At 41.9% G+C, this 144,179-nt stretch overlaps 4 protein-coding genes across 5 annotated transcripts in view; 2 read left to right on the top strand and 2 right to left on the bottom strand.

The window, feature by feature from the left end:
- The first annotated feature begins 37,482 nt into the window (after window positions 1-37,482).
- On the top strand, window positions 37,483-75,633 carry lgr4 (leucine-rich repeat containing G protein-coupled receptor 4). The gene is made up of 18 exons (XM_030093006.1): window positions 37,483-38,514; window positions 47,601-47,672; window positions 53,674-53,745; window positions 54,631-54,702; window positions 60,798-61,013; window positions 62,529-62,600; window positions 64,986-65,054; window positions 65,735-65,806; window positions 66,043-66,114; window positions 66,208-66,276; window positions 66,358-66,429; window positions 67,145-67,210; window positions 67,293-67,364; window positions 67,452-67,523; window positions 67,610-67,735; window positions 69,634-69,731; window positions 70,889-70,942; window positions 71,027-75,633. Exons 1-18 carry the CDS (start codon window positions 38,333-38,335, stop codon window positions 72,442-72,444), a joined length of 2,946 nt encoding a protein of 981 aa, XP_029948866.1. The 5' UTR covers window positions 37,483-38,332; the 3' UTR covers window positions 72,445-75,633.
- A 3,463-nt stretch (window positions 75,634-79,096) lies between these two features.
- mybpc3 (myosin binding protein C3) lies at window positions 79,097-115,523 on the bottom strand. Its single transcript, XM_030089494.1, has 33 exons — window positions 115,383-115,523; window positions 111,759-112,028; window positions 110,441-110,481; window positions 110,299-110,377; window positions 109,728-109,805; window positions 109,427-109,575; window positions 108,931-109,048; window positions 108,742-108,790; window positions 103,741-103,800; window positions 103,607-103,609; window positions 101,651-101,814; window positions 101,423-101,555; window positions 101,299-101,301; window positions 101,075-101,199; window positions 100,775-100,880; window positions 99,683-99,849; window positions 97,403-97,568; window positions 97,214-97,320; window positions 97,089-97,118; window positions 96,865-97,004; window positions 95,605-95,676; window positions 94,482-94,641; window positions 94,174-94,278; window positions 93,885-94,073; window positions 88,050-88,184; window positions 87,679-87,846; window positions 87,506-87,594; window positions 87,064-87,259; window positions 86,831-86,970; window positions 83,322-83,481; window positions 83,077-83,213; window positions 81,818-82,004; window positions 79,097-79,482 (listed from the first exon to the last, which is right to left on the bottom strand). The coding sequence occupies exons 1-33, from the start codon at window positions 115,405-115,407 to the stop codon at window positions 79,442-79,444; spliced, it is 3,792 nt and encodes a 1,263-aa protein (XP_029945354.1). The 5' UTR covers window positions 115,408-115,523; the 3' UTR covers window positions 79,097-79,441.
- Window positions 115,524-117,520: 1,997 nt separating this feature from the next.
- spi1b (Spi-1 proto-oncogene b) lies at window positions 117,521-125,957 on the bottom strand. The gene is made up of 5 exons (XM_030089481.1): window positions 125,425-125,957; window positions 124,817-124,907; window positions 123,504-123,700; window positions 121,159-121,309; window positions 117,521-119,341 (listed from the first exon to the last, which is right to left on the bottom strand). The coding sequence occupies exons 1-5, from the start codon at window positions 125,464-125,466 to the stop codon at window positions 119,031-119,033; spliced, it is 792 nt and encodes a 263-aa protein (XP_029945341.1). The 5' UTR covers window positions 125,467-125,957; the 3' UTR covers window positions 117,521-119,030.
- Window positions 125,958-139,364: 13,407 nt separating this feature from the next.
- slc39a13 (solute carrier family 39 member 13) overlaps window positions 139,365-144,179 on the top strand; it is a 17,073-nt gene continuing 12,258 nt past the window's right edge. The window contains exons 1-2 of one of the 2 annotated variants that reach the window (XM_030088245.1): window positions 139,365-139,666; window positions 143,047-143,409. In XM_030088245.1, the coding sequence (XP_029944105.1) occupies window positions 143,085-143,409 (325 nt within the window). In that variant the 5' untranslated portion in view covers window positions 139,365-139,666; window positions 143,047-143,084. The remainder of the gene's footprint in view (window positions 139,667-143,046; window positions 143,410-144,179) is intronic. The other variant, XM_030088236.1, reaches the window with a different exon arrangement.

Below are 144,179 nucleotides of genomic sequence, written 5' to 3'. Positions count from 1 at the left end.
TCCAACTTTTTTGAATCCATCACTGCCACGATATTGAAAATGAACGAGTATCTTTTGCACGATAGGAAAATGTCCTGTCCAAGACATCTCCTGTGTGTGGGTTATTCATTATTTAGCTTTACAAATCACTGTGCTCATAATATGTTTATAATCACACATTGATTTTATGTCCTAACTTTATTGTGAATAAGTTTCTGCAACAAATTGCTATTTCCTGCAACACATCAGTTCATCCAGCTTAGCAATTCATAATTACAGATAGCCTCGGAGCCCATAATACTGCATGAATGCAAGCTATGGAAATGTCAATACATTAGATTTCAGGTACTGGGTGTCTATATTTCTGAGTCTGAACTTGCAGTCATTTCAGTTTATTTTGAATGAATCCTATTTATATTGCACCAGTTATCACAGACATGTCAATAACATTATAATAAGTAGAAAAAAGCCAAGAAATCCCACATGAGCAAGCATAATTACATGAATTAATTGCAGGAAAATTCAGAAGCCGGTATGAAAACATTACAGTAGAAAAGATTGCACCTTCTTTTTTTGGTTAAATGAGTCACCCTGCTGGAGCCATGAGGAATCATAACAATATTGACGTACGGTAAATGAGTGCAGGCTCAGTGATACAACAAGGGATCCAACAATCTTTGTGGGTCACCTTAGTTGCACAAGCGAGTGTCTGTTTCTCTGAAGCTGAGGTTTTCATCTCAGCCAGAGGCCACAGGCTCCACATTCCTTATTTCCAAGCCTCACTTCCGCTGATGACTCATCCACCCTGCCTTATTACAGGGAGCAGCTCTCACTCTCCATCATCGAACTACAGGATTACTTTACTGCGCACACCTTATAATGAAACCGAGAGGCTGGTGTAAACGGTAAAAGAGGGGCAATAAATTGATTGTGAACTACTTTTGAATATCTTTTGCATGGCTGATTGATTCTTTTAATAAAATTTACTGCAGACGCTGCTCACTGCAGCAGAGAGAAAATATGCAAAGCAGATCATGCAGACAACATGAGAAATGATGCTTCTAAATCCCACTAAAGCAGGTGGTTGAATCAATGCTCCAGAAGGACCTGAAAACATATGAGGGCTGCTATTCTGGGACTGTGGATTATGTTAATCAGATCATAACAGAGATACAAAGACATGGAGAGCCAGAGGTGTTCCCACAATCAAAGCATCACCGCTGTCTGAGTCCCACACATTTCAGACACGCCCTCCATTTACGTCACAGCAAAGTCACAAGTGTCACAAGCTCTTTCTCACCGTCAGTCATTTGATGTGCTCGAAACATGATCTCGTGCTGTGTGAAGAAATGTTTTCAGATATGAACCTTCAACAATGTCTACATGCATCTGACATGGCAAAAGGAAACAGAAAGGTTGCTGATACAATTCTTATATATTATAAAACCAGTATTACTAATTATACTGTTACCACTTCTAATACTGATTATGGTATATTTGTAGTGCTGTTTAGTTGCTTCGTTTTTTATTTATCTATCTTTGAAATGAATTAGTCAATCTTGAAATTTCAGAGGGTGTTTGAAATCCAGGTACCTCGTGGACAGGTCATATTCAAAGTCACCAATTTACCCCAAATGTTTGTTTTCATACTGAGAGGGAGAACATAATGTACCTGGAAATGTCCTAAAATCTGGTAAACAAGAACTGACCACTCCAATAAAAAATTAATGCTGCCATGAACATCTCTTCTGAATATTTTGGTTTCACTGTAAACATAGAAAAATTAATTGATCAGTATAAACTTCATGTTTATAAAATGCTGCATTTATTGAAATGGGTCCTGAAATAGTTTCCTAACCAGGAACCCTGTTTCCCACAGAGCTGTCTGAAAAGCACAGGGGAATGGCTCTATAATTGCTCTATATCCCGACTTGTGGCAGGAAGCAGCATTACAGCAGTGTTGAGTACCAATGAGGAGAATGTTTCATTGTTTGGCCAACTTGCATTGCTACATCAAGCCTTTCAACGTTTGGATAGCAACTTTTCTGTTCAGAAAAAAAAAAAAATTACAAATTATTTTCAAATCAGGCAAATTAAAATGGAAGCTCTAAAAACAGCTAATACTGAACCAATAGTTGTTACAATGCCTGTAAAGCTGGTTTCTGTTGTTGATGTTGTTGTTTGAATTTTCATAATCATACCATTGTGAAATCGTTTACAATTTCTTCAGTTCAGACAAATGGATGCTTGAGGGAGTTGTCAATTGAGAAATCTTTGTATTTGTGCATATTTGAAATCATTATTACACAAACAATGCTTGCTGTATTTGCTTTATGTAGGATTTCTTAAATACAAGTCATCTAAATGTGAACAATTGTTAATTTGTTAGGGGTTAATGGTCTACTGCCTTGTTTTGGAATTCTTCTGCCCTCTAGTGGGTAAAAATCAATTGTTGCAGCTCTAAGCGTACGACTCCTCGTCTCTGTGGTCACTGTTAAAATAACACAGCTCCAAACTCGTAGTCTTGCTGACCACTCTGTGCACATCTATTATTCATGATATATATGAGTCGGACACGGGAGAGTGCAACTTTTTTTTTTTTTTAAAAGAAGCTTTAAACATACTGCTTACTGCTGTCTGTGCATGCTTTATCACCCTGTTTACTGAATTCTCTTTATTTATCACTGGCACATGCATTGGGCCCAGTATGTTCAATAACCCTCATTTTTCCTCTTCCTTTATGATTTAATCAGTGAGTGTTGGCAGGAGCCTAATAGCAAGACCAGTGATGAGTCAGCCAGGCTGCAGTTTTGGGAGCTGGAGGTGAGAATAACACTGAGGGGAGGAGGAAAGCAGGGACAGAAAGAAAACACAAGCAGAAAAGAAGACAAGGAACTAGAGATACCATCACCAGTAATACAGAATTTGGAAATCAACCTTTCTTTCTCTATCGGGCATACAGCTTGAAAATCATTGGGAAGCAAAGGAGCTGCTACCTCCCTGAACACCTCATTAATAGCCCTCCTAGAGAGGTTTAACGTCATGATGATCACTAACCTTTGAGATGAGCAGATGCGCTCCGTGTACATAGATCACTCCGTGGTCCAAGGATGCCTTTCCTTAATCAGTAGTCTGGGACGGACCTGCTCTCATGTTCAGTGTTAACAAAACAGCAGTACTCAGGATAACGTGAATGTAAATGTCACTGACAATGCCACCCGCGCCCCCCCCCTCCCAGAATGCATCACCATGTTAGTCACACTTATATACCTCCTATCAGCCTGATTGATGAGCCAGACTTGCAGCATTCCTTCCATATCCCGCCGAATACCAGTATGACAGGACTGCTTTCCATGCCTGCGTTAGCTCTCAGCTGCAGGTCTTCATTTCCAAAACATTACAATAAATGTGATGTTAATTATGGACACAGTTCATAGTTGAGTATATTTTCAGTGCCAGAGGCATCGAGTGACATTGTTTGGGTATGACACACTACAGTTTAGACAGTGTGATATTTTCATTCATAACACTTCAACTATTCCTGTTCCTGTAATTTCACAAAACATACCCGAGTATGTTGGAGGACATTCATTCGGCTGTTACTGTTTATTAGGGCTTAATTTAATTTCTCACACAGTCATTTGCAAAATGATTGTGAAATTGAAAAAAAATATTGTAAAAAGAATGTTGTCCACATGTCACTAATTTACCGTAAGGTGTTATTTTGTGCTCTAATGACCAAGAGGGTGAACACATTTATACACAGAAAATAAACTGAGAGAGAGGAAGCGTCATCCATTTTACTTAACATTTTCCCATTATGACTAAATGCTTTGGAATGTTGAGTTAATGGATTTCAGTATTGATTGAACATGCTCTGGACATATAAGGGTAAATTAAGGGCTAATAAGACAATTTTATTTTTGTTTTATTTTGAAGCACAATAATAACAATTTTTCTCAAGAACAATCAGTTAACCAAAAGTTATTATAAATATATAAACTGAACAACCATTACACAACCAGCATGATCAAATGCCTTCAATAACAATGCGGTTGCAGTGGCGGTACTGAGAGCAACATAGCCCAGATACCATATCTCTGTTCCTCCTGCTATCCTGATGGGAGTCCAGGCCACTCCCAGGCCAAACCAGAGAAAGAGACTCTCCAACGAGTCCTGCGCTGACCTTGAGACCTCCTCCCTGAGGAGGTTGGAGACCTGGGACCTGAGGAGGTGGAGGGCGCAGGGAGAAAGCTCATTGCAGGACAGAGAGGTGGGAGACGTACAGTAAGTACAGACGGCTGGGTCTGCTTACAGGGCCAGATGCTGGAGAAGCAGCTGGAAACTCTGAATGCCTGGCTCGAGGGCATGGAAACCCCATGACCTGGGTCTCCATCGCTCTTCTCAGCCTCAGTAGACTGGCAGATGCAACTGAACATCTCGTCCCATAGGAGGTATCTGCACCCCCCCCAGGCTTCCACCTCAAAACCAGCAGTCCAAGCTCCACACATGAAGAGGAAGAGGAAGGAGGCACATTTGAAATGTATTTGTTTCATGGGTGATTTTGTGTATCTATAATGTCTCTGAGTAAATTTTGGCCAAGACATGTATAAACGACAGGCTGAGACAAAGCTGTCCTGTGTGCTCGACTGCATTACCTGCTGACATGTAGTATGGCCTCTCTCTGTCTAAGTCCTGTAATGTCTCCTCCGCGATGTCAACATGGCATCCACGTTGTAGGGCTATATTATATAGCACACAACATGCGACAAAAAATACACTAACAGTCTGCAAACCTGTCAGTGAGGGTTTTGGTGATCCGGTAGGGGTGGGACGAGACGCAAATTCCACGAGACGAGATGTCTCACAAGATTGAGTCCACGAGATCGAGACGAGACGAGATTTTAATATTTACCTGATCAGCGATATCCCCATTCAAACCACAGCGCACAGACGACGCCATGGCTGCATTTGCACTTCATGCCACTAGGTGTGCTGTTTGCATGTTCAACCTTATTTTACACAGACACCACAGGAGAAGAAGGGCGCTGCAGGCTCTCTCTGCATGTTAGAAAAAGAGTTGTGAGCCGGCAAGACGTGGTAATATGTTCAATGATGTGATGCACTGTTTTTTCAATAAAAGAAAAGAATTGAATGATTGTTTTCTCACATTTTATTTACGTCGTAGCAATTAAACTGTATCACAAGTAGTTTGTGTACTCAAAAGACCAAGATTCCTTGCGGATAGAACATGCGCAGAACAGTATTTCATGTCCCTTTCGACCGGGTTTTTAAATGTAAATATGAGCATATTCGGGTTTTTGCACGTGTTTACATGGCTGTGCGCCAAGTAATGTATTATTCCGTCCATATTCCAGTTAAGAAGGGGCTATTGCCTGCATGTAAACGTACTCAATATCGTTCAACCCATGGACGATAAATCTCAATGTTCGATCTCGCGAGATCTCGTGACACAAGATCCCGTCCCATCCCTACTGACCGGTCAACAAAAACACCCATTTTTTGCTTTGTGCGTATTGCGCCTGTCGAAATTATCACTGCACAGCCTGCGCAACCCTCTGCCACCCTGTGCCACCCTGCTCCGTGCCACAAAAATAGAGCCCCATGTCAACAACCTCCTCAGGTACATGAGAGAAATTCTTACAGAGGTACAAATTGAAATCTTTTCAGACGCAGTCCTCCACTAGCATTTCCCAGCATACCCTGACTATGAGTTTGGGTCTGCCAGACCTTCCCTGCAGTCTTCCCTACTACCTGATCCAATTCACCAACAGGTGATGATCAGTTGACAGCTCTGCACCTCTCCTCACCTGAATGTCTAGAACATAAAATCTCAGGTCAGGAGCATGAACCTGAGACCCAAGGAGCTTTGGTAACAAGTTCAACATTCTTTTGTTCAAACATGGTGTTTGTTATGGACAATTCATGATGATCACAGAAGAACAATACTAACTAACCAATTGCAAGTCGCAGATCAGATTCAGATTAAGCAGACTACTCATCTAAATCATCACCTTCCAGGTTACCCAGTCATTACCAACATGAGCGTTGAAATCACTCAGTAAGACTATAAAGACTGTTGTGTGCCCTTTCCAGGAACTTATCCATTCAGTCCAAGAAGACCAGATACTCTGAACTGCTGCTCTTTGAAGCATAGGCACAGCATAGGCATGGGCGAACTAGGCGGCCGCCTGGGGGGCTACAAATTACTTCTCCCGAAAAGTAATTGAATTAGTAACTCAGTTACCTCATTGTAAGAGTAATCAGTTACTCAGCAAAGTAACTGTGACATTATTTTTCATATTCTATACGTTACTAAATTCTGTAATGTTATTGATGTGTTAATGATGTTAATATCAACTGATTGAAGAATAAAAACACTTTATACAGTATTATAGAACATTTGGTTTTTTATTTGAACTAAACTGTGCAGCCTGTTAAGAAAACACAAATGTAAACTTCTGGCCATTAAAGCTTGTGTCCGGAGTTTCCGTTCGTTTCCAATGTATGTATCATTTTTTAACAGAGCTTAAAGCGATACTTCAACATTTTGGCAAATTGGCCCATTTAGCGCAATTCCTTAGTCATTTCGAACAGCATACTTACTTTTTTTGTGAGGGCGAGCTGTTGTTTATTCAGAGGTGAGTCGGGGAAGGTTTTCGGGACGGACGCAATGGAAGTGGAAGGTATTTTTGTTCCCCCTCATCAAACTCATCAAATACACAATATAACAACCCCAAAACACTTTGGTGGACACATTATAATCCGCACATTCACTACGCTGTGGAACACCAACAAATAATATTGTAGCATTACTGCACTAAAGAAAATACTGGGAACTACTTTTTCTTTTGAAATCACTACGCCCAGACGCCATGTTTAGTAAGTAGTTCCATCTTAGCAATCTTCACATAAACAACTCAATCTCGTAATTTTGCATTAATATTTCACAGTGTAGTGAATGTGCGGATTATAATTCGCACATTCACATATAATCAAAACGTTAATTTAACGGACATAGATGATATGGACAGCTTACCCATTTGTATTGCTGTTACAGGTGACTTTCAAATATATCTTAATAATCTCAATTTACTTGCTCATGTGCAAAAAAAACTACTTTCGACAGCCATGGTGCACAAGCACAATAGCAGCATTTCAGAAAAACTGTCTTTTGTTTTCACTAGAACACGTTTCTGTTTAAACAGGGTCTTAGGTCTTAGCTTGGCATTGCACAGCATTTAAACTGCAGGGGGGAACAGCCGAGGACAAATTTTAACTTTGCATCTGAATAATCCATACACCAACAGAACTGTGAGTAACATGTTGCAACAAGTTCTTGGCTGGTCGCACTGACTTCCTGCAGTGTGGTTGCTTGGCAATGTCAAAGTGACGGGGAGTCTCTGTATTTGTGCACAGATTGAACAAATCATTTAGTGAGCCTTTAGGTTCATTCTTGACAAGCTAGGCTAGCTGGCACACTGTTTATCGGTGTGACTGTTTAGCTGCTTTTGATTTAAGCTTAGTATGAAGAAATTGTGTCATCATTCATCTGTTCTTCCCAACATATCTCACTTCAGGTCATGGAGGGTTGGAGCCAAACCTGGCCGACTGCAGCTGCCAGTCACAGAGAAACAATTAACCCAATCTAGGAAGGCTGCTGGACTTATTTGAGAAGACATTTGAGTTGACTGAAGTCAGTATTTATCCAAATCTGAACAGTTAGTACCAAAAAAGACTGCACTCTCAACATAAAACAAATTTTAATGATCATAATAATTTTAATGATATAGCGAAATAAAAAAAAAAATACATCAATGTATAACAGCTGCACTTCACAACCTTTTGCATGCATGTTTTTACACACTCAAGCCTGGTCCATGCTTTACATGTCCATGTCCGCTTTGGAGCGTCCACGCACCACCGATGCGCACACGCTTTCTCATGCTAAATTTTGGGCACACGCGGTGCGCGTTTCATGCATGCACACTGTTCCATGCATTTTCCGGGAGCTTTTCCAGCACTCCAGGATGTTTATCTGCTCTTTAATTACAGATTATTTATAGAAAATGAGGTGCATACATTGTCAGCCTATTATCATTTAGTATCAGAGTTTAACTAACCTTTTTTTTTTCTGTTTCTGAATCGTGGGGGTGGAGCAATTAATTAGATACTTTCATATCTGTGGGCAGACCTTTTCATCCCTCACGACAGAGTTTTCTGTCTCCGTTCATGAGTTTTTCACTCTCTGGATGTGTTTGTAGACATGTGGGAAGGTAGCAGCCCCTTCTCATTCAAAACTGAGACTCTCTCACATGTGTGGCGGAAGTGAGGAGTGGCGTGGCTGCGGCTGGAGTGCGGGTAGTGAGGTACCCACTACCCCCTGAGGACACATACAAGCAGAAACGCCACAGAACTACTCACCACGCACACTTCCTCCTCCTTCTCTCTGTCCAGCTGATACTAGCAGAGCTAGCCTGCTGGAGAAGCTGTATTTCACCTGGCTGATGCAGGGAGGAGCAGTCCATGTGTGAAGGGGAGCACAATTGTGTATTTATTGTAAATATTTATGTTCTGGGGAATTGATTTGTGGGGAAGGTCATCTTTGGTGTATAATTGAATTTGTATTTTCATCTATTTTTGATATACACTGGGGATTTTGTAGAAATCTTTTTGTAAACATTAATAAGACGACCGACACCCCTCCTAGAATTTTGGTTTGATTCAGCCAAGGGATTGGTTGATTAGGTGTGGGCTGGAGTTATTTAAGGAGGATCATGGGGAAGTCAGAGCGAGACCCTGTGAGGCTGACAGTCTGGAGAAGCCTCTGTCAGCAGCCTGTTTTGAGGGTGTGCAACTTTGAAACCTGCAAATAAACGAGAGAACTTGCAAAGAACCTGTGAACCTCCACCTCATTTTTCCACCAATCCTCTTCCAATGCGATCCAGGCGAGCTGATCCCGAGTCGGGGTGACCGCTCGGTCCCTCACAAGACAGCTACAAGATGATGGCTTCACAGAGTCATTTGTCAAAGTTAGCGTTTGTCATCTTTGGTTTGCTGTGGTGCTCTGGCGCATGAGTATACCGGTGTGACCTGTTCGTACCCAATTTTTACGTCACAAGGACCAATGAGCAACGTGCACCCACGCGGACATGTGAAGCATGGACCAGGCTTCACCCTGATGGGATGGCTTTGATGCTTACTGCTGGTATTCATGGCATTCATGGTACACCTCAGAGCTGCGGAAAATGAAAACAGCTGGCCGTGCCCTGGAACATCGATATGTCTCCAGTGGCTTACTTGTACCCAAACTGGCTTACCGCGAGCATCAACAATCATATTCCAGAGCACTAAACACAGCCAGGTCCCAATATTTTTCCCATAAAATCTCAAACAGCACCAGTAACTCTAAACATTTATTCTCAACAATCAATTCACTGATCAAACCTCCCTCTCTCACACACACCGACATTAACACCGATCAGTTCAATAGATTCATGGACTTCTTCACCAATGAGGTAGCCTCAATCCGGTCTAACATCCCTATTACAGCCTCACCTCTCTCTGATATCACTCTCCCAATGCCACCACACTCATTCGCCATTTTCTCAAAAATCACTTACTCAGAGTTGGAGAGGATCATAAAAAACATGAAACCCTCCACATGCCCTCTGGATCCCCTGCCTACCTCCCTACTGAAATCCAACATTGCAGCCATTAGTCCACTAATCACAGAAATTATTAACCAGTCTCTCCAGTCCGGTGAGGTCCCTCCAGCTCTCAAAACAGCAGTCATCCACCCCCATCTCAAAAAGCCCTCTCTCGAACCCGAAATCCTTGCTCACTACAGGCCTATTTCAAATTTACCTTTCCTCTCCAAAGTACTAGAAAAGGTTGTTGCAGCCCAATTACATACTCATCTTCATACCCATCATTTATACGAAAAATTTCCGTCTGGTTTCCGATCTGCACACAGCACAGAAACAGCTCTGGTCTGCGTCATGAACGATCTACTCATGGCTGCAGACCAGGGCTCACCATCCCTCCTCCTGTTTACTGGACTTGTCATCTGCCCTTGATACCGTTGACCACGCCATTCTGCTCCATCGCCTCCTTTCAGTGATCGGTATCACTGGAACCACTTTTAAATGGTTCCAATCTTACCTCACGGACAGAACAGAATATGTGCAACTCGGCAAATCCAAGTCCCTCCCCCATTCTGTAAGCTGTGGTGTACCACAAGGTTCAGTTCTTGGTCCGACCCTCTTTTCCATATACATGCTTCCCCTTGGTCACATCATTCAAAAACATAATGTTTAATTTCATTGCTACGCCAACGAAACTCAGTTATACATAAAAATGGACTCCGCACTCCCCTCAACTCTGCCGTTAGCACTGTGTCTGCCTGGAGGAGATAAGGGCATGGATGTCCGAAAATTTTCTTCAACTAAACAATAAAACAGAAGCCATCCTGGTTGGTACCACACATCAAACACAGTCCCTCACCCTCAGCAGTCTTCCCATCTTTGGTCATAACATTTCCCTGTCATCCTCTGTTAAAAATCTTGGAGTCATTTTTGACCCTCAGCTCACGTTTGCAACCCATATTCGCCACCTCTGTAAAATCTCTTTCTTCCACCTCAAAAACATCGCCAAACTCCGCCCCTCCCTCTCTCAACCAGATGCTGAAAGGCTGATCCATGCCTTCATCTCCTCCAGGTTGGATTACTGCAATGCCCTCCTCGTCGGGATCCCTGGCGAGAGTCTGCAAAAGCTGCAGCACATTCAGAACTGTGCTGCCCGGATCCTGACGAGGAGGCGCAAATTTGATCACATCACGACCATACTGAAAACTCTCCACTGGCTGCCAATTAAATACAGAATCCACTACAAAGTCTGCCTCCTCACTCACCAATGCCTACATGGAACTGCCCCTGCCTATCTCCGCGAACTACTGACCCTCAACACAGCCACACGAAGTCTCCGCTCCTCCTCCTCCTCCGCTTACTCCCTTCATCAACCCAGGACTAAACTCTCCACCATGGGAGGCAAGGCCTTCCAGGCAGTGGCCCCTCGGCTGTGGAATGCTCTCCCCGAGACCTTGAGGGCCCCACTAATTGTGGAAACCTTCAAGAAAGGCCTCAAGACATTTTTATTTAAAAAGGCCTACTAGATCCATTATGTCTCTATTATAGTGACTCTGAAGTTTTAAGATGTTATTTTTGTTCTATTTTGTCTTGTATTTTTGTGCCTTTGATATTTGTTTTTAATCTTGCTCTGTAGCGCTTTGAGATCTCTTCGGAAATGTAAAGCGCATGACAAATAAAATGTATTATTATTATTATTTCTTGAGAAAGCTGTGTTGAAAATTCAAGTTGCAATTTTTGCAGTGTGCTTGATGGGTCCATGGGCCTTTTTCCAGCCTTGCATGGGCTTTTTTTGGCCCACGGCCTTTATGTTTGGCCACCCCTGTTATAAGGTTAGTTGTAAAAGGGATCCATGGGCAATAAAAACATCTCTCATACTGCACCGTCCTGTATCATTAATTCTTTATGACACCCAGACTGATACAGTTATAACTTTGACTCTTATAGTTATAGACATTTAAAACATTCATAAATTAATCTGAAAAATGTTTGCATAATTTACAGTTTCAGTTGAAGCCACTGATCTGATTTGAGATCTCAGCATTTAAAATCATGACTTGTTCCCAAATGTTCTATAGCAACAGCGTAAAAGTTGATTGGACATTGTCCTCAGCAAATGAGCCAATCAAATCCATCCATTGACATGGTCCCCTGGGTCAAACATGCTGAATGGCTTGTTATGATTAATCCACTGAGTATGGAAAGCATGCTATTGATCAGTCGTTCATCAGTTTATGACTCCTTGCAATTCTTCAGTACAATCTGTAACTAACCTGAATAAAGGCCTGGCCGGGCTATATACAACTGCATATTCATAGACTGCACAGGGACTGTTTTCACTTACTGCTCCATTTGCATTTGTGCATTTTCCTGGCTCTTACATTGTAAAGAAGAAAAAAAAACAAACAATTCTGCAAAGGATTTCAAGTTTCTTTTATCATTTGCCAGGGACAATTATAACACCACGATTTCCTGTTCCTAACCAAGTCTTCTTGACTGAAAGGAGACTGAAATAGGCTGAACTTAGTGCTGCATCATTATGACGCCAAAAGCTCTTGGTGTCGTGTTCACAGCGCTGGTGAGAGCCTCCTTCTTACTCACATTTCAGGGTACAAACTCATACAACGTCCTTGGAACTTGTTTCTTTTTACTTTTTTCAGTAGCCAACTTGTACCACCCTGTGGGCCGAACTAGATTTCTTGCACTTATGGGCAGGAACTCTGAGGTTGCATTTGCTCATTTTAAAACAGCAGGAAAGAGTCTTGCTCCACATTGTTCTGTCCATGTAGTCACTATTCACAGGCTCATTCCTCAATCAGATGAAATCTGGCTGCTATGAAACCTTAAGTCAAATCTCACACATATAAACAAAATCCAATGATAAAATGCTACTGAATATATATATATATATATATATATATATATATATATATATATATATAAAACAATATGACTCAAACATGAATTCCTGTTAATGATGTTTTCAGTATCTGAGAATAAAATGTCATCATGACATGGACTGCCTGTGAGCTGACTTTCAAAGAAAAAGAGGATGACGCATGACTCGAGGTGTTGAATGATGGACAGAAGTACCAAGAAATGAGGGTGAGAGAAAAGGTTCAGCGTGTGTGAGAAAATAACTAAGCAAGAGGCGATGGAGTGACGCTGATTATGCTGTAACTTTGACATCTAACTTAAGCTGTTATTTAAATGCATATACGTTTACCCACAGACGTCCAACTTTACCAGTCAATCAGGCTCTCATTTTGCTTTCATTATTTTTTCAGCACGAAAATTTTCTTTTTAAACAGCACTCCATAATTCACTGAACTTTTAATTGCTTTCTAATGTGAAATGAATAAAAGCTGGAAAAACAGAACCCTTTAAAGTCACAGAAAAATCTTTGCCCCTCTGCAGATTTCTGTTTAGAGATAAAATGATGAGACTCCTTGTTAAAATCGATTTGTTGCAGTGTACTATCACAGGTGCGTCTCTTTTCAAAGGCTCGTTATTTGAAAGAAGGCAGCACACACAAAGATGCACGGAGATGTGCCCCAAGGTGAGGCTGAGCAGATGTGGTTTGGCAGCTCATGAAATCATACATGTCTACATTCATGGTCAGGATGTTGCCTTCAAACAGTCAACAGGGTTCATAATTCTGTTCACAAAAAAATATTGTTCTTTTGTAAGAACATTTACATTTATTTGCTGGAAAATACATGCTGTATGAAGATAAAATGGACTAAAAGCTGCTGCATGGCATTGTGGTTGGCAATCTTGCCTCATAGTGAAGATCGTGGTTTCAGATCCGGGGTATGTCCTTTTTGTAGGAATTTTGCAGGTTCACCCCGACTGTGTGTGGTTTTTCTCTCACAGCACCCAAACATGCATTTGACCTGTCCATGCTGTATAATGCCTTAGTTTGTGACCAATGCCTCCAGCACTCTGTGATGCTAAGGATAAAATAATATCCAAGATAGATAGATGAATTGAATGTTTACTATTAAACACCCATTGGAGAAGATAGATGATGCTCTAAGGAGATCTTGAGAAGAGTACTTTGTACTTTTTCTTGTGAATGACCAATATTTCAACGACTGTAACAGTGGCTGTACTTGAGTAAAAACTTTCAGTATATGCTTTCTATCTCTCAGGATTGTCATCTTGAGATGTGATAGAACACTTATCCTATTACCATAGACGGATTATCATCATCAAGGGCCCTGGACACAAACTTGTCATGGGCCCATGGCCACCATGCAAACAGAGTGTGTGTCACACACATAATACTGGGCAATACACAACCACAATAAAAAAAGCTCTGGTGCTGTCCATGACACTAGGCCCAATGATACATCTACATAATATCAGCACTGATGTACGTACCAGGCCACCTAACAATAAAACACACCTCAAATAAAATAATAAAATAAACCAAAACTAACCTAAACTGCTGGCTTTTTCCTGGCCTTCCTCGAGGAAAAGTCCTGGATAATGTAATTGAAATCCAAATCTTGGACCAGTTCAACTTCTATGGCAGGGGTCGGCAACTTCAGCTGGCAGTGGGCCAACTTTTGTTTGGGCACTTGCAATGCAGTGGGGGGGGGGGGGGGTCGTGTTTGCGCGCACACTTCATCAAAGATTTTTTTTTTTTCCAATCTAAACAACTATCCAATCTTGAACGTTAAAACAATGATGTCAGAAATTTCTTGATTTAAACAAGTAGCTTGTATTTGTTACAGGTGGCTGCTTCACTCAGTAAAGTCAAAAAAACAAAAACAACAACAAGCTGAATTATGAAACACCTGACAACAGCAGCCTGGATTACTGTGGCTGCTGTCTTCAGTCACCAACTTGTTAAACAAACTGTCTTTTAAGACAAGAATTTGTGTGACATGTGGAAAGTACATTTTAATAATTATAATTCTGTATTGCCAACAATTTAGAAGCATTTTTAATGTTGTGAATGATCGCCTTTCCCTAGAAACGAACATATAGAAGCGCCGACTGTGGGTATTTACAAATGTTTGATAAGACCTCTGATCTGAAAAGAGCCTGAGGAACCTGAACGCCTCACAGCTGCAGCTTCACTCCTGATGATCACTGAACATAAAGATGATGAGAAAACAACAATAGAAGAGTAAACGGCCACGCTAAACCAGAAATGAAACCTACCAGAACAATGTTTCCCTCGTTCTCTCCAAGCCGCCGCTACGCCGCTCAGATCCCTCCTCTCAGAACTGAACTGTCCGTCAGTAACAACTTTTCCTGTTCTATCCGAGACGCTCAGCTTTTAAATCTTCTTTCCACCGTCTCAGAAGTTGAGATTGCGTCCCGTCGACTGATGTTTTAGCACGAAGGAATCGTTCAAATCCAGCTAGTTCATCGGTGGCTAACAGCTAAGCTAACAGCTCACTGAGACGTTTAGCAGCAGGATGCTTTTACGAAGTGTCCCTGAACGCAGCACGGTGCTGCACGGAGCTGCGCGGCTCAGGTTGTTCACTGAATCAGAGGGTTTCAAGGTGTTTCACAGGTAATGAAGAGGGTTTAGGAGGAGGTGGGTACTGACAGGTTAATGGACGGTGTTACTGCCTCCGTGAAGCAGCTGCCTCAGATTCTTAAAATCATCTGGCGGGCCAGACATTATCGTTCACAGGTCAAAATTGGCCCGCAGGCCGCCAGTTGCCGACCACTGTTCTATGTCCATGAGTGATAGCTTTCGTTTTTCTGAACCGCTGAGCGCCCGCTTCTCCATTTTGAAAACAAACTGTTGTGACATTGTACATACTTTTTTTTTGTTTTGGACAAAAAAAAAATTAAAAGCCTGGGCGAGGGCCCCTATTGGCTCTTGGGCCCTGGGCACCACTTTGCCCATGCAGTAATCCGTCTTTGCTTATTACCCTCTTTACAAAACCTGGGGGAAAAAATAGATATAGGAGATGTCGGTCAGACAATGCTGAGACTATATTCAAGGAAATAATCCCATCAATATTTACTTCAATTCCATCTGTGGATCCAAAGGAAATCATTTTTTAGCATTATCCCTGCTCGGGATGACTTTTTTGTAGATGGTGCAGCAGTGTCACTACGCTCTAATTGAATTTTCTCTAATGATTGAAAGTCACTAATGATCTTCTCATGGACTCAGAAAAAAATACTCATCTCCATTCTTGTCCTGTTAGATCTCAGTGCTGCATTTTATATGAGAGATCGTAACATCCAATGAAAGAGACTGGAAGACGTCACCAGGAACATAACTGTCAGATTCGGACAAAAGTCAACATCAGGAAAGAATGGGTGAAGACAATGTCGCTGGTCAGGTGGCCGTCACTGTTCAGCTTGATGGCCTCTCGTAGGAGGTGCTGCAGCATCAGGTGCAAAACCGTCAGATTCCAAAACAGATTCATTTCCTACGCCTAGAAACTGCTGAATTTCTGGCCCCTGACTCCAACCCTGTGATCACCCCCATTATCCTCCTACCCATCCACCTTCATTCTGCCTTCCTTCACCGATGGTCTGCCTCCCCTGCAGGACTCCTGTTTTTTCTGGGTTTGGTTTTAAAGGGCAGTTTCACAGTTTTAGATGTAAATGCCAAACCACTTTAGCATTTTATATTCTACATACAGAATATTTCATATTATTTATATTATTATACTGTATCTCAGATTATTATCCATTAATCAATTTACAATTGGCCCATGTTACTATAGTTAAATTAAAGCAGGTACAAAGACTTGCAGGTTCACAACATGACTCAAGCTGAGGGAATTGTAAAGCTGTTATTTACCTCCACCCCAACAGCACCTCGATATTCCCTATGTAGCATGTGCAGTGAAGACGAGTCTGGATTAATTTAAAGAATTATTTAGTATAAATGCATTAAAAACTCTTGACATAAAAACACTGGAGGTTGTTTGGATTAAATTACTCACATATTGGTACCTTCATCTAAACCAGGGGCTCCTAAACTTTTTCAGCTCTGGATCCAAAACACAACAAACAACTTCACTAGTCCCACAGCAAAATATAAAACTGTATGACCTGCCATTCATTTTACATGTGCTCTTGGTGCAAGGCTCTATTATTTCTCATGAACAGCAAACCCAACATTACAATAATTCATTCATGTTGGATGCCCAATGAGACTGCAAGGTGTTGTTTTTACATGACAATGATCAACTGAAAAGGCCATTGTTTTCTTGTCTTTGTTTCTGTGATTTGTCGTGAGATGACTTTGTCTGTCTGCGACAAGATAGGATTATTTAATTGTGTCAACAGTACGAATGTAAAGATCTAAGTTTGAGTTTCATTTGGTCTTCTGTTGGTCATAATCACAATCTTCACTTTGTGAGTAAATCAGTGATCAAAGGTTTCAGAGAGAAGCCCTAAAAAGTTCGATGAATGCGTCATAAAGGAAAAAATACTTGGGAAAAAAAATGTTTCGTTTGCAAACCAAAGGGCACCAAACTTAGTTTATTTTTTCATTTTTGTTGTAAAAGTTGTTTTTTTAAACTGTCACTCAGTTTGTTGCCATGATTTATGAAACAAGGGTTTTTTTTTTGTTTTTATTTTGGAAATGACAAATTAATTAACCAAGACAGGGCAGAAATTCAAGACTGAGTATATTAAGACCATTTAAATGTTCATAATTAGAAATGTTGGAGAGAAATATTAATCTGAGGACATACTGCTCCTTTACCAACTCCAGCAATATGTCACCCCGGTCTGGGCAGAGCTCAGAGGTCTGTTTGTGCTCAGTTAAGCCCTGGCAACCTTCCTTTGGCATTGAAAAACGGACACTTTCTTTCAGTCCCAGAGGAGAAAAGACAGTCATCAGAGTGACTTGGCTAAGTTTCAAATTCAAAATGAATTTTCATTTTATAATGGACTTTGGGTGAAACTTTTCCTGAAAATGCTGACTGAGCTCTGGATCAGTGATTGATGTAGCAGATTAGGAACAAGACAAACTCTATCAGTGAGTGTTTACATGACCAGAAAAATCTGATAACTGGCATAAATGATATATTTGTAATAATGGGATCCCACATTTATCCACAATTCAGAAAGGCAATACTTGAGAAAACCCGAACTGAATTGTTTCAGTCCATGAAATCCTACTCCTCTTGCTCCAGATGTGGCGCTTTGCCGACTCTCCACTGTTGCATGTCACATCAGTTGTCTTTTGTCTTCAGTGTACATCGTGACTACATAAATTATGTTTTCCTTGATGCTTTTTCCTACATAAGGGTAAGACAACCTGAGGTAAAACAGCCAAGTAAATCATGTATCTGAGAGGATATCGACATACAGGGGTAAAATCCAGTTTGTTTGATCAGATTATTGCTGTTATCTGATTAAACACATTCTATGATCATTCACATGATCAGATAGCACCATAAATTGGATAATAGTCGCATAAATTGGCTTAGTTATCAACCTGCTCTGATCAGCCATTAAATAATGATCTCCGACCAGGTGAAGTGAATTGCTATCGCTTTATCATGGCACTTGTAATTGAGTGGAGTTATTGGGCAGTAAGTGAACATTTTGTCCTCCACGTTGATGTGTTAGAATCAGGAAAAACAGAAAGACAAGCATGGGCACAGCGAGAAGGTCCAGGGTCAAATACTGGTTGTGCCAGGGCTCACCCTGAGCCTGCTGTTCCTCCCTGATCCTCAGTGTGTCTCCCTTCCTCCTGTCTCTGTTCTCCCTCTGTGTGTCTCCCTCACCTGCTTCTTCCAATCATTCAATTATCCTATCATCACTCCTCCCCCTGTGTGTATTTAAGCTCCCCTGTTTGTCTCACTTCTGGCTAGATGGTTGTGCTTCATGCCGTGTGTCTCTGTGTGTTCTCCCTGTGTTATGCGCGTTTGCTGCTTTGACTTCTCCTTTGTCTCACCCTCATCACATTTGTTCACCTGTGTGGAGCTTAATAAACGCTCTGAAACACATCCTTGTGGTTTGACTCTGCTTTTGAGTCCTTGCCTCCGTGACAGGCTGGGGCCTTTCTATGTGGAGTTTGCATGTTCTCCCTGTGTGTGTGTGTGTGTGTGTGTGTGTGTGTGTGTGTGTGTGTGTGTGTGTGTGGCGGGGGGGCTTTCCTCCGGGTTCTCCGATTTCCTCCCACAGGCCTAAAAACATGCACCGTGGGCCCCTGACAAGTGTCAGCATCACCATCAGTCATCAGATTGTGCTCTATCTCTGCACCTCTTCCGGGTTTCCCAGTCATTGCCAACATGAGCGTTGAAGTGATTCAGTAAGACCATGAGGTCTATACCCACCGACCAGAAGTGGTCCAAAACACTGTAAGGCATTACCTCTGCACATCCAGAAGACGCTCTCAGGGGAGCCCGAACAAAACTTTTTTTCCTATATGACTTTCTTGGGCATTGTACAGATAGGTGTGTTTTGGGCCACTTTTTGCTCAGTAGGTAGCCGCTGCCCTTTCTCAGACCTCCCCCACTCGCTCCAAGGAGGCCAAATTGTCAGAAGTGATGTTTGGTGCATAAGCACAAACAACTGTCAGGAGTTTTTGTCTCTGCCTCTTAGGGAGGTGACTCCTCTGAAATCCTCTGAGCCAAACTACAACTAAAGCTGTGTGGTTGCTTGTGAGTATCCCCACACCTTTCCGGCAGCTCTTCCTGTGCAACATCTGAGTAGAGAAGAGACCATCCTTTATCAAGGAGAATGGTTCCAGAGCTAATACTGTGTGTGGATGTTAGTACTACATGTAGTCTGTACCTGTCAACCTCCTGCACACGATTTAGCGCCTTTCACCCCAGAGAGGTGACATCTGAGGGTCAAAGAGACAGTTTCTGTTGCTCACAACAAATACTCACCCGGGTTCTAGTGGAGGGGTCTGCATGCTTGCCTGTTTTCCTTGGCATTGGTGAGATTTGGATGCGTTTGTTTGGACCTTCTCTCTAGACTTGTCCTGCTTCGGTGGCCCGACCAGCTTCTGAAGATCACTAGACCACACATGCCCTTCTGCCACGACAAGGCCACTGTTCAGGAATTGTGTTTTAGATACTGTGGATTTCAAGTTAAGCTTTCTATTCCTTGCTTGAACTGTCTACCCTGTGGAGACATCAACTTTTTAAATGTCAATATTCTCATTAAAAATAATATGGATAAAGTCTTTGCAATTAAATCGCAAATATTACCAAGTATTAAAAAAAAAACCCTGAGTAATTGGAGGAGTGCATGATAAATGGTGAAATGATTCAAGAGGCAATAATGCGGTATGATTACATCTTTAGGTTTCTCTCAGCCATGGAGGCGGACATAATCACCATCAAAACTTTCTAAATGGCCCATGTGGGGATCTTTTTTTTTGTAGCAATCTGTTGCAAGCTTCACTGTTTGAGATTTAATGTAATGAAAATATCTTCATCAATCCACTCAAAATGAGCTCACGAGCTGTGCACGGGCTAGACTCATTTCTGCTCAGTGCACTAACGTGTTGCCAAACAATTTAAGAATGCAATAATCGATGTTTCTATGGGGACTGCATGATTGTTTGGATGCTATGGGGTGGAGTGTGAAGGTAATCATTTGGGTATCTGATGGTTATGTATTGGGTTTGCACTACAGCCTAATGATAAGAAAACTCTGGTTTGATTCCAGGCTCAGAAATCCAGACCTTTCTGAGATGTTCACATGTTCCAACTGGACATTTTCTCTGGGATCTCATCTCCTCTCTGTGATTGCCCTGTGCTGACCTGGAGGCCTCTCCAGGATGCCTGTTGAAATTGAAAATGGAACAGTGGAACGCTATTTCTTGAAACTGGCAGACTTGAATTACAGATATCTTAAGTACATTTCTTATGACACTATTAAATGTTAAAATTGCTTGCCGAGGTTGTAGGCAGAATGAGACAACTTCCAGAGGTCCTGTGGAGAAATAGGGCAAGAGAATTTCTTCATGCAATCAATAAATACTAAACCAGGCTGATTAAAGCGTGTGAAGCTCATTCACTTCATATGAAGTTGATCAAACTGCTATGCATCTCAGCATGTTATGCTCCTCTCATAATTATTCCCTTTCTGTCCTGCTGCAATTCCTTGCCTCACTATTCTTTTGTTAGCAGCATCTTATCAAACAAAGAAAGCCTCGAGGTCTTTAGGAGAGCCTTCGCGCTGGCAGAGATTCAGCATATGCACAAGAGGGATTCAGTGACGTGATTCGGCCCTCTGATGTCTCTCATGGAGGACATCAGCTGAGAAATTATTAATTAGTTTGCACATGAGCAGTAGGCTGTAAATGTTTTCTGCTATACATACAGCTGTAAACTTCAAAGTAGAATGTTTACTTCAGTGGAGAATTGTCTTTAAACTGAACCCTCCTGCCCTGTGTGGTGCTGCCATGATTCACATGAAATGATATTTACTGCATGGTGGTGTAGTGGTTAGCATTCTCACCTCGCATTGAGGCATTCCCAGTTTGAGTTTGGGCATTTTTATGAGCCAGGCATGAAATAATTTGATATGAACTGGCTAATACCAATTTTTATTTCAAAGGTGGTAATGTGAACTGAGATAATGATAAAAGACAACAAATGAATGAGAAGGTCTCATGTTTTACTGCATCTAAAAAAAATGTGTATTTATAATAGTATTGTATGCTGTATTCAATCTTTTATTTTTGATTCAGAAAGTTTTACCCAAAACCATTACAATTCTAGCACAGACCACAGAGAACTGCATGGTGGTTTCATAGTTTAGTCCACTGCTCTGGTTTCCTTTAAATGTCCAAAACACCAATAGAATAGGCCAATAGAATACTGTAATTTGGCTGTAGGTGTGAATGTGAGTGTATGTGTGTGTTAGAACTGTGATAAACTCTTGTCCTGTCCTGGCCAGCCTTTCTTGATAAAGTGACAGAAGGATGAATGCATGAATGTGAAGCAACCTGGTTACTAAAAACAACCACGAGTCTGAATTAAAAAAAAAAAAAAAACTTTTAACATTTTCATTTTAAAACACAAAGCAACTTCCACCCTAGTTGCGAAACAAAAAAAGAAGGCCAAATGGTTTTAATGTGTTAGTGAGAGCAACTTCAAACGTCAGCACGAACTAAAACTGGACACAGTGTTCTGTTAGAGGTGAAGAGCTGTGAATTTCATTGATAAACAGAAAACAACAAAAAACAAAACTGTTACTCTTGGATGTCAGTGGGCAACCAAAATAGCTAGAGTAATTCTACAGTGATATAATTTTACACTTCTTTAATAGTTTGTTTTACCAGAAAAGATTAATAATTTCTTTCATCATTGTGCTCTTTTTTGGTTGCTGCACAGTATTGTAGTGTTTAGCACTCGACTTCACAGCCAGATGACTTCAAAGTTTGGATTGGAGGTTTTCTGTAAGGACTTTACACACTGAATATCTGTTCTCAACTTTTGAAAGTTGATTTTTTTTTTTGATATGATGTGTGTTTGAAAGCAAAAATAAGCTACATCGATAAATACACTCCTTGGGTGTTTGTCCTTTAGAGTCAGTGGATGAAAAGAAAAAGTTCAGTGAAAAAAAAGAAAAAAAAGACCCCATCTGCAGGTACATTTGAGCCCCTGAACCTTCCCTCTGTGAGGAGACATGGCTCACTGCTGAGTCTCCGTGCAACCATTAACATAATGCATTAATCAAAACATTTAATTGCATTATGCAACCAAACAGAGCTGACACGTTGTGCATGCTTCCAACAATTTGCAAACGATGTGAGATTCCCAGCTAATAGCAGAGTCTACAGTCATGTCACTGTACAGTAACAGGCTTCTAATTAGCAGATGAATCATATCAAATTAGCCGCTTAAAACAAAGTTTAGTGCTTCGACTGCTGCCCCCGCGACCCGGTCCCTGATAAGCCGTAGAACATGGATGGATGAATGTAAACAAAGTTTAAAGGACCTAATTGCACTAAATTACATTAATCTGGTTCGTCTGCTTATTGCCACAAGAAAAACAGATATACAAACAGATTATAGATAGATAGATAGATAGAAAGACAGGGAGCAATGTGTTAGTGTAAGAAAACAGCTAGGGAGAGAGAGAGAGTTTGACATCCTATATTTTGTTTGCTGACAGTGCTTTAGCAGCAGCATTTAAAAATAGGCTCCTTTGGAAGAAAATGCCTACAGTGCGATGCTTTGTTTTGAACGTTCACGTAGTTTCATTCATCTTCACATCACTGGGCCAGCTGCTCAAACTCAGCATGACTGACGCACAGTAATGTGTGAGCAGTAAATGAATTGGTTGATCGCTGTATTAATAGTAACATGTTTTAGTGATTGTGTCCACACTTTTTTGGAGGGTGTGGTGACTCATATCTTGTTGACATGGAGACCAAAATAGCAGCCAAATGGAAGAGGACATTCGGTCTACCCTTGAGACTTTGTATGTTGGTGAAGAAAACGGAGAGAGAAGGATAGAATGAGAGGAGTGACAGAAGGAGAGAGGATAGGAGAGCTTAGAGAACTATGAAGGTTTGTGTTGTATAAGCCAACGGTGAGTCACACTCACTGTTTGAGTCTTGAGAACTAATAGAAAATCGTTTGTTTTCTCTCAGTAGGGAGTGGGTTAACTCTGCAAGGACAAAAAAGGAAATAGGGTGATTTGAGAAACAAAAAGGAGTTATCTAATGCCATTTATTCCTGCATTATAGCACGGAGACCTTAGGATTTAGAGCACCGTGTGCATTAAATGTACATCTGCAGAATGCAACATATCAGTACTGCTGCCCACTTTACAACCAGGCCAGGCTGAATCTTTTATTGTGTTTGTGGACTCAAGTCAGGGATTATTTTTGAAGCCAGCACCCAGTGACCCTCTGCAGAACTGCACTTTGTGGTACATCGCCACAGGCTTCAGTTTCAAGCCTCAGTTGTTGCTGCATATGTCGCTTTCATCTGGTGAAATTAGACTTTAGGATAATTAGCAATTACCAATCTAACACAGGTTCACACCCTATTTGGCTCACGCGCCGCTTCCCACTGTCCTTCGTGCCCATCAGTGGCACGAGGGAGGAGGAAAAAAACAGAACTGCGATCTGTCATCGGCCCTATTCTGTTGTCATTGTATATCTTACCCCTGGGATCAATCATATAAAAGTATAGTCTGTCTTTTCACTTTTATACTGATGATTTGAAGATATATTTGCAAATGAGGCCACATGAAAATCCTACACTTACTGGTGCAGAGGTTTTTTGCACTTGAACAAAAGCAACCTGGGACTAACATTCAACAGCAGGCTTACATTTGATAAACAGATCAGTTAGAACAAACTTTTTTCAGCTCCGTCTCAGGGCCAAACTGAAGCCATTTCTCAGTTGGCAGTGATCATGAAAAGGCAATCCATGCTTTTAATAGTTCAAGACTGGACTGTAATGCCCTTCATATTGGCCTCAGTCTTCAATTTCGCTTCTCCAGCTTGTACAAAACGCTGCTCGGTTTTTAAGAGGCACATCTAGATGCAAACACATTATCCCCATGCTGTAGTTTATCCCTTCTAATTCATTTTAGAATCCATTTTAAACTCCTATTGTTTGTTTTTAATGTGATTAACAGCCTGACTCCCTCCTACTTTGGGGTCTTAACTATCCGTGACCATGGTAGGGCCCTCATGCTTCAGGGTTCTGTTGGAAGTCCCAAGGTGGAGATACAAACACTGGGCTGTCGCTGCTCCCAGAGTGTCGGACAAGCTGCCTTCCAACATTCACAGCACCACTGATCTTAACCTTTTTAAATCAAAGCTGAAAGCCTACTTTTTAGATTGTCTTTGGATTCTCACTAGAGCAGTCCAGTTTTTCTAGATTGCACTTATTTTCGTCTGTGCTATTTCATGCTCTTCTGGAAGACTTTAATAGCTTGCAGCACTTTGTCACCTTCCTCAACCAAAAACTCTTGTTTTATGTTTTATGTATCATTTTCCTGCTCTGTTTTATGGCTTTCTTGTAAAGTACTTTGGTTACCTTTTGGTTTTTTTGAAGGGTTACATACATAAAATTTGATTTGATTTGATTTGATTTGATAGTTATTGTCATTTAATGGAAAGTATGTTTTGTCCTCAAGTAAGGAGTTTGAAACTTTTGAAGGTGATTCAAAATTTGATGAAGACAAACCATTTCAGAACAGAGCTGATCAGGAGGTCCAGCATTAAAACATTAAAACATTAAATTACAACTTCACAGGTGTAGATAACCCAGCCAGAGCAGTGGTGATTGGTAAAGAATACCAATGAATCAAAGGAATTTATTTACTCAAACCATCAGCCACATAAAAACTGCTCTCTCCAAAAATTACTGTCGGAATCAGAAGATGTATCAAAGCAAACATTAAACATAAATTAGCTCTAATCTCAACCATGCATATGAAAGAAAAGATATCTGTAAATAACACAACTCTTTAAAAAAAGACATGGAAATGAAGGGCTTGCATGACAACTTGGCCAATAAAGGAAGAATACACAGTCGTTTCACAGTCATAAACCAGACGAAATAACTAATCTCCTTGATGCAATCTCCAGTTGTTGTTTATTTATGCAAATTTTTGTCTCAAGCCTAAAAAAACATTCCAAAGACTTTTCTTTCAAATCATTAGAAGTGAAAAGAATTGTTGAAAGTGAGTAACACATTTTACAGATTTCACAACAGTCAATTACAGAAGATTTGCTGGACTTGATATTGTTCTTGCTCTGTGGGGACGACTCATTCTCTCACACTGATCACCAGCAGAGTCTTCACGCTTCTGTGAATTTAAAGCTTCCCAAGCATAGAGTAACTTTATAAAAGGGGTCATTTCAATTACAAATTCCATCAAATTTGAGTACATTTGCTATTTTTCTTGAAGTATTTGAGTAAAAACTTGTAGATCTATCAGAAGATGTGAAATGTGACCAAGTTATATGAGAAAGCTTTTGCCTCCAATAATTCCACCCATCAATAGTAAACAAGTGACTAAGCTGGCATTTGCTTCGTCAATAAATTTAGTCGAAACACGTAACAACCTTTTAACTGATTCTCATTCCCCACCTCCCTAAATACTGCACTGCTGAAATTACACCACTGTTTCTCCTTATTGTCTCCACCCAGTTGACTTTGAGGGTACACAAAAGGGAAGCAGCATGGTTTTCTGGTCCTCCATCAATCGCAAATGCAGCTCCACAATGAACAGGCAGGATAAGCCAAACCTCACCATCAGCAGGACTTTCAGATTGAGAGGTTGAAAAATAAGCTGACAGCATGCTTTCAAAAGACGGCCTGGAGCTGCAGGACACACGTAGGCTAATATGTGTTTCTATGTTTCGCTTGCCTCTGTGGTTTTCAATTACTGTGTTTTGGGACTGTTTGGACAGAGTTTCACACTGGGTCGGTCTTTGTGGATAAAAGGGCCCACATGTATGTTATTGTGCACCGGGTGTTCATGTTGTATAGCCTACTCTGAATATGTTAGACTGAAGACCGCTTGTTTTGTATGTTGTTGCCAGTAAGTATGCCATAGACGATTGATTTTTTCCAGACCAGATGCTTTACCATGAAAAAAAAAAACTTCTTAAAGAACTGTCAGTTATTGAACAATTTTTCAATTATTTACTTCATTAGTTAATTGTAAGGGTTTTGCCACCAGGCCCTCCCATGCGAGCCCCAACACCAGGCCTGACTCCAGGGTGGGGCCCCGGTTTCAACATACCGGGTGACGTATCGGTCCTTGCTTTAAAGGGCAACTCCGGTTTTTTGACACCTGGACTTTATTTATAGGTGTGCTCATACACTCACTTCAGGTATTCAGTTGGGTCAGCTGACCCACCTGAAGACGGTAGACGAGTTGACTTTATGATAACACTGGTGATGGATGAAAAAATATCGCTGAAATGAGCAATTTTGCAGAGCTTGTGTCCCGCGCTAAAACTCCATTGCTGTGGCCCCCGCTAAGTGCGGCTAATTCGGTTGGATCTAAATAACTTCTGAAGGACTCCGAGCTGCACGATGTTTGTCTGAGTGAGTATATGAGCATGCACACACCTGTAAATAAGGTCCAGGTGTCAAAAAACCGGAGTTGCCCTTTAACATTTCTCATGGCGGCTTTGGAACTGCTCTTGGTCTGGCCTGTCACACAGGACTTGTTTGCCATGGGACACCCTACCAGAGGCATAAAGCCCCCGAAAACATCACTCTTGTGATTATGTGGGTACTTAAAGCGATACTTCAACATTTTGGCAAATTGGCCCGTTTAGCACAATTCATTAGTCATTTCGAACAGTATACTTACTTTTTTTGTGAGGGCGAGCTGTTGTTTATTCAGAGTTGAGTCGGGGAAGGTTTTCAGGACGGACACAATGGAAGTGGATGGTATTTTGGTTCCCCCTCCTCAAACTCATCAAATACACACTATAACAACCCCAAAACACTTTGGTGGGCAAATTATAATCCGCACATTCACTACGCTGTGAAGTATTAATGCAAAATTACGAGATTGAGTTGTTTATGCGAAGATTGCTAAGACGGAACTACTTGTCTGGGCGTATTGATTTCAAAAGAAAAAGTAGTTCCCAGTATTTGCTTCAGTGTCGTAACACTACAATATTATTTGTTGTTGTTCCACAGCGTAGTGAATGTGCGGATTATAATTTGCCCACCAAAGTGTTTTGGGGTTGTTGGATTGTGTATTTGATGAGTTTGACGAGGGGGAACCAAAATACCATCCACTTCCATTGTGTCCGTCCCGAAAACCTTCCCCGACTCACCTCTGAATAAACAACAGCTCAACCCTCACAAAAAAAGTAAGTATACTGTTCGAAATTACTAAATAATTGCGCTAAATGGGCCAATTTGCCAAAATGTTGAAGTATCGCTTTAAGGTGGCAGTTCAGGGGGCAGTACGGAGTCTGGGGCCCCTTTGATAAGGGCCGTTCGGTCTCTGTATGACCGGAGTAGGAGTCTGGTCCGCTTTGTCGGCAGTAACTCAAACCTGTTCCTGGTGCATGTTGGACTCCGGCAGGGCTGCCCTTTGTCACCGCTTCTCTGCATAACTTTTATGGACAGAATATCTATTTGCAGCCAGGGGCCGGAGGGGGTCCGGTTTGGAGACCACAGGTTTGATCTCTGCTTCTTGCTGATGATGTTGTCCTGTTGGTTTCATTGAACCTGGACCTGCGGCATGCACTGGTAGCCCAGTGTGAAGCGACGGGGATGAGGATCAGCACCTGCAAATCCAAGACCAGAAGAAGGTGGTCAGCAGAGAAACCCTGCCCCAAGTGGAGGAATTCAAGTAGGGTCTTTTTTATGATAGGGGGAAAGATTGGAGTGTGAAATTGACAGGCTAATCAGTGCGGCGCTGCAGACTGCCACCCCTGCAACCCTGACCAGTGGTTGAAAATGGATGGATGGATGGATGGATGGATAGATGGATGGATGGTTACTCAGTCCAATTTTAATTCGTCTAAAGACACAAATGTGTTATTTTGTGTTTATCATTAATGATCAACGATCTTTAGGGCTTTGTTATCAATTCTCTGTCTCTGTCTCACTGTCGCTCTCTCTCTCTCTCTATCGATCTATCTGTGTGTGTGTGTGTGTGTGTGTGTGTGTGTGTAAGTGTGTAAAATTTTAAGTCTTTACACTTCCTCTTCTCACATTAGGAAAACTGAAATATGTTTGAGGTCAGCAGAGGGCCAGTAAACTCCCTTGTGGATTAAACTGTCACTTTTGAACATTGACAGATGTCAGTCTGATGAAGGCCTGTCTTGTTCATCGCAGAGGAAACTCTATATGAGACATATGTCACCAACTGGTGAGAAACAACAGCGGGCACTGTGCTGATGAGAGCTTACTCAGATACTAAACCATAGCTTGAGGGCACAGTATCACAGGAAGCATTTATACAGACACCAAAGCTGAATAACAGGACCACATAGGCTGATCATGTCGGAATGCAATTTGCAGGACATGCATTCTGGAAAATTTTGAAGGGGAAATTCTGGATTAAAACATTTTGACTTACAGAAAATCTGTGTCACAATGTTCCTTCACTGACACCCTGATGAAGGGAACATATGCACTGATACTCGTACATGGGAGTGCCTTCATTAACTTATACCAACCTTTCTGTGATTAAAGACTGGGAACAATTTGTCCTCTTTTTCTGGTAAGGAATTATATCCATGAGTAACTTTTAATGAGAGTGGTAGCTTTAGGCCTTAAGACTAAGACACTTGTTTAAAGCAATTTGTCCTCCATTGCTGCTGAGGAATTATATCCGTGAGTAACCTTTAATATGAGAATGTTGGCTGTCGGCCTTAACGGTTAACATTTCTGGGTCACCATATCCGCAAATGTAATCTGTCTGAGTCAGTACAACCCGATCCAGTTTCTGTTTAGTTCCATGACCACAGCTTCGGAGTAAACGCCGTAGCTCTTCTTTGGGGAGTATAAAATTGGTGTAAATGACGCTCATGAGCAAAAACAGCATCCTGAAAGCTGAATGGCTCCAACTGTATGTGTCCTCACAGCCCCCCTTTCATGGACTCCTGAACATGAAATGTCTGAACAATTCTGAACAATGTGATAAGGGCTTTTTTACCTTGAGACACCAATGAAGACCTAATTTTTATCATGTTGCTTCACAACCAGCTCTGTTTATACGATCCTTTGGTCGAGATGCTCATTATTGATCTCTGCTGTGATCGTACAGCAAAGGATTCTTTCGTAAAGTCTGTAAATGACGATTATGAAACATCCAAGGCCCTTTTAGAAGAAGGTGATCATTGTGCTCACTAACACCCCTTTGAGGACAGACACGTGGATCATCTGGCAATGATCACACTATCTCTAACTTGCTAATAATAATAATACATGTTCAAATAAGATACGCTTTCCTTATTGAGCATCAGATCTCGAAGCAACAGTCTAGCAAAAACAAAAAATCGTGCAAATGACTGACATCTTTCACAGCACACAGTGGAAATAAGTCCCACTCTGGCTGAACAGAAGATGACGAGTCTGTGTTAAAACCAAGGTTGTTGGTGTGCATGAACAGAAAATTACAATTATGTGAAATAATTACCTAATCCAAGATTCTTAGTCATATGAAAGCACAATGATCAGGAAGCAGACACTCGGTACAATGTCTATTCAAGACAGTCAAATGGTAGCCATAAGTGTTCATGTTGGCAGGGGAAAGAGAGAAAGCATGTCCTTCATTCTAAATGACCATGTTTGTTGTTTGCCGTTGATATTTGATATCACAAATAGGACTGTGGTGGCTGGAGATGAGCCACAGACTTCACAAAGGTAGCATAAAACTTGATAACTAATACATTCATTCTGTAACAGGGTTCCAAAAATTATTTTTTTCGGGTCTGGGATAAACATTATTTCAAATTTAGGTTGTCATGAAAATGTTCTGCCCACCCAGACCACCACTTTTAATAGCATCAATGACAGCAACACACTGCGACCTTGGATGTCTGATAATGTCTGATGATTGCCCATTGTAACAATCTTGCTTGACTTAAAATCCATGGTCTTGTGTGTTCATGGAGTTCATGGAGGGCCAATATGACACATGTTCAACCTTCGAACAAATGTAATAACATTCAGCCACTGTCAGAAATTCCACAGTGGCTGAGTCATTAAACCACACAGCCATCACCTACAGCTACTCATCAGCCAATCAAGAGACAGTGAAATGTGTTGCAAAGGTCACTGCTCTCACTCCAAATTGACCTTTTTTCTTCAACTCCTTCTCTTCTTAGCTTCCATACTGTGTCACACAAGAGGGACTGACTTTTGTTCGGCATCATTCGTTTGGCGTGACGGCTGTAAACAGTGATGATGTACACAATGCTGTCAACACAAGATGCAGCCCTCATCGCCTCATTTTTATGGAAGTCAGTCACAATTCAGTGGAAATTGACATCATACGGTAAAAGATGCTGTCATATCCAGATTTCTAAAGTCCATGTCACACAATGTATCAACAAATGAACTCATAAGACTTTAAAATTATACAGGCTATACACGCTTTAAATCAAGCACTACCATTTTGGAGCTATAAAAGATGTACTTCACATGACCACTAGGGGCTGCTTGAGAAAAGGGGTTCAGTCCAAAAAGAAGTGACAATACACTCCTGAACTTAGGGTGGGGGCTGTGCTGTTATAACATTTTCATTACATTTGACATATATGTGTGATGGCATATCGAAGAGCCTAAAGCCCAGCTAGGCTTACTTCCTCTATGGTTTCCATTTGTTCCAGCTCCCTTCAACACACTTGATTGTTATGAGTTACTCAATCTGTGGCTTTCTGCAGAAATTTATGATGACACATTTATTGAACTTGGGTGTACTGGAGCAGGATGACTGTACAGTGAAACCATGCCATGCCTGTGACCCTTCAAGACACTGGGCACCGAACTTGGACCAAAAGGGTTCTAGGGCTCAGTGTCTAGCTGTTATCGCTCATGAGGAAGAAGCAAATAAACAAACAAATATACATATAATGTATATATGCATACTTACATTGGCTTACATTCAAAGACACAGTAAAAGAAGAAAGAAAAAAGAAAGTGAAATAAGCTATCTCTTTGTTCACACAGACACTGAACAATAGAGGATCTTGTCCCTTCTGTAATTTTGCTGGTATGAAGCCAAGACAACTCAAAAGATCTTTTTACTGTCTATTTCTGATGAGAACCACAAGCCTGGTATGGAAAAAGACTCCATACCAACCTCCGAATGAGGGATGGTGAGATCAGACGTACACATCATGATGAGCATGTTTCTAAAATCTGCTTAAATGGGCATCCGTCCACCGATCCATCCATCCATCCTTCCATCCATCCATCTGTCCATTCATCTTTGACACTGCTTTATTTTGAGGTCATGGGTGAGAGCAAGCTGCACATTGGACGGGTTGCCCGTCCATCACAGGGCAAACACAGAGCTAGACACCACACACACTCACATTCTCACCTGGAGGTGATTTAAGGTCATAATATAGACATTGCAGCAACAACAAGAGGAGGGTGATGATACTCTATGCTTACAAGCATCACTAAAGTGCTTTACACTTCTTTTGTTTTTTAAACAGATTCGATTCAGCAGATGGAAAAAAAGACAAAACAAACTTAAACAACCATAAACACGCAGAAATTGCAATTTTCTGAACCCAGTGTATTAAAGTGAGGCACCAGTGAGATTTAACATCTGCTTGATTATTTTAAGAAGGCCTGTGTTTTCCCTTTACACATCTAGAGCAATATCAGCCTTTATTAGGAGTTGTATTTCAGGCCGCCTAATAAATGTGAGTTCAATACTCACTCACTGTCATCATCGTTTACAGCAGTGTTGTTGTGTCTTCCAGCTCCTGAGGGAAAAGTCTGGCTTTTTAGGCACTAAATGCTACATTTTGCTCTCCAGATTTAAAAAGCTGCCCGCTGTGGCCGAAAACGATACTGATGAGAGTAAAAACATCCAAACAAAACAAAGAGGCCATAAAGCTCCGTGTAGCTGAAGGGAATTGCAGGGATAGGAGATGAGTTTCTGTGGGATTATCACTATGAGCAAATGCGTTCACTCTATAGATGACTTATTAACTTCAGATTGTTTATTCTACTTTTTTTTTTTCGAAATGTTGCAGCTTTGTTGAAGGAAAAAATACAGTACAACATATGATACCTGTTACGTTGATCTATTTTAAAAGATGCCTTCATGTTTTAATGCTCAATTCAAAATAAAAATACAAGATTACTACAAATGTCAGCAACAAACAAAGTGAAAAAAGTGCAGTTTAGTGAGGGTGCAAAGCAAGTTGTATATTCAGGCAAATGCATTTGGAAATTTTCATCACAAAACTTGGTTTATTCACCAAAGTAGTTTGAATAACTGTTTCACTCTTTTCAATATGTGAAGACGTTATTTTCCATGTGCACTGCACAAAACATCCTTTTTTCAAGCTTTTCAGTTCCTTCTTTGAGCTTTTGATTACTTCAAAAGACAGATGAAAGTGGAACACACCACAGAGGGGACATTCATCCTTCATGACATCGCCACAGTTTCAAGCGGAAAATATTAATAATCATTTTCTTCTCACTGAATCCGGCCTCTCAATGCTCCCGAGGGGCAAAAGTCATCACAATTGAGAGTAGAAGGAAGACAGTGTGGAGCACTGAGAAAATCTAACCACTGTGGGGTGGTGTTTCTCTTCTCAAGAATCCAGCAGCTACACCCATAACTGTACTAATGAGAAAACTAGTTTTAAAAATTATACACACTTGTGGCTCAATACTGTGGTGCTTTTGCTGAAAGATTCATTGTATATAGAAAATTCTACATTGTGAACCTATATACTAATAGCAGATCTCACAACGTCTTGACTTTTTAGATGCAAAGACAAACGGTGACTTCTTAACACACTTGTCAAACTGAAATATGTAATTTTGTAATTGTTCTAATATCAGAATTCTTTGTAAAATGCACAGTTCTTCATATGAAAATGTTACATTTGATATCTACTTAAAACTGTTGCCACTTTTTGTCAGTCAGTCAACTAACCATGTAGAAACTCGTGTAATAACCAGACTGCGTGTATGCCATGTATTAGCTGCTTACTATTCACAAAACTGCAGACCTCTAAAAAATGCTTCTTTTTTTGGGCAATGTAAGAAAATCATCCAAAAAAGCAAAACGCAAGTGATCTACCTTATTAACTTTTGAGAGACTGCAGCAAACTGAAGTGAACTGCATGCATCACAGCTCGAATGAAGACTGTCACCACTTCTGTTACAGAAGATAATTCTTTGATCTTTAATCTTTTTGTCTACTTTCATAGTCATTTGGCACCTATAACTTCTGAAATAGTCAAATGGTAATATTTCATTTTGTATGTCTTATAAGATACAAAATGCAAATATAAAGTAGTTGTGAGTGATATTTCCAACTACTTCAACCTTTTGAGTTTTAGAGGACTAACATGAATGCAAATAGAGTTTTTTTTAAATCTTGAAATATTGTCAAGCAGTCAACCTGTAAAGTCTTCAGACCTGGTTTATAAACAAATCTTTCATTTATACAACTTTATCTTCTCTAGTGGGGAAGACAAAGCCGATGTAATGTGACTTTTTAGAAAACAGCTGAGTTGTACTTTTGATGAAAAAATTAAAAGTCCCAAAAAAGTTTTAAAAACAGAGAGTATGTTGTTATCTGTTTGATTCCTGCTTCTTTTTACAAGTCTTCAAAAATTGTCTCTCAATTGCTCTTTTTGGAGGACTGTATTGTTTCTAAATTGAGTTATTTCACATCATGTATATATTACATCGTCACATCATGTTGACTGTCACACTTGAGATGTGAAAAATTAATTGTTTCTGTTGATTATCTAATCTAAAAACATGCTTTGTATTAGTAAGTTTTTACACTAATACATGATAACAGTTACATATAATTTACTGAAAATTATCCACGCAACGACATGTTGCTTACATTTTATACAGCGATAACAAAGTGAATCTTAAAAATGACTGGGAATAGGTGATCAATAGTTGAATGCCATCTGCATCGATCAATTAGAAAAGGATTTAAACATACAAATTGTGTTCCTCTTGAGGAATCATATTTTAAGGGTGAAATGTGCCCATAAAGCAGTTTTTTAACAGTACGAATTACATGTCTGTGTTTTCAGTGTGTAAATTCTTTTATATGGCTCAGTGAATTGAAAACAGCTTTTCTCTTTGACATCTGTTACCAGCTCGTTGGTCAAGGGGCTCCTGTTTCACAATCCAGGCCTTTTTAAGTGAAAATGCAAGACTGATCAGACCACTCGTGATTGATGCTGTCCTGTAAACCATGCCAGTGAAAATGCATTGTGGGAAATCCAATATGTCTCTGTACATTCTGCAGGTGCGTCAGAGGCCTCTGGCTAATACCAAACATAGTCACCACACCCTGTGCACCTTGTGCCTTATTTGGTTGACTGCCCTTTCCCCATGCACCATTGATTATCCCTTAATGTGAAAAGAAGTGATGCCCTGAGTGTCAGTTTCTGCACAAATGATTAATGACAAATGTGTGAATCACTTCAGCATTCTTCTGATAGAAATATTTTTGGTTTAATGTGGAGTGGGTGTGTCACATTGGGGTTTCTGATAGAAATCAGTTAACTATGGGCTATATGGAAAGATGCACCCTGGACAGGTCAATGTCAGTCACTCTCATTCAGACCAACAGGCAAGAGTCTGTTCATCAACCCACCACATGGCCATGAGGCCCAGTCTGTGGTCTACAATGAGGAAGCAAATCGTGATAGAATAAACCATAAAAGTACCTTTGTACCACACAGTAGCATATCTCCACAAGGAAGAAAGAGGCAGAACAGAGGTTAGGGTTATGGTTATGGTAACCCTGACCTTTTTGATGTGTTGCATAACATCAGGCTGCTTCAAAGAAACCTTTTCTTTATAGTGTGTGAGCTCTTTACTTTACAATAAAGCCTACCGTAAAATTCTCATCCCAAAATGGAAAAAAAAAGTTAAAAAGAACTTTAAAACAGAGTAAACAACACTAGATATCCCCATTACATTCAGAATTTGATAGTAAAATCTGAAACAATGTACATGGAACACATAATGTGGAGGAAAATTAGAGCTTTGCTGTCAAATAACAATAAACCCAAATATTTTATTGATTTAACTTCTTAAAATTCTTGGATTGTAGTTCCCATTCCCATTATTTTCTAGTAATACCTTGTCACATCAAGGCCTCAAAGTGTTGGATATTTTTTGTTAGCTCTATCGGCCTGGTCAAACTTTATCAGGTCATTGAAAAGTTGCATACGTACAAAACTTTCAGCAGTCAGACATAAATAATGTGACAGGAGATTATGAACTGAAAACCTGTATAATAATGATTTTGCATTTTAAAAAATGACAATGTTGTGGTCTAAATGAACATTTGTGGTGACCACAATTCTGCTTATTTGTTAAGAAGTGCACTAGTGTGTGAACTTTTACTGCCACAGACTTGGTGTGCAACTGTGGTCCTAATTGCACTATATTGCCATACCTGAGGCCCCTTCATTCACATTTCAAAGGTGCTTACGCATGTTTTAACTATTCTCCATCATACAGTATGCCGGGAAGGTCTCAGCTCGGCCCTAATTTCACTGGATGCACTGCGCTAGATGACATCTGCCACTACCCAATGCGTCCCACAAACCCAGACGTTGGTTTTCCTTGGATAGCAAACCAGTGGCCTCATGCTCCACTCTGCATCTGATTACTCCGTCTTGATATTCTTACAGTAAACAATTCACACTTGAAATAACAAATGAGGTGTTTGGCATAGAATGGACGGAAATACACCGTCACAAAAGAGGATTGATGATCAAGTTTGGGAGTACATAAAAAGACAGAGGGGAGATTTAGAAAGTTCATGACGCTTCAGTCTTTATGTTCAAGTGCTGAACATGCAGGATGAGAAAAACAAATGTTATTTACTATGAATACATTTGATTGTCTTTTCATATGCTCAGTACCCAAGATATGGAACAAAATATCACCCACAAAACAAGTACAAAAAACTGCTAATCACTCTGAAGTATTTACAGTCTATGATTAAAAGCACCACAACCTGCACTCGTTCAATGGGAAGAAACTCGGCTTTCCTTCTGACAAAGCTTGCTGGTTTTTAAAAACATTACAAATGACCCATATTTCAACCACATGCGCACACACACACACACAAACACACACACACACAATTGAACACTTGCAGTTTTCGTCAATCAAACTGTCGGCAGACACTAAAAACGTGCTTTACAGTTGACATAGTTCAGTTGAAAGCACATATTTATGGACAAATGTTTTATCTTATATATATTTTACAATACACAAAATGTTATTTTTAGTGATGTCGTACAAAATAGAGTTGGAACATCATGTCTAATTGAATTCTTTTGCAGCTGAAAACTCAACAAATGACTTGACTTTCTCATTTTGTAAGTTTCACACTTTACAAACTTATCCCAGGGCCATACGTTTGATATGCAAGATATATACTGAATATAGGGATGTAAAACATAGGGGCCGAGGACCAAAACCAGCCCACAAGAGACTCCAATTCAGCCCACCAAATTAAAAATTCTAAAAATGTCAAAAGAAACAGATTCTTTTCAAAAATATTTCATAAGCGTAATGGACACAACACAACACTGAGACCCTGAAATCACAGAAAACAAACTAGCATCACTCTCAAAGCAATGCAACTTTGCAAAAACACGCATAACTGCATAACAACAGCTATGGGAGAAGTTTTTGGACATTTCATTGTATTTCGCACCAGAAGATATCGGTGAAACTGGCAGTATGTTGAAACTGTAATATTTTTTCTGTTATAATAATTTGGCTTTGTAAAAATGTAAAGATTTGAATCATGCGTACTCTGCTCCTCGAATAAAAAATAAACTAATTTAAAGGTTATTTTGGCACTACGTTTTAACAGGATAGCCAAGTAAAGATGAACATGACCTGTATGTGGCCCCTGTGCTTGACACCTTTGGGATATAGCATTTTTGAGGGTAAAAAAAAACCTGACAAACAACAAAACAAACACCATAAACAGAAATCAAAAGTGTGTAAAGACGTCTCTTTTGCTGCTTTTAAATGAAATTTGCACTTTAATGTTAAGTAACTTTGTCTCAGTGAAGTTCAAATTAGCTTTAAAGTTCGAGAAATATGCTTTAAATTTCCAGAGAGCGCCATGTAAAGGGTTAACCAAACACTTTCATGACCATGTGTATTCGGGTGGCATGTGCAATCCAGAGAGCAGGAAAAGCAGCACATGCATGCAGAAACATGGAGCCCAGCAGAAACAGGCCCTCCGTGCTTGTGTAAACACTTGTACCTGCCTGCGTGTGACTCGTGTCCGGGGAGTGTGCAGCCGGGAGAGGCTGCAGGTTTCACAGCTGCAGGTTTCAGAGCCGCACAGGCCGGGCCCAGTGCTGCAGGTTGTCCTGTAGGGTGCCTGCTCGGCTACAACAAGCATGCTGTTGATGTGAGGTGCAGAAGAGGAGGGGAACGTGAGGAATGGCTGAAAACTGACGGCGCTCTCCTGCGAGGAAACCGACCAGGACGCCGATCACCGTCCCGGTAACGTCTAGCCGGACGCTTTTCCCCGCACGGCGGGACCAGCAGCCGTTGGACGGACACCGCTTCTCCCACCCCGCGCTATCTCTCCGGGTTTGTTGCTTATTTAATGGGACAGAGAAAACGTAGGAAAAAAGATCGTAAGGTAGGCTCCCGCTCGTGTCGCCAGTACTTTATTTTCATGGACTCATACGACACTCGGCTCCGAAATGTTTCCCTTCGTGGTCCAGCGCTCCTGCTCCGGGGGGCTTCTCCTCAGCTAGCTAAACGTTAGCGGGGCACATTTTCTCCTCGGATTTGTGAATGTATGAAGTGTCGGGGGGGTCGTATTTTTGTTTTTGAGAAGCCTCGCTTCGGAGGAGGGGGGCTTCATCGCCTCAACCGGTCGACCACATGAGAAGCCGACGTCCGGAGTAGATTAAACCACAAACAAAGGCCCCCCACCCCCTCAGTTTCACCTCCTCCTCGCTCCTTGGAGCTTTTTTTTTATTTTTTATTTTTTTTATTTTTTTAATTACCGCTTCCACCTGAAACCGACGGGGAGAACACAAGATGCGTGTGGATTTATTTTGGGTTTGTTTGTGGTGCCTCCTTCGCCCCGGTGCCGCCGGTCAAGGACAGTCGACGGCCGTTTGCTCGCCCTCCTGCAGCTGCGATGGAGATGGGGGTGCGGACTGCTCCGGGAGGGGGCTGACCACCGTCCCGTCCGGGCTCAGCACTTTCACTTACTACCTGTGAGTATCTATACCCGCACACACACACACACACACACACATCCCCAGCAGTGCACCCCTGAGGCCCCGGCGTGGCGGGTTTGTTGTCATTAAGAACGCAAGTGCACGGCGGTGGGCACCGAGCATCACCGGGTAAACTTTCTACAAATAGCCCGCCAGCGTGAAATGTCCTCGTGGAGATGTTAGAAAGTATCAGCGCTGCCAGAGCACGGCTCGCCTCGGCACAGCGACTTGTTACCAGCCTGTGCTGTTGGAAAGTTGCACCATAAACACAAAGAATACTGAGTCTACACAGTTTCAATCCATGCTGCTGTTGGTATATATGTGAAGAAGAACTTAAAATCCCTCTCATCACTATAGATATGTGTTAATTGGTTATTATGCGAGATGCAGAAACCGGAGGCGCAAATAATGGATTACAAATTCACATGGCTGTAACAAAACTTTGTCTCATGGTATTTGTCCTTGTCCACACTTTATCTTATCTGTACTTTTAAAATAGGAAATTGTTACTATTCAAACCTTTTGACATGCTTAGTTGTAGAAAACAGCTTGCTTCTTTTACCAGATTCCTGTTTCATGTCTACATTTGTTTACTAAAGTGTTATTTGCATATTCACACTTTGCCTCACCAGTGTGTTTTCAAGGTCCACGTTTCAAACATCAATAAAACCCTTTTTTAGTTTCTAATGAAATTCCTTGTGCTATTACTCTTTTCAGAAGAGTACAGTGTACCATTAGTCTTTCATGAGTGTGAATTTTTCAGTAACCTTTCTGCTTCTGTTTAAAACTACTTGAGGCATAAATAGAAGTAAATGGACCTTAAGTGTGAACTAGCTATGAAATGTGGTTTATTTGATACCCTTGATTACAGTGGAGTTATTGTACATGCTGTGATCTTGCAGTGTGATTCATTGCTGTAAGGTTTAGGGTTGCAGCCAACAACTACTTTCTTCATCAGTTAATCTCAATCAAGTTGTTGTTTGGACTTACAGGAACCAGAGAATGATGAAGAAACGTTCACCAGTTTTCCCGGTAGATTGAGAGCATCACAACTGTAATTGTTCTGTTTTTACCAAGTGATAACCAAAAGATGTTTTGTTTACTGTCATTTAGGATTAAAGAAAGCATAAAGTGTTTTCTTCCTTACAGCTGAAATCGGTGAACATAAATTAAGATGAAAACCTTTTTTTAAATGATGGAATCAGCTAGTAGTTGGAGTTCACCATTCTAGAGTTTCAACATTGTATATTGGATTTATTAATGACAAAAAAATCTATGGCAAGCAATGCTGAGCAAATTTTCTCATTATCTTAGGTTTATTTTTTAGAGTAAAAACACTCAACATCTTCCTTTATTTGTGTTATAAGTTTGTGAATTGAATAATATTCAGTTTAGGCTGTATTTCTTTTATATCAATTGGTTGTGAATAGGATGAACACTGAAAATGTAATTGACATTTTACACTTTTCAATTACAGTATTTAGAGCCGGTTCGTCAGTAGTTGTACAAATTGTCAGCAGCAGTAAGTTATACAAATATCTGAGAGAAAAAATACTCATAGTGCATCTGGAGAGCCAATTTGAAGCAGACCAATGGCTTATTCTATCCTTGTACGCTATATGCAGTGTCAAAATATTATTTCTACCTGGTGTTAAACAGCATGCCGAGTCTTCAAAGATACTTTGTGAACTTAAAAGTGTCAACTTTTTGGTGTGAATGGTTATGTTTTTTCAGTGGTCAAGCCAGCATTCAAAGCCAGTGTTTTCACCTTTAAATCCTTCTTTTCTGTGTTTACTCTGTATTGGAGGGTATGTGAAGACCCATGTGTATGTGGAAGTACTACATTTACACATCAGTTTAGCTCATGATAAACATTTTACCTTAATGAACAAACAAAAATGTTCCTCTCTTCACAAAATATACCATTTAAAGATTCAAAATGTCGCTGAATCTAACGTGAAAAGAAAACTTTTGAGTTTTCTTTCTCCTGAAAGTTGTAGTATTCAGCGCTTAGTGACTGAATCCCTGAGAAATGTGCGAACTGCTGAGGTCACAAAAAGGGCTAGTTTTGGGTGAGTAATCCATGGATGGTAGCCAGTTGTGCCGTGTTCCCAGTGTGCTGTATGTTTGGTACATAAAAATTAGGAGTCGGCTTGCGCTACTCCCATATTTTCAGTAGAAGTCTAAGAATTTAACTACTGCCTTAAGTCAGAGCACTCAAGTTTATACAAAACGAGGCAAGTAGGCAGCAGGGAGGTTATTTCTCTGTAGAGTGGTGCAGGTACAGTTGATGATTGTCCCATGAAGAGGCAGTTTGTTTCACAACCTCTGGGTTAATGACAAACCGAAGTAGCCACCTCTGACTGTACCCCCTCAAAAGCAAACAAACCTTTCTCAAGATGTGTTGCTTGGTTCGAAAAATAACTTGCTTGAATGTGTGAAAGTGTAAAAAGTTTGTTCTAGAACACTTTTACGCTGTTTAGCCACCTTTCAGGAACTGTGGCCCCTGGTCTCGCTACACTGCGGCTCATAATGTGCCACTTAAAATCAGAATTGTAAAGAGAGTGCGGGGTAAACCTGAGCAGAGAGAAAGTAGATACATGTCACACCAGGGCCTCACACCACACTGCATACGGCTCAAACTCTCAGCATACTTCTTCTGGGAAAGAGTACTTCAGTATATCGCTAGCAGTCAGACATCTCAATCACAACACTGAACAATGTTTTCATAAAGTGATATCACAGCCCTTACTGCAACTCTGTGAGCCAGTTTCATGCCCAAATGGAAAAGCGTGTTGTTTTCAAGCTTGTGCAGTAATCTAAATGCTGTGTGACAGGTTTTAAACACTAAACTGCTTAATGGATTCACTACAGACTCTTTAAAAGTATGTGAAAGGTTGTTTGTCCCTCTCTCTGTCCTTCTCTCATTTGTTCTCCTGGTCTCTTGAACTTTAGTTGTCCTCTCCCACTCCCTCTGTCTTTTGTATGTGGAGCAGTGGGGTTAGGGATCATGATGGATTAGTGAGACATATTGCAGCTGCAAGGGCTCCTTCTCCCTGGGCTAATGCACCCACAGTGTTTTTTTCTGTTCATATGAAAAGAATAAATTGCATATGCAAATGCAACAGTTGAAACTTTTTTTTTCAAAAAGTTGTCCCTATTGCAGAAGCAGAGTGAAAAACTAGAAAGTTGCTAGAAAAAAAACCACATGCTGATCACAGTGCAAAAATAGAAAGGTGCATTCATTTAATGAGGAAATGACAGATTCAGTGCACAAAGCTTGTGAAAGAACTCATAACATAGATAAACTTTGTCAACTACATATTTTGATGTTGTCTGTCTACTGTTGGCATTTTGGAAAAAAAAAATTAATGGAAGATCAAGCATTTTTACAATAAATCATCTGACAGTGTTGGCGCAGACTTTTACCTACAGCCCACAGGGACTTGAGTTTTGGCTTCTCCAATGGAAACAGCCCTGTCACAGAAAAGCAGAAGAGAGAAAAGACGAGGCCCCTCAGCCAGTAACAAAGCAAACACTCCTTCAGGAGGTATGCAGTTTACCTGTCGCAGACTCCGCAGGCCTTCATTTTTAGTATAGTCTCGACATTTTAAGGAAGCTGTTATTGGCATACAAATCTTACTGAGGTTTAGACCTTTCATAACGTGAAGGAAGCTGAGATGTGTGTGTGTGTGTGTGTGTGTGTGTGTGTGTGTGTGTGTATCGGGGAGGGGGGTTACGACGTCAGGGGTCTTGCACTCTGCTGGTGGAGCTTGCCGGCTTCACCATTGGTGCCCTCAATCCATTTTTAACTGAATGATACTTTTGTTCTTGGTCAGCAGAGGCGAAAAGAGCCAGTCAGTCGTTCCCGCTTCCAAACAGGATGAGCTGTGGATGGAAGAATATTAACGCCCCCACCCCCCCCCACCCACACACAGGCCTTAACCCTGTCCTTCATTTATATGCCTTTTAGCCCCCCACCGCTGGTAAGGATTTCAAGTTTCCTGGGTTTTGTGCCTTGGTTTTGAACCTTTAAAAATGAGCCCAGGGAGTGGATAGTTAAGAGTCTGCGTGTTTTCTTTAACAGAATCGTTTTCAGAAAGTTAGTGAACATAATCTTTAACACAACCTTTTTTGTTTTAGTAGCAGAGCAGCACGTTGAGCAAAACAGCACCGATTATGTTCCCATGAATCCCATAAATAATCTTAAGTGATTTCATGAATCACATCATGTAAACATTTCTATCTTACCTAGATTGGCCCAATTTAAATTCAGATGGGAGGAGGACGTTTATGATCCGGTCAGAGTCCAGGTCAACAGCACATTGCATTCCTTATCTGCTATGTCATGTCATACTTCAGTCACAGTGTTTTGTAGAAAAATCACAACTGGTCAATGGAGGAGACAAAACTGCTATTAAACATATTAAGAAATGTCATTTTTTTAACACTTTGACAAATGGAAAGTTGGCAGTGTTCTTTTTTTTTTTTTTTTTTTTTTTTTAACAAGTCAATGAAAACCTAACTGTGGAGCAAACAAATTCCTTATCATATTACTGTTGGATTTCCAGGTAGAACTGGCTGTGGGATCATGTGTGCATCCCACAAACGACCAACTCCACCCTGCAAAACTTTAGTCCACTGACTGAATTAGGTGATATTTTTGACTATAAACTTGCACATTAATCCGATAACGTTATTAATTCTTCTTGAAAACAAGGCAACCTTATTTCTCTATAGTAAATATTTCATTTAGATTAAAATTAAATAGGTAACTGTGTAAACATAGCTAATGTTGCATGACAGCCATATTTTGGATTAGCTGGTAGCGCGGATCACCATCACTTGAGTTATATACACGTATAGCAGAGAAAACAGACTTGAAGCCTAAAATACACTGAGTTGTGCTCCAGTTTGGGAAAATGCTGATAAAATAAACAACCACGTTCTTTTCTAAGATTTTGTAATACAGGTCAGTTATACAAGTATTATGTTGGCAGTTCATTTTTATTTTTAGATTTCAAAAATGTGGTCTTTCATTATACTAAAAGACACTGAGTCGAATGACAAAAAGTGCATCAAAGTTCAAATTCACAGAAATTAAAATGGATGAATGATTTAACACATTTGAGGGTGTTATAAGAAAGTCGTCCTTATCCTTAGAAACAATTGAAGCATTGTTTTGTTTTCCATGCTTTTTTATGGTTGTAATTTTAGAGTGCCGATCAAGTGCATTTCTCATTTTGCTACAGTTTGGGAGACATTTATTGGTAGACTTCTCAAAACGTAAGGTGTTGTGGCCAGATCGGAACAGGGTGAGGATTTTACTTTTTCACTCATTCATCCATTAAATACCAGAGTTATGCTTCACTTAGAATGTTAATGATTCAGTGATGTTTGGTTAATTTTTAAGTGTCCTCTATACTGAACGGTGTCAACTGATTGGTAGTAATCCTCCTTGCAGTAGACACAGTCTGACATTGTGCCTGTGATATAAGACATTTGGAAAAACTCAAAAAGGAAGTCAGACAATTAATGTTTCAGTGAGACTTCATGCACTGTACACAATGAAGAGATGCTGTATTTTTAATGGGTGGCCTTCACTACCAAAAGGCTGCCTTTGAATTTGTCTTGTAAGAGATGGGTAAGTGTTCACAAATACAAGAACGAACAAAATCTTGTCAAATGGAAATGTGTCTACAGTTTTAAGTAACCTCAGTAAGCCCTTTCTTGTTACACTTTACTGAAAACTGCAAATTTTTGTCTTCACAATGACATTTGAGGCTGTTACGTGAAATTAATAATTCCTTATTCTAAAGACTGAGTAATAACACATTCGACCTCTCAAGTGTTTTTACCATTTTGTGACTATTGCCTATGCAGTGAAAGCAGCACAGCCACAGCTCTCAGTATACACTAGATCTATTCATCTGCTGCACTGCTCTGCACCTTAAGCATCTGTGAGAGCACCCAGTCCAAAATACAGTGTTGCATTTATACCTCTGAAGCTTTGCAGGTAGACTGGATATGTGAATTTAAAGCTGCTCCATGGAGAGAATGGACACATCTGTTTTTGTCAGGCACACAGTTCACAGATACATCTGAATTGTGCTTAATATTGACAGATTAATAAATGTTTCAACAAGAAAGTAGGCTGCATATCAACACACACATTTCCTGTAAAAGATGTCCGTCACTTTTTTTTGTCACAACTGTATATTGGATTGTATAGAAGGTCACTTAACACATAATTAGGTGGGACAATTTAACCACCATTAGCGTGTAAGGTGAAGCGCATGTAGCCATAGCAACAGATGACGTGCTAATGCTCAGTGTAACAACACTGAAATTCAATGAACCAGGTGCTTACTTGGTTAGTGTAATTACCATAATACACTTAATGGTGAAGGCATTGTGCTGTCTAAAGGAATAATTGTCAAATTGATAGTTAATTGCTCTCATTGACTCCAACACTTAGCAACAGCCATTCTGTGGAACACATCTGTCTGTTTGGTCACTGTAGCAAATGTCACGTCTCTGTAGCCACTTCAGAAAAGCCTCTCCGTGTAAATGTAAGCTTATTTTAAGTACTATGCTTCCTCAAAGTACTAAAACATTTCGCATACCCTCAGACAAGTAAAGGAGAGGTAGAGAAGTGTTTTGGTGTTTTTTTTTTTTTATATTTTTAGATGATTTTAAAGATATATTTCATTGTCATCATTTCTTCCTGTTTAAAAATACTGACTCATGTATTAATGTGTGTCGACAGAAAGGTTTTTAAATGTTTATATTTATGTCTTGTTTCCACGAGGTATTTCACCTTGCATTATGACTGAAATACTCTTGTACTTTCACCAGAGCCCAGGACCAAGTTTTGTATTTTCTTTCCAGGAGTGACTTGATATTTGGCGTTTGTCCCATGCAGGCCTGATTTGTGATGAGCTGCGCTGATTGTTGTCCTTCCGGTGAAACCTCCCACAGGAACCAATGACCTTTCCAGTTGTGTTAAAGCAGTTCTTGGCATCTTGGTTTATGACCCCAATCAGATTCCTTTCCTGGTTCTTGGTTTGCTCTTGGAAATTATCTGGATGACTGATGTTTAAATTATGAATCTTTTTGTGCTCTTGCAAATAATTTACAGTTTCCTGTGAAGAGAGATAAGCCAGGTGTGTAAAGTGGCTGTGTAGCTCATGCATGCATTTCTTATCAAGCATGGTCATTTAATAGCAATAAAGCACATTATAAGTTTTGTGACTCTGTGTATAGTGTGAACTGTTGAGGCAGGTTACTGTAGGTTAGGATTAATTTATATGTCCTTTGTTTGTCAGATAACTGTCAATTATGAAACTTCGTGTGGCGGTACTGGACAAGGGTCACTCTACCGAACTGCCATGAGAATATCTCTCCAAGTTACACATTTTCCTCTCCTTAAAGCATGCCTCATTCCTTTCTCAGTTTATCTGTCTCCTCTGTGCTTGAAAGAAGCCAAATGGCACATGGGATGGGAATTTACTGATACCTGTTTGTAGAAGCGTTTAGGCTTGTCACTATTTATCACGGCTACATTTTTAGTGTCCTCTTCTGTCTGTCTTAGCAGGGACAGGCCAGGACCTTGATGAGTAAAGCAGTTGGACGCGGAGGGAGGGAGGGAGGGAGGAAGTGTGATAGAGTCATACAGACCTTCTGTACACCTCAGCCCTGCATGCGGTTTCAGACCAGTCAACAGTCTGGGGAAGATTTAGTCAAACGGTATAAAATGTGGTCAGAGGATGTATCCATCTGACCACCAGTGGTGGCGGATGCGCAGCCGTGGTTGCAGAACACCGGCGATGTTGTCATGGTGGAGAGAAAAAAGAAAACAGAAGGATGTTGATGGAAGTGTTGTTGTAGCTGCACAGTCTATATAGTAATTGGATAACCAGGTAAGTGGAGATGGGACATAGGTCACTGAGATGATGAGGGTTCTGTCAGGGCCCACCTTTTAAGGTGTGTGTGTATGTGTGTGTGTGTGTGTGTGTGTATGTGTGTATTTGGGTCTGCGGAGGAAGGGCAATATGATCCTTTGCAGGATTCAGGGGCCCACACACAAGGTCTGGGAGAGATCTGGCAGTGAAATTCAAGATGGCCAGTTGGAGAGTAAAAGGGGAGGGAGGGGTGCTTTATTTGTGGATGTTTTATCAGTCTTGATTGTGCCATCTCTTTGCATTTGGCATCTACGGGCGTTTTTTTTCTTTGAAGCAGGTTAGTAAGTTCCTCATCAAGATTAGGCTGCCGGAGCGCTGTTTTCTTTCACTGCAGAAGTCTCCTCAGTGCACTTTAGGCAGCCTGTTTGTTCCCTCTTTTTAAAGTGGCAGACCTCTATTTGTCAAAGTCTGAAAACAGACAGGCTCTCCTTACAGCAGCACACACACACACACACACCTTTTTAGTTTTTTTTTTTCTTTTAATATTCTTTATGAGGCTGTGAACACACAGACTTCCATTAGATTTTGGTGCGGAAGCAAATCAAGTCCTGTGTGCATATTTTTCATGCCGCTACATGCCTATCTTTACTTGTTGATTTGAAAAATGAATATCCCTGCGGCTAAAGAGAAGGGCTTTTTTAAGGCTTTTTTTGTTGAGGTTACAGTCATGCAGGCACAGTCAAACGCGTACAGCTGCTGTATAAGCCGGGTAATCTAACTGTCCTATTGTATTCATAAATATCTTGACTGCAAACATTTCAGCAGGGTCGTATGCACGTTTGCTGTGGTTTAATAAATCAAATCCTACACAGATACTATTTCTGCAATTCTTCAAAGTTCACTCTCTCGCACAATATTGTACCAGTTTAGTTAAACTTTGAAACACTTTGCAAAACCAGACACTGAAGTGGCTTCATTGTCAAGGTAGGAATGTAGATATGAAAAATTGTACAGCATAATTCAAAATCAAAAAAGCAAAATGCCAGCGGCAAAGCCATAAGTAATCACTTTTTTAAATATGATGCTATGCGATTTTAAAATCATGTTTTTATTGCAACCACATTGAATGGATAGGGAAACTGACACTTTAACCGTGTTTCTATGTTTTTGTTTCGACAGTGACCTGAGCATGAACAACATCACCGAGCTTCCAGCATATGTATTCAAAAACTTCCCCTATCTGGAGGAACTGTGAGTACTTGCCCCTTTTTTCTCCTTATAATGATGTATTTACTCTGCGAGGCGTTGACATGAGGGCTGGTCTTTATGATATGCACCTGGGTATTTGAGCTTGTGCCGTAAAAGCTCGGAGTATAGGTACACAACATGCCCTTCTTCTTCTGCACTGAAGGAGATAAGCGTGGTATTACATGAGGTAACGAATCACTCAGCATTCATGAATTGAACTGGGGCGGTTATAAAAGGTGCAGTCGAGCTCAATTAAAGAAGGTGAGATGAATCGGCATGCATTTAGGCAGCAGTCATGGGACATCCTGCATTGATATTTGCTTTTAAGGGATTATCAGGGTGGCAACAGCAGAACTCCGCTGTGGGGCTTTGTTGAGTGGCATGCATCTAATCTTGGTGGGTGTCATTTCTTTACTCTTTAAATACTCGGCTGTCTCACTCGGAGCTGCTGGGAGTCGGAGATAAAAATCTGTCTACCTGATATCAGGTAACATGCTGCCGAGAGAGAATGCAAAATGACCCTTGAGTGAGCGCACTCCAGCGGCTCCAGCCTCACTTGGCTTTGTGCCCCCCCCCCCCCCCCCCCCCCCCCATTTTTTTTTTTTTTTTTTTTTTTTTTTAAGGTTTTTCTTTATCTTTCAGCTGGTCGAATCGTCACCCTTTTCTCTTCCGTGCACCACTCCAATCTGCTTTGTTGAAAGGCAATTTACTTTTCATCGTATTGTGCAGAGGAATGCAAGTCAGGAAGGAAGAGGGCAAAACAATGGTTTCTGTGGCAACATGGCTAAAAAACCCACCCACTGTCATTTCGACTTCTTTCTGGCCTTAAATCGTCAAAACTGACAGACTCTTGTTGAAGAAGTCTGTTTTTTGAAGGTAGGTATTTTGATTGACAGAAACCCTTAGTTCATTTGTGTGTTGGTTTAACCTTTAGTTTTTTTTTTTTTTTTTTTTTCTGGAAAGAAATCAGCAGGCCTGTCTCTGTGAACTTTAGTGGATGACTTTTTTGCTGTAGGGCTGCAGTAGTGTCAGTGAACCGGAGCATGAGCCCGGAGGGCAAAAACAGGGAGAGAGAAAAAGCCGACAGAGAAAGAGATCAGGGGAAGAAAGGAGAGCGGGCCATCTTCATACAGGACAGGAGCCGAGACAAGGGAGGAGTACTCCCTCCTTTTTAGTCACGCAATCCCCCGCACACTCTTTCTTCCTTGCCAAAGGCACAACAAAGCTCAGCAGACGTGATGACAGAGGTATTCTCGGTCTCCTTAGCAGGTCCTTTATATTCCTCAATGAAACCAGTGACTGGCTCTTTATGTATCAGCTGGTAAATGTGGACGTCCACGCTGATATAATCCATTTTGTTGACTGAATAATTCAAACCGTCAGTTGAAACTTGCTCAACGTTACCTCACTCATACGTTTCTTTCTTATATGTTCCTGTATGACACATTCCTACTCTTTTCAGTGCATCTGTTAGAATTGGGTTTCATTTAATATTTGTAAAAAGCGAACTTCATAAAGTTTGTTTTGAAATGTGATGGCATTGATGGAGCCACATAGTGTTCAGACTACTCCTGCTGGTCTTAAAAGCTCTGTTCGAGTTTGAAATGTGTTTTTTATGTCCTCATCATGAACAGTTCATACCTTACAGGTAATCAGAGTAAAACCTGCTTTCTGTATCAAGACTCAGAACAACACATTCAGATTCCACTTTCAGTTTATCCGCACCAAATATTTGGAACGGGGTCCCAGAAAAGCTCATGACGACTTGGAGTCTTTCAAAACAAGGCTAAAGAACTCTTAAAAAATAAATCACTTCATGTTAGACTGTATCTTTAACTTTTTGAGCTCTTACTATATTTTTATTGTTTGTTTATTGTGTTTGGATCTTTCTTTGCTTTGTTCGGATTTCTCTCGCCAATCAGCCTTCCCATTCAGTCAAACTTGCGGCGCAGTTGATGGAATGGGAAGACTAATGTGAAATGGATTGCTCCTGAAATATAAAGCATGACCTGACACAGGGGTGTCCAGTACTGGTCCCACAAGGACCCCGTCATACATATTTTGGGTCACTTCCTGTAGCAACACGCCAAGTTGCAATAAAAGTTTTCTTATTGAACTTTTGTTGGAGGTTTTAGATTAGATCCAAGTGTTTCGAAGCAGGGAGGCATTAAAGCGTGCAGGACCGGTCTGCTAGGGCCAAGGTTTGACACCACCGGCTCAGTGTCAAACCAAGGTTTGATGCTTCATTTATATTTCCTTCCTTACCGTCTGTAAACATGGTGGTCCTCATGTCGTCATGTTCAGAAGGCAAACAAACAAGGTGCTGCACTAATTAGGACTGTGTTTGGACCAGAGGTCAGTGTCAGAGGGAATGTGGCATCGACTGTAGTGGTTCCAGTTCACACTAACTTAAAAACTCGTCAAACGTGGAAGTGCCTGACATCTTTGTTGGCACTGAAGCCCATCTGATCGTTTTGCTGTATGCTCACTCAAGTATGTGGGACTTATGGAAGGGATCATGGACTGACTCATACCTTTTTCTTCTCAGCGGTATAATGATTGTAATGAGGAATAATTATTATTATGGAGTTATGAGGTAGGAGGAGTGGGTCTGAAATGCTCTCTCCAGTCGTTTTTTTTTTTATTTATGTAATTGTAAAGTTTTCTGTCAACAGTAATGTTTTGTGTTGCATAACTGTTTAATTTCTGTGTAATTTATTTTCTGGGAGATTTTCTGTGTTGCTATGGAGCAGAGTCCTTTCGGGGGCGTGAATCGGAGCAAAGCGACTTAAAAACTCGACAGGAGTGGCTGATTTTGCACATTGTGAACCCACATTGAAGTGATTTTCATCTTCTGTTAGAAGCATATATTTGACGAGCAATTTACCTTCACTGTCTTTTCTATGTGGAACATTTTCAAAACAAGGACATTTGTTAAACATTTAAGCCTAATTTACAAGCAGGAGAGACACTTTTGTATCAAAAGCATCAGTTATGTTCAGTTTTAAACCAGCATTTTGATTATAACTTCTACTTCAGGAAACAGGCGCCTGAAAATGCTCCTTCGTCATCATGACTCTGTTAAAAGCATACACAATTATCGTAAATTATCGTTAACATTATAATTGACAACTTGCATGTAGAAGATAAAGTCACAGGCTTATGGAGGCTACCTGTACCAACAATGAATACCAATAGGTGTGTATTGCTCATGTGGGAGCTTGTTGTGATGGAGACAGCTCCTTGTCGTGATGTCTCCATAAATGTTTCCCAAAATGAAAAATTGACTTGTTTGAATTTAAGAAGCTTTTTTTTCCTCTTTTTTTTTTTTGACTGATCATGCTAATTTTACTGCTGTCATGTCCCCATTTTTCTTTTTTCACTTTATTAAGATCATGGTTGAAAGAAGCAGACCTGTGGGAGTTGTGTTGCACAAGGAGAGGATTTAGTCTTTCCTCATTGAGAATCATGAAAGCCCTCGAGCAACATGTACTGAATTTGCTGAGAAAGGGAAGCGGAGGTGAAGCTCTTCATGTTGTGAAACCTGAAAGATATTGGATGATTGTCAAACCATGTTTGCATGTGGCTATTAGAAACCTGTCACAGTCACCACAGGTCCCGGATTGTGTAAGTTCCCACGTAGATTGTCAAACTGAATTAATCACATCTATAGTTATCTTGGACAAAAAAAAAAAAAAAAACACAACAGAAAACAGCCAACTGCTTCTGCCAAGAGTCACGTCAGCTTGAACTTGTAGGCATCCATATGCATGTGATAACCTGTACTGCAAGTACACATCATGGTCTCTATTAATCAGGAGTTAGAATGTGAGAATGCATTTGTCTGACAAGTAGTGGCTGAGTTAACACATTCAGTATGTCTACATTCAGGTGTTGACTTGGTTCACTTTTAAATCGTTACCTTTGATTTTGGAATTATTTGTTTTGTTTAGTCTCAAACGGTGGGTCAACTAAAGTTGAGAAACGTTCTGAGGACCATTTATAGCAGGACTGTGATGTGACAGGTAATACAGGCAGAGTCAAAATAAAGAGACAAATCTACACATTTGTGAAAAGCTCAGGTTAGAAATTTCTAAACGGTTAAGGAATGATCCCTCACTTAAAAATGCGGAGACTTCAAATTGTACACCAACTGTGGTTCATGCTAGAACCACCCGCATTATACCCTGTTTTTTTTTTTTTTTTTTTAAATGGGGAAAAAGTAGGCAGTTGTTTCATTCAAGTAAAGTTCTGGTAGGTGTTGGAGTGATGGGTCTTTTGGGGCGTAGATTTGGTCGACTACTTCTGCCACAGAGTTTCCCGTTAAATATCCCTGTCTCTCTAATTCAGTGAAATTTCTGACCAACCAGCAAAAGACCTGTTTCAAGTCCTCATAACTGACATGTGGTCCTCACACACAGTCGGCCTTGGTTCTCAGGCTCACACCCAGCAGCTCTTGTTGCAGGGAATTCAGCCTGGCCTGACTCACGTTGCAGGGTGATAAATCTGTTGCTAATCTCTCAGGCCAGATAGTATACTTGGTCTCTGTGTCCCAGTCAGTCTGTCCCCTGCTTATTTACACCCCTGTTTCCTATATACTTCCTGTTCCCAACAGGAAAGGGAGGGGCCCCCCCAGCCTCAAGTAATTCATACAGGCGCTGAAGCAGCTGTTTAATGATAAATGTTACAAAATGTTACATAACTGCTTGTATTCTGTGAATTATTTGTCACTCTCTGAGGGGGTCGCTGATTTGTGGGGGTTGGAGGACTCAGAAAGGCCTCTGAGGAGGGGATATCCAGGAACAGCTCTAATCTCTTATGGGTGACGGACGAAGTGACAACAGGCCGTGGCACAGTCGCGTCTTTGACACCCCAGGCCTCATGTTCAGCTCCAGAGCTGGAACCTGATACACTGAAAGGCTTCCTGTGAAGAGGACCCCCTCCTTTAAAAAAAAAACAAAAAAAAAACTACCTTATTCACCTTACGCTAAAATATTTCTTGTCTTTTAAGCTGACAAGCACATAACTCCAATTTTATGTTCCCTCTGTTGGTTCCGATGTATTTTATATTTGATGTTAAGATGTTACTGACACTACTTTTAAAGCTTGCTGGAGTTTTGCACAATTATACATTTCACAAATACTGAAAGTCTGCTTTTGTACGCCTTCATATCCTCAAGTGTCTCCTTAGGTTGTTCTGGAGAAAAAGGGTGAAATCTAAACGTGATCAATATGCCAGCATGCCTGAAGAGATCGGGCTCCAACTTTTTTCCATTCCCTCTGAAGACACAATTCAGTGTATCACTGGTTCGTGACAGTATGATGTAGCTCTACTATCGTAGTTTTCACTCTTCCTGATGTGGTGAATGTGGTTCAGTTGGCATCTCCAGCTTTTTGTCTACTTTTTCTTAGAACTAATGGAAAATTTAATGTGGAGTTTGTTCTTCACAGATGTGCCGGATTATTGGTGTCCCGATATTTCATTAAATTTGCAGTTTCAGATTGTTTAAATGATGAATCTCCCACTCATTCTCTCAACTTTATAGTTTGGGACTCAGACGCGTATTTTCAAGGCACAGCTTTGCCATGGTTCAATTAAGAGTTTTTCTTAGATTTCTTTTTGTTTCATTTCCATCTCTTCATGTTACCCCATACTTTCTGGACAGGTTGCTATTTCAACACAAAGTAACACACACACACACACACACAGAGACTCGTCATGTTTTTGAACTACAGACTGATTCCAGTGTACCTGTGCATGCAAACTCCACCCTACCATGAGGCGAGAGTTTTAACCACCGAGCAACTTCGTTGAAAGAAAGTTTTTTTCTCTTTTTTCTTTTCATGCTGTTTTTTTTTTTTTTTTCTTTCTTAACCATTACTTTTCCCCGGGGTTGTTGCTGCCTTTTCGTTGAACCGTTTCATAACGTGCTTCAAAGGTTCTGATGTTGGTATTGTTTAGGAATGTCATGAAAATAATTTTCAAATTATTTTTCTCACCTAGGCGACTTGCAGGGAATGACCTGTCATTCATCCACCCCGAAGCCCTGTCTGGACTCCATCAGCTTAAAGTCCTGTAAGCACGCACCCCGTCTGCCAATGTCAACACACACACACGCACACACAGTGTGAAATTTTCCACAAGCTGGGGGAGAAAGTAAATATTGCAATTTGTGGTAACATTGTGGTGCTGCCACTTATTACCTCTGTGGACATCCTCTTGAAATAGTCTAAATGCAATTTTCCATCTCTGCTTGTGCGTGTATGAAAAACCTCCTAGAGAGAATTGTGTACAAGCGCTGTTTAAAAAAAAAAAAAAAAAATTTGTATGGCATAAATTAGAGTGGGCAACGCGCCCCAGTATGCTTGCACAGAGTCGGGCACTCAGAGCAGCACACAAAGAGCTGCCCTGTTTTTCTTGTGCTCCGAGCCAACAGTTCAAAGTCCTGTTTATCTACAGGTGAGGTCTTAGATACAAGGCCGATAACGGATACATCACAAGTGCTTATCATATCAAGAGATTTACTCTTGTTAGTTGTAGCTACACAAATAAAATGAGGGTAGTTTTTTTGACCCAGCACAGCCCAACAAAGTCTGATTGGTGTTCAGATTTTTACACATAAACTCAGTTTTACATTTTCGCGATGCACCGTTAAGTCATGAAATGAAACACTTTACACATAAAGAGTAAATTTTCTTCCCCGGCAGCAATTTGTGGAGACTCCACTGACTGTCTGCAGTTGTCTATATTTGTTTAGGAAACCTCCATGAAGCCAGTGTCTCATTTAAAGGGGGTAATTGTAACCAGTGCAAAGCCACATAAACAGTGACAGTGTTTGCTATGAGGAGGACCTCAGAAATTTTTCTAGCATGCTTAATCTTGAAGTTATCTTCTAAGTCTATTATATTTGGATTAAGAATACTTAAGTTTCAGTTTAAAATGGTGTTTTTTTTATTTCAGGATGCTGCAGAATAACCAGCTGAAAACAGTTCCCAGTGCAGCGCTCAACAACCTTCACTCTCTCCAGTCTCTGTAAGTAATACACAGGATAACACACACACGCACACACACACACACACACACACACGGTGCCATCTTTGAGAGGCATTCAAATTAGTATGATACCCTTCTTAACCCCATATTCGAAGCTTAGCCACGGTGACCGAATACATTGACATAATTTGGACCCCACGAGCAAAGGAATAAAAGACCACGTGCACATGTTGAGCATCGTCCACTCAGAGTCTTACCCCCGATGTACACTGGATGCGGTCCGGCTGCGGAACGGCTGCGGTCCGGACACCGCAGCTAATCCGTAGTCATTAAAATCAATGCTGTGGTGCACACCGGCCGCGGTCCAGCCGCAGTCCGGCTCCGGTCCGGCTCCGGAGCCTCTGCGGAGCTCCGATCTCTTTCCGCAAGGATCCTATTTTTCCGGATGCCGCAGCCCTACCGCGTCAATTCAAACAGAAGCAAGTCGGGTGCCGGAAGGAAATGCGATACGTGTTCCAAAATAAGTGACTTAAAAATAAAATCTGTGTCATGTTTTTGCCTTAATATTCAATTTTTTTACTTCTTCTGGTAGAATACAGAACAAACAACGTCATGTAGTCATTATGCGCTTTAGAAGAATGAACGCTTTTGTACTTCGTCATTGCTGAAAAGTCAAATGACACCAAAATGGCTCAAAACAGCTCTGTGACCGGAGCAGCTCCGTGTTGCCAGATTGGGCGGGTTTCTGCCAAATCAAACGTCTTTTTTGAACATGTCGGACGGGTTGATGAAACGATTATGTGTTTATGACGTGTTTTTTATCATACAGATACGGTTTTAACGTGCATTTTCAACCGAGATGGCGGTTTGGGCTGCTTTCTGTTGTGTAAAACGGGGTTCCTAGTGTTTACGGGGGATAACGACAGATCTGGCAACCTTCCCCAGCGGACTGCAGAGACACCGCAGGTGGTGTGAGTCACAGTGCTGTGGTATACCGGACCGGAGCCGGACTACAGCCAGTGTGCATGAGGGGTTAGTATCTCTAGTGGGCCTTCCTGTACAGCGTATTAGCCATGAGGAAAACCCTCACAGTTGTTGTGGAGATTATATATATTTTTTTTTAATCAGTGTGTCACCAATCCAGTCATGATGCTGAACCCATGTAGTTTAAACTGGCTGTGTGCTGTCAACTTTAACACCAATTCTGCTCCTTCAGAAACGTCAGTTGTTAATGTGATGTAGTTGTGACGAAAAATTTTATTCAGCTTTGTACGTTACTGTTTCAAAGTCTTTTATACTTGAGCTGTCTTGGCCCTCAAGTGCATGTAAATATATCCAATAAAAGCTCCCTGTGACTAATGGCTCACCTACTTTACCCAGAATATCTGAACAGAGTAAAATGCCACAATCATCATGGCTGCCGTCAGACAAGCAATGTTAATTTACTCACTTTGGAGATCATTTTTGAAATTCTGTGGCCTAAAGGCTGGAGGTAATAAAATGAAACTGCCACAGTGGCTGCTGATGTATCCGCACATGTAAATCAGGGCCTCTCAACAGTCCTCGGGGCCCAGTGTCCTGCATGTTTCAGCTCTCACCCAGCCTCAGCTCTCCTCAGTCTTCACCATGCTTGTAGAGAAGCCCAGTAACGAGCTCTTACTGCAATCAGGTGTGTTGCAACTGGGAGTGAAGTACAACACGCAGGACACTGGACCGGGAGGACCAGGGCAGAGAAGCCCTGAGCTAAATGCTTTGTCTTGCAAATGTATTTAAAAAGAAAGAAAAAAGTTACTGCAGAATTATGTTGGTAGATGAGAACAAACTGGGTTGGGCTGATTTCTCACTCTCAATGAGACTGTACTGATGATGATGATTATTGTTTGTAGTATTAGTCGTCCTGAAATACCAGTGTTTTAACTTATTGCTATGTTAGTTTTGGTTTAGAATAATATAAAAAAAAATCAAACAACTTTCTACACACATTCCTGATTTTTAAATGAAAAATCCCAGTGATCCCATGACTTCAGTAGCACTGGTTGGTTCACACTGGTGAATGTGTGTCAGTGTTGAAACAAACCACAATCCAAAACAAGTCAACTTGCTTAAATAAGTTGTCATTTCCACAGTGTGACCATATTGTACTGATGAGGCATCTGAATATGATCAAACTGCAAGCTTCTCAGTAGGAAAATGGAGAGTTTCACAGAGCTCCCATAAGCAGCTCCAAAATGCAGCGATTTTGGAATAAGTTACAAAATGTTCCCTCTTTTTGCACAAATGAGTTACAGTCGTCCTATTTTTGTTCATTCTCACCAACATATATTAGAACCGTTTTAAATGAAACAGTCTTGCCGTCCGTGACCGTGAAGCTTTCTCACAACACTTCGCACCATTGTTAGTCATGCTAACAGCAGAAAACAAAGTACTGCCTGTACAGCAAATGCACATGAATTTAGCGCACCCATAAATTGTGCTTTCTGAAGTTTATTTAATTCCCCTCTGGGTTGATGTATGTGATGATGAGCTTGTTTGTCTCTTTTCTGGACTCTGACAGGAGTACTGCTGTAGGCGACCGTATTTCTTGTTTGTTATCGTCATGTGAACTCTCTAAACTGTGAAATGGCAACTATTCCAATTCTGAGCTGCATAAGAGCATGATAAGCTTGAAACTTCAGTGCATGTGTTCAGCAGCACACGGCAGGATTCATGTTAAAAACCTTTCTGAAAGCAAGAAAAATGACATTTATTGAAGAATATCCTAAACACAACAAAACACATTGTGATGTGTTTTTTTTTTTCCATTCACGCAGCTTCCACACCAGGTTTCTGGTTGGATTTGTTGTCATGTTGACTGCTTTAGTAGTGCAAATATTTGACATTGGAATACTTCTGAACGAGTAAATATGTGCTGTCAGCACGATATGTTAGAGGTTGGTCTTCTTCATCCTTACATAATGACTTGTGTAAGAAATTTACTCACTCTCCAAGTTCAGAATAACAGCTGAAACCTTTGAAATTGTTTACTGAAGACTCTCAGGTCATGTTGGGTTGGATTTACTCGTGTCACACACTTTGCTCCTGCTGCAGTATTTGTGTGCGCTAAAGCAAAAAGCCAATGTAGGTCAGCTTTTTTTTTAGTAGATCTGTTGCAAATTTCGCTCGTTTCGTGTGTTTGTCTGGTTTTTCAGAAGCTTGTGTGTTTCGGTAATGTCCGCTGTCGGTCACCGCACGGTCTCCTGCATCACTTAGTTTCATAGTTATCATTGTTTTACTGTGACTATCGAATGACGGCTTCATTGACACCATAACCTGCGTTGGGCTTCATTCGCTGCACTCCATCCAGCGCTGTGCCTTTTGATTCTGACAGGGACCAATGGAGGGATGAATCCAGCTGCAGAAACAAGCTTAACGTCAAACTTCCAGCTGTTATTACTCCTTTTTGTCCCTCCTCCTTGTCCTTCGCTTCCATCTTTTTTTTTTTTTTTTTGTGTGTCTCTTCGTTCTTTTTACCAGATGTCTTCTCCCTGTGAAGGTTTTTAAGGTCTGTAGCAGAAGTCATATGCTGTGGCAGAGTGAGGACTTGGTTTGGATTAAGCCTTGGAGAGCTAAATGTCAATCAAAAGTGTTTTTCTTCCAGGCCAGACACTTGAGGAATTTTGAGGGAGGGTGAGACTCTCTGTTAGGGAGGATAGCTGGAGAAAACGACGTGGTGATGGTGAAAAGGTGCATTCATATCACTGCTTCAAAACAAACGTGTATTCCATGGGTTTTCAGCGGTCGCCACAGAGGTACATTAATAACGCTCATATGCTGGATACCATGAAACATGGTTGTTTATTATTATTATTTCCACTGCTGTGTGGATGACACTCTGCTCTGCCTCATCCAATCTCCCGCCCGCCTCCTTCACTGATTGCATTGCTGACTTAAAAAAAAACCTGGCTCACCCGAAACTTCCTGAAAGGTTCTCCTCATTGGCCCAAAAGCAACAGCTTTTTTATCGCCATAAACAACGCCTCGGCTTCACCCTCGCCCAGGTTAAGAGTCTGGGCGTCATCCTCAACAGTACTCTGTGTTTTCAATCTCAGATCAATAACATTACCCGGTCTGCCTATTTCCACCTACAAAGCATCAATCGTCTCCCCCCCACTTCCTCACTCGCCACGCCGCCGCCAGCCTTGTCCACAGCCTCGTCACTTCCTGTGGATTATTGTTACTCGGTCCTCTTCAGCCTCCCTCTCAAATCCCTCCATAAACTCCAGTTAGTCCAGGGTTCATCAGCAGAGCCCCTGCATCCCCTACATCACTCCTGTCCTCCAACAGCTCCACTGGCTCCCGGTTGAGTCTCCTGTCTCACCACCAAATTCTCTGGAATTCACGAACATCCCAACTCAGAAAAATAGACTCATTTTCTCAATTCAAATTACAACTCGAAACACATCTGTTCAAAACAGCAAATTCCTTGTGATGCCAATTGCCCTGTGTCTTGTATTGTTTTTACTATTTTTAATATGAATTTTGGTGTTTATGAAAATGTTTGAACAGTGTCTTTGGGTGCCAAGAAAGGTGACTCTAAATAGAAAAAAATAAATTGTGAAGTAGCTTTCACAGAGAAATCCCACAAATTGATTTACAGACCTAAAGAGAAACCGTACAACGTACACAAATATAAGTACATACAATTAAATAATTGGATTTAACAGAAGTTGGTAAAGTCCTGCCAATACAGATATGTTTTAAGGTGCTTCTCAGGCATATCCAGCGAGTCCAGCAGAAGCACGTTTCATAATCAACCGACTCAAAAGCCTCGAGTGGTGATCCTGGTGGGGGAACACCCAGCAGACCTGGACAGCAGGCAGACGTTTACACGCAGAGCAGGTCGGGCAGGTGCTCGGATGTATACTCACCATGTAGGGCTTTAAATGTTGAGTCAGGGATTTTGAAGTTGCTTGCAGAGCTAAAGGGAAGCCGGTGTAAGGAGGCCAGGACAGCAATAATATGACAGGATCTGTACGAGTTCGCCAGCAGCCTGTCAGAATCATTCTGCAGCAGCTGGAGACCATCGATGGACCCTTTGTTGAGAGGGGAGAAAAGAGTTTTTTTTTTTTTTAAATACATGTCTGTGCATAGTTAACATCATAAACAAACAAGGGCTTATTCTCTCCCTGTTAATTAAGACCTTGAGTTTGTTTTCTGTAGCAAATCTAACCCGATTATATTTACTCTAAATTACTGTGTGGTCAAGGCTGTGAATAATTTCCTTTGGGATTAGTAAATTATTTCCGTTCTATTTGATTTGTGTCAGTATGTGGAGCATTTTACTCTCTGTGTTGATGCATGTGACACACATTAGTAGGAATTATTTCAATAGTTGTGTTGGTTGGGAGCATTTTAAAATAGTTTTGAGTTTGCAATATATTGACGTTGTGGCAGAAAAGTCTTTTGCAGTTGATTTTTAAGTTGTTGAATTTTGTGCAATATTTTTATGCGGCCACCTCATATTAAGCTATGTTATGGTAAAATGTGTTTCATTGTCTATTGTGATAGATTTTCTCGATGACCCGAAAATGTTTTTGCATTGCAGCAGAGTCACTTCTTATGTCTTCATCTCATACTGTGGCCATATATCATCACATTTTTGCAAGAACTTTCAGTTGTCAAAGCAGTGTTTGTAAGATAACAAAATATTTTCCCAAAATATTTGCAACTCCCATGATCTCTGTTATGAAGTGGAGTTTCTTTACATCTTCAGCAGCCAGCAGTGCTCACAAGTGTGTTTGCAACACTTGTCACTGAATGTACCATGTGATGGTTTCACTAAATACATCCTGACTGATGGACAAACTTAACATGCTGGAAATACATATGACCCACATGAAAAAGTGACCCTCTGTGGAAAGTTGTGAAGGAACATCCTGACATAGTCTGTTGGTTTTTGACATAACACAAATAAAACAGTATTTATATAATGTTAGACCAAATATGACTCCAATCTCAGCTGTGCTGCATAACAGGTACAAAAAGCTCAAAATCTTGTCTATGTTTTTTTTGTTTCGTGTTGATTTTACTGCATTACAGGGTGAAATGTTGTCAATTTACAGTCAATTAATTAATGTGATGTCTTTGTTTTGAAGGCGCCTGGATGCAAACCATATAACAATGGTTCCTGACAACAGCTTTGAAGGCTTGCAGCAGCTGCGCCATCTGTGGCTGGACGATAACAACCTGACAGAAGTCCCCGTTGGATGTCTGAGACACCAGGCGAACCTTCAGGCGCTGACGCTCGCTCTCAACCGCATCCTGTACATACCAGACAACGCCTTCGCAAACCTCACCAGCCTGGTCGTGCTGTACGTTTTGTCAAGCTTCTGTTTTGTTAATTGTGGTTCGAAATGAAAATGTTCTCAGAGGTGTTGACGTGCAAATGTTTACTGTATATCTGACTGCCAGAAGGGCCTGTGTGTCACTGGGTGCGGGGATAATGAGCGTTACAGGCACCAAACAACATCTGTGAATTACACTCTTGTGCTCCTTTGAGTTAAACCTGCAACAATCCACTGATAGTCAGTAGTAACCTGAATCACCTACATTATATTGCAAAACTGGAATATTTTCCATTATAATCAAGGCTTCAGTTGCAGGGGGGAAAAAAAGAAAAAAAAAAGCTGTTGGTGTCTGAGTCATTGGTCGTGAACTTGTTCAGAGCAGCCGGGAGGATTTACATGCACTTTCCGGAGACGTATACACAAGCGAACAGAGCTGGAACAACCTGCTGGTGGACTTCTTTTTAAAAACTGTAATTAACTGAGTGCACCTACCGAGAGCATTGGTGTGTTTACTAACATGACCTGGGGCGGTTACAGCAGAAGGGAAAAGCTTTGGGTGTTGAGAAGATCAGGATGTTTCCCAAGTTAAAATGACAGAACGCATCACTCATTTACAGTGTGCACACAGTGGAGTTTCTTGTCTCTGGCTGTATTTTCTACCGAACAAGTGAGCGTTTTAATGTGAAACACTGTGATTCTGTAGTTACTAAGCTTAAAACTCTGCACGAATAGATTAACATCTAGTTAGTACAGTCTGAACACATTGCTCGTGCTTGCGTTTAATTCAAGCAAGCTGTTATTCCTGTTTAGTTTTTTCATACATCACCTGCATCATTCTGTCACCACAAATCAATGCAAAGTACCTCTCCTCGTGTGCTGCTCCCGCTCGGAGTGTATCCTCAGAGCGCCTGCAAATCAGCCCCAAACACAAACATGCTGTAGTATTTATTTCCACAGCTTACAAGTTAATAAGTCAACAAAACGGGCTGCTGCTCATGCCCCGCTGCGTTTTCGCACGCAGGCACTTTTGCAGCGAATGTGCCATCGGGGGTTTAAATATGAATGCTAATGAACTTTTGACAAAAGTTGCTTCACTCCGAGCAGTTTTGGTTTTGTTTCTTTTTCTGCGGAGAAATGCTGAAGCCGTCCATCACTGCAGCTAGTGCGAATTTGTGGAGCCTTACAGCTCTGAGGGATTGTTCCAAACTCGCATTCCCCCCCCCCCACCCCCCCCCCCCCCCCCCCACTGCTGCTGTTGTACACACAAATATACACCCAGGCATTGAGTGGTACTGCTGCAGGGTTAGTATAAACATGTCAGGATAAACAGGAAGAAAAGACTTTGTTTCTATTAAGCATGAAAAGCCAAGCGTGTATACACGAACAGTACACACACCTGATTCACTGGTCATAGTGCGCAGTCAGAATTTATTTGTGGGATGTCTATAAACAAAGGCTGACACACGGTCTCATATCTGTCTCGGTTTGAAAGCCTCCCAGATGTGAGTAATGTGTGTAAAACGTCTTTTACTTTTCCAGACATCTCCATAACAACAGAATCAAGGAGATCGGAGACAATTGTTTCGCTGGACTGGTGAACCTGGAGACACTGTAAGTGCACATTCATGCTGTTTTAGGTGTGCGTGTGTGAGAGATGTGTTTGTGCTCGGGTTTGTGTGCACCCAACAGCTTCCCCCGCCCACCTCTGCTTCAGCGCTCCAGACATCATTGTGTCCACTTCCTCCTTTAATTGCTCCAGGATAAATAGAGCAAAGTACATGATGGTTATCAAATCTGCCCTCCCACTGTTCACTTCCTGCTACCACGCAGTCATGAACGACCTTTCAGAGCTGGGCTGCACCTCACAGATAAACTGCTGCTCTACACACACACAGACACACCTACCTGTTGGAGACGCCGGAGCACGTCCCGAGGCTTTCAGTTGCAAATCCCTCTGTAAAATACCGGTGCGTCTCCTAAAAGTTAGGGTACACTGTGAACTGGTCACCGGATCGCCACAGAGAGACAGACTCACGCCTACAGACACCTGCTGCTGAGAAAGAGCCGCTCATTGACTGAGATGCTTTATATTATGTTCCCAGACAGAACCCACACATGGCCACTGCACATCGTTCTTTTCCCTCCGTCTAATTCAAAGACTGAAACTCTTCATTCTTGATATACTGAAATATTTCAACACTTTTTTGTTTTTATTGTTAGTTTTCATATAAGTCATGAGAGCCATCATAAAAACTACCTTTGGGGAAAAAAAGAAGAAAAAAAAAGAAAAACTTTTTTAATGGAAACTGGTCTGAAAAGCTTTCGGTGTTATGTCGAGTTCCTAGAAGAACCGCACAGTGTCTTCCGGTTGCTGCATACAGTCTGTAAAAACCTGTTGCTGTTAACAAGGCTTTCAAATTTGCATCTCAAATACATTGGAATGACGCACAAAGCAAAGGAGCAAGTCGAGCCGGGCCTGAGAGCGATGATATTTGGATTGAAAGCAGCCAGCAGAGAGACTGTATATGACAGTGTAACCAGGTACATGTGGGAAGTTACACTGTAAAGAGGGTTTGCCCATGTGTGGCAGTTGTTACATATAGGCCTTTTTCATTATCTTTATGTTTAGAATTACAGTTCAAATCAGATCAAACAAAATTAGATCTACAAAACCTTTTTTTTTTTTTTTTTGATATGAGATTGGTGAAGGGAGGGTTGTCTTATATTTTCATGTTATTTCGTCATGTGAAAATGGGAAAAACTCAAGCTATTATCTGATGATGTTCTTATTTTTTGAGATTACTATGGTTAATTCAACATGCATTGGTGTTCCTGCAGGTTTTTTTTTAATATACATTTATTTGAATAATACCAGTTGAAGATTGCCAAGCCGTTTTTCTTCACAGCTCCTTCTTAGTTTAATTATTGAATTAATTTTATTGACTGTTGTTCTGTTGTGTTTTGTGTGGCGTCCTTACAGCCGTGTCGTGAACAAAGCTCTGACACCCACCGTTGGAATGTGTTATATCATTCATTATGCTCACATTATAAGTTTCCAGATAGCGTTATGGCTTTTTGCTGACTTCATGAAGTCTCACCAACTGCTAACAGCGGAACAACTGAATTTGAACAAATCAGATTTTCTATTTATCAAGCGTTTGCAATTCCTGAAAACCCCACTGTTCCGAGTTATTACTTTTCTCACTGTTGCAGCAGTGAATACCTCATTTGTGGACTTGAGTTGTTCACAGTTCTCTGTTCGACTGGTTTGTGATTACAAAAATCGTACAGTCAAATATTAAGTTTATAATGCGCGTAAAATGGAGAGAACTAGGCTCAATTTCTAAAAACTATTTTGTGACTAAATGGTGAATAGCTGTCAATATATGCATTACGAATCAGCAGTCTGATTGTTAAGATTCAACACATTTACCCATCGCTCACGAGTCCACCGGGGTCATGCAAGGTGCACACGGCTCAAGACTGGAGCAAACTGAGGTTCAGTGTCTCGACCAGTGAGTCTTCAACACAACTGCAGGGCGTCAAACCTCCGGGCTGAAAGCTCTCCCAACTGAACCACAGCCGAGTCTCCTGAAACTGTGGAATTTTACACCGATGGCTAAATTTAGAGGAGAGCAGGCAGTTCCAGTAAGTTATGAATACAACTTCACTGGACGGTTTGTTTTGTAATTCAGGAGGCCACAGAGTATTTTTCTTATCGCACAAAAATGAATGATCTGAAGACTGACAGAATGTGTTTAAATCACAGTTGTGCGAAGGAAAAGAAACTATCAGATAATTTAAAACATCATAAAATATGCTATACCTAAAAAAAAAAAACAGTAATTGCACACCATACTTTAAAATGTTTGACTTTTGATGCATAGTGGAAAGGGACATTTTTGTTGTCGTGGAGCATTAATTATGTTTACCAAGAAAAATTCATGTCATAATGTGAGAAAATCACTGTGACTTCCTGTGTCCCTCTCTGTCCAGAGATCTTAACTTCAACAACCTGATGGTTTTTCCCAAAGCGATCGAGGCCCTGCCCAAACTGAAGGAACTGTGAGTATCTGGCTGTGCGTCTCTGCACACCGACTGAAACATTGTTACTCAAGTCAAGGACTGTTTAACTCACAGTGGAGGCCTGTGTCTGGATGTTTCACCGACTGAAGAAAGTGGACTTTTCAGACGAGTTGGTAATAAATAATCGTAAAACAAAAGCTGACATGCAGAACTGCTGTCGCTCTTCTATTGGTTGATATTCGGTCTTTATATATGGTCTGTAACTGTTACACTTGACGTTTTGCACTAAAGCTCATTTTTTAATCCTAATTTCCATTCATTTCTGAATGCATTTTTTAATTGAAGTGATTAATGGTTGTGATCTCCATGTGTGTGTTTTTATCATGAATTTTCTCTCAAAACTTGACCCCTGACCCCTTTTAGAATTCCTCTTGCACACTTCGACTTTTGAAACCCGCTGGTTTAGATACAGACTTGTTCTCAAAATCATACATGTGGTTAGTGTAACATCACTAATGTGACTGTTGAGCTTCTGGCCGTCAGGCTTAGATAAAGATGGAGATCATGATTTGACAGTAACTCTAGTGTTACAGTTTAACTTGGTTTTGCGTGTGTAATAATTAATAATGTGTATGTTGGGTGTTCATTTGAGAAAACTTTTCCTCTCACTGTGTCCTTGACCTTTTTTTTTTTTTTCCTCCTACTCCTTTCCTCTGCAGTGGCTTTCACAGCAACGGTATTGCTTCCATACCGGAAGGAGCTTTCCATAACAACCCCCTGCTGCGAACCATGTAAGGTCAAACTCTCCCGCTGAGCCACTCACACCAGTCACAAACACACATCGCACGCAGACGGACTCCTGTATACCGCAGAGTAATGTTTCCACCGCTTGCTGTTTGATCTGCACACGCTCAGTTTATAGAGCGAAGGAAGTTTCAGGCTTCAGAAGACGAGCATCCAGAAGATGGTGCCATTCTCGCACAGTGAATGCTTTGCTTTGAACTCTCCCCCTGCTCTGCTCCCTCAGACACCTCTATGACAACCCTCTGTCGTTCGTCGGTGCCTCGGCCTTCCAGAACCTGTCGGACCTGCACTCCCTGTAAGTCCCCCCCCCCGACTCGGTGGTCACAGGAACAAAGCAGCCCCCTCCCTGCTGTTTTTAATCATTCCTCCCTCCCATCGTGTGCGCCAGGATGTTACGAGGGGCCAGTATGATGCAGGACTTCCCCATCCTCACCCTGACCAATAATCTGGAGAGTCTGTGAGTGGATTTCATGTCAGAGTTTTTGCTTTAGTACAAAGTTAAGTGATGATAAATTCACAAGTGGATAAACTTTTGCAGGACCCTGTCAGGAACAAAGATCTCCTCCATACCTGCTGATCTGTGTGAGGACCTCAAGTTACTGCGGACGCTGTAAGAAACCTTGCTGAAGTTAAACCTTAGAGCAATGATTTCACCTTCTCCTACCCACATTGTGGGTGGACTGTGCGCCTTGCATGGCAGCCGCCTCCACTGGTGTGTGAATGTGAGTGTGAATGGGTGAATGTGATATTGCAGTGTAAAGCGCTTTGGGCTCTGTCAGTGCAGGGTAAAAAGCAATACATAAGTGTAGTCCATTTACCATTTACATCCCCACAGATCATTAACAAATGTTTCAGACGATAGTATTTAAAATGTGTTCAAGCCACAGCTGTAGGAACGTCTTTTTTTTTTTTTTTTGTCGGATTGAAGTTTCACTCCACTGATTGGTGGTGCTGAAGTTCAGACTATTCAAAATCATTTCAGTGAAGCTTGATGAATATTCACAAGTTGAAATAGAACTAGCTATTATGTCTTTTTATGATAAAATGTCTCCTGTTGAATTAAAATATCAAAAATTTAAAAGCTCATGTTAAAAAATGTGACAAACTGGTTAACCTCATACAGTCCATGAATTAAGGTTATTAGAATTATATGTCACCGCATGCAGTCAGCCATCTCAAGATCGGAATAAAAGAGTGGACATTAAAATGTTTACAGATCAGCTGCAACACAGTAAAGTATGTCTAGCAGCTAAAGCGCTTCATTATCAAGCTTTATTTAAACTTTCTCGGCGATCTTGTCATTAAAGTGTGTTTTCCTCCTCCAGAGATCTGTCCTACAATGAGATCCAGCGGCTGCCTTCTCTTCAGGGCTGTGTGCGGCTGCAGGAGATGTGAGTGTCGGATGCGTAACATGGATTCACACATCACTTGAAATGTAAATTAAATGTTTAATTTTTTGTTTCCATTATACAGAAGCTTTCAGAACAACCACATTAAACAAATTGACAGGGACACTTTCCAAGGCCTCTCCGCTCTGCGTTTACTGTGAGTCTGCTCAGTAATGCACGCACGCACAGTCACACAGCTCGGGCTTTATTTGGATTGTGACTTTACTGTCATGATGTTCCGCAGAGACTTGAGTATAAATGAAATCGACGTCATCCACCGAGACGCGTTTCTCAGCCTCACCGCGCTCACCAACCTGTAAGTAGCACCATGTGGTGACGCTATGCGATCTGACAGACTGTGAGGGACGAAGCTAAACATCCCGTGTCTTCTAACATTCGCAGAGATTTGAGTAAAAACTCCCTGACTGTAATTCCCACATCTGGACTGAGCTCCCTCAGTCAGCTGAAACTCTCACAAAACCCACAGATGAAAAATGTGCTGACTGCGAAGAACCTCCCCAAACTCAGGTGAGAGACCGAATCCGCTCTGCTTTTCATTTCTCAGGGCGGATGTAAGATACAGATTACCAGCAGGCACTGGAGAGACCACAGAGTGTGAAGCATTGATTACACAACTGATTCAAGATCAGTAGATCAGAGAGACTGAGATGCACCTACAAGGCACAAAATCAAATCAAAACCCCACTGACATAATACACTAATCAACAATTAAATAAGAAATGGAATAGTTTGCTATGAAATCCCCTAAAAACATATTTTATTTGGACAAGCTGCTTCAGGTCCAAGTTGTCTTTGTTAACAAGCCTTTCAAATTCTGTAAAACACTGGAGGTGAAACTTTTTTGATGGCAGTGAAAATGACGTCTTTATCCAGGTCCTAATCCCGGTCTTTATACATACAAGATTTGATCTGTAAAACGTTTGAGCCCTGTAAAATGTAGCTTGCTGTGTAGTTGTGATGGTTTTGTGTTAAAAAAAAGGTTTTTTTTTTTTTTTGTTTTTTTCAGAAAAAGAAGCTCAGATTATTCTCGTAGAGCTCTCTGAATCAAGTTAAAGTAGTCTCACACTCCAGTGTCGAACATCATTAGTCATCAGAAATTCTGGCTTTACATTTCTTGGCAGTTCATATGTAAAAGTTGAATTACTTTATATTTATCACAAAAAAATTGTGAATTTCATAGTGCACCAAAGAAAAAAAAAAAACATTATACAAATCCAAAATGCGACATTTCTCAGATATAACTGTTTTCAGTGTGTTGTGCCCTTCAATCTTTAAGTCACTGTTACTCTAAGAGGGCAAAAGGTTACTTTAATCCAAAATACTGATGTATAAAACACGACCTCTCATGCTGCGCCGCACAATCTCAAACTTGAGACAAATGAACGAATGTGTACAAAAACAGACGCGGTCTCCTCCTCTTTCAGCTGATGAGAAACCCAGGTGAGTCTGTCTCCTCCACCGCTGCGGACATGCTATGGAAACATCCAGATGTTTTTATGAAACACTATCAGAGGAGGCAGATATCTGCACACAGACGATACTTTCTACTTTGTCCTGCAGGATATTTAGACTCTGGGATGTTCTGTCAGGGTTGAGAGGGTTACTTTAAGAATGTAATCCAATACAAATACAAGTGAGGCAGTATTTTGTGTTCAGGTAGGCCATGCACAATATTTTTTCAAGACTTCATTCACTCCTCAGTGACAGAAGGTAACGTTCAGTCTCCAGTAAATCCTCCATCCAGGCTGAAGATATTATTGGCTCCATCAGATTCTTCTGCGTTCAGCCTGGTGAGGCTGTGGTTCTCAGCAGCAGGTTACTGACAGGTTAGCAGGCTAATGACACTTTAGCTTCACTGTGAGTTCAGGTGTGTTTCATACCTGTAGATGTTTCTTCAGGTTTGACGTTGAGTCCCTGGATGTTGAGAGCATTTTCACAGCTGGGAGGCTGAATTTAAATTACACAGAGAAGTTCTGGGCCTCGTCTGACTTAGATACAAAATGATGTCTGAGTTTCCAGCCAACGAATGAGTTTCTCTCCCTGGGAGCAGCCATGACTCCAGCAGCAGGCGGTAAAATCCATGGCAACGCCGGTTCTTTCATTCATATAACAGTAGAGCGGGCGACTGCTCCAAGATAGCAGTCGATGCGGCGTCTATTCTTTATATATCTACAGCGTCTGTTGTTTATAGATCTACAGTGGTGTCGCAGTTTGTGCTGTAAAGTGTCACAATGTCTGTATACGGGGCGTATGTCTGTTGTAATTCCGGTATTTTCCATCTGATTTTCAAAGGTAATCCTGTTCAGTAATCCGTGTTTTTATCAGATATACCTGTAAAAAAATTACATTTTTTTTTCATGTACAGTAATGGATTACAGTTACATTTTTTCATTACTTCCTTGCAGGTCCATTTCTGTCCCGTACGCCTACCAGTGCTGCGCATTCGTGGGCTGCGACTCAGTGACGAGTTCCTCTGAGGACAGCGACATAAAGAAATCCACAGGTTGGATCACTTCTGTCACAACTGCACAAAGCGTACTTTATTGGTTTTAGGAGCAACACGACTGCTCTGCATGTCGCTGTTTGAGCAGCCCTGACCCCGCCTGCAGCGTGTTTGCTGTTCAGGTCACGTTGTACGGACGGTTTGTCTGCGCATCAGCAGATATTTGAAGTGTTTTATCTAATCAAATAACTTTAACAAACACGCATTGGAAGAAATGTGCAGATACCAAATGATGCCTGAATTTATTTATTGTTTTCAGACTTTAAAACATGAACACTTGTATTTATATGTAGATATTTAAGTAGTAAAAATTAAAGTTATAATTGTGCAATCAGCTGATTTTTTTTTTCTTCCAACACACTTGTATTCTTTTAAATACTAACACAAATATAAACAGACTGCAACAAGACAGATTGGTTTGGAACAAGAACACAGCAGAGGTGCTCCACTGTGTGTGAGAAATGAAAACACTAAAATAGTTTTTAAAAAATTGACAAAACAAATAGGAAACAACCCTTATTAAATGACACTTCTGTAAAATTAGAAACAATCACAGGCCACAAATTGTGATATTTTTTGAAGTCAAATCAGAACTTGCCATTTGTTGCTCACACACAAATTCAACTAATATTCAACCTATCAATATATTATATTCAATATTTTCTTTGATTTTTTTGGATTTAAATTTCACAAAGCAAGTTATACAACAGTGTCATTTTTTTTTATATATACTTGCATAAAAAATTCTGCCAAGGTAAATATTTGCATTTGTTCAGTTTTAAGAAGAGCACTTTGGACTTTTACCTCAGTATTGTCGTTCTATTTTCAGCAACAATCCATGATTCACCAGTAAACACAAAGTTCCTCTTAACACCTGAAATCACACACTAATCATATGAAATAAGCCAATTCAAAGCAGCAAATATGTTTCTCATTCATTCATTATTATTTTTTGAGAAAACTTCAGCTCAAAGTGTTTTTCTTCAAAGGGCTGCTTTTAAATTTAAAGTGCACGTTGTTCAAGTTCTACTTGAATCTTTTATTGTTTTATTCAGAGGCGAAAAAGCTTTAATTAAGAATGGTTGTGATTTGATGGTCGTGCCGGTTTTCTTTTGTTATTTAAAATTGCCGTGCTAACAGTTTGTGCTCTTGTTCAGGTGGCGAGGACGTGGAGAGAATCTCGATGATCATGCATTGCTCTCCGTCCCCGGGTAATAACCTCCTCACACGGTTTGATTCTGTGAGTTTAAGGATCAGTGTTGAAACTTCTGGATCCGTGCCGTCTGCCTCCTCAGGAGCCTTTAAGCCGTGCGAGCACCTCCTGGGGAACTGGATGATCCGCCTGACCGTCTGGTTCATCTGCCTGGTGTCGCTGGTCTTCAACGGCCTGGTGCTGGTCGTCACCTTCTCCCCGTCGCAGCGGGGGTCCGGCCACCCCCACGCCTCGCCCCCGGCCCTGTCCCCGCCCCGCCTGCTGATGGGGCTGCTGGCCGCGGCCAACCTGCTGACCGGCCTGTACGTGGGCGTGCTGACGGTGCTCGACATCGCCACGTGGGGCTCCTTCGCCGAGTTCGGCGTGTGGTGGGAGATGGGCGCCGGCTGCCGGGTCACGGGGGCCCTGGCCGTCTTCTCGTCCGAGTGGTCCGTGCTGCTGCTGTCGCTGGCGGCCGTGGAGCGCAGCGTGGCCGTGCGCATGATTCTGGGGAAGGTGATGATGTCGCCCAGGCGGAGCGGCGGCGCCCACCGCGGGTGCCTGAGGGGGGACCGCCGTTTCAACCTGGCGGCGGGGCTGCTGGGGCTGCTGGCCGCCGCCGGGGCAGGCCTCACCCTGCTGACCTTCGGCCGGCACTCCTCGTCCCCCCTCTGCCTGCCCTTCGCCGGAGGCGAGAGCCCGGCGCTGAGCGTCACCGTCGTCCTGGTGCTGCTCAACGCGCTGGCCTACCTGTTCACCGCCGCCGTCTACACGCAGCTGTACTGCCACCTGGGCCGGGTGGAGCTGGCCGACCCCGAGCAGACCGGCGCCCTGCGGCACGTCGCCTGGCTCATCTTCACCAACTGCATCTTCTTCTGCCCGGTGGCGGCGTTCTCCTTCGCCCCGCTGCTCACCGGCTCCACCGCCGGAGGGCCCGAGATCGCCAAGTCGGTGACGCTGATCTTCTTCCCGCTGCCGGCGTGCCTGAACCCCGTGCTGTACGTCTTCTTCAGCCCGGCCTTCAGGGAGGACTGGATGAGACTGCGCGGCCGAGGAGGCTCCGGCAGGGAGGCCAAGTCCGGCGCCGACGGCCACAGGGACGACGGCGGCAGCGGCGGGTCTGAACTGACGGACGGCGGCTCCTCCGCCCAGCTGGGCTTCGACTGCGGCGTCTACTCGCAGCTGTGCGGCGAGGCGGTGGTGTGCGAGCAGTGCGAGGCGGCGCTGCGCGCCAGGACCTGCTCCTCCCCCTCGTCCGCCGCCGCCGCCGCCTGCAGACATTTGGTGAAGTCCCACAGCTGCCCCACCCTCCTGGCCGGGGCGCCCGTGTGCGCGCGCTCGGAAGGGTTCTGGGCCGACGGCGGCACGCCGTCGGCCCAGTCGGAGTACGCCGACGAGGGCGACTCCTTCGTGTCGGACAGCTCGGACCAGGTCCAGGCCTGCGGCAGGGCCTGCTTCTGCCAGAGCAGAGGCCTCCCCCTCGTACACTACTCATACAACATACCTCGAGTCAAAGACTGAAGACCACACACACACACACACCCCAATCCCTACCCACACACAAACACACACACACACACACACACACACACACACACACCTCCGTCATGTGAATTCAGACGCTACGGAAACACCGGAACATTTTTATACGGTAACAGCAACGTGTGCCGGCCGCCCCGCCACTCATCAAGCACTTCATGTTGGTAACGACTGTTGACGGAGCGGCCGCCCGTCGTTTAAAGGGAACCCCGGCTTCCTCACCTCAGAGACGGTTTCTAGGTGACCGGAGCGGACGGAGTCACGGACAGACGAGCTCTCAGCCAGCGATTCGCCTCCAGTGCCTGCCTCTCGCTTCCAGCTGGCCGTCATGACGACGCCAGCACCCAAAACCTTTCGTGATCCCTTATAAGCTTTTAAATTTCAATTGTGTGTTTGTCTTGCTTCTCCACAGCAAACCGTTGATTTTATACATTGTTTTGTTTTGTTTTTTGTTTTTTGTTTGTTTTTTTAAAACAGCAATGTAGCAAGTGTCATACTCGCTCTGGGGTTTCCTCAGTGAATGTAACCTTCACCTCGCAGGCGGGATCAACATGAGTGAAAACCTGAGCGCTCCCTGCAATCTGTAACACACACACACGCACACACGCACACACACACACACTTTCGCTTTAAGTTCCTCAGACTAAGAATGTGATAAAAGTAGCAGACATCACTGTTTTAATGTCAGCGAAGCTCAAGTGGGTTGGAAAGATGTTATTTATTGTGTGAGCAGCAGGAGGAAGAGAAGGGAGGAAGAGTGTCCGCTCCGAGACGAGTTCAGATGTTTGAAAATAGAACCTTAATATTCAACAGATGAGACGATGTGTTTTCAATAAAGCACCTCCAGTTGTTAATTTCCTCTCTGAAAACAAAAAACACACGCATATGTAGGTCATTATTTGAAAAATAAATGATAATTTATTGTAATTTCAGCCTTTATTCTCTCCAATAGGCAATTGACTCACTTTCCTACATACGAACAGATATAGAAAATAAAGGAAACACCAGGCAGCGCCTTGGCACATAAAGAAATAAATCAGTGAAGCGATAAATCCTGTGAAAGTTGTCAGTTCCATGTGAAATGAGTTAGATGTGTGTAGGAGCGTCGTAACAGAAGGAATTAAACATGTTGGTACTTTATATTTACTGCAGTCTGGCTTCCATTCTGCTGTTCGATGTTTTCAACGTTCTGTAACTCCCAACAGCTGGATTTGCGCAATTATATTTTAGCATAGAATTAAAAGATTAAAAGCTATTTTGTTAACCGACTCTTTGTTGCTCAAATTCACAGATCCCAAAATATTTCTATTTCTTTCAGTGAAAGTTTTCGGCTTCAGTGAAACACTGGCCAACACTTCTAAACATTTTATGAGGAAACGATACACATCTTATTTGATACTGAAGATAAATATATGAACACAGCCGTCTTTCTCTCTTTCGCCCCGAGCTTGGTTTCTGTGAAACTGGTCACATTCAAAGCGGTTGAGGATGAGAATGAAAGGAAAAGCTGCACCAAGAACATTGAAAAAGGAAAAAAAAACACTTCTGAAGACTTCAAATAATTAAAGATTTTAAAATCGGCCAGCTTTAAAGGTGCATTCAGGAGTTTGCACGTTTTATGCGAAACAGCGAAACAAAATAGTTGTTGAATGAATTAAGTTACTAAAAGTTTCAAAAGGAGGTAAATTCTTTCCTCGATATTCTTGATATTGATCAGTATTTGCATTGACTTTTATTGCTCACAACATGAGAAAAGCTGAGCAGACATGTTGAAGTTATTTCAATAGAGAGAATTAAGTCACATTTTAGTCCAAGTGTTTATTTTCTGTTTAGCTGACAGAATATATTCAGTACGTCGATAGTTGAAAGTGAAGCTAAAGGCAGCAGCTGCTTAGCTTGTTTCTAGAATCTAGATTGTAGTTTGCTGCAGGTTTTAGCTCCTTCTTTGGTTCGAAAAACAGCGATTCCCAATCGCCAAGAAACAAACAAGCAATTAAAATCAAATCCAAGAAACTTTGAGGGACGAATGTGTCGGGATGATTTAAAGCTCATTAAACACAATCTGGCTGTGATTCAAACGTCTCAACGTCAAACACGTGAATGTAACACCCCCCCCCACCCCCCCCCCCCCACCCCCACCCACTGCAGACTGGCAGCCAGCTGAGTCAATACAATCCTGCTCAGCTAAAGCCAGAAAGTCTGAAATGAGTCGGCGTCATGGATTACTGTAGTCATGAGATGAGTCGCTGCAGCCCGTCCTCACGTCCTGAGAGGAGGAGATCGGTCCAAACTCACATGTTGCTTCAAATCTGTTTTTTTTTTTTTTTTGTTTTGTTTTTTTAAGAATGAGCAGAAATGTCTTGAACTGTCTTTAAAATGCGGTGAGACGCTTTCTGTGAGTCTGCAGCTGTCAGGTGTGTGTGTGTGTGTGTGAGAGAGAGAGAGAGCAGGGATGGACTGATCGCAGTGAAGGCGGATCCGGCCTCGGAGCATGTCTCCACAGGTCCGCACCATGTGAGCGTTCAGGAATTCGGGCGATGTAGGGAAACCTTTCTCTCCTCCCACCAACACACACACACACACACACGACGACGACGACGTCCTCCTGGCAAGTTTTAAATCTGTCCTCGCGTCTTCTCGAGCACATGTGTGGATTCTCGCACCAACCAAAATGTCCGCTGATTGTTTGAATGTCCCGTTTGTTAAAATGTGTACAAAATATTTTCATAGTTTTTTTTGTAAATTATTTGAAAAAGCGTAATCGTGAATGGGATGCTAACTGAGGAAGCTACCTCCTGGGCTGTCAGCTGTCTGAGAAAAAGTCTGTTTTTCTTTTCGTTGCTAATCTCCGCCTCTTCGTTCAGCTTAATGGCGACTCACTTCTGTCGTACATCAGTTTAGTTTTGTGCAAATTGTGGGAGGAATCTTATGTACTGTATACTGTGATTTATTTTTTTTAACCAAACTATAAACTATGAAAATGTTTTATCTTTTATAGATACAACCTTGCAGAGTAATCCAGATTATATTAAAAAAAAGAAACAATCTCACTTAATTTCTGCTCTAATTAAGTCCTGTTTGTAGTTCCTCATGTGAGATCTCCCCCAAGCTGTTCTTATTCTGTTCAAGTAGAAACTTGTTAATTTGTGAATGAATAAAATTGAAAGAACACTACTGATTCCATTTCACTTTCATGTTTCATGTTATTCCCACATATTCATGACCTGTAATCCTGTTTGGGCGTTAAGGTTCACTTGCTCATGACTTCAGAGCTTCACTGAAATGTTGCACTATCTTTATTGACCTTTAATCCCAAGATCAGGGATTCAATCTCTGGTTGGTTGAATCTTTTGAGACACTAAATCCTGTGTCGCCCCTAGTGGTGGGTGAGTGTGTTACAACACCACTTTTTAATGTGTCATAATGACTTCATCCATTACTTTAATCAAATTTCAAAGAGTTATATCAATGTCTTAATGGCTCCGAGTGTTTCGTTTTTGACATATTTCAGACAGACATGCTGGATTACTTCTGTCCATGCAGGGAACATGCAGCAGTATTTCTGCAAAAAAAAAAAATCCAGATTCCTGTCATAATTCACTAAATATACTTGAAATCAGATGTGTTTGTTAACACCCTGAAAGTGTCCTGTAGCATTATGTGTGCATTGAAAATATATGTAATATTGTATATATAATCAGCATTATTATACTTTAAATGTCACCACTTCAGAAACCTCCAAGTGAGTCATCAGCATCGCGAGGTATTTATTTCGAACTGAAAAATTATGCGTCTTAACCTCTCCGGCCTGATAGGTCCCAGCATCGCCATCAGAGGGGTGAATAGACAACAACAGGCAAGTTGCGGCATAGGAGATCATTTCTCTCACTGTGGTCCTGCTTCTGCAGAGCGGTGTCCTGCTGTTTCACCAGCAGGTGATAGCAGAAGTCCTGCCACTGCCATGAAGCTGAGGGGGGGGGGGGCGTTTCTCCCACAGCGGCCGGAGCTGAGGGTGTTCGCATACTTAAATTTGACAGTGCAGCTGAATCCCACATGGCCAGCTCCATGTCAGCACCCGCCCTGCAAAGTTCAGACTCATTAACTCCCAAACACCTGAATCAACAGCAGCGTGAATCAGATCTAAATCTTTTTTTATCTCAAGTGTTTTGATAAAGCTCATATCTGCTGTCAGATGAACTTTATAGGTGAATGAATCATAAATCATCAGACTGACCTGTGTGACAGTGTCACACAGCAACAATGCAACCGTGTGCACGTAATTACACTGGGTTATTATTATGATCATTACATTCCAATCGCAGGGCAATCAGAGCAATTAAAAGTAACACACAGGGGAATTTTCTAACTCAGCACCTTTTTTGTTCGGGCTGGTCCGGTTTGTCGACTCACGGGCTTTTTACCACGTCCATCTCCAGTTGTTGGTCTATGTAAATAAATCCGTTGCTGTAACACGACGGTGAGTGAAGAATCCAGCCTGGGATTATATAAAGATCTAATCTTTAAAGAGCGGGGCCTTTTCACCTGTAATTTGTGGATTTCTGTGAAGCCTCGTGTCAAAAACACCTGGCAGTGATGGTGTTGTTTGTCACGTGTGCGTGTGTGGAGGTCGTGACATGTTCAAGGCTCACTGGATCTTTCACTGCTGTATGTGGGAAATATTTACATTGAAGGCATGAGAAGAATAAGTGCAGTGAGGCTGGAGCCTGCCGTCGCTCGCTGAAAGCCGCCATGTGCTCGACACACGTCCGCTCAGAGGACAGCTCAGATATTCCATCCTCCTGCGTCAGGAACATGAGGGACATGCCTCACACTTCTGGCTTCATCTGGGCTTTGCTTCAAAACATATACTGACACAAAGTGTTAAAAATCAAAAACAAAGAGTATGAGGAGCAGTTCCTGGTTTCCCTCAACAGATGGCATTGATGTTTGTAAAGCTGGCTTATCGCTGCTAGCAATGTAGCATTAGCATCAGTTCCATAATGTGTGGATGAATTTACACAATAAAGACTGAAGAAATCCTATTTTCAGAGAATTTACAGGCACATTAGTAACGTCCTGTATCCACAAATACTAAGACGGTTGTTTTTCAGAGTGAAGCAGGAAGTAAATCCGGACTGGCAGCGACGGCAGGAGGCAGAACTCAACGCCTCCGGGCCGCACGGCTCTTCTTCCACAACTCCTGCCATTTGTTCTTCGCTTTTATTCTCAACACCGCTCCCACGATTACCGGTGGTCTGGCTCCAGTGGTCCGTGTCCGTGAGCTTCCAGGAGATGGACAGAAATACAGATGAAATGACAGCGGAGTGTGGACGGGTGTCTCCGTGCGTATGCATAACTAACATACAGGAGAGGATTCACAGCGCTTTACTTTTTCCATGTTTTGCTGTGTTGCAGCCCATTTCCAGCAATGTTTGCAACCTTAAAAATATAAAACCAAGAAATGACATGTAAGTATTCACAGCCTTTGCTCAATACTTTGTTGATGCCCGTTGGGAAGTAATTCCTTAGGCCTCCTTTGTTTTCTTAGCTGCGTGTTTTGGGTTGGTGTCCTGCTGAAAGATGAACTGTCGTCCCAGTCCGATGTCAGGCGCGCTCTGGAGCAGGTTTTCATCCAGGATGTCTCTTTATGTTGCCACATTCTGCTTTCCTTCTACCCCGATGGGTCTCTCTGGGCCTAACCCTAACCCTAACCGTAGCTCTGGCAGAAATAAGTTTCACACTCCTTTCATACACAAGGAGACACTCTGATCCTGTGATACAATGTTATGACCCGGAGAGTCAAACACATTTCTAAAGGACACAGGACAAACAGGATGAGGGTCCAGTCATTTATTTAACACTTTCTCCAGAGTCTGCGTCTTGAAGCTGGAACCTGACGAGGCTCTGGAAGAAAGATAACCCTCATCACCCGTGCCCCAAAACTGTATTAAAAAAAAAGAAACAAAGTAGCAAACCAAGGAAGGCCCAGATGCGCCAGCCAAACTTAAGAAAAAGACGAGTTCACAGCCCAGCTGCTATGCAGCCGTCGAAGCTGATCCCTCGTCCAAACTAAAGACAAAACCCCAACTAAACCCGATCAAAAGAAAGGCGAAAACGGGACGGCTGGTCACACCTGGACGGAAAAAGACAGCGATCCAAAAGAAGGGAAAAAACGCACAAAAGAGAACGGAAAGCCGGCTAGTGGGCTAGCATGCCCTGCAGCCACATGCCTGCCTGTCGGAGCCGGAGTCCATGGCGCGCCGGCGAGCGCACCTGGCGACAGGTGTAACGAGGTGGGTGGGCGAGCGAGAGAGAGACCGGACGACGACGACCCAGAGCGCCGCCTCCACGCTGCTATTTATAGCGCGGCGGCGCGACTCGCTCCAATCAAAACCGAACAAAAAAGGAAGAAGATAATTACTTCAAAAAAAGTAACAAAACACAAAACAGGATAAATATTCCCTAAATATCTGAGAGGGGGAAAAAAACGTGAAACTGTCCGTAAAAAAAAACACGATGTGCCCGCAGCACATCACATACAAGCAAACAAAACCACTCTGTGTTTACCAAACATGTTTTATTCACACCATACAGTCCTAACATGACAGTCCTTCCTCCTATAATCTGAAATAAGTGACAATTATAAATCAACTCATGTATATTGCCTTTTTTTTGCTTCTATTTGCCATCTTGATGACACATCACTAACATTCATGTCTAATCTCCGAGACAGGCACGAAAGACAGTGATGGCCAAACATTAAAACATTAAAACAAACATTTTTTTCTTCCAGTGATCAGCTTCTGATGAGGAAATCAAACACAAACACAACAGACTCCATGCAAGTTAGCTGCAGAGCATGAAACTTTCAGAGGAAGTGGACGTAGCAGAGCTCATGATGCGGAGTCTTTAATGGCATCAAACAGTCGATATGTGGGGGAGGAGGCCGTCCCTCCAGTCCTCAGTTTGGCGCTCACAGTTAATTATTGCCCTCCTTCTTGGTTTCTTTGGGAACTTGAGCTGAAAGCCAAGAATACACACGTGCACGCATCAAGACAAAGTCAAATAGAGAAATGTGGGCTGAATGGTGGTGCAGTGGTTAAGTTTCCAGCCTCACAGTGAGAGGGACCTCGACATTGGGCTGTTTTCTCCCAAAGTCCAAACGCATGTGTTTGGGGTGACTGGTGACTTTAGAGAGTGTGAAAAACGTTGCTTTACGTTGTTCTAGAAAGTTTTCAGTCAGACATATTGAGGTGGAACAGAAACTTAATCTGAATTTTACAAAAAGGAAGAATGAAAAAATGGGAGCTTATCAGTCGCAAAGTCAAAATTTGAGGCACAACAGAGAGAATCTGACAAAATGTGAAAAAGTCTGCAAGTAAAAGTCACAGTGAGCCAGAGGAGGAGAAGCTTCTCTTCAAAACAACAGAAATATCTCAGTTAATGGGGAATTCTTTTCATTCCATATTTCGAAAAGCATTGAAATCTGATGCAAACATAAACAACTCTTTCAGAGTTAGTATGTTAATTCTGTGTTGTGAATGTATCTATTTCACCTGCTTTCCTCCAAACAAACTTCTGGAATGGATATTATTAGAGATCATCCTCCACGTGTGATTTGAGCAACATGAAGTTTTTTCATCCTTTTTAGTGCAGTGGTTCCCAGACTTTTTCATGAGGGATCCAAATTTCTACCATTTGGAAAATTTTTGACTCTGAGCTTCGTTTTATTCCACATGAATGTGGTTAAAACAGGTTTTTATCATCTGAGGAATACATCCAGAGTCCGCTTTTTGTCTCTCAGGCCAACAGAGATGCTGATGCCTGCCTGTGTTTCAAACGGGGTTGACTACTGCCCTCTCAGAAAACAATCACCTCACACCTTCAGCCTTTGCAGAACTCAGCTGCTCATGTTGACCAGGACCGGAAAGCAAGATCACACCGCTTTTAAAGGCATTGCATTGGCTCCTCGTGTCTCTTAGGATCGATTTTAAGGTTCTTTTGATTGTTTTTAAAATTCTTAATGGTTTCGTGCTTTCTTATCTTACAGATTTACTTTCAAGATTTTTTTTATGTGAACCAAGACCATAAGAGGGCACAAAAAAGGCATAAAACAAAAGCAGGTTTTGTTACCCTTATTGCTTTTTTTTCCACAGTTGCAGGTCTTAGTCAGTTACTCACTCACTCACTCAAGCAATCAATCAATCCTTTTTAAAGCACTTCAGCTTTGCTATGTTGAAGTTACTCTCAGACTTTACCACAATGAGGCAGGGTAAGTTAAGAACAGCATCTTTCTGGGCTTTGAAAACCTAATCACAGCAAAAACTCCCCATAATCCAGCAGAGGGTGACTCTAGAGTAGTTCACTGTGACTCAGCCACATTTTAATCTCTTATACTGAGATTTAAGCTCCCAGAGATATCTGTCTCTATCAGACAGAAGCGTTTTTCATTGTGTTTGATGGAAGTCAACGTGTTGCAGAATATAAATCCATGTTAACAACAGTTAAACTGTTATTTCTCTCACATGAAATAAAATCTTTAAGCCATTATTGCTTTAAGATATTGACAAGAAGTAGCATCCTCAACAGTGTTTGTAATATTTTTTTTTCTATCCTATTTTTCATTGAAATTTACTAATAAATGAAAAACAACGATAAAGTTATACTGAAGCTGGCGCGCTAACCAGCCAGCCTGAAAAGACAGCATCTGCTCTGCCCTCAGTCCAGAGAGAGAAACTAACAGAAGGTGGAGCTAGTGGACATTATAAACCAAAAACAAGCCTCTTTCAAATACTGAAAATGACTGAACTGAAAACAAAGCGTGTCCTGCTCTGACTCACTACTGCCATCTAAGGGGCAGCAGTGATCTGACATTCATTTCAAATACTGCACCTTTAAAGGCCAAAATACTTGAAAGCTTTTTACAAGTTTACAGTTCATAAATCAAGTGCTAATATTTCAGTGAGCGTGTCAGTATATTGAAATGGGGTCGAAAGTTACAAACAGTATGTAGTTTTCATACTTCTGAGTAAGAATTAACAACATGAGCTCATGGAAACAACAAAAAGAAATCATTAACACAACAGAATTAAGTGTTTTAAGTGCCTCACAATCATTTTAAAACCACTATTTCTGACTGAAATCTTCCCCATTCTGTCCAGGTTTCCCGAGATGAGTTCTGCTGTAAATCTTACTGTTCTTAAAGGGAAGTGTTTAGAAAATAGAAATCCTAAATAGCAGGAAATCCTCCGTAAGAGGAGCTGTGTACTTTTCTGTCACCATTCGACCTTAACCTTCACATCACAGCCTGGTATTTGTCCAGGAGGAGAAAGAGGAGAGCTTTTCATGTACTTACGCCGGACCTCCAGTTTGCACTCCACCACGTCTTCCCCGCTGTCGTTCACCGCCTTGCACATGTACACCCCGCCGTCGAACGGGCACGGCTTGCGGATCTCCAGCGTCAGGACGCCCTGCTTGCTGAGCATTCGGTACTTGGACTCGTGCGAGATGTCCATCTTGTTCTTGTACCAGGTGACTTTGGGCTAACGAGGCAGGACAGATGATATCTTAATGCGTTTGTAGTCGGACAATTAAGCCACTATTTAGTGCAGTTCCTACAGTATCATGCCCACAGGGTTTATGTGCTGGATACTGTTTCACAGAGGACTGGGTGTTTATTAGTTGCTACTAATCCCCAGATGTCAGCAGTGTGTGTGAGTGTGTGTTTTGATCTATTTGTGTGGCCAGAAAAGTTGGGAGTATAAAGACTTTGAGGTGAAAGGTCAGGGTCAGGGTCAGAATGGGGGTCAGGTCCTATGATATACATGCATTCTCTGATTACAAGGGTTAGAAGTAAAGATTTTCTACAATATTTTTCCTTTTAAAATGTGTGTAAGTTCAGTTTGATGTTATTTCGATTTTTTGGAAGATTAATTAAATTTTTTGGTTGATAAATTCCATTACTACAGATCTATTGTTCCTCTCGGAGCCAGAACTATAACTTATATGGCTCAAAACCCGCAGTTTTAAACTTATGGCTCACAGGCCGGAACCGGTTTGCTAGAGAGTCAAATCCAGGCAGCAAGATGAAATTTACCAGCTGTGAGAAATTATGACGCTGACTGCAGTAAATTCGTCTGACCAGCAGAGGCGCACTTCAGGTTCTATTCTGTAGTGAATTGGTTCAGCTGATCAGAATAAATACACAGACATTGAAATATGTCTACCCTGAGGATCATTTCTGGAACTTGACAAGTTATTCTGATCATAATATGAACTAGTGTACTTCCGAACGCCCCACGCCTGTAAAATTGAAAAGCATATTGTGAAATGTCATGTCTTTGGACAACGACCTTTTTTGATGACTTTTCCTTTCAAATAATTTTGTGGAAAGACTCTTTCGCTCATCTTCCACAGTGGTTATTAACAGGTCAGGAAACACCCGTCATCTCCAACTTAAACCTTCAAAGAAGCTGTTAAGTGGAGAATAATAAATTCTGAAACGTTCCTCGACTTCTTCCATTGATGACTGCTGCTATTATTGACCAGCATTTAATTACTTGAACATGCCGTCATGTCAGAGATATTTTTTTAAAAATTAAAAACCTTGCTGACCTTGGGTATGCCTCTCACTGAGCAGCTGAGGGTGGCGTTGTATCCCGCGATGACGGACCTGTTCACCAGAGGATGCGTGAACTTGGGAGCCTCTGAGAAGTCGGGATCCTTGTAGGAGGGCGGCTTGTACACGATACCTGGAAAAAAAACAAACAGAAATAGAAATGAATCACTTTACTGCTCAGATTCACGGCGAGCTGTATTAACAGACTTATATTCAGGTTTCATAAGCAGCAGCAGCCCACCTGTCTTCTGGATATAGACACTGTCCTTCGTGCAGCAGGGGTCGGGACTGAGGCCCACCAGGTTGATGGCGAACACCCTGAAGATGTACTCGTTGCCCATGATGAGGTCGGACACGACGCAGTGGGTTCGTCTGTACTGGTCGTACACTGTAAACCACTCCTGCACGGGGAAAACACGCAACAGCTTCAGCTCCACGTCCTCTTCAACAAGAGATCCATGATGCACTGGAAGGTGGAAAACTGAAGCCAAATGACAATTCATGTGTAGACTGGTTTAGAGATGACGTCCGTGACTTCAGCGCCGACTTTTTGAGGCAGTTTTTATTTGTGTCAGTACAGTACGGAATGCTTTTTCTATCTATCTATTTATTTTATTTATTTATTTAACAGACTCTAGGTCCATATAAAAAAAAAGAAGAAACAAAAACAAAACAAAGACAGACACACACTTATAAAAGGTACTGGTACCAGTGCTTCCACAGAGCTGACTCGTAACGGACAGCACTACAACAGAGTCTGTATAAGAGAGCTCTTACAGTCATTTAGCCGACATATAAATCCATAAATCAAAGTTCTCATCAGAGCTGGAGCTGGAGTTCACCTGAGCCTGACAGAACAGCAGACTGGCACTGCTGCACCTGGGCTTTTTCAACAGGATTCGAAAAGCATCATTGTAGGCGACTGTAAGTTTCTGCAGCGCGCCCTTCTTAAAGTTGCACCACAGTGGGGCAGTATGCAGAGGTGAGCAGTGGGTCTTAAACAGCTGAATCTATACATTCTCTGTGCACATATGAAATTTTCGCACCAAGATGTTGGCTTGGGCATACAATGATCGGCACTGACGATTAATGTCATCATCATCATCATCATCATCATCACAAAGCTGATCTGTGATGAAGTGACCCAAATATTTACTTTTACTATAGACACTCAGCTTTTGGCCAGACAAATGAAAGTCTGGAAAGTGCAGGTTTTTGTCACTTTTTGTACGGCAGATTAGAATTGCACTCTTTTTTTTTTTGCATTGTATTTAACATCATGTGTTCAGCCATAATCAGAGCACACATTCAGCAGCTGTTGAAAGCCAGCACTGCTCGGAGACAAAATAGCAAGATCATCAGCATACATGAAGTGATTTATCAAAGTTTTGCCAATCATACAACCTGTTTTACGGTTATCGAGCTGCCGAGACAAGTCATCAACATATAGGTTAAATAAAACTGGGGACAGTAATCCACCCTGACGCACCCCGTTACCGACACCAAAGGAGGACGAGATGGTATTTCCCCACTTGACCTGCATCTTCTGATTTGAGTACCAGAGGCTAAAATTCTTACTATGCCATCAGGCACATGTCTTTGTTGTAATTGATTAAAAAGCTGACAATGGTTTACCCGATCAACAGCCTTGGAAGCATCAATGAAACCTAATAGAACAGATGAGCTTTGTTTTACGTAAGCCTGTGCAGTCTCCTTTAATCCATAAATACAGACCTCTGTACCCAGCTTTGATTTGAAACCAAATTGATTGTTTATTGTATTTATGCAAAAGCCACATTCTATCCAGAAATATCTTTTCAAGCACTTTGGATAAGACACTTGCTAAAGCGATTGGCCTGTAGTTGTCGAGGCTTCCAACTTTTCCAGACTTATCCTTAATAACAGGCACTAGAGTGACAGCCAGAAGTGAGTCAGGTAGTATGCCATGGACCACAAACCCAGTAAAGCATAATGCCAGCATCACAGCAGCTTTTGGGCTTGCATACTTCAGATGCTCTGCACTGATATCATCAGAGCCAGCAGCCTTGTTCTCAGATAAATGAGCTACAGCAGTGTGGACTTCACAGGGGGTGACAGTCACCTCCTCCCTGTTCACAACCTCACCCACTTTAAAGGAGTCACTAGGCACACGATTAAATAAGTCAGAGTAGTGCTGTCTCCAGAGTTCAGCAATATCCTCTGACCCTGAGATTCCTTCCATGGAAGTTGGTAGAAGCGTATTTACCCTGCTATGTGAGTGCACATTCTTCCAGAAGCAATATATTATTAGAGCGCAAATTTTGAGCCATTGAGTTCGCTCTCATGTTTTGTTCAAGGTTTACCTGCAGACACCCATGCCTTATGAGCTTTCTTAGCTTCTGCATGATGCTCTGCTACATGTTCCAGCCTGGCTTAATGGTTTTTGCCTTTATAGATGTAGTGCATGGACTACTACTCTTAAGAACTGCTTCCACAATACACTCATATAATGTGCACAGGTCTTGACAGTGGGATTTGTTATTGCAATTAAAATCCATACAAAGAATAGCATGTTTAGGAAGAAGTATCTTACTTAGTGCAGTCTCAGTTCTCATACAATCGGACTTTATATCCTCCTGTGAGAGTTTACCCCACTCCACTTTCATCTTAGAACTAGGATTTACCACCTGTGTCAGACCTGGAAGACCTTTAATGTCCAGCAACAAAGAGAATGGACTATCTATCTATCTATCTATCTATCTATCTATCTATCTATCTATCTATCTATCTATCGATCTATCTATCTCTATCTAGTAAATCATGGTTAATGTCTTGTTCTCTGGTTTTGATGGTGTGTGGATTTGTTTCAGGCTCTCCGGCTCCCCTCCTCATGTCTGATTGTTGTTCCTGCTGTTGATTGTTGCCCTGGTGTCTTTCGCCTGTACCTGAGTGTGTGATCGCCGTCAGCTGGCGCCTTGGCTTTATAAGAGGCTGTTCTTCTGTGCTCTGCTTGGCTGTTCATCTGTGTTCCTGTATTCAGTGTTCTCTGCATGTCTGCTTCAGAGTGCCTGCCTCTCTGTGACGCAGCCTTTTTGTGTTTTTGGATTGTTGTGGAAGGATTTATATAACTAGATTGAAACACGAGAAGAATAAATTAGAAGTGCGTGCACTTCCATCTCTGACATGTAACAAGCACAGCGTTGTGTGTAATGTGATATTCAGCATCTCCGAGCTTGCTCTGATGCAAGCCAAATTAATTTGATCTAATAATGACAACAAGTGAAACACGAACCAGCGGCCTCGCTAACCAGAGAACAATGGCCCTGCGTCACTGCGCTGACAATTGGGACCGGGTCAAGGCTGAGGGGATAAGATTAGGACATTCCTGGCAGCTGGAGGCGGAGGACGGTGGCAGTCCCGGCTCTGCCAACGGGCCCGAGACGCACGAGAGGAGACCGTGTGCTCAGCACTGGGCGACTGCAGCGCAGGTGTCACAGGGCAGGCTAAAATATCACAGCGTGTCTGCGTCCCACGGTAATCACGTCTAATAAGTATCTGGATTATGGTGGGAGAATGTGGAGCCGGGGTTATCGGGCACATCTTTGCTCTGACCAGAGAAAGCTACCCTTCAAGGTGACGGGGAGCAGAAAGTATTTGTCTTGAAAAGAATGAACACACAACCTAAAATCGGTGTTGTACATAATTCTATCAGTGTTTTGGCTTTTTTTAGAGCAAAAATGATCATTTGGACAAAGAGATGTGGAGTCTAACCATAGTCTTCTTGTCAGCTTTCTGAACGTTGTATCCAATAATTTCACAGTTGCCGTTGTCCTTGGGCGGCTTCCACTCCAGCGCAACGTTGAAACCCCAAACATCCATGATCTTCAGAGCCTCAGGGGGCCCCGGGACATCTACAGGAAGGAAACACGATCTCTAGTTAACCAATTAACCTCTAAATCATATTTATTCTCGCTGCTCCACATGAGTTCGTGAGTGTTTCTTACCAACGATCTGCAGTGTGATCGCCCCGGTATCCTCCACGTTCTCAATCTGCACCTGGAGGTCGTATTTACCCGAGTGGTGCCTCTCGGTCTTGCGGATGAAGAGAATCGTGTCTACTTCGCTATTTCTCACGCTGGCAAACTGAGGACTGAGAACTTCCCCGTCTTTGCTCCATGTAACTTTTGGCCTGGGTTTACCCTGCGTGAAAATGAAAATGAAAGCCAGATCTTAGTCCACAAATTAGAAATGAGGCTGATTTCCCGTTGAGGCGGAGATCGGCAGATGTTGTATTTGAATGGCGCAACCTGTTGTCAAGGAAAAACTATATCTGATGGATTAGCAAAGCATTGGACCAGGTGAGGAACACTGGAGCGTTTTCAGGTTTTCCGTATCAGTTCAGCCACGGTTCCTTCAGTGATTTAAATGAACTGTGATGTGAATCACCTGGAATGGGATCACAATGTTGACGGTTTCTCCAACTTTCTTGATGAGTGTCTGCCGAAGATATCTGGGGAGCCAAATTTTAGGACGTTCTGCAAAGAAAATAAAGGAATATTGGTAAAGCCAAAGCCACGACTGTAAACTAAAAGTTGCATAAAGTGTCTATAAATACTCACGCATAATCTCTCTGATGGTGACGGGTTGAGCCAGAGTGGCAGGAGCGCTGGGCCCTGCCATGTTGAAGGCCCGCACACGAAACTGCAGCTTGTCTCCGGTGGCGAGACCTTTGATAACCACCGACGTCCTCTCTGTCAGACCCTGGATCGCCGGTATCCACTCATCAGCTGCCAGCCGAAAATGACATTCATTTGAAGCCGAAGTCAAAGTACAGATACGGCGCATCTCATAAGAGCCTCTATTAATCTGCATTTCAGGTCTGTTCAGAGATAGTTGGCCATTTTGCGAACACATTTTGAGGATTTAACGGTCCTGTGATTAACTCCTCTCCCTTATCAGGGGCATGCAGACGACCGGCTCCGGCACTTACTGCCCTCCTTGCAGTACTCAACCCCGTAACCCTCCAGTTCAGCCGAGCCGATCCTCTCGGGCCGCCGCCACTTCAGTGAGATGGAAGTGTCGCTGACATCGTCCACGCACAGTCCGAGGGGCTCGCTCGTTGGCGCTGAAACAAGAGGAAGATGAGGGATAATTGGATTGTTAAGACCTTTTAGTGCATTAATCCAATAAATAATCATTTAATTACACAACAGACGGGTGGAATACAAGTGGAAGACACAAAGCTTAACGTTGATTTTTCTATAAATCAGCCACCAGTACATAAAAAGGCAGGTGAATTTTATTAAATGAGCCACCTGAGAGTCATGTGAAAAGACACAGGCCTTTTAAAAATACCCTCTAGTAAATAAACAGAAACGGCATTCAGGCCTGGAGTAGTTTTAGTTGCAGCTACCGTTCATAAAGTATAATTACGTCTGTCACATGACACCCACACTCGATTATTATGCACCTTTAGTTACGACCGAGCCAACAAAATGAGCCGCTGACATGATGAGCGAGTCTTGGATTGACAAGGATGCACTCCTGTTGAAAATAAACTTGAAGAGTTGTGGCACGTCAGCCGCACGTGTCACGCCAAATTACAGCGGAGTCAAGATGCATTTACATAATTCTGCGGCTTCAGTGGCTTCACAAACCTGGCAGTATTTAGCCTGCGATATACACGGAGCGCATTTAATCTCAAAAATAAATGTTTAACAAGCCGCGTCTTGAGCGCCATATGCAACAGTAACTTGTTGTCATTCGACAGTTTGCTTCCTAAGACTGTTCTCTGGCTGCTTGTGTTTTCAAAATGAATATTGATATTGTGATCTTTATTTTATTAGGAAGGCTGTTTAATACAGTTGAGCGCAGCGGAGAGATGATTAAACAAGACGCAGCTAGTTAAACACAAGCGGAGTCAGAAACACTCGGCGGCATCTCCGAAGGCACTGCCTGAATCACAGCAATATCATGAATTTAACAAAATGCACGTAGTTTGTACGAAGGGCAAGTAAACAACAATCTGAAGCCTGTCAGATGCAAGTTTGAAGTGTGGTCTAAATGTGTGTGAGAGTAATTTAACAACGGACTGGCTTAATCGTTTGGATTGCAGCTAATGCAGATAATAACAAGGCCTATATTTGTTTCAGTATTAAATATCCTGGCTGCAGTCTATTGGCTTGTCGTGTGTGGTGTCTTCTTTCTCATTTGGGGAAACCTGAGCTGTGTGAGTGTAAATGTCTGCTGCTTCCAGTCCCTCATGGGTAAAATAATAAAATAACATGATTTCAGTTTGTATTAGAAGATTCTTCGGATCATCAGTTCATCACAAACGACAACATGTCACAACAACGATGAGCTGTGTTGAAGAAAAGACCTTGACTCTGACTGTAAAACACACTGATACACTCATCGCTGTGTTGCCTTCCTATTGACAAAATGCATTCCTCAGCCTCTCACCATAATATTGACTTACATGACGGAGAGCCTGTTTCTTTCTGTGACGTTAAATCTAACTTTAACTTAACTCGTCTTCATTCCAACACCAAGGACAATTAAACCGCAGCTCTGTGTGGATCAAAACAAAGGAATTAACTTTGAGCCACATCGTCTCACAATGCACTGACGAGTGTAAATAGAAACAAATTAAACTCGGAGAGATTAAGATTTCCTTTAACTTTGAATCAGATGATTCAGTTACTGCAAAACTATTCATCTGACCTCCAAAGACTTTCGATAAATGTGTTTTTGTTGGGTGTTCAGCATAGCTGAGCTATCAACAGTACAAGATCAGACCTGAGCAGTGATTTAAAATACAAGAAAACTAATTCTGGGTCCTTTCTTGCATTACTTCCTCTAAAAAGATGCTACAAAGGATTTAAATATTTTAATACAATGGAGAGCATCTCACTGTCGGGGAAAAAAAATCAATCAAGTAAATATTTTATGTTGTTGACAACATGTGAGCAGACAGAGGTGTTGAAGTTCAGCTGACGGTCTTGCTGTCACTACAGCCAGGACTCCCTGTCAGAGTCCAGACTGCACTGAAATTATGGGAGCATCTGTTTTCAGTCAAAGATAGCAGTTAGTGTAGTCTAGGTAAAACAATAAAGTGATTTATGTGTCTGTTAGAGCGAGTGGAGACTTAAAGTTGTTGATCAACGCTAATTTTCAAACCTACGCCTGATATTAACACAACAAACCAGCGTCCGAATGGAATAGTGCCTACTGCAAACAGGCTGTGGCTCAGCGGCAGGAACAGGCTCCACGGGGGTCTCCTCTGCAGGCGGTGCAGCTTCCTCCTCGGCAGGAGGACCACCTTCCGCTGCAGGTGCATCGCTCCCAGCCGGAGCGCCCTCTTCTCCGCCGGGCGCCGCTTCTGCAGGGGTCTCTGCTGCCGGCGGTTCACCGCTGGCGCCTGGTTCCTGCTCCGAGTCAGCAGGAGGACCGGGAGGCGGCTCCGTCTCAGCCTCACCGACTGCAGGCTCTGCTGGTGGCTCCACAGGGGCACAGGTCACTTCTTCTGCTTCTTCCACGGATTTCTTCTCCTCCGCCGGTTTCCTCTCAGCCGTCTTTGGAAGTTTGGGTTTGGTCATTCTGTGAGGGTGTGCGGTCCTCCTCCTGACTGAGCTGGATAGTCGTATGCGTCCTCGTCCAAGTGTGCTCCTCTTTCCTACATGTGCATTCTGCCCCCCCCCCCCCCCCCCCCCCCCCCCCCCCCCCCACTGACTTGCAGTCTCCTGTTTGCAGTAATAACAAAGCATCTCCTGCAGCAGCCTCCACAGAAGCGATGAACACCCCCGCGTTAAGCAAATGGTCCCAGCAGAGACCAGGGCTTCCAGGCCATTATTTATAGAGAAGGATTCCACGGATAGTTTCCTAATCAGCTGTCTTACAAGTGATTGGCCATCTGGAAACAATAATGCTGCCTCTTAAATCAACAAGTGGAGGATGAGATCCAAGTCAAAGGAAATGTGTGCAGAATAAGAGACAATCCAACACTGAACAAGGAACGACGAGCAGTTTAGTCGACATCCCGACCACCACTGACATCGCCTTTTTGTTTATAGTATGTATGAACGAAATGTGAAGGACCAAATGAATGATAGCAGTTGACCGGAACGTTCTTGTAAAAAAGCTAAAAAAAAGTGCACTTCTTTCACAGGACCTATATATTCATGACAAACTGAAAATAGTGGGTTTATTGAGCATTAAAAGCCCAAAAACTATCAGATATTTAATATGATTTAACTACAGTGCTGTAGTGGGTAGAACTCTGGTTCGAGTCCCTGCCTTTCTGTGTGAGCATGAGTTGGGTAAGAACTGCTGACCTGATGGATGGATGGATGTAAATTGCCAAAAACCAAATGTAAAGTACATTCATGCTGAGGTATTGAAGATAAATGATTGATTATGCGGAAATATGTTAATTGTATGAAGAATTTGAGCTCTTTTCCATTTGACCTGGTCAGTCAGTGTGTACACCACGCTGAGCAGGGTGAAGCATTCACTGCATACCCTGCCCCTGTTTTCTCCACCTTTATTTACAGTCAGTTTCTACTCCGATGGTCCCATAAAAGCATCAAGCCTTCAGACTTTACAGCAGTTCAGGGGGCCGCTGAGTAAAGCAGGCCCCCATTTCACCTGCCAAGGACAATATATTTCTGCAGTTGCTGTGCAGTGTTGAGGATATAACTGACAAATGTAAAATGACTGCAGGCACAGATGTTGGTAACTTGCTTTAACTGTATTTCATTCCCATTGAGTCCTGTGACTGACTGACCAACAGCGCTGTCGGCAAATGACACACTAACCAGCTTCAGCCTGCATCTCCACAAGGTCTTTTGCTTTCGTTCTTGGGTTGATAAACACATTTCAGACCAAAGCACGTTCATCTCTGTGACACAGAACCCATCTTGATGTAGAGCAGTATGACAGCTGGACATTCCCATAATGTTTGTACTTGTGCGTAATTGTTTTGAACAGATCAACGTGGAGCCTTCAGGCTCCTGGAAATTGCACCCAAGTATGAACCAGACTTGTGAAGGCCACTATTCTCTTTCTGATAAGTTGGCTGATTTTATTTGCTTTGTGTCTTAAATACATCCACAGGTGAGCCTCTGATTTACTCAGATGTTGTCAGTAAACCTCCCAGAGGCTTCCAAAGAAAAAGACATCATCATTTGGGCCTTTCCAGATTGTTTAAAGACATAGTAATCTTAGTGTATGTAAAGTTCGAACCCTCAAGAAAAAAAAATCTCTCAATATTCTGGCATTTAGCAAATAGAAACAATTTTGGTAATCCTCAATTATCAAAAACAGGAAAAGTTGAATCTAATTTAATGCTAGAATGTGAGAAAAAAAATGTTATGTGCCTTTTAAAGCTAGGGTTGGCGATCTTGGAAAACTAGCATGTAGCACGAATGTAGCATCTCCCAAGGCTCCGCCCAGCTCCCACCCCATTGGAGGAGCTCCGTTGGGAGCGGAGACGCAGAGACATTCCGCGCGCGCGCGGTGCGCGCAGCACTTCCGCGTCCAGTGCGTTCCTGGCGTAACCTGTCCTCAGCGCTTCGTTTCTTCGTTTTTCTTTATTTGCACTATGCCAAGTATGGCGCACTCACCGGTAAGTAAAGCCCCAAACATTCTTCTCCGCCATTCTGCAACGACGCTCCGTCCTTCTACGCGCGCACTGAACCAGGGTCAGTGCACGCCATTGACATGTACGCGCAGGGGGGCAGGTCGAACGGCGAAGGGATTTGATTGGTTTAAAAAAAGGTGTCCCGTCAAGACGATTGGTTGCTGTTTTTCCCGTTTTACTCCTGCTGTAGATAGCGGATATTTTCCAAACTACTTTAAGAACACGCCATGAATTGCTTCCTATCGGGTCATAAAGATCATTTTAACCAGTATTTAAAAAAATGTATCTCATTCAAATCGCCAACCCTAGCTTTAATAAAGTGTATGTAAACTTCTGATTTCAACTATATACACTCAAAGCTTATACTTTTGTTACACACACAATCCAGACCTGAAATACAGGAAACCACAGAAATGACTCCGTTTTCTCCGGAACAGAATTCGAACTCAGTGAAACCTGAGCCCGACTGACCGAGGCGCGACCCAACGCCAGAGCCGTCACCAGCCAGACACGTCAGTTTTATCGCCTCCTGCCTGTGCAGCTGAGACAAACCATCAATCATGTCTTCACGGCAATATAATGTATGAAGAGGAGACTGTTTTGTTTGGTCAATCTTTTGACTGACTAGTAATACATAAAGCAGAACTGTAATCCGCTGTTTAGACAAACACAGGCATGAACTCGTCGCTCAAGAGTTGTGTTGCTGCAATAATTTATTTGCAGCAGAATACTTACTACATTTCATAAGAGCAGAAACCTGTTCTTTTTTCTATTTTTGTCATTTCCCCACAAAATACATGTTCTGAACTGCGACCATCAGCTGTTTTAGATTCTTCACTGTAGCTCTGAACTGACATGGAGACAAATAGTAGAAATAATCACGGTCAAGTGTAAGAGGTCAAGAACAACGTTAGAAAAATGTATTACTTTGTTCCCTGCCTCTTCTGCAAAACGGCGTGGTGCCAGATCTCAAACCTGGAGTCTCGGTGTCATCCTAACAAGAAGGTTAACTTAGAGGGACTTAATTAAGAGAACAAAATAAGCTTAAATGAGTGTGAAGAGGGTGGCTGAGTGTTTCACGGTCGCTATAAGAAAACCTCTGGCGTGCACTGATTTAGAAGATAAACAGTTCTTCACAGTGAAGCATCAGTGTGGAAATGTAAAACTGATCGCTGACAGACTCACCGACTGGCACAAACGGCTGCGAGGCGGGGCTGTGGCGAGACATGCCGATGCTGTTGACGGCGTAGACTCGCATCTCGTACGGCACGCCTTCAATCATCCGCTTGGCCTCATAGGTGGTGTCGGGGTAAGGGTCAAAGTTCAGCCTCATCCACCTGTAGCTCTTCAGCTTCTTCCTCTCGAGCACGTAGCCTGAAAACAAGCAAAGCAGTGCAGCTGTGATCAGCTTCTCGGGTCTTCAGGGGGGGACGTAGGCGATCACTCTGCAGGAGAGGCACTCGGATGGTTTTACCGATGATGGGCTGGCCGCCGTCAAACGCAGGAGGATCCCAGTGAACCACACAGGAGTCCTCGCCAACGCTGAGGATTGTGGGAGCCTGAGGAGGATCAGGAACATCTGTGGAGGAAAACTCATTTAGGTCACATTTTCATTTGAACTTCTGGATTCCTTTATCAATCAAATATCATTAAATTTATCATATATTCATTCATTTTATCATTAAGACAAAATGAGCTTTCACAATTTTTGGAGAAGCTTTTTGTGAATCGTTGCTGTTTATCTTGTGTGTGGTCGTCAGCAGGCTCCAGTCAATAGCTCACCAACGACTTTGACGTTGATATCAGCAGTGTCCTCTCCTGCAGGGTTTCGGACCACGACGGAGTAGATGCCCTCGTCCTGCCTCTCTGCGCCCTCGATGGTGAAGATGCAGTGGCCCTTGGTGGTTTCCACATGCACCCTGCCGTCTCCCTCTGTGACGACCTGCACAGCGGCACACAGAGCCGACTCACTAAATTTATCCAACTGAAATATCTGCTGACAACTCTTCAAAAACCGTTGCGGTCATGAAACCTCATGTTTGTCATTTTGGAGGCAAACATGAAACTTTCTAACCTCAAAATGTCAACATGCAAATCCAGGTTATTTAGGTCCGCCTGGTATTTTATTAGTATTTCAAACAATAAAACACTGTTCTTCTCATCAGGTTTATTCACCCGAGGGTCTCAGGGTTCTGGAGGTGACTGCAGTTCACCTGTCAGCCTCAGAGCAAACACATGGAGACAGACACTGATGCACGCTCACATTCAACAGCTAGAAATTCAGTCCTTAAATTCCCTCCAACAGCTTACCTGGCGATTTCAAAGACAAACCGTGAGAGCTGTGTTTGTGTTACTTGTTTGTGACTGATTCTCTGGGTGTTCAGACACACCCTGGATTAAGCAGGCGTTTCTTGAATGTAATTCAACTGGAAATTAGAGGAGATTGAAGTTCTTGGATTACTTATTAACATTACTGTATAAATTTATACTTACAGTCGGTTTTCTTGACCGGCAGTTCAGAGGAAACACTCAAAACATGCACTTACCTTGTTGGCATGCACAGTTTTTTTCCTGCTCCTACTGAACTTAAATTAAATCATACATGTACAGTGATGGCTGCTGGAGAAGATGGTGAAAAACTATAGTCACACCTGAGGATCAGTTCTTCAGAGTTTCAAAGTTTCAATTAAAAACTCAACCGCTGACACAGTCACACATTATTCTCCTTCAGCTAAAGCTGTACATGTACGTCCATGAATCCATGGACTTAGTGGCAGAAAAGAAAATTCATACTGGTGCAATTTGTTCCATATGAGGGAAAACGGATTAATTGCACCTTGTTTTCACCTCGACTCCGACGTCAGAAAGCGAAAACAAGCGTGGATCCTCCTGCATGTTGACTTACCTCTCCACCGGTCGTGGTCCAAGAGGCTTCGTTCCCTTCTTTCTCTTCACCTTCAGGTTTTACAGAACTAGCCTACGTTTGAGCAAAGCAAAGCAGGAAAAGCTGAAGAGCAAGGAGAGCGACCTCTCTCACTCCTCATGGAAAAGGTGAGCAATCTGCCTATTAATGACTGAAGCCAGAGGCGGGCACCCCTGGTCCTCATGGACCGCAGTCCTGCTGACAGTCACCTGTCACTGATTCGAAATAACGGATAACTAGTTGAACTAATGGAGCTTTCTGCAGGGTTTCATAATAACAAATTTAACATAACATTCAATAAATCCAGGTTTTTTTAGAGCAGGACAACATTCAAAGAGGCAGGACTGGGGCCCTCCGGGACTAGGATTGCCCATCTTTAATGTGTTAGAACCCCTGTCAGTATCCCAGCCACAGATGGAATGAAATTGTTAGTTCAAATAACATTAATACCAAATCCTGAACTCTCCATAGTTTCTGCATTCTCAGTATCAAATCATATATATCATGGGTTCACACTGTTTTTTTCAGTTTCCAGTTTGCAGCTGCCTCGTGCCTCTGAGCTCCAGGAAGAACAGCACAGACTTCTCATACTAATGCTGATCCAGGTAAACCTTGAAAACTTTTCACCATATATCAGCGGAAAATCCTGTGCTTCATACATTCCAAAATCTTGGGCTGCTTTGGATAGTACAGTTTGTGAAAATGATTAACTGTGCAGAGCAATGAACTAAATGATATCCAAGAGGCACTGTACAAGCACTGAAATTACAATTTGAGATAATTTCAGTAATTCACTATTATAATATATAACATTATAATTGAGATTTCAATATTCTGAGATGTTTTGGTAGAGAAGGAACGTCTTCAAAATTTCTGTAGTTCATATATAGGTCTAGATTTTTGGTGTAGATAGATATTAATGTTTCATTCTCAAATCTAAACCAGTATGTTTTTCCACCACTGAGTAATAAAAAGCTTTTCCAGTATGAATTTGATATGAGGCCAAAGTCGTGTTCACACCTCAAGTTTTGTTCAGTTAAAATGAGCCCTGGTTTGATTTCTAGAGTGAGGAGGCAGCAAAGCAGACTGAAGCAAAATTCTGCTCTTATTACTTTCTACTGTGAGTCACACCTGGGAAAAGCACTAAAAGTGTGAACGCAGTACTGATTTTCCATTTTCCACCTGACCTACTGCAGTTCTGGACCGACGGCGCATATCAGTACAAGTATTCGTGTGCACTACCTTCTCTCCTTTGGTCCAGATGACGGTGGGGGCGGGGTCTCCGGTGATCGGGACGTCCAGGCGCAGTTTGTTGCCGGCCACCACCACGATGGTCGAATCGGCGGTGCGACCCATACAGTCCAGGTGGATTTTGGGAGGATCTTACAAAGTCGTGTAAATGGTTAAAATGACTTCAGAGTGACGGCTGGTTCAGTCAGCAGGTGAGGGAGTTTGTGTTTGGGTACCTTGGCGTGGCACGAAGTCGATCTTCACCTCTAGGAAGTTCAGAAAACAGGGAAGAAAACATCATTCAGGAAAATGTGATTCTGTGGCACAAATGACTTCAGAATATGAGAAGCACTGATACTACCGAGGAAGTTGAGTTTAGCAGAGAGGTTGAAAGCGTGGCCGTCCGGCACAAAGGTGTAGTCGCCCTCATCTTCCGGTTTCACGTCATCAATAGTCAGTTTGTGGTTCCTGAAGTTTGGGAATGTAGTTTTCAGCATTAAGACATTCCATAAATTTCCATTTCTGAACTGCGTGTGGAAGGTGTCCCTACCTGCCGATGTGTGAGATATTTATCCTGGTGTCAGGCTTGACTTCGACGCCGTTCTTGTACCAGGTTCCTCTCACGTTCTCATCAGACACCTCGCATTTGAACACGGCCTGGTCCTTCGCCTTCACTGTGAGGTCTGCGATGCTCTGATAGACCTCCAGCTGTTTCTCTGAAGAGTCAGAACAAAAGAAACCCGGTGCAGATGAGGGAAACTCTGCAGGCCTTCTGACTCGAGGGGAGGAGCTACATGGCAGGAGATGATGATGATGATGACGATGGTGATCATGAACACTAGATGCAGCTACTGTTTGTGTGGAAAACATGACAATAATATTTCACCATGACTCTTTTCTTTGTGTGCTGCATCTTAGCAACAGGCACGAAAGAAATAGTCATTTGGATTTATGCTAGAAAATGAAGTGGGAGGATATGGAGACAATTACGGTGCATCTGAAGATACAATATAGATGGGAGTTGTTATAGCCGTCCCCGAGACGTTGTTATCGGGTGAGAAAAGTCACACCACGCTCCTTGTACAAAGGTTACAGGAGTTTCTCCTGGGCTGGCTGCGAGGGAGGGCGGGCCTGATGGCAGTTCTGCTGCGGCCGGAGGTGTTGATCCCTGCTGCGCCGCGGCAGCTGCTAATTCTTGGTCGGATCGCTATTTGATTAACGGGCCAGATGATCTTAACAAGACTGGCCGCCGGTACAGGATCAAGTTTAACATCTACAAACAACAAGCACGGGGATACACACACATGTAGCACACATACACATCTGAATATATATGCAGGAGTCAGGGGCTATATATATATTCAGCAAGGAGTCACATCTAGATCGGGTTCTGTTGATTTGTTTTGTTGTGGTTTCATGAGGGGGACTCTGCTCTGAGAGGGAGCTACGATGAAATGGTTACTGGGGGAATCGAACTACGGTTTATATTTTGCCTACGTCCAGAAGAATCTTCCCCATCGCTCATTTTTTGATCACCTGTGGATTGAAATTAAAACATTCAAACAAATCCACCTGAAACACACAACCGTCATGAAAAATTAAAAAAAAAATATGAAAGCGTAGTGCACTCAGATTTTTGTTTATCAAACAAAGTTAATGGTTTATTTTCTTATTTTACTGGTTTGGAGTGTTTCATGATTGCTGTTTGCCCTTCTGTGGTGCCGGATGGCTGGGAAAGCTGAAAACAAAGGAATGTAGTCAAATACACTGGCTAGTAAAATCAGAAAGGCCTCATTTTTGGATGAAAACAAAAATTTTGAGCAGAAAACTCTGCTTCCTATGAGCAAGAAAAATCTGTGCTAAATCCTTAAAACGAAGTCAAAAGATTTTTGAACCAATTTTTGGGATGAAAATATCTCTAACTTTTTTACTGTGATGAAACTGTACATAAATTTCTTATTTTATGAAAATAAGCTTTTTTAATGTGAAATTGTCCTGTGGATTTAGATGGAATCCTCAATAATTCAAGAAAAAAAATGAAAAAATACAAAAATAATCGGAACAAAACTGAGGTTCATCTATATATTATACCAATTATACCAATCAAAAAAAAAAAAAAAAAAAATTGGATACATTTCTTGAAAATATTGTAAATTCACGCAGATCCCATTTTTTCTGTAAAAACTGATTTTGTTTCCTACATGAATGAAGTACGCCCTCATACTGGAAAAACATCACACTTTAGAAAAAAAAAAAAAAAAAAAAAGCAAATCTATCCAATATTGAAGAAAAAAACAAAAACAAAATCAGACTTACAACAGTGTGAGCGGCCCAGTGCAGATCTTTCATCAGCATCATCAGGCTGCTGAGCCTTGTTACCCGAGGAAAATCTACCATCTAGCAATAAAACATACAACTTGCACTTTATCAATGAGGCTCGGTTCGTCGCTCTCCAGGGTCAAAGTTTGCCTCTGAAATAATCAACATCTTCCAGGAATATTTTATCATTTTAACAACATTATATCAAGGTGTTATGTTAAGAATGCAATTCCAAGATTTATGTAATCATGTGATGAACAATCCACAAAGAAAACAGATGAAAAGCGACTGCGGCGCCCTTCAGGTGAAGTGTGAGTCTTCTAACTTTAGCTGGCATGTGGACTCACGCCGCCGCCGCCGCCGCAACCTTGGAAGAATGATGTGGGCCGTAGCCCAAAGATAGACGGCATGCCAGGAGTGGCAAGGCCGCGCAGCGACCGGCACGGTGTGAGAATGTGTACGTGGAGAATCCATCACTGACAGCCGAGGTTCAGTCACGCCCGGCACTCACCCTGCACCATGAGCTCGGCCATGGACTCGCCGCCATTGGTTTTAACCTTGTAGTGGCCGCAGTCTTCCTTGGTGGCCTCATTGATGATCAGCACGTGCTTGCAGCCGTCCTTCTTGAAGCGATATTTGAACGACTCGTCCCTGGTCAGTTCCACGCCGTCTTTCTCCCTGCAAGGGAAAATTCACACCCACCAGAAATGTTCCCGATTAACGGGACCGCCGCAAAACTTTTGAGCGGCGGACTTTTAGCAGCTGGTTAACGCTTGTTTGATGAAAACACCCGCGGCGCTCAAAGGTCTCCTTGCTATTTCAGGGGCTTTCACCAGCATCACTCTGAGATGATGTTATGGCTCATACAGGATGTGACCACTTGCTTTTTACGAGATGGAAAATCTATATTTAGGCCGTGCAATCCCGGCTAAGCTACGTCCATTTTCTGGACAAAGGAAGCAGGACGTGGTCAAAATCTCACACAGCCAACAGAATAATCTCCGGGATTAGCACGTGTTGTTTAGGACTCCTGCTGTGAGTTTGATTAGATTAAGTGAGACCGCGGATATATTCACTGATAATGAGCACAGGTTTCTGAGCAGGGACTTCGTCTTTAGCTTCAATTCATCTCTATGGCGAAATTAATTGCAGGATTTCGTTTTTCTCAACACACACTGATCTTTGACCTTTTTTACATTTTTTTCAGAAAGTTTATTCTGGACTCAAATGATGGCGTGAACGCAGCTCTCTCATTCAGATAAAGGTCACGTGGGACGCTCTAAAGTGCTGACGTGACCTTTTCACTGAGGTGATTATTTAGACGGTGTAGCAATACATCAGTCTGTCAGAGACGCGGCGCTCGGAGGTCTGACGTCTGTCTGTAGACATGACAACCTCAAATGCCATCTGCCGGGTGTCCCGGCAACTGTTCCAACGCCCGACGTCGGAAGCGCGACCAAACTTAGCATGACTGATGACACTTCGGCAGCTTTTCATCCACTCCTGACACATTGATCGTCCTCATCGGTTCCGGGTATTTATATTGGTGCGTGTAAATGTAGGATTCAGGCTCATTTGGGGATGTGAGGAAATGTTATCTCACCACTTCACATTGGCTCCTTCCTCTGAGACTTCACACACAAACTCCACCCGTTCCCCCTTCATCACCATCTGATCCTCCAGATTTCTCAAAATCTGGACGGGAGGCTCTGGGGAGGAAGAAGTGAGTGAATCAATTAAAGGAACTAAAATAATTTCATCTTGATCATTTCTGAAATACGCTGTTCAACCTTAAATCTTGATCCACAGTGTGCCTGTTCAGAACGCTACCTGCTAAAACACTTTGTTCTCATTTGCTGTGAAAGCGAGGGGTTTGAAGAACGCTGCTGAAGGCCTCACATACCTTTAACAAAGAGCTCCGTGGTGCATTTCTCATTCCCAACCACGCAGCAGTACGCCGCGTCGTCCGCCAAGGAGCAGTGGTTGATGGTGAGGTAGCGCATGTTGCCAACGCTCTCAAATATGTACCTGAGCAAAGCAGAGGGAGCGTTTTATTGACCGTTCTATTTAATAAGCATGAACAAATCGTAAAGTACAATTTATTGTTGTTCTACTAATGATACTTACTTGCTGGTTGTAGGTGAGCAGAAGCAGGAGAGAGAAATGACACATTTTCAGTAACAGATAAAACTTGTCTTTGTTGAATGTGGAGTTACTATTTTTTTACTGCGAGGTTGAGGTGTTTTCAAACCTTCCAGTTGGCTGGATTTCTTGTCCGTTTTTCAGCCACTTCACCTCCACGTCTGCATTTGCCACCTCAACCGCCAGCTTTATTTTCTGTCCCTTTGACACCTGGTAGGCCGGGTCCAGCTTTTTGAGGAAAGCTTTAGTACAGGAATCAGAAAAAAACAAACAAACAATAAACTGAATTCACCTGCAGTCAGTTAAGATTTGACTGAGCGTTGCTCAGCATACAAACCTTCGCTTTTCTTCTCCTCTTTCTTCATCTTCTTCAGTCTTTTGAGCATCCCTCTCAGGTCAGTGATGCCATGCTGGAAAGCGATTTTCTCGAATTCTGACGGAGGAGCGTGGCTGAGGATGTTCCACACGTCCACATCAGGCTCTGCAGTCGTCTGCACAGCTCTGACAAAGAGGAATCATAAGCAATTAAAACCATGCAGGATGTTGATATAACATTTTAAATGTCAATGAAATCACGGATATACATTACATTCACGTTTACAACATCCACCTGTTACGTTCTCGGCGATTAAAGGTGTTGTTCACGCTGTTGACATGTCAACATGCATTGATTACAGCTAAATTTTTCAATGTGTTGTTAATCCAAGTGACTGTTGTTCTTAAATATGAAATATTTTACATGCAGTTTTCACACTGTCGGGTTTTTCATGGTGCAAAAAATGTTTTGAGTTTAAATAGACTGTTATAACAGTTTATGTTTACTGAAGGTTGAAAAGTGAATCTTGATGTTTACTCTCATGACTTAAGGATTATACATGTTTTCTTTTTCATATAACCCCGCCGATTAGCCCATTTGTGGAGTGTACTGGTAATAACTGATAAAGATTAACCGGAAACAACAAAACCTGCCAACGTGAGAAGAAGCTGTGTCCTGGAATCTAACACTGAAGATTTGCGTTTGTGTTGGTCTCACAAAACTTCACCAAACATATAATTTGAGTGTAAAAGATCACATAACATGAGCAACACTGCTGCTTTTAATGGACCTAAATTATTATGTACTCAACATATTGAGAATTTTACTGGATGATATGGTTCAAAGAATTTTGTTGATCTGATGTACATTTAGTATCTTTCCTGCTCAGGTCTTCATATTGAGTTTGATTAAACCTACAGCAGTAAAGAAATATGTGAGTTATGCCAGTTATTGCTAATTTATTGTTAAATTTTGACAGTAATTATCTTATACACCAGCTTCATTCAAATTTTTCTACACAATAAAACTGTCTGGAAGTGTGTATCACCTTCACTGTTTTTTTTCAAAACTTCTTTTAATTTAAAATGAAGTTATCTGAATTACATCTTCACTAATGTAATTATCATGTGATCATGATCATGGTACTGTCAGCTCGATTAGACTCGGAGGACTGAGAACAACAATATTATAATCTATTAATATATAATAGATATTCCTGTTAGATATTCCTATAGATAGTAACTCCTGCCACAACTGTGTGTTTCAGTGTTGTCATGAAAAGGTCGACTATTGATGTCAGGAAAACAATCACAGCGAGGCAATGCAAAGTGTGAAGCAACGAAAAGCTTTCCGAGTGACACGCAGACAGTCAGCAGTTTCTTACCGATTCGAGGATTTTATGAAACTGCTGCTCATTCAGAGGTTGAACCCACGAGGCAAAACAAACCAGACACGTTAAAACACAACAGTTCAGAGGCAAAAACACCCAGGATGTTAGACGACGCGCGTTTTTATTTGGGAACAAATGAACTTGTTACGTTGGAGGTTAAACTGTGCTGAAGCAGCTGAAATTGGAGTGCCAGTCAAACATAAACAGTGAGCTGCAGGCATCATGCTTCGTTTGGATTCTGACACGGCGTCCAATTTTCCTGTGCAGGGGCAGCGGTAAACGTGGGGTAATGGTGTGTGTCGACGTGTCGGGAGGTGGACTCGTGTGAAGACATCAAACTCTCAAATGGTGCAATGTCTCATCAGAGCATTTTCCAGCTGGTGCAGTGTTGTGACCTTCCAGGAGGTCATTAGGTCATTTATATCAAAACTAATCATGTGCATTATCAATGGGAGGGAAACTCATAAAGCTGTGGTTAAAATCATGTTTCATCACAGAGCATTGTGAGGTGAGGTTTATTCTTTAGCATGTTAGGATTATTAGGATGTTCTGTCAACTATTAGGGATCAAGTATAGACATAGCTTACTCTCTGAAGACACCAGATGTCCAAAAAGATAAAAAAAAAAAAGGAAACGTTTAAATTATAAATAGTGAAAATAGTGTTACTTTCTCAGAATCTAAACAATATAATGAGTATGGACATATTTTTAAATTGCTTACCTCTTTTTTAATAAGGCGCTGAAGTCCAGTTCTCCTGAGTCTTCATTTCCATCTGTGCTACTGCAGAAACCACAAAACATCAACAACACAGCGCAGGTCTTTCTCTCCTCATTTCTCCACAGAACGAGTGCACATTTCACTTGATTTGTTTTGAATAAAACAAATAGACATTCTCAGACATAAACACCAGGTTAAACACAACCTGCTTGCTCTGGCTCACGTGTGCAGTATCACAATGCAATCATAACTGGTGCAACAGTCAAACAAAATTTGAAATCCAAAATTTGGATGGGACAGAATCAATCTTTAAAGCTGAAATAGAATGCATTTATAGACAACGGAAATGCAGGCAGATGTTTTGCTGGAAGGACAGGTGTTGCTATGTTCAAAAAACAGCCATCATTTTGGGAAATACTTAAAAAAAAAATAAGACTCTGTTTGGTACCTCGTCAAAATATTCGAATTGCAGTCATCCATCCAACTAAACAAAACAAGAGTAAAATTTTCAACAAATCTTAGTTCAAAAAGACATTTTGTCTTGTTTATTTATTTGGAATCTGAAGCAACTATGAACTAAAACTTTCATGGACAGATCTGTCAATGCTGTGCATTAAAGTTTAGAATTTGAAACATGTGGCTTTAGGGCCCAATAGCCCCACAGCGAGGGCTCGATCTACTCAAGAGGTGACCTTGCTATGTTTGATAATAATGAAAACAGTAATGCAACTTTTCAATCAACTCAACACGCTGTTCCTGATTTGTCCACTGGGGGCTGCAAGGCTGCAGAGAGACTGGAGGTCAGAATCTCTGAGCCTGAGAACTGAACAGCAAAGGGAACAATGCTGGATGAAGGCTCAGGAACTCGTGACTGTAAAGTGGACAAAAGCTGCAGAAATCCTCTGTTCTGAGATGCCACAGGCCACTTCAATCTGAAAAGAAACGCTAAATATTTGTGTTTAGAAATAGAATGCGTCGTTTGAAAAACATAAAACATGTATAGTAAAATGAGTTTTAAGTACAAAACCCTTCCTGAAGGCGGAGTGGGGAGCCACTGGGCAGTGAGTGAAGGTGGAGGTCACAGGGTGTTTCAGGATCTTTCTATTTTTGTATTCAGAGATTATTATGCTATCGTTCCACCTTCAGATTGAACTGGGGTGGAAACAGCACCAGTACTAAACTGAATGTGGCACTTCTGCTTTAAATTATACATGGATGAAGAATGTAGCAGCCCTGTGTGTGCTGAGGCCTCTGCCGTACACTAATGACTGTGTGTCCACATCAGACCGCTTCATTAGGTTTGCTGACGATACAGCAGTGGTGGGTTTGATCTCAAACAGCGAGTAGGAATACTCGATGGAGATCATCCACCTGGAGGTCTGGCGCAGAGAAAACGGCCTCATTCTGAACGTCAGCAGGGCCAGTGAGGTTACTGTGGATCACAGAGAGGGCACACCGCCCACTCAGGATCAGCGGGACGGAGGTGGAGAGAGTGGAGAGCTTCAAGTACCTGGGTGTCAACATCGCCCAGGACCTGCCGGCGTCCTGTCACATCAGCACCCTGCTGGAAAAAGCTCCGCAGTGTCTCGACCACATGCCTGAGGGACTTTAAGCTCCCTTTCAAGGTGCTGCAGGAACTTTTACACCTGCACCGCTGAGAGTATTCCCCCCTGGATGGACAGCAGCACCCAGCAGGAGGAGGACGATCCGCCCGGTGGAGAGTCACCCTCCCCAACCTGTAGGATGTGAAAGGTCAGGAAGATTACGCCTGAACCCACTCCTCCCAGCCACAGCAGCCCTCTCTGCTGCTGTCGGGGTGGCGTTACCACAGCCTGAAGGCAAACAGAGAGGCTGAGGAGGAGCCTCCTCCCACACTGATTTATTTATTTTGCTTATTTTCTACATATACTCAGAATTCAGAGTTTCACGTGTTTTCACCACATTTTCCCGGAACTCAGGAACTCAGTCGCAAGCAGTGCTGTCCTCATCTCGAGAACGACCCTGATATTGAGGAAAACATTTGTGATGAGACTCCTTGTCCTGCAGACCGTCGTCAGGTTTGAACCCAGTGGGGTTCATCCAGACAGTGGTTCTGCTCAGAGCCAGCTTATATCACGCCCTTGGGATGCCATACCCGGTGGGTGGATAAGCATGAAAGGCAGCAGGCAGGAAAACAGAACATATATCTCCCTCCTCTCCTGATTCAGAGGACATCTCCGCCCCAGTCAGGAACCCGGCGACCTTCCCTCCCTCCGCTCAAACACACTCAGCAGTCCAGGTGCCAACAAGGGCCGCCACACTGAAGCCCCATGAACTCTCAGTATGAAGACCAGGTGAAGCACCTCTGTGGGAATCCGTTAAACGTCCCACTGATGTTATCTGGCTTCAGACAAACTGTACTCAAAGTGCATACAGCTGATTTGTCAGATTCCGGTTCCGTGCCACATGCTCCTCTCTACAGTCACATCTGCTGGCTGCCAAAACCAAACACCAACTTCATGAGATCCTCTGTAAGCTACTGTCAGCAGTCAGCACTTATTTTGACTGGATGACTGCTGTGCTGTGCTGGATAATCCTGGACAATCCAAGCATGTAACAGATTCAAAACATGAGAGGGGGCATATCTCAGGAGCCAGTCGACAGGCTTATACGTAGCTCAAGCGCTTTCTTCGAAATGACCATTTTGTCTCGCACCAGCATTCCTGAAACAAAGATAAATAGATTGCACTGCTGTGACAAAAACACCTGCAGAGTTCTCACACCGGCTGTTCTGTCCCCTGGTCTCGTCGATGAACTTTGCGAATAGCCGCAGTTCTAAAGATGTGAGTGTTATTGTTGCCGTCGCCCTTGCAAACATCAAAGTCATCTCAGCTGAGAGAAAAACACCTTGGAGGAATGCCACGGCGGTAAAAGCTGAATGGAGAGAGTGTGGACAGGCTGAGAGCAGGTGTCGACACACGGAGCACTGGATTCATCTCGACATTTGTAAGCAGAATGAAAGGCTTTACGTGAGCAGCAAGGAGCTAAAAAGAGCCACAAGGTTTCTTTTCTATTACATTATTTTAAAAAAATAAAATAAGCCTGCACGTTTACCCACCAGGTCAGGCAATGACTCTGGTAAAATAAATCCACCTTTCAACGTATTAATTATTTAACGTGTGAGAGAAGCAGTTGGACTTGCCTTGTGGTTTAATGGAGCTTTATGATTTACTTTCTCTGCCTGCCTAAGTGCAAGGATGAGCTGGCGTTTTCAACAATCTTGTTAAGGTTCCAAAAAAAAAAAAAGAAAAGTATTTCCCAAAATTGAAAAAAACTGTTCCTTGAAGCCATGAGCAGCAGCAGTCGTTCAAGCAAGAACAATGCAAAAACACTCAAGGTTAAAGAAAACACAGTGGGGTCTGCTTGTCTCTGATCAGTGGGATGAAAGATAAAGACAAGGGCGCGGGTTTGACTCGTGTGCTCGTCTCCTGCCTCTGATCTGATAGCAGGATTAGAGAGCAAGTCTCTGGTTTATGCGGTGAAGTTACAACACATCACAGCTACACTTCCTCTGTGTGGCAACCCCGCCGAGGAGCCCGGCTACTGAAAAGCCTGTGCGTCTTAGCACATCCTGCACTTTCAGTGCGATCAAACCGCCGGCAAAGCTCACCCCGCCGGGCGGCTGTTTGTGCAGCTGGCTTCGGGGTTTTGATTGGTGACCCAGGAGGAGATCAGAGAGAGCTGACAGATACAGCCAGCGGCGAAGCCGCTTAACAGTTTAATCGAGCAAATCTCTGCATGTGGAGAGTCAGGGGTTAACGTGGCGGCGGCGACTATAATTAGCGATTACATTCTGGGTTTTGAATTTGTGTCATCTTTAGGTGTCGGTGGTCATCTCTTCAATGATCTCCCCCCTTTGGTGGTCACTTTCTTAAAATTCTACAGGAGACTGAAACATCCACAACACTGGTTTCGTTTGAATTGAAGCCGGAGAAGAAGCAGAGACACACAGAAGAGAGAGCGCGTCTCTGATCCGGTCCCCAGTTTCTCTGTTCTTCAACAATCGGAGCCTTTAGAGTTCGACAACGAGCCTCCATTGTTGCGACAAACCCCTTCACTACCTTGATCCTGGTCCACTTCTCTTCTTACCGGCTTCGCTCCTGATAGGTTAGCATGTCCACAGTTATTTTTCACATATGACAAGGTGATCAATCATTGCTTCTTGGCATGCTCTCTTTTCATATGGTTTCACGATCAAGACTTCTGAGTGACTTTTTGTCACTTCATTGGTATCCAGGCACATTATTTTTCTAGCAAAAATGATGTCAACTGTAACTGCAGGGGATTTATTTTAATGTCCTCCTTAGAGCCTTTCACTTTCCCCGAGTTTCTTTTGAAAAGATTGGAATTTGGAAAACACTTCTGTGTGCACTCAAATAATAATGAGTGCACTTGACAGATAAATAAATATGAATTAAATCCACTTGAATAAGATCCAACTTATTCACCCTTCTCTGTTGTGGATTTTCATTTCAGAAAAAAAAGTTACTTTTCTGTTTTTAATTGGCCTGTCACTCTGAAACGTGTCCTTAAATCATGGTATAACTTATATGTGGGGGATTTTTTTGTTCGCATCTCAAGTTAATTAAATATCTAAACTGATGTCGACTGTTTGTATGATTTGGAAATAACTCTGTGGAAAGTTAAACTCAAGTCTTTCAAGTGTTTGCTTTCCAGAAATATATTTCAAGATTACTTACACAACATTTATCAAGCTACATTACATTAAAGCCTATCAAAAGACTGAACGCATTAGGAAAAGCATACAAATAAACATAAACATTCATATAATGAGCAGCTGGTAAAGGAGTCCAGAACAGGAAGTGGAATTCCCTTCAAATGCCCAGAAACTTAAACTGGAGAGCATCAACACCTTGACCTTCTTTAAGAAGAAGTGAATGAGAAATGGTCTTTGATTGTTAATTATGTGTGTATAATACCAGGTTTTTTGCTTTATAAACTTACGTGCGCCTGAAAGCTGCTCTTATATCCAGACCTTCAGCAGCGCGAGCCTCTGGAAGGCAAAACAAAACCCAAAATCACCACTGTGCCATATGAAGGCGAAAACTAAATAATACGCCGATTCTGTAAAGAGATGCACTGATTGTTAGAAAATAAAATATTGACAATCCTGAAATAATAAGTAATGCTCACCATGTACAGTCAGTTCAAAATTGCAGCTGTCAAACTTGTCCCTGGATGCAACCTCACATCTGTAACCACCTGCGAAGTTCGCTTTGGCTTCAATGATCTGCATCTCAAATGTGTACACCTGTAACCACACGAGGGAGAGGGAACATCACCTTTACACAAATTTACATCAAAGAATCAAAGTTCTTTACACTGTAACAGTATCATTACTCCCTGTTCCCTGATTACTCCAATGAAACTTGCTCACTTTAACTCAGTCGCTTTGTTGCTTTGTTTCGATGTTCCTAAATGTGTCTTATTTTATTCAGTACATCGTTTATTTTTTTGATTTGTCTAATATGATCTCCTTTTTGGTTTGAATTTCCTTCAACAGTTTGTGAAGCTGAACTGTGATGGTACCCCAGAGAGTGTGTCTGTGGTTTGTCGCATGACCAGGATGAGAGTCGAGGAAAGGAGTTAACTAATGCTTGTGCTCCTGCTCAGCACTGGTCTACTGCACCTTGGTGTTCCGGTCAAATGTTTCTTTTAGCTGCAGGTGTTTTCCAGACTTGCTGGCGAGGTCCATCCACTTCCCTTTAAACCATTTAATGGTGGGTTTCTTCAGCAGTGAGTCAGCGCTCACTTTAGCTACGAAGGTGATGTTTTCACCTGCATAAAAAAATGATTTGCATGGGATTAATATTGCATTATTTTGCGGACATAAATGTTAAAATGTGGAAATGACATAGCATTTACTACAGTTCCTGCACAGTTTTAGATGCTGATGTGACCCAGACGATAAATGATTTACAGCCACCCACCTACAGTGACCTCTCCACTCTGGGGTTTCTCTGTGAAGAGTCCAGTCAGGTCCTGTCTGGTGTCTGGAGGCTGTGCTTCTGCAAAAAGTCAAATAAATCCAGCTGAAAATGATATATTTCATAATAAGCATTTATGCTTGCTATATTTATTATATGATGTTCTGTCATTTATGAAGTCATTGGTCCAAATTAAAGACCTTAAACTGAGCTGAAAAAAAAAGACATTTAAATTAACAATAAAATCTTGTTTTATTCATGTCACAGCTGTTTAAAAGTGGAACGTTACCTTAACAATTTGTTTATTTAGAACTGTCATAATAAATCATTAAAATTCTGCCCAATGAAATCACACGATCTCCCACGTTGTTGTAAAATACACCACATGTGACAAACTTGTCGAGTTTAATATGAGTCATGCGTGTCCGGGGAGGCGGGAGCAGTACGGAGCATCTTGCCTGTGAATACTGGATGAACTGGGACATGCATGTTGCAGGAGAGCGTTGTTGCTCAGGAAAGGCTTCAGTACGATGTTCGCTAATGGCTGAATAGACGCTGCCTCAGAATGACTCACCCTCGGCCGGAGGGGCGTCCTGTGACGGGGCAGCTGGTTCCTCCGGCGTGGGAGCTGCTGTGGGCTGAGCAGACGCCTGCTCTGGTTCTGCTCCGGACTCCTTCGGTCCGTCAGGTGAAACCTGGTCTGGTTCTGCTCCGGCGTCCGCTGGAGGTCCATCAGCAGGGGCCTCAGCTGGAGCTTCTTATTCCGCAACAACAAGAGAGAAAACAAAAGATACAAGTCAATGAAAATGTTCACTGTTTTGCAAGGGACTAAAGAAATCACATCAACAAATCAAAATGCGATCCCCATATCGTTGAGCCGTTCGAACAAATCGTGTCGCAGTGAAAACGTCCTCTGGCGTTCTTTTATTTCGTGAATATTTCTTGTGTCTTATCATTTCTGAGCGGCCGACTGACTTTCCATGTATTATCAGTCGCCTCTCATGACTATCCTGAGCGCCAGTCAAGTGCTGGTTACTCATGAGGAAATAATGTGCGGGCGTGAGGGGGGGAGGTCACCGTGCAGGCAGCCGGAGGGCGGCGCTGATACGAGCCGCAGACGGCCCAGGGCGACCGCACTGGACACATTTAGTCTGCTGCCCTTCTTCAAGATTTGCTTACACCTTATCAAACCCAAACAAACGAGCCGGGCGGGTCAGGCTGACAGATTAATGCTGCAAATGCTGCTCTGGGTAGCGCTTAGCGCACACTGGAGTGTATATTACTGGGTTTGATCGATGCTGTGAAGCGCTGGACAAATTAATTGTGATTAAAACCCCGGGAAGGTTCACAGCCTGAGAGAATCAGCCGGATGCTTTGGGAAATAAATATTTTCATGAACCAAATTATGTGAGGAACTCTGAAAGCGTCTCATAAAAAGAACATTTTCCATCCAAAACTGTAGTTTCTAACCTAAAATATGTAGTTATTTGGCTCTCAGTAAACCCATGACTGTTTTCAAACTAAATGCTTCTCAAGCCTTTGGGGAAGTTTTGCACTCTCAACCTGCCCACACCTTAAAAACACATCAATAAAGAGTAACATTTCACCTGGACTGAACTTCTCCATGTCCTGTATAAACACAGCCGGTCACTGAAAGCATGCATGAGTTACAAAGGACTGTAATAAACACAGGTGCTCAAAACCCCCTCTGGAGACAGGCGCTCTTCGCTGGTTTGTCAACATTCCCAGCTCATATTTCTGCTTCATTTTAAAATGTGATCGATTTAATAATCTATTTTGCAAAAATGCCGACATAATCTTTGACAATCAAGGAGCTGAGCAGAGAGCCGCTTTAGAGGACGCTGTCAGAGAGCTGATGTGTACAAACGTCACGTGCACGCAGTGCATCAAGTATTAACTGCCTCAGTGCTTTTCAGCATTGAGTGCTCCATTTCGCTTTATGTCTGGTGACAACTTCTCCCGTGTGTGTGTGTGAGACCTCAAACGTACAGCTGCAACATCAAAGTCACACACCTGGCTTTGGTACGACCTTCAGATCAAATTTGACCTTTGAACTCCCAGCAATCACTGCATACACGTTGGCGTCTTCCTTACAAACCGCCACGATGGTGAGCGAGTGCTTGTTTCCATCGGCTGCGATGACGTATTTCTCGCCGTTGGTGATGTCCTTGGAGTTGCACTGCCATTTTACTTTAGCGTCAGGCTTCTCGGTCTCTGCCTCGAAGACCACAGAGGACCCCTCCTCGGCTTCCTGGGTCTTTGGTTTCTTGGCAAATGCTGAAACTGAAAGGGAGACGTTAAAAAATAAGTTACTGTATCAATACGAGACCTTCAAATAGAAGTTAACAGATGTTTGTCTACTCTTTGGACATTATTGAACTAACAGGCCAGAAGAATATTGCTTTTTGTTAGATATTGTTAGAAAACCTTTGTCGTGAAGAAAGAATAACACATGGGGCTTACTAAATCAGAGGGGTGACGAAAGAGAGAAAGTCACAGCCAGACTGAAATTCTGGATCCTTTTAATCGGCTCATGAAGCTACACTTGTCAAAAAAAAAAAAAAAAGTGGTGCACTGTCTGGAAACCAATCAACTTGGCTTTTACTGCAAAGAATCCCTCAATCGTGAAGCTATCATCTCAATGTCTTATTTTCTTTAATGTTATTTTTTTCATGGTTTAATAGTTTTGCAGTAATAAATAATAAATAAGGAATCCACGTCAATGAGGAGCGGCCGTGAATTCACATAATTTAAAAGGACAGAAACTGAAAAGCATGCAACTTCAACACCAACTCACACACAATTAGTCATGAAAAACTGGAAAACTCTTCTTGTTGTTGGGCAAAAAGAATAATTTCCATCAAGTGTCAGTCAGCACTCACAACCTAAAGGTCCCTGGTTCAAGTCCAGTTCAGCTTTGGTGCCTCTCTGTGTGAAGTTTGCATGTTCTTCTTCTGTGGTTTCTCTCCTTCCACAGTAAAAAAACATGTTTGAGGGTTTTTGATGATTCAAAAATGTCTGGCAGGCACGAGTGTGTGTTTGTCTCTGTGTTTGCTCTGTGATGGACCGGTGACCTATCCAGGATGGAATCCTGGGATAGGCCAGATGGGAACCTTTGACCTTTGGTTGGATATAATAGTATAAAACATGGATGGACGTGAGGTGCACAGTGGGAGTATCACTAACTCGGTTACATTTTATTCGTTACTGGATAAATAAACACATGTAGAAGTTCTTCACTTTTTTATCAGGTGTTTTTTAATGAATCAAAAACATTTCATTCAGTGCATTACACTCTAATGTAAATTTAAAAATAGGAAAAGATGATTTCAGCATTTGTAAAAGAGTAAAATCCTGCTAAAAAAATCCAGGTTAAGGACGCATAAATACCACTGACAGTCATCATGATGCCATGTAAGAGCGTTTATGGACACTGAAATGTGCTATATAAATAAAGTTCCCCTGACATTTCATGAGGAACAAACTGCCCCTATGACACCAGTTGTTCTATCGTGTCATTTTTTCCCGTCTCGTAACTGATACTGAAAAGTTCCCATATCGATCAGCTCTGTCATTCCCAAACACGTCATCTTTCAAAGGCTCCTAAAAATAGTGAATGTAAGTGGCGGCTGTGACAGACTTTAACATTAGCGCCATGTGTCAACAAGCGCGGAGCACATATTTGTGTGTTCCAGACGCGCGCTATTTCCAGGTATGAGCGGGACAACACAGCACTGCAAAACCACACAAAACAAAAAAATCTCCACGAGTCCCTCCTGACTCCACATGTATGAGTTCAAATATAGGATTCAAACGTGCCGGACTAATAAATGAGGCTGTCAAGCTGCGGCTGCAGGCTTCAGGGGGTGCAGGTATCCTAGTCCGGGGATTAGCTGAACTCTATTTTTGTGAGCCTGGAGACAGAGGAAGAGTGATGTGTCCTTCTTGTCATGGAGTCAGTCGATCTGTGTTGTGTTGCTTTACCTTTCACACCTTTGGCCGACGTGCGGACCGTGAGTTAAGATGAGTTACAGCTTTGGGCTGAGAAGAAGTGGTTTCATTTGACTAGACACACTATTGTGTGACTTTTTTTTTTAAGCTTTATGTCAAGATGGAAGACAATAAAGTTTTTATTCAGGTTTATTCCTGACAGGAGAGTCATCGGTATATGAGTCAGCTCAGCTGTGTAGCTGGGTCTGGAAATACAGTCCCGATACTGTACTGACTAAACTATCCAGCTGAGGCGTCTTATTCTTCCATATTCATGCTGAACAGATGTTTGTTCAAGGTTGAATGTGTCACTGAGAAGACCGACAGCCATATGGGCTTACTTTAACAATGAATGTAATCTAATAATTCCTCAGAGAGACAGCTTTATTTGTACGGCACATTCCAGCAGCGAATGCAAGACTTTATGACTTTTTATAATAAAAGAAAAAAATGGCAACAATAAATACAAAGAAAACATTTTTGTTTCACATGATGGACCTATATCATATAATGCGTCCTTTGCTGTACTTCATTAGTATTAATTTAGTGTTCCAAAAAAATATTTGTCTAATATATTCTGTCATTTTCATTTCCTCCTCACGGTTGCTGAATACACTTAAGTGAAAGTGTCTTGTTGATTACAAGCTGAGGGTCATAATTGTTTTTAATGCCGGCGGCTCAAGAAGTTCATAACTGTGATTGTTCTGAATAAACCCCGGACACTAAAGGTCTTAACGCACACATGCCGGCCATCTGGGCTCCTCTGTGTCATCTGATACGTGATCCGTCTGCTTCATCAGGGCCACAAACGGACAGACATTCGCTCCCGCTCAACGGCGCGAAAGAAAACTGTGGAAAGTCATTTGTCAAGTTGGAATCCCGTCAGGCATTTCTGGATCAGCGGATCATTTTGTGAATGCAGTGATGCTGGAAATGCGACCGTGTCGGTTTCACTTCAGAAGACGTTTCCACCTGGACTGTGTGTGACGGGCAACTCGGTTCCTGACAGGACCCAAAGGGTTCAGAGCGCCGATCGCACCACTGGAAACATTTGGAGCTGAGGACATGTAATTGAATGTGCTGCTGTGTTCTGATTTTGGCTCCCGGCTGCCTGGCTGTTGGTTTTATCCCACTACATGTGACACCTTATTAAGCCCTGCTGTCTACTGTACATGTTGCTGTACCTGCTCCACTGCAGCTCTGTGGCTTTATTTTAAGCTACAGACAAAACATATGTCACCAGTTCAGTTATGAAAGATGTTTTATTTTTCAGAAACTTGTTTTTTTAATTTTCTATGTTAAAGTCTGTTGTATTTCACTTTACTCACTATCAAATGGCACTATAAATGTTTTTTTTGGGGGGTTAGAAGTGTGAACAAAACAATGTACTTTCACAATTTATTTTTTTAATTTCTTTTTTCTATTTTTGCATTTCATTTTATTTGTTTCAATTTTGTCAAGTATTTCCATACTTTTGCTGTTAGTGTTGGTTAAAAAATTGCAAAAATGAAGCAAAAAGAAAAAAGAAAAAGTGAAATGCTGTTTTAGCACAGATTAATGCTGACTGTCAATGTGTAGGCACTTTCAGAGATGACTTTAATAAAAGCAGGAATAATGAGTCCAAACATCTGAGCTGCCGTCACTTACCTGGTTTTTTGGCCGGCTCTGGCATCCTCAGTGATGTCCTCTCCTCCTGTTCCCGAAACGGTCTGCTCTCTATCTCCACACTCGGCCTTTAATAGTGCTCCCATTTCCACACCAGCTCTCTCCTTTCACGAACCATCCCACCTCTCCTGCCCCCCCCCCCCCCCCCCCCCCCCCCCGACTCAACACAATGTCCAAAAAAACAACAGCCACCCACTCAAACACCCCATCAGAGCTCATCCCATCCCAGCAGTGGCCCAGCCCCCACCCAGACCCGCGGCCCAGCCGTGCCCGACCCCGCGCTCTATTTCAGCCATCTCTTCCTCCCGCACCTCCGCTGAATGACAGGCCTCAAGTGAAAGGGAGGGGAAGGGATGGAAGGCAGGGTTTAAATTTAGACCTTTGATTCTGAAAAGAGTTTGTTCTCCTCACATCTGTGTCACACTGTAGGTCTGACAGTGAACACTGCCGAGTCCGTGAAAGGGTCTGCCCAGGAAGGACCAGGCTGCAAGAACTGAAAATAGTTGTATTTAGAAATTATACCTTTCAGATGTGCCTTTCTTATTCTACATTACTTTACAAAGTCCATAAAAAAAAAACCCACTATCACACTTTTATTAGTATACTACATATTGTGTACTGCACGGCAGCATACTCTACCAGGGGTGGAGGTGAAAATATAAGACACAAATATAAGGTTTCAGATGTGTTTGGGTTTTGTTTTTTTTTCTTTTTATGTTGCGGGTTGACATACAGCATGTCTATGTTTAGAATTGGCAGTGAGGGGGCGCTGTGAGTTAGCAGAGGGGGATGTTGGAAGGAGAGGAAGAAAAACAGGAAGTGAGAGGAGGGCAGGGAGCCTGGCTGTGTTGTGTATGGAGCTCACTAAAAGTTAGGAATGGATCCAGACCGTGTCTGGAATTATTCATTTATTCACCCGAACATCCATGACAGTGCACTATAGGACAATATATTCTACATCAGAAGTATTGGATCTTAACAACTCAACCTTATCAAGGTCAGAGTGAAAGTAGTCTGTAGTTTGCAAGCTACAGAAACCTGCACTGATTAAAGATGTGTGAAGTCATTGTAATCAAATGTCAGTGTTTCAATGGAATGTGAGCTTGTGTTTGGTGATTGTAGCGTTTTAGGTAAGTGGTCAGCACTGTAATTCTGGGCCAAACCTCTCTGCATGTGCCATCTGCATGTCTTCCCTGTGCTTGTGTGCATGGGTGGGGATTTTCTACGGGAGCTTCAGTTTCTCTCCCCCACGGTCCCAAAACATCCACGTGATCTTATATAATTAGGAAATTTCTACCACTGTGACAACAGCCACGCGCAAAACAAAGTTTCACACTTCAGCAACAGCTAAGTAACACAACAATATTTGCTTTGATAAAACTTTTGTAACCAAGGACCACATTTAAAAGGAACTGAAAAATGGCTGCCTTGTTCTCAAGTTACCTTTCCAGTAAAGTATACTAAATGTCGGAGCACAGCACACTAGCCTATGCTACCTGCTCTATACTATACTATACTATACTATACTATGCTATGCTGTATTTGCTTTATTTAATGTGACATTACGTGTTTGGCTCCATGTAGGCTCTACTCTTCTCATAATGTAATCAGAGCTCTTTGTTTTCACCCTCCCATCTGTCAGTTATGACTATCAAGAGCTACTTGACCATTGTGGGGAGCTGTTGGCTCTTGGGACACCAGGTGCTGTAGTAATTTAATACGTGCCGTCTGCATACTACACATTACATATAAGTGAGCGGCAGCTCCTTTGTACTCCTGTATTGTTGAATCAGATCAAGAAAACAACGAAGAGTAAAACATCTTATGAACAGAGCCGCTTTAGCTATTTATGTCAACTTCAGATTTCCATGCCGCCGCTGACTGCTCACCCTCGCAGTGCATTCGGAGCTATAGAGCAGACGACTGCAGCGCGTCAGAGTACAGTCACTGCTGGGCGACAAGCCACTTCACCTCTCCAGCCCTGTATTAACCTCACACTTACTTATAGTTCACAAATTATCATTCTATCTGAAACAAGCGATGACAATCCTCTCAACTTCAGACGGTTATATGCCTTTCTTATGTTTCAAGCATTACTTATGGTATTTCAGGAAACCATATCCCAGTTACAGAAAACTGTTTATTATTTCACAAACAAATCTCAGATATTACAAACAAGTTAATTTATTTGTACAAATCATTCCCTGTCCTCTAAATGCAAATGGTACCATCAAAAAATAATTACAGCAAGCTGTTCAAGTTAATCTTTTCTGTCTCCAGTTTGTTTTAAACATAAAATAGCTTTCAGAATATATACTATACACAAAATACGAGAACACTGAAACACAAAGCTAAAAGTCTTCTGTGAAATTTAAAGAGTGAAGACTGAAAATAAAAACACCAGGCTTAAATAAAATGGAATTTACTTTGTGTACATTTAGAAAGGCAGGTTGATCAGTTGATTGGCAACCTATGAATACAGTGCAACTGCTCCTTTATCACTTCCACTGATTATTCCTTAATTTACCTGAGCAACAAACATAGGTATTAAAAGAAGTGAGGTACTTAATGCCGAGAGTAAGATGAGAGAACTATGTTTGCAGGTTTACCTTTGAGACAAAAAAATACAGGTTTTTACTAATCCAGACAAAAAAAATGGAAATAAAGTCTCTTCTTTTTAGGCTTTCTTGATTGAACAGAAGAGATGATATCTCTATTTATGTTAAAGATGGCGGAATCAGATTGGCTTGCTGTTTGTACCCTCACACTCTAAAGTTTTATCTATTATCAAGGCCAAGAAGCAATAACAAGAAATAACATAACAATAAAAAAAGCAACAAAAAAAAGCAAAAATAAAAGGAAAAAAACAAACATAATTTTAGAAAGAAAAAGAAACATTTCTGTTGATTTTTCAAAGCACTTCAACACTTGACTTTCTTCATCATGGTTTTGCCATTTTTACAGTGGACTCTGCAATCATTGTCGAGGATGGAGTTTTTTCTTATTGTAACATGAAGACAGATTCTTCAATGATACCAGAGATGATCAGACTGTCATTCTAGTCCATCCTGGATTCTAACTGAGGACTGTTCATGCTGCCCCTGGCCTGTCCGCCGGGATCGGCTCTTCGGTTTGCAAAAGCACAGATACTGTCAGTGGATGGAGGCTCGCTGAACGAGTGTGCCGCACAAGAACTTCCCTCATAGTCCAACTTTATTCTGATTGGATCTCCGAGTATCAGCTTTTTTTAAACAGAAATTAATTCTTAATTCTCTGTACACATTTGAAAATGACAATCACACATTAGCATATTTGGTCCAAACTTTTATTTCCATGCTACAAATTAGTTATGTAGCTATTTGTACAAACTAACTTTTCTGTTGTGTCTTTTTGGACTTGTATCAACAGTTACTCTTGTGAGGAAGACTGTTTGCAGACTTTAAGAATTCTTGGTCCAAAGTTTCATTTGCATTAGCTGGGGTCTACAGAGACCTGGTCCCTCTGTCGTGGTGCTTCTAATATAATGCTTTTTACCTGCACGGTAAAGTACCTAAAGCACCCTGCGAAACGGCAGACTCTCTGCTGTCGATGCCACAAGTTTCACTGACTCCTGCTGACATTTCCTCCCACCTACATGTACTTTCTCTCGATATGACTCTTTCCCAGGACCTCGTCGCTGAACTGGTACGTCAGCTTCTTCTTGATCTTCTTCACCTCTCCGGTTTTGCCGTAGTTGCGCAGGGCTCGAGCCATCTTCTGATAGGTCATTTTTTTACGGTTTCCCTTCTGGATTCCCCAGCGGTGGGCCAGAGCCTCCTTGTGTTTGGACGAAAACTGGAAGGTCCCCTTGTCTCTGTCCACCCACCAGATACAGTCCTTCATATCGCCGTTCCTTAAAAGGTCCAACAGGAACTGGTACAACCGGATCTTCTTTTTGTTGCCTTTGGAAACATGAGTGTTACATCATTAGCATTTTGAAGTTACAAAACTTTCTGATGTTTACAATGTCAAAATCATCATTTTTGCTTGTTAGAAACCACAAAAACTGAAATTTCTTAAATTATTTAGTAAAAAATATAGTTTTTTTTTTATCACATTAAGTTAGTATGACATTGACATTGTCCCATGTTTTCAGTTTGAAGATGTAATACAAATTCACGAATTTCATCGAGAAATCACAAAATGTACATCAGTCCAAAACTTATGAAAATAAGATCCCTTTTTATCAACATAATAACAAAAGCGACGACTATGTTCTCTTACAGATAAGGTATCTCAGCGTATTGTTCACTCCCACTACAGAACAACTCCAGCATATCTTTGAATAGTTTTATCCTGTAATAACATATTTTGGAGCATTGCCTTTTTAAATTACAAAACAAGATAAAATACTCTTCAGGACAAATTATTATCATTTAACAAAAAGTGCCAATTCTTGGTTTTGTTTTGTTTTTTAATATGCCTGATTTAAATTTGTGCTCATATTGTGGCTCTGAGTGTAAAACCCAGGGCGATACACTCTGGCTCTGTGGACCTCTCGAGTGTGCCCTTTGTTTTTTGCTCTGTGCTGACAGAAATAGCCTCCAGTGTCTCGTGGCACTACTTAAAGATGAACACGAACGGGGAAAACCTAGAAAAAGGCAAATTTGCATCCTAGAATCGTTTACTTTTTACACCAGACATTCTTCTGCTGCAACCGGGATTTAAGGTCGAGGGTTAACTCAACGCGCCCCTTCGTGAACCGACATGAACGCGAAGGCGTTGTGTACATCGTGTACCAGACGCTACTCAGGCTCAGCTGATGCTGTCAAATCCTCAGTGGGCCAAAAAGAGGAAGTTGGGATGATGTTTAGTAATCCAGCCCACTGAAGGTCCAGAAAAAGAAGCATCATCAAGAACAGAGTTCCACTGACGCAGAGAATCGGTGACTCTGGTCATGAGTCAGGCGGCTCAGTTTGTTATCCATATGTCCATGTGCCCTTGAGCAAGACACTGAACCCAAATAGGTGAATGTGTAAAGCACTAAAGCTTCATGAGAGGAATCTGCTTGCCAAGTACATGTAGGATGCAGTGTCCTATCATTAAACATGCTTCTGAGCGCCATGAGGAAGACCGTCCTCAATTCTCAGGAAACAGGATGTGAAGTCCGACACCGTTTCATTCTCAAACTGTACACCGCCAAAGTTTCCTGAATACAATAGAAAAGTCCATTTTCTAAGATCCACATTTCAAAGGCAATGCAACCTCTCTGTCTTTCAATAAGCGTGCAAGATTAGCAACACAAAGGCAGTTGTGTAACCACTGACTTCTTGCAAAAAGGCAACTGAAGCTGTCAGCAAAGCGAAAAGCTGACACGATTCAATGACAAACCTCCGCCATCCATCCGAGGGCAAGAGGGACCACACTCATCCATATTTCAGCAGCTGCGTTCGGAGCTACTCTGCTGATGGTACGTTTCACTGGCGACCAGTAACCACTGCTTATCGGATAATTCAATGGTGCAGCTGGACTTTTCGCTTCTCCCGGTCGAACAGAAACCACCGGCACGTGCTTGTTCAAGGCAACACTTCAAGAGCTTCAAGAATCTTAAGTGACTCTGGTGACTTAGCGCTTCTAGATATACAAATGACCTGGATGGCTGGGAGTCTTCACACAGTCGGCAGCGCAGTTGGCGTGTCCGAAAGTATCGGTGATAACTGCCTCAGAACCAAGTTCAGACACAGCGAGCGCACCATGAAACATAAGTCTGCTTCCTCACCCAGCTCTCCCGGTGTCACATAGGAGACTCGATCCCTCAAGCACTCCTCATCGGAGACCTCCAGAGGGGGGCTCCGCTCCCCGTGCTCCTCGTCGTCGGAGCTCCGCTGGGACGGGTGTGGGGGATACACTGTTCGAGGGAAGAAGGCTACCTAAAACAATAAAAATCAGAGTTTGTTAGCTTTTAAACGAAGGCAGCTGGTGAAACAACATATAATACCAGAAGAAGAAAAAAACAGCTAAACATCAAATTCTTACTCGTTTGAACAGTTTGGATTAGCTCTGTAAACCATTTAAATGCATTCATATATTCAGGATTCTCAAGTACTGGTATGTCCAACATTATAAATCTTAAATGGCATCCAGCAGTGGTCTAACATTGTTTGGCAGAAGCAATGAGGGAGGACAGGAAACAAAGTGTTGAGGGCTCTGAAATCTGTGTTGGGGGGTCGGGATGTAGGGAGGGGATATTGATCCCTGAGAACAATCTATGAAACATTTCACAAGTGAAGGTGAGCACCGTCAGCTCATACTGACGGGGCTGAAAAGAAGCGACAACAGCCATTCTTTTTCACAATTTTAAGTAAGAATGTAGTTTTATTTGGCAAAACTTTCAATGTAGAAATTTTATTTTCAATAGAGTGTGCTTGCTATTTTGTTCTAAGCTTGTATTTGTAATTATGAACAGATTTTTTTAATTAAGATTTTTTTTTTAATTATTATTTCTGGTCTTGTCGATGTGAATTAGAAGATTTTTTGAGACTGCTGTCTGTCAGGACTTTCAGCAATTCGCTCCCGCCACGAGCGTCTATTATCTGTAGGCTTCATCAACCACATGCACTGAAGTGTGTGTGTGTGTGTGTGTGTGGGTGTGTGTGTTTCTGTTTCTGAAACTTTCTCACTGCAAGACAAACAGTTTGGCTAATTCTCTCTCTGCATGAGCTGTGATGTGTGGACGCTGCTATATCTGTGTGACTAACTGAGCAACACTTGTCGATGTGTTCTTCCCATCCTGCGTTCACGGTGCATCTTGACTGAGTTCGTACCATCAAAACTGTCAGCGGTCGTTCATGTCAGCTTCAGGTGTGAACTTCTTGGCGTATGAAAAGTCTAATTGTTCACTTTTTATTTTTATAACTCACAAACATTTTCCTCGCATTGTAAGAATAGCGCAAGGGAAATTTCAGTTGTTCACATAAAAAACAAGATGGTTTTTCACTAGGGTTTGCTTTAAGTTTTACTTTTCATCACATTTACGTCACAGTTCTTAAAACTTTTGATTAAAAATACATTCAAGACAAAGACAATTTTGCTATTGATAATTATAAAAAAAAAATGCTTTTCTGACAAACACTATTGTGTAAAGATGCACCCAACATACAGATGATTTGGTCTTATTGTACGAAGCCAGACTGGTAGGTAAGAATTTGAAGGAGTTTCTTTGAATGAATTGTGAGAGCCTTTTCATAGAAACGGTTGTTTTTAGAATAAAACCCATTGAAAAAAAAAAAAAAAAAAACTATTCTGGAAACTCAGAGATTCACTTCCTGAATTTTCAACAGACCCTCCGACCGCCTCCAAGGCGCCGAATATCCTCTGTGATTCAGACCCAGATGTTAAATCTGCTGAGTTTTAAGATGAGCTGAATATTTCTAATCACTTGAGTGCTGTCATTTCACACTACAGTAACACCCAGAAGAGTATTTAAACTGCTCCAAAAAAGAGCTAAACTCTCTATTAAGACTTTTTAAAACAATCTTTACCAGGTTATTACCTCTAAGAATCAATAAGAAGCTCAGTTCAGACTCTCCAGGTACCAGATAACACTTTGCACAACAGTTATTTGACAGACAGCTTTGAGATTGATATTTCACTGCAATTTCCTTTTTTGTTTTATTTTTTGCTCATGCTTTATTTTATATTTGTTGGACACAGATTAGTTAAATCCTTAGCAATATTTTCAGTATTTGTTTTTGGGATTTTGTTCTCTATTACACCTTTGAAACCTTTTGAAACCAAGTGCTTTATTTTCTTTCTGCATGAAAATGCTGAACTTTTTTTAAAAATCTGCTGTCATTTGTTGTCTAATTTTGCTAGACTCAGATTTGTGTTTGTGTTTTGTTTGCAGCAGAGCTGTTTCGATAAAACTGGGAGGCCCTCATTTGAAGGGGTTAAGTGTAGAAAATTGCAATCAGTTATGTTAACACGGTATTCAAACATGAGATCCTTGAAGACTTACTTCAATCACTATTGCTGATCACTTCAACAGGCAGAGTGGGGAATATTACCCCCTGACTATAGTGTGTGTGCTGATTGGCTTGGCTGCTGGGCAGCTGAAGGACTTACAGGTGGCGGTAAAACATGTGCGTGCGCCCCGAGGTTTGCATCGAGCAGGGTTTCTCCGTCGTATCGAATGTTGTCGTGTCGTATGAGGCCAGACGGGTGCAGAGCCTGCACGCTCTGCAGCTCTGTGAAGTTCGTCTCCTGGAGGTTCTCGAACTCCACAGGGTGCACGTGAGGGTGAGGGTGGTAGTCCCAGTGGTCTGAACGGACGAGACGAGAGTCACAACAGCTCTCCTTGTTTTGACACCAGCATTTACCACAAGGAAAGGACTGACGCGTTCACTTCATTCAAACTCACAGCTCCAGACTTGATGTGTTGGGAAAAGAGTTGAAAAGCAGACGTTAAACAAGCCCGATAGTATTTCTGTGAAGTCAACATTGAGCCCACTCGCTTGCACTGACTTAGTAAAAGAAAGTGAGAAATAAAAATTGCAGCACGAAGCTCTTTCCTGTTTGCTTCCGATCGCGCAGCGGCTGACTTTTAAATTCTCTTTTTCGCATTGTCCTTCTCTCTGTTTTTGTCCCTCAGAATGGGAGGAAAGGCCGAATAAAATAGGAGAATTTCACAAGCTTTTTGAAAGACTCGAGGTTTTCTCCACTTTCAAGTGTGACCATGAAAAATGAAAGACGCCCAAGAAAGGTCAGCAAGTTTTTCACATGCAAGCAAATGCAAAATACAGTTCAGTGCTACTGAAAATAAAAGCCAAAGTCAAACTTTCATTCATGTTATTCACCCATTAACTTAATCAATATCCTGCCTTTGAGCTTTTTGGGGGGTTTTCAGATTCCGTTATGGAACATTTGAATATCAGACACCTTATATTTTTATCTTTACGAATCTCCCCCCACCTACCCCCTTATTTCAGTTGTTTTTTTCAGACAACATTCAAAACAGTCCATTACAAGAGGAGAAAGTAAAGCACCTCTTCTGTGTCAACAAAACCCCATGGGGCGAAAGTTTTTCTGTCTGTAGTTGTAGCGGCCGAAAGAAATGGCATCTGTTTCCTGTGTTCCTTACACCCCGATGTGGTGCGCTCCAGCTGCACACGCTGCAGTCTTTTTATGCACAATACTCAAAAACCCACATGGTTTAGAACAAGCTGTAATAACTGCTTGTCGGGTTGTTTTATTTAATAAGAAAAGTCTGTGTAATGTCCCTTTGTTACAAATTGGTGCTGATGTAACAGGAAAAAGAAAATGAATTCCCTCTTATTGTGACATCAAATACAACATAGTAATGACAGTTTGTCATCCAAATTTGTAAAAGGTGAATATTGTTGACAAGAAATAAAAGTGACGTTGGAGGAAAAACTCACCTGCCTGGATATCTGGATCTAAGACATATGGATTATAATATTCGGTGATTTGATGCCTGTAGATCTCAGAATCATATATTTCTTCTGAAGGCTGCAGGAGAAAACAGAACAATATGTAACGACAGGAAAACAAATTATATTGTGGGTGCAGAAAAAAGCACATATTTACTTTCTAATCGAGTGAGGAAATAAAAAAATACTTACTCCCAATTATTTTCTAAGCAGTGCCTTTTGAAATATTTACATTTACAACAGACGAAGCAGTGTCGGTTTCAAAAGATCCTTTTTTCCCCCCCTTTTCGTGCTTGTACACCACTGAAACTCTTGAGAAAAGTTTTGAGTTTCATTTTCATTGCTACGCATAGTATAAAAGACTCTTACAGTTTGTATCCTGTCTTCAGATTGAAAAAGAAGCCACATTATGAGATCTGATGAGAAAAAGTTTTCATTTGTGTCACCCCCGTTACGGCCACTTCTGAAGGGGCTTTTTCCCTTCACGCTCCATTTAGAATAAAGAAAATACAAATATTCCAGGAGCTTTTTTTTTCTGTAGCTGGACATTGTTGTGAAATTGTAGATGAAAATGTAAAAATAAAAGTCATACTTACAGGAGGGATGAGGTAGCTCTCCATTCTGTATGGATGCAACATGGAGACCTCGTGTCCAACAGACCGACTGTCAGATGCTTTGCTGGCAAAACGCTCACACAACCTTTCAAAACGTTTGCGGCACCATTGCACAATGTTACAAAATTTCCTCTCAACGAAATCCAAAAATGTTTCCCTCTCCCTTATTGTATGGCGACTGCGTGTGACCCTAATTGCTCTTCAGAGGCCTTCAGAGGCTGCGAGAGATTAAAAAAAAATGAAATAAACAAGGTTCACAGTTTGACTGTAAAGTGAAAAAGGAACTTTTGACTTCTGTAAAATTTGTGTGGGTGGGAGCAACAGAGTGTGTCTGCTAAAGGTTCCTCGCCATTTACGACTTGTCGGGGGGAGACCATGAAACTTCACATTTATCAGGCACTGTCTCCTCCCTCAGCAGTCACTCATCATCAGCGGCTCCATTTCTCCCTCCAACAGCGTCTTCCAGGCCACGAGCTGCAAGGAGGCGTTTGCATATTGCTTCAGCTCAATCACATTGTCGAGCGATTGAGATGCTTCATATCAGACAGTTCAGCGTTTGACACACACAAAAAAAAAAAAAAAACTTTGAATGTATGTGTTTTTGCTTCAGTGGGTGCATAAAGACAATCAAGCAGGTTCACCGTTGGATTCATGAAAACTGAAGTAGAATATGAAAAACAGTAGGATTTTCTTTTTTTTTTTTTTTTTTTTACAGAAAAGGATCAAGAATAAATATTCTGTTCACTATAGAGGGAAATTCCAGCTGTCTGTCAGTAATGTGACTTGCTGCAGCTTCAGAAAGCCCTGACATGACTCCAGACAGCTCTATTTATTTGAAGTATCTGCTCTTTTTTACAGGTTGGCTGCACAACCATAGGATGGCGTTGGCTGCGACGGAGGATATTATTTTTAGCCGTTGCTCACTGTAAACCACCATATGTCTGCCGTCTGACTGCAGACCCGAAACGAGCGCCTCACAACAAAAAAGACTAAAATAAGCTTCTTTTGAACGTGTGAATCGGCGTTTGTTGAGGTGAATGTGTCCCAACAATGTACCGGCTCACAAACATGCAAACACACAGACACAGCTGGGAGATAAGATGAAGGTACAGCATCAGTGCTGTGAGCACACCGAGGTCAAAAAAAAAGAGAGAGAGAGATTATTATTATCACACAAAGGAGATACTGTCAGGACAACTCCTGGAGGGGAAGTGAGTTCCTCTGCTGCTAAACAGTAATTATAAACAGGGAAACTGAGAAAAATCGGTTTGTTTTGACTCACTAATGCATGACCGCATTCGGCACGCCAGGATATTCACTGTACGAGACACTTAGGGGGCATAAACGTTGAATATATCGGTTTAAAAGGTAGTGATCATGTCGTGGCAGCTGCAAATAAATGTGTGACTCTCAGATTCTGGCTTGACTCGAGAAGAAAGATTGCAGAATAAATCTGACTGCTTATTGTTAGCCCAGCCTGCATAAGAGGAAGAATGCAGCTTTCTGATAAGATGACAGAACACTGAAAATAATACTCGCAGATAGATTAAAATACAGGGTTTATCTTACAACCAGGTTCAGCTTGAGCACTCAGTTCTCAGCAACACATTAAAATAGCAGTCACATGCACTCACCCTAAAGATGCTTTATCGTCTCATGTACAGTGAAACTGGCACTTTTATGTACAGATTCAGAGGCTTTAGGTTAAAATGCCCCCACCACCCCTGTTTTCCCTCCGTGTGTGTTCATAATTGTCTGAATCTTTGTTTGGGAGAGCTGTTAAAACCACACAGACTGTGGCCAACGCTTCACCCCGCCGCTCCCCATCACCATCACAGCTGCTGGAGCTGAAGCTGCACACCAGCGTTTTCCAAGAGTATTAATACACCGAGTGAACGGCTGCAAGGTCGGCACTATTTCCATCACAACTGTACTCAGTGAAGATGTTTAGCATTGAACAAAAGTCACTTTAAGCGAGCTTAAACTCTATTAATTTACATGTTCACCTCCAGTAATGACATTTAAATCAGTTTCACATTTTTGTTTTAAACTTGCTGTGACATTGATTCAGTAAAAGAAAACTGTTATAAAAGTGGTTGATATTGTTTTTTTTAAACTGTATTTCTCTTTGCGTTGAACTAATATCAGTACTACAGTGAAATCAATAAATCACAGTTTATTTCAACCCAATAGTAAACTTTTAGAGCAATTATTAATCCAGTAATTTGCATATTGCTTTATTTCTGTGACAGGTGAGACCAGCATATTTATGATATTAACAGTTACAATTTGCAGTCATATTATTATGTATATATTTAGAGGAACAAAAAACACATTTTGCCCAAACTACAAAATTAGAAGTCAGACACTACAGCACCAGTAATTCTAGTAATTTGCATTTCCCTTGTTAAAATATCTCATATAAAATTCTTTGAGGAGCCACATCGACCGGGAGCAGGTTTATTCTTGATTCTCTGTTCCTCTGACCACAATTGAACTCCTGAAAAAAAACCTGTTCACGGTTGATCGCTTGATTTTAATGTACTGTGACTTTACATGCACTTCTTTTGTCTGATTTCAAGTTTTGACATGAGTAATAAACAAAAACAACTTGAAGCAAGTCGATAGTAAAAAAAAAAAAAAGATATGACATTAAAATAAAATTAATGTTTTGATTGTAAGGCATAAAATATGTATTTGCAAACATTACTTTGACAAAACTTTGCAGATTCATAAATGGGATATTCATATGTATGATATTCTAATTGAACACTGATCCGGCATTAAAACAAAATCAGATGTTTTAATTTAATGTATCTTTAAACCCCTTGCCTCCTATTTGTGTCTGTTCTTGTGCCAGAGAAGTCCTTGTCCTGTGTGTTTGTTTTCCTGGTGGCCTGAGAGATAAGATACACGCAGCACATTACACGCACAACAACACTTACATATCATTAAATGAGGAAGTGGAAGCTTTGTCTTTCAGATTCAGTTCCTTGAAGTTTGCCTTTAAATGCATCCATTTACGTGTCATATGGTCAGGATGAGGCCTCGATCGGCGCTGGCTCTCTGGACGGCGCACTGCTTGTCTGATTTGCGTGCAACTGCGCGGTCTCAACTTCAACCTCAAGTTGAGGCAACACGCAATGCTCTTTGACAAGATGCTGATTTTTGTACTGCAGAAAGCAACAAAGGAGCCGCATCTTCCAACAGGTTATTAGGAGACGGTTAAAAGGTGGCCGTGTCAAATCGCAGAGATAACAGTGCAGTGGAAGAAGTGACACTATTGTGTAATACAGAAACTACAGTAAACAGATGGTGGCAGATAAAAGGTTTGACTTTATTAGAACTTTTTTCCCCCCACAATGCTCTGCAATGCATTTCAGACTTATAAATGAGTTCAGACATTCATTAAAGTTGTCAGTTTTACTTTTAGTTTTACAAAAAAAAAAAATGTTTTTAAGTTGCTCATTGTACTTTTCCACATTGTGCATGAAGATTGCAACATCATGAAAACCACAGACAACATTACACGTACAGGTCACATGCTTTGCACTGTTTTGCTAATGCTTGAATTTGTCGTGTGATTATGATTTGACAGAATCTTTAACCAACACTGACAATGTACTGTCAAAGTTTACTTTACTGGATGAACTTTAAACATCTCACGCAGCCTGGTAAAGCATCTCACTGTGAAATAGAGCAAAATACATCCCATATTCTTCAGCACAAACAATATATGTGTTCAACTGCAATATAACATGAAACCCAGCAAAAGTGTTCTAGCATTTATGGAAAGCGTACTTTCTTTACCTTTGACATGCATTTGGTTGAATGCACTTTCTTTTTCAGCCATTTGTTGCAGTTTCATAATGAAGTACTGAAGCCACCAGTCCAAATGGAGCTAATTTTGTTTGTTGCACAGAAGAAACCATGAGACTTTCAACATCAGATATGCTGTCTATGTGATAAGGTGAATGGAATACAGGTTTATAGGATTTTCTAATACCATATCACAAACATCAAATACTCGTCACATCAAACTTTTATCAACAAGAAGTTTCATTTTCGAAATGCAAAATAAACATGTTAGTCCTCAATTCAGCACAAAACTTGCAAATGTGCTTTATGTGCCGTCGAGGAGCTGGAATAGAAGTCGACAGGTTATCATCAGAGGGCAGACACAGAAAGACGAACAATAGAAGATACAGAGGTTTTATACAACAAGCGCATTTTTCCATTTACTTGTGGGAGGAAGCTTGTGTGTCACATACAGGGGAAAAGACAGTATAACACACAGCCTGTCCATACCACTCTCCTGGACAGAAATGTTGCTCAGGTTAACTATCGATGGGATTGGTTGAATTAAGATTATCTACACTGAACAAAAATGGAAATGTAACTCTTTTTGTTTTTGTTCCCATCTTCATGAGCTGAACTCAAAGATCGAAGACTCTACGGACACAAAAGGCTTACATTGGGACGAAAGAAGTATTTAGTCAGGACCTGATTGTGCAAGTTCTTCCACTTAATATGATGACAGAGGTCTGTAATTTTCATCATAGGTACACTTCAACAGTGACAGACAGAATGTGGGGAGAAAAAAAATCCAGGAAATTACATTATAGGAGTTGTACAGAATTTATTTGTAAAGGATGGTGGAAATTAAGTATTCGGTCACCTTCAAACAAGCAAGATCGATGGCTCTGACAGACCTGTAACTTCTTTTAGAGGCTCTTCTGGCCTCCACTCGTTATCTGTATGAATGACGCCTGTTTCAACTGGTTAGTTCTATAAAAGACATCTGTCCACGGCCTTAAACAGCCAGACTCCAAACTCCACCAAGACCAGAGAGCTGTCCAAGGACACCAGGAACAAAACATGTAGACCTGAGTTAAAGAGCACTTCTCCTTTGCTGAGATAATCCATCCATCTCACAAGTGAGACACATCCAGATGCTGACTGAACAGCAGGATTATTGCACAGGAGAGTCTCAGGTTGGCCATAATAAAAAAAACACTCTGAAATGTTCACTTTTACTGTACTGGGGGTCCGGGAAGGTTAGAAAGCCAGTCAATCTGTGAACATGTGGCGTGACCATCATTTGCTTCAGTGCAACACATCTCCTTCACACACAGTTGATCCGGTTGCTGACTGTAGCCTGAGGAAGGTTGTCCACTCCTCTTCAATGGCCGTGCCCAGATGCTGGATATTGGCAGGAACTGGAGCACGATGTGGATTATTCACAAACGTCCTTAATGAGTGACACATCCAACGATTCTGCTGGACACACAAGAACTGGAATGCTGTCGGCTTTCAGGAATTGGTTACAGATCCATGCAACACGGGGCCGTGCATTACCATGCTGTAAGATGAGGTGATGAATGGCAAGGCATCTCTGGTCAAGGTATCTCTGTGCATTCAAAATGACATCAATAAAATTCACCTGTGTTCAATGTTCACGACCTCCACCTACCCATAGCATAACCACAACACGAGCACACTGCTGAACCACAGCACGCCAAACACTGTCTGTCACTGCCCTGCACAGTGAAAACTGGGATTCATCCACACCTCTCCAGAGTGCCAGACACCTTCGAATGTCAGCATCTGTCCACTCAAGTCGGTTGCAATGACGAAGTGCAGACGTGAAGATGCTGGAAGTGGAGGTGCTGGACTGAGCCAGTCGGATTTACCGACAAATTCTCTGATCCGCCTTTGGAGACAGCTTTGGTAGAGAAATGAACATTCACTAAACGAGCAACCGCTCTGGTGGACATTCTTGCATTTGTCATGCCATTTGTACAAAACTTACAAGATGGGTGGCAGTGTGGTGTGTGATAAAACCACACGTTTGACAGTAGCCTTTTACTGTGTCAATAATCCTGCTGTCTAATCATCACTTTGATACACCCACACCTGTGAGGTGGATGGATTATTTTGGCATGGGACAAGCGCTCACTCACTCACACAGAATTAGAACCATTTGTGAACAATATTTGAGAGAAATAGGCCTTTTGGGTACATAGAAAAAGTCTTAGATCTTTGCTTATGTTTATGAAAAATGGAAGCAAAACCAAAAGTGTTGCATGTATATTTTTGTTCAACATATACATTTTTGGACTGTAGCAGAAAAACCTACATGCACACAAAGGGGAAACATGCAAATTTGACACAGGCCTCCAACCAGACTTGAGAGCATCACCGATACACCAGCATGCAGCCCCTCAATCCACATTATTAAACCAGCATCTGCAACCCTTGTCCAAGTCAGCACGTGCTCAGTGAATAGGTTTTGTAGCATGAGCCTGCGTTACTAATCAGACTTCCTGTGCCCCATTGAATAAACACATGTGGCATAAAATAAACACGCCGGCACCAGTATATTTGTTTGAAGTGACACGAGGCTGTGAAGTGACATACTTGTGAGCAGCAGCAGCGGCACCGACTGCATTCTGGTTTGGTTGCACCACAGGGTGTAACTGAGCACTTCACAGTTCTCTGCCCCGATGTAGTCACAAGATGCATATCTCTGATTGCTAAAAGTACACAGTTATACCGGCACCTCTGAAATTCATAGACTGACTTCTCGAGTCTCTGGGTCTGCAGTGTGGATGTGTCAATGCTCTCATGACTGATTGATATCATTTAATTTAAACTTCCAGTAAATGATACAGCTTATTTGATAGTACGAACCTCCCACCGGTTCACATGTCTCTCTTTTTGCTCGTCTTTCTGCACATTGCAGCAGGGTAATTCCCTTCAATTTCTCAACAGACTTGCATTAAATGCACATTAATACACATTTTTTTTTGCTGACAGTCAGTCTTCTCAGACACGTGGAGTCTCCCTCCGTGTCTTGGTTCAGTTCACGATGCAGGGTCACGAGATTGTGCCCCCACAGCCTTGCAGAGAGGAATGACACGCATGACCACTGACTGTGGAAAACAGGATACAGGGTACGTCGCAACAGGAAATGTTGCACTCCTTCTCTGCAGAACATCAGTTTGACCAGAATGACTGCAGGCTTATGTCCACACTCTGTTACTCCTGAGGCAGTATTCAAATTTTGTAATCCTGTGCGCTCACCATTTCTTGTGAGTCAGTTGAGTAACTTAGTTTAAAAAATATGAAGATTTTTACTCTTAAAAAGGCAGACTGTTTTGTTCTTGATATTCCAGATATGCAGTCACCTTTTTGTTGTTGTTGTTGGTTTTTTTTTTCAGAAAGACTTCTAAATAATACAATAAAGCTTGGCAGACCTTTAAAAATGTAATAGATTTTAAATTAATATAGTAGCAACTAGTTCAAAATAAGAGAAAAACTTTGGTGATGCATGCGGTTTGTGTTTCTTAATTAAAAAAAAAAATCAGCATCAAACAGATAAACAATTCAGATATTTAAACTATAGCTTGATTGCAGGAAGATGATAATAATAAGTAACAAAGCTAACATAAACCTTAAAAGTCCAAATGAATATAACATAGAAAAACAAGCAATACACATTTATTTTAACTAAACATTCAAAGTTAAAAGTGAGTTATTAATTTAACAAATGAAACTTCAGAGAAAATAAAGTCGAGCAAACTAAAGCAGCATCTCCTTATAGTGGCTTGTGCATGGTGAGGAAACGCCCCCAGTTTCACTCAGAGAGCAGATCCTCGCAGGTCTTACCGTCGCTTTCTGTGTATCGTCCTGCGCTGAGCCGTGAAGGTGCCTCCAGAGGAGCAGCTCAGCTGCTGGGAGCAAGTTGCCAAAGGTGCTTGAAAATGTAGGCTTTCTATATATCTCTGAATTAGCAGGGGAACTAAAAACTTCCTTAATTTTACCAATTTAGGTCGGTGCCATAAGGCGGCTTCTTCTTCTTCTTCTTCTTCTTGTTCTCCTTCTTATTCTTCTTCCTTATTAAAACAAGAAGGTGACAAACTCCTCTGTCACTAAAAGTCATTGAGTCGGTGAATCCTCATGCTGTGGGAACTCTTGATGATTTTGCGTTCAAATCATTCAGTCTCATTAAACTTTGGGCACCGTGTTGTGAATGAAGTTTAATGGATTTTGTTTCTTGTAAGATCAAAGAAACAGTTCTGTCTTTACTGACTCACTGTCTTTCCTAAAGTTCAGCATTAAAGGTTTTAACAGAAGTTTTGATTTCAAATATAATACACTCTTTCAAGTTCATAGATGCTTCCTCTATTTATGTCGGACTTCGACAGAAGGCAGAGCGGAGTGAAAAATGTGAATGTTACTTCAGTTTGCACCTACAAAGCTTTTCCACTGGAAGGAGACGTGCGTTTGGCTGCGACAAGCAGATGTGGCGTGCCGTTTTATATCGGAGTAACAGTCAGACACAGAGCTCGAATGCAAAAACGTCTAGATGGGCTCATTCGTTTTCATTTGAGCCCACTGAATAGATGACAGGGGCTCGTTTCAACGACAGCGAGAGCAACCGGTCCGTATTTTCTGCTTTGCGTCTCGAAGTAGCTGAAAAAGTTCAGCTCAAACCATCTGATAACGAGTAAGGACGTGTGTGTAAAGGCATCTGGTCAGCAAACTATAAAAATAGAACTGCATGTTGCTGCAGAACTAGATGCAGATGCAATTTTTTTTTTTTAGATGAATATAAATATATATGTGTCAGTTGATTTGTTGTGTGCTGACAGTCTTGTGGGGGTGATTATAGCGTGAGCAACAATTTACCAGCAAGCTGAGATTCAGCCCGCAATGTAATTTACTGAGCCTGACAAGCCATCCAGCAATTATGTACAGGAGGGCATTAGGCCCACCAGTCACACCCAGTTCACGAGCTGCACCAACAAACACAGTGGATTCAGGCTCATGTGCAACTTTTCGACAAATATTGAAAAATTGAGCAGAAAATGACACGGAATGTATCAGTTTACTATTTGGGCAGTATTCACGGTACTCCCAGGTTTCCTGGCTGATCGTCCCCGGAGGTTTCAGTGGCCATAACGTGTTTCACAATGACATGGAACGGACGCTCGACATGCATGTTGGGGGACATCCAGCCCTCTCACTTCTTATTCCCGATTCCTCATTTTCTCTGGACTCCACAAGCCTCAACCTTCAGACTGCGCTGCGAGTATTATTAGACGAGGGTGAATCACAAGGCACAAGGATGTGCGCTCACGCGCAATCACGCACACACACACACGCAAGCGCGCACACAGAGACAGTGATATTAAATATATTTCTTTGCTTAGTAATCTTCCGAGTCTCAGTGTCCACCGTCTTCATAAACTCCCCATTCCCCAAATTACACACAAAAAACACAGATACGTTTACCTAAATATACCCAAATAAGGCGCTTTGGGCCTCGATCCCACCGAATAACCAAGTTCCTCTTTCTTGTTGTATTGCTCAAGTCAGACAAGGATGACTCAGTGCAGATATTAATCATGTTTTTTTTATTCTTTTTTTTTTTTGTTATCTCCACATCTCACACTGCTCAGTCTTCTCGTCCGGGCTACAGTTAGTCTATTTTTAAAAATGTGAGAACTTCCAATGTTGAAAAACAGGCTGTTTTTTTGACTTGGGCGACTTAACGTTGACGTTAGGATGGTTCATCATGTGTTTGGGCAGCTTTTAAATTTTACTGGTTTGGTTGGAGATGCTTGTAAATATGTAGACAAATATGTCAAAATAGTGCTAAATAAAAAGAGGTGGCACACTTGGCACAGTTGGATTTGCGCCCACTCAGATCAGTCAGGAGCTGTTTTGGCAAATTGAGTTCAAAAAGCAGATTAAAAAAAAAACAAACAAAAAAAAAAAACAGCCACAAGTTAAAAGTTGATACTCAGTGGTGTCACTTAAGGACATGTGTTGCATGACTGTTTTCAGAGCAAATGAACCATCATTATTGCTGTAAAATGCTTTGACATGCACCACCTGCTGGTCGGGCAGTTTATGAAGCGGCGCCGTGGAACCGTGGGTCTTTGCTGGAAGTGAGGTAGAGAAACAGAACAGTCCTGAGCTCGGCCATGAGAGGAACCCTTGTAAACCGGGAGCTGAACAAGTCATTGGGACTTTTAACAGTTGTGTGGATGATTTTGTTGGGCGTTGCTTTAGACCCACAGTATTAAAAATCAATAGTAATAGTAACTTATTGAACACATCACATACATTCACCTTAGATTAGGTGATATTTGCAATTTCACCCTTCAAAGTCCCACTTTGTTAAGCTAAATACAGACAAATCATACTTTGTACTCACATGCAAGGGCTCTCACTGTGAACTGTGTTTGCATTTATATCACTGAAAAACTAAATATTAGGGAACACTTTACTTGAAGCACCCCTGTTTAACACATTATAAGTACATTATAGCTCTGTATAACTATAGTTATAAACACTCATAAATGATCACAATGCTTTATAACATCAGGACCAAACCCTAATCCTATGCAGCATAGTGAGTTATAAAGCATTGTGATTATTTATGAGTGCTTATAAGTACTTATAATGTATTATACCAGGTGCTTCAAGTAAAGTGTTACCAAATATTACATCAGAAATATTTCTAGGATTTTCTGCTTCTCCATAGGAGAAGACAGACGGACCCTGCAGCAGAGCCGACGTCTGGAAGACATGCAGCACGCTCCTTCCTCACAGTCCTGTTTTCTGACCCTCTAATGTTTCTTAGGAGCATATCCGATCTCGACCTGGATGTTATGAGATTAGGATCTGGGCTGAATGTGAGCCTGCGGGCATGTGCACGGAGACCGATAGAAGAATCCTTGCAAAAACAGCAGTGGCCTGAAAGCTGAGCTGATACAGGTCAGTCCCTTGATTCATTTTAGTGATGTAAACGTATTCCAAGTCAACTCAACTTTATTTCTACAGCACTTTAAAAACAGTCACCACTGACATAAAGTGTTGTACAGAAATTGTCTCAGGCCGAAAACATAAACGCTGATTCTTAATTCAATATAAAATGTAAAACACAGACACACTTTCTTGTTGCAGTCTCATATCAGCAATGTTTCACAGGAACTTACACACATAAGTACACTTTCCTTACACACACACACACACACACACACACACACACACACACACACACACACACACACACACACACACACACACACACACACACACACACTCACACTGCAGGTTGCGACGGAGCCAGCGGTTTCGTCCTCTTAGATAAGATTAGCTCAGTCAGTTAGATCAGTGAGTCCTGCTGGAGAAGCGACTCCTCACTCAAACTGCTGACCTGTTGGTAATCAGCATTATCAGTTTCCCAATTTCTCCAACTGACTGTATCAGTCGCGCTCACTTTTCCAGCCTTCTGTTGGTGTCATGGCGTTGTTTCTGAAATGTGTTTCCAACGTCAAGTCGAAAAGCGCTGTTGGTAAAATGTGTTACTTCATTTATAGGATATATGATTTATGTTCAAATCGTCATTAAGAAAGTGGGTTCATGGGATTTTAGATCATTTGCATACAATATCCAAATAAACAGTCTAAGCCTCTTTGGAGGCATTCAGCCTGTATAGATGAAACCTATTTATTCCATTCTCCCTGTCATATAACTCCAGATGTCTCATTTATTTTTACTGAAAGAAAAAGACATCCCTTTATCATATTTTTTCTGACTAAAGCTCCATTTGGGAAACTTTAATGTTGTTTTCTTGTTTTTTGTTTTTTAATACTTGTTCCTTGAGATGACCTTCAATCATAAATTGTGACTAAAACTTAAAAGCATTAGCAGTTGGTAAGATTTAATTCAGATTGCTTTTCTTCTTTCTTTCTTAATCTATTGTGTTTAAAAATAATTGACATTAAACAGTTTCAATTATGCATTTAAAATGGACACCAAGACACTGAAATAGTAAATTAAAAGATATATGTTTTTCTCTATGAAAAGATTATATAAATTAATCAAAACTTTCATGGTTAATTTAGATAACTTACTGTGACTTTTGAGTAAACTAGGTTTAGGATTAAGTGTTGATAGGATGACTAAAGTGTTTGCAGGTTTCATTCTACTCTGCCTCTCCTCTAGCCAATAACAACACATTGTGTAATTCTATTGAATGTGTGCAGAGCAGCAGAGCTCTGGCACAGAAACCAACCATGAAGTAAATATTGATGATGAGGATTTCATTAATAAGTAATGCGTATTTCCAGTGTTTTGATGTTTTTATCTGAGGGACGACTGCAATTGTGTCACATCATATTAGTTATTTTTAACCAGGTTAGCTCTCCTGAGATAAAACATTAATGTAAACAGGCAGATATTAATATCTTGTCATTTTTACTGCTCCAATGAAGAATTCTGCATTTTTTTCATTTATATGAAACTGGAAATATGAGACCTAGAGACACTTTACTGATATTTCCATCTCAGATGCTGTATACAATGTGTTTTTAAACACAGAGTTCAAGCAATAAAGTCTATTGCCCATGCTAGCTTATTGACAGAGGTCACTGCAGCAATTCAGCGTGCACAGTTGATCTTTATAAGTTTTTATGAACTTCTTGTTGCAACCAGAATTCAAACCTAGAGCCTCCCACACTCAAGATTAAGACTCAACCTAAGAAGCCACCAGAGGAACAGTATTTCAATAAGACAAACATTGGATCTTTTTAAGGCCTGAAGAGAAAAAAATAAAAGATGCATGTGACTGTGAAGCACACCTGTCCTAAGATTGTAGCTAATAAATATTTTTCCAGGGTGCAGGACTGGTTCTACCATGTGATTGTAATTACATTCATATGATTTCAGCCACAACAATAGATGCAGTAGTCTCTGCATTTCTTAACACCCATCTGCAGCATGCTTCACATGTCAGCTCATCAATTCTAGGTTGTATGAAAGTTGGAAAAGCATCCAGGGTTCATTGCCTCACAGCTTTGCACGCACATGTTTTTGCTTTTTTTGAGTGCATGCCGCGTCGCTGGGAGGTATCACCTATTTGTTTGTTGACTGGCATTTTTAAAGCCTTGTGTTTGTGAGCCAGAAGTGATGACGGGAGGCTTGAATTGTTAGATTGGGATGATTATTTCTGAAACTTATCAATGGTTCGATTTTTAATTGAGAAACACTGTAAAAAAACATTACAACAATACTCTTCTTGTTTTATACCCACAGTGATACAGGCAGCCGCCATACAAGACAAGTCAATCCACTGACAGCAGTTTGGGCTTTGGGGTCCTGCTCAATAATTCTTCAACTAAAGGACAGATGGGGGATTGAACAGGCAACCCATTTGTTATTGCATCCTGGTACTCCGGTTTCTTCCCCACAGTCCAAAAATAAGCATGTGAGGTTAACTGGTGACCTTAAATTGCCCCGAGGAGTGAATGAGTGTGTGTGGTTACCTGTCTCTCTGTTTGTCCTGTGATAGACTGTCCAGGTGTATCCTGTCCTCAGTTAGCTGGGATCGCCTCATAACCCTGCACAGGATAAAGCAGCATCAGATGGATGCTCTTTTTTGTTTTTTGTAACTCATGACATTGAATGATTTTTAACCATCATGCTGGAAATATGCCACATTATTCCAAGCATTATTTTTTCCTCTTGACACTTTTTCTTTTGGTTTAAGCAATTATATTCACTTGCTGTTTTACAACATTCATTTCATTTCTCCGTTTTGGCTCTTTTTGGCCTTATGCTGCATCCGTTTCTGGAAATTTTCTGTCTTCTTTTGAACTATTTAATCTGTAAATAAAACATTCTGGTGTGCAAATAGAAAAAAAAACAAGCTAAAGTGTTCATGTGCTGCATCTATTTTCCTCCAGTGGCCGTTTCCTTCCCTCCATTTATTGTTTTGATTTCCAGTGACATCTTTTTTCCTGGGAATATTCTCCCTGGTTCCTGGACTCCAGCCCCTCCAGATGTCTGTTTATGTGTCCCAAGCTCGGGGTCTCTGGCTGGGTGGGGGAATACCGTGGCTTCCTGGACTTCTGTGCGTGGCGGGGCGGGATCCTGAGCTGGCTGCGTGTTTTCCTCCAGGATCCTGATACGTGGCTGTTTGGGAAAGCCTCCCTGACCGGGAGTAACTCGTGCGGATCCCCGCAGCAGCAGCAGCAGCCGCAGCCGCAGCTGGAGTCCGCAGCCCGCCTTCATCAAGCCGGCCTGGATGGCAGCGACACACCGGTGCACACACTCCCGACTCCACCAGGCACGTAGCCCCCTCTCCCCTCTCCCTGCTCGGTCGTGCCGCGGCTCCGCTCCCCGGCGTGTCTGCGCGGTGTCCGCAGTAAGTTTGTGAAAGTGGCGCCTGGTTGTAGCCGGATAGCTTCAGCTAGCATCAGTCTGCGGCGAGTCGACTGCGTGTCGGAGCGGAGCAGCTAATTCCTGTTAGCCTGCTAACTTTTTATCCGCTACTTTTCCCAGTCTTTACAGAAAACCAGCCTAAACTGTTAGTTTGTCTCTTTAGCGGCATTCATCCTCTTTTTTTTTCCGAGTAATTTTAATGTCGCAGCTTAAATATTGACTTTGGCTTGATGTGTGAAGCTGCGCTGCTAACTTCCAGCCAAGTGATGAACTGCCTGTTTATTAAATGTCTTATTGTTCACGCGTGTCACTTTTAATATTTAGAAATGTGTTTTTTTTTCTTTAAAAAAATAAGCTGCCACAAATTGCGAGTGTAATTTTAAAGGTGACACATTGGGATAGAATGCAGCCAGGAGGAAGTCTGTCTGGAAAAGAGCTATTTCTGGAGTCTGCGTTCAACTCACGTGGAGTCTGCAGCAGCAGTCCCATTCCTACTGGGAGATACAATACAAAAGTAAACATTTTTTTTTCACTTTTACATTACCTTGAGGGGACTTGCAGCCTTTTATGTCCCACGAAGCTGGTACAAAATGCAGCATTTGAGTGTGCAGCGCTGTGGTAGTGATGGGATGCAGCAGCAGAGAGAGAGGAGCCATCAGGCTTTGGTTTGGCCTCTCTCTGTCTGACCTGTACAAAGACTGTTTAACACATGTTGGACCTACCCTGGATGTAATCTGGTTCAATTCTTTATGCAAAGCCACACAGACTGCATATTACCAGTCAGTTTTCCTACATAGAAACCTTCCTGCTGATAATGAACGATGAATAAGTAGCATTGCTGTAAACCAGCCAAAACCTTCAGCGCAGTACTGCATTTCTTTCATTATGCAGATTGAAAGTGCTTCGAGAAGGAGCGGTTTACTACAGACAGATTGTTTTAGAACTGTCATGAATTCCTTGAAATATGTATCCCAGATAACTTTAGAAGTTTTTGTATGAAATTACTTTGTAAAACACATAGATATAAAGGCTTCAAATTCATTCTGCAACAGAGGCTGCCAACCCCAAACATAGAGCCAGTGTCCGCAAGGATTATCTGTTGTGTAAAGAAAAGCAGAGATTCCCAGATGTGATAGTATGGACTGGGTTGGAGTGTGTCTGAGGTTTCATCAAGCTGTATTCACAGAAGAACTGCAGCCCATTCACCATCACCACGATGTTTGGGACAATATTCTGGCAGAAGCTGTGCAAATGCTCTGACAAGAAATTGCTGGTCAACAAATACTGATCTTTCCGATGTTGTTACACATTAATGTTGTTTCATTTTAATTTTCTTGCACATCGCCTTATACTTAGAGGAAACAGTATTACCAGTCAGTTTTGTTAAAAAAATTACTTCAAATGAAAAAGAGCATTTCTTCTCAGTTGACAGGTTGTAAAAAGTGTCTGATGTCAGAAACGTGATGTGACTACATGAAAACAGTTTGAAATGTGCACGGACTGAAAATCTCGGCAGTTGCAAGAAAAAGTATGTGAACTCTTTGGGATTATTTGGTTTTCTGCTTAAATAGGTCATAAAATGTGTTCTTCTGATCTTCATCTAAGTCACAAAAATAGATGTGCGGGGTGGATAAAGTGTCAGCCTTTGGGTTTAATAACTGGTTGGTCCTCCCTCAGCAGCAACAAGCCCAACCAAACATTTCCTGTAGCTGCAGATCAGACCAGCACGACGGTCAGGAGGAATTTTGAACCGTTCCTCTTTGCAAAACCGCTTCAGTACAGCAATGGTCTTGGGATGTGTGGTGTGAGTCTCTCTTGAGATCATGCCGCAGCATGTTACTCTGCCACTCCAGAAGGCATATTTACTTCTGTCGCAGCCTTTCTGATGTTGATGTACTTCTGTGCTTTGGGTCGATGTTGTGTTTCGTCACCCATCCTCTGTTTAGCGCCAGTCAGCAGACAGATGATCTTAAGGTTTTCTGCAAAATGTCTTGATAAACTTGAGAATTCATTTTTCTCTTAATGACAGAAATCAGTCAAGACCCTGAGGTAGCAGAACCATCCCAAACCATGATGCTCCCTCCCCGGCGCTCTGTTGAAAACTTCAAATGTGCGGCAGTGTTTTGTTTTGGACAGCAGTGACTTCCTCTGTGGTGTCCTCCCATGAACTCCACACTTGTTTAATGTTTCACTTATTGTAGGTTCGTCAACAACAACATTAACTTGTGCCAGAGATTAAAAGTTTTTAGCTGACGCTCTAGGATTCATCTTTATCTCATTGAGCATTCTACGCTGTTCTCTCGCAGTCATCTTCACAGGACGGCCTCGCCGAGGGAAAGTGGCAACAGTGCTGAACTTTCCCTGTTAGTAGACAGTCTTACTGGACACAGATACTTTTGTTACTCTTTCCAACTTCGTGCAGATCTTGATCGTAAGTTTTGTGAGAACTCTTTTGTGTGAGGCAAGGTGCACATCGGCCAAAGCTTCTTGATAACAGAAAACTCAAAACTGGTGTGTGTGTGTTTTTTTTTTGTTTTTTTTTTTTCCATAGGAGATGAAGATCACAGCATATTTTATGCAGAATTCCAGGTAGCCCCTAAAGATTCACATACTTTTTCTTGCAACTGCTCTGTCATTGGAGCCTAAATCCACAACAGGCAAGACCTGATTTAATCTCAAAGACAAATCTTGTCAATCTATTGGATTTGAAACTGACGATAGGTGAAAATATTTCACAATGGGAGCTTAATAAATGCTGGTAAACGCTCACAGTTCAACATCACTGCTGTTGTTGTGTCTTTCAGAAAACAATGGGAATTATTTCACTGTTTTGTGTCCCTTCAGTTGACCAAAGCACCCAAGCTATTGAAAAGAATGAACACTGATGATTAGTAAAGTGCTGTCAACGCATTACTGAAGGATAAATCCTTCGCTTGTTCTGTGGTTGTTCTGCTGGCTTCTGCTCATTTTCCAATTGTAAATCGTCTCCTGCAGCACGCGTACTAAGCTTTATTCCTTATTTTAATGCACACTTTGAAAATCAAACATAAATTGATGCAAAGTAAGCATTTCTGTTTAGGGCCTTGGGAAAAGAGGCCTTGAACTTTGTGTTTCACTTGAACAGTAAAGTGTGCTGCTCAGACATCACCAGTGTATTTAATATCAATATCCTTTATATCCATTCTTTTTTTTTTTTTTTTTTGCATCTTCAGTGAAGGAAACTTGCAAAGAAACAAAAACTCCTCTGGCTTTACGGAAACAGTGACTGCCATAACTGCACCTTAACTTAAGGTTTAACTCATGGTAGTGTGTTTAAAGGGTGCAGGCGAGGTCTGATTGTCTCACACTGCGCTCCTCTTACAGCATTACCGGCTGCACATGCTTTCTGGACCGTGGGACAGATGAGAGGTGGAAGCGGTCGGAGGCCCAGCTGGGCTGTCGCTGCTCTGTTTATCCCCGTTACCCTGCTGATGCTGACCTCCCAGAGGGCCTCAAGCCAGAAAATGACACAAACGGCGATGGCTCACGCCACGGCCACGGCTGCAGGGCCTGGCCCCGGCCTGACACTCGACCTCCCGGGCCTCCAGGCGGCGGCGGAGTTCTTAGCCAGTGAACAAGCTCATGTGTGGCTCCTGTCCCTTGTGGGCTCCGTCGCTGTGGGCCTCAGTGGGATTCTCCCTCTGCTTGTCATCCCCATTGAAGCCGGAGCAGCCCTCAAAACAGAAGGTAGGAGAGCAGCAAGCACAACCTAGCCTCGTTGTTATCACAGAGCAATCACTTTATTTTACAACTGTCGTGACGCTGCGGGGTGAGCTAAGCTCATCACGGTAATGCTCTTTTATGTTAGCATTAAGACTGACTTCAGTATTGTCATTGAATATTCATCATCGGGAGCACAGATGGCTCCATGTAAATGTTAAACAGCTTTAAAGTCGGTGTTGAAAGCGGGAGAGTTCAGGGTACAAACGTCTTGAGGAAAAGGGAGGAAGCCTCGGCCTCATTAACCCAACAGATTGTCCCGTGTTCTTGGTTCATACTGGGTGCGCGTCACAGGAGCTGCAAACAGGCCGTCCGTCTGCCCTGGCATCCGCCGTCCTCACACTCCTCACTACGGCTGCAAAACTGCATGGCAGTGTAGTAAATCTCAGCTCTCGGCAGGACAAAACAACCTGCAGTGAGATCCACAGCTCTGTTGTCTCTTCCTCAGCCGGATCTGAACTCGGCCACAGAATTCTTCAGTGATGCTCGAGCTGTTTTAGGGAACTTTCACAGTTTGGCTGGAATTTCCCCCTTTAGGCGAAAACGTGGCCCAACACTTTCAGACACGTACACACTTCTCCCTTTTCAGCCAGAAATGAGATGAATGCTTTTGTATGTTCAATGAGTCTTTTGTGTGAAATATGTGAGCGACACTCATCGTGATCTGCAGAAATACGGTGTGAAGATAAATGTTTGCTCTCCGCTCAACGGAACAAGCACACATGCCTGACAAAAAT

Source organism: Salarias fasciatus, chromosome 1 (assembly GCF_902148845.1).
Source record: "Salarias fasciatus chromosome 1, fSalaFa1.1, whole genome shotgun sequence".
Taxonomy (NCBI): Eukaryota; Metazoa; Chordata; class Actinopteri; order Blenniiformes; family Blenniidae; genus Salarias; species Salarias fasciatus.
The sequence above is the reverse complement of the archived record's forward strand: the minus strand, read 5'-3'. Positions and strand labels throughout refer to the sequence as shown.

What these genes read in the sequence shown, in the direction of transcription:
- mybpc3 (XM_030089494.1), bottom strand. Translation starts at nt 115,407, where the DNA reads ATGCCAGAGCCGGCCAAAAAACCAG. An exon ending in AGAGCCGGCCAAAAAACCAG is followed by an intron (nt 112,029 to 115,382) that starts GTAAGTGACGGC and finishes TCTCCCTTTCAG; the next exon opens with TTTCAGCATTTGCCAAGAAA. An exon ending in TGCTAAACTCAACTTCCTCG is followed by an intron (nt 97,119 to 97,213) that starts GTAGTATCAGTG and finishes TGAACTTCCTAG; the next exon opens with AGGTGAAGATCGACTTCGTG.
- spi1b (XM_030089481.1), bottom strand. Translation starts at nt 125,466, where the DNA reads ATGTTGCATCCATACAGAATGGAGAGCTACCTCATCCCTCCT. An exon ending in AGATCCAGATATCCAGGCAG is followed by an intron (nt 123,701 to 124,816) that starts GTGAGTTTTTCC and finishes TCGTCCGTTCAG; the next exon opens with ACCACTGGGACTACCACCCT. An exon ending in CACATGTTTTACCGCCACCT is followed by an intron (nt 121,310 to 123,503) that starts GTAAGTCCTTCA and finishes TTATTGTTTTAG; the next exon opens with GTAGCCTTCTTCCCTCGAAC.
- lgr4 (XM_030093006.1), top strand. Translation starts at nt 38,333, where the DNA reads ATGCGTGTGGATTTATTTTGGGTTTGTTTGTGGTGCCTCCTTCGCCCC. An exon ending in CTGCCCAAACTGAAGGAACT is followed by an intron (nt 65,055 to 65,734) that starts GTGAGTATCTGG and finishes TTTCCTCTGCAG; the next exon opens with TGGCTTTCACAGCAACGGTA. An exon ending in CTGTCGGACCTGCACTCCCT is followed by an intron (nt 66,115 to 66,207) that starts GTAAGTCCCCCC and finishes CGTGTGCGCCAG; the next exon opens with GATGTTACGAGGGGCCAGTA.